The 135,330-nt window shown below is 35.7% G+C and overlaps 1 protein-coding gene across 1 annotated transcript; it reads right to left on the bottom strand.

Moving 5' to 3' along the window:
• Nucleotides 1-18,765: 18,765 nt before the first annotated feature.
• On the bottom strand, nucleotides 18,766-124,565 carry LOC150109072 (ras-related and estrogen-regulated growth inhibitor-like protein A). The gene is made up of 4 exons (XM_090405348.1): nucleotides 124,437-124,565; nucleotides 35,988-36,044; nucleotides 31,693-31,769; nucleotides 18,766-20,419 (listed from the first exon to the last, which is right to left on the bottom strand). The coding sequence occupies exons 1-4, from the start codon at nucleotides 124,495-124,497 to the stop codon at nucleotides 19,976-19,978; spliced, it is 639 nt and encodes a 212-aa protein (XP_090261474.1). The 5' UTR covers nucleotides 124,498-124,565; the 3' UTR covers nucleotides 18,766-19,975.
• Nucleotides 124,566-135,330: the final 10,765 nt, after the last annotated feature.

The following is a 135,330-nucleotide window of genomic DNA, read 5'->3' as shown; positions in this document are numbered from 1 at the left end:
TATATCATTGACTGGGCTCAGAGGAATTAATTAAGAAATACACATCCTTGTATTTGGTTAAATGTAAAATATAATGTACAATCATTTATAATTAAGACTACAAATGCATATTAGTCAGTTTAACTCAATGATATACAGTATAGCATCTTATATTTGCCATAATTTCTCTCTTTCATCCCTTTGATTTTTATCTAAAATTGTAGTGCATCTGTTTATAGAATTTTTATTATTTTTTAATAGCATATTTCATCATTGATTTGGTATGCATGTTACACAATCGTTATATGGATAATTTGTTGACCCTACTCTTTGAAAACGGATCAAAGATCTTTCAAAGGATTTTAAGTGTGTGATAGCGATGGTCTTATGCTAGATGCCCATTTATACCCATATCTATCTACAGACCCACAACCTCTATATATATATATATTTGTGAAACAATTGCTATGCATTTCATCTCGGATTTACATTAATTTTTTTTTTTTCTTGTTCAGATGGAGTAAATGAAATTTGAGTTGCTTGAAGTAGCCAAGAGGGATAGACGTTGAATACTAATATTTTGCAAGGAAATCGCAATCTAATGCCTGTCCTAATAATTATGGAATAAACTAACACTTTTAAATGAACTATTTCTATATAAATGAATACAACTGCTGGAGTAATGATTCTGCTAACGAATGGCAAACAGAATCGTGTCCTTTGTACTCGAAAAGACCTTTGTGTTGGATTACTTAAAACAATGAAAATCATTGTGGATATGAATCCCACCTTGGCATAGACGTTTATAAATTTTCTAGATGAGCATATTTGCTCTGAGTTTACAGAGCTCGTCTTAATTGTAAAAAGTAATGAAATGGTTTCCATAAGTCACGGTAATTTTTTTAAATATTTTTATAACCATTTGTATAACGATTTAATTCCCTTAACAAATTTTCAACTCAAAACTAATTAAATCTCTTAGTTCCATAAGATTGCACAGTGTAGCCAACTTCAGTGCTCTTATAATCATGGTATTGATGAATACAAATATGTGTCAGAATTCTGGATTTAGGAAAAGCAATGGTTTTAATTCTATGTGAATTAACTATTAAATCAACGAAGTAGCTTTGAGTCTGTCCTAAGAAGTGAATATCTAAAACATATTTACGAATGATAGCACAATTTTTTTTTAATTTCATGAAGCTGCAGACAACTAAAACTCATGAATTTTAAAATATTTTGTGAAAAATGTACTATTATTTAAAATGAGTAAGTAGAAATGAATTCAAAATACATGTAAATATTGATTTTATCACTAGCCAAAATGACCACACAATAAATTATAAAATATTTTATAAAACATATACATCAAAATTATAAGCTTCATATGCATATTATAATATTTAAATATATTAACTCCAATGGACATTTTGCATCCATGTAATAATTATTGATGTGTATATCAGTTCATTAGTTAATATAGAATATATCACCCTCAATCAACATGGCCATCCTAATAATTTGTAGTCCGCTGCTGTTTGAATGCTGTTAAGTACATCGGCAGCTGTTTTACCTGGAAGTTGGTGAACCAGTACTGGCAAAATGCAATATCACCAGAGCAGTTACACACACACCATTGTGACTGTCCCACATTGCATTGAAGTATTCCAGCAGGATAATACATCGTACCATTTTGCTGGTATTGTCAAACTCAACAGACTTCCATTTTTAGCATTCACATAGTGCAGTTATCATGGATCCAACATATTCACAGGAAAACATCTCCGATATAATTGAAGGCAGTAACCTGTTTTGGGTGGGTGTGTATGTGGGTGAGGCTTGTTTTCACCTGCCATCCACAGCATAATTAGAAATGAGATTCATTAAAAAAAAAACGGCCTGAACGTTTGCACCAGAACTGATGCCTGTCTGTATATATTCTCTTCACTGGTCTATTCAACCCATTCCCAAGAAGGGCAACAAGTCACTGCCATTCAACTATCGTCCTATCTGAAGTATTGGAAAAAAATCAATTCCCAACTCCTACGCTACCTCGAAGGCATCCGCCTAATAAACTACTGCCAGTATGGAGTCCGTCGCTGCCGATCAACAGGAGATTTGCTCTCATATGTCGCTCATCTTTGGAAAAATTCCATGAACTTTGGCGAATTTCAAGCGGTTGCACTTGATATCTCCAAAGCCTGGGACCAGGTCTGGCAGAAAGGCTTACTAAGCAAATTACCATCGTTTGGTCTGTCTCAGGACTTCTGTAGTTGGATTGCCAGCTTTCTGTCTCAACACACAGTGTTGTGATGAATGGTTCCTTATTCTCTCACCAACCCTCTTCCTGTTGTATATATGAATGACCTCCAACCAATACACAGTTTTGCAAATGAGAGCACATTGCACTCCTCCCTTTCATTTGATGAACCTTACTCTACACAACTCACATCACCCGCAATTCTGATCTCCAAGCCATTCTCCAATGACGTTTAGATAACCTCGTCAATTTCAATGCTAATAAAACCCAGCACTCTTATTTCTCATAAATAAAAAACCATTTTCTCCTAATATAATATTTTTGACAACACCCAAATTTCCAGACAATTTGAGATTCCTCTTCTCGGAATTACTGTGACATCAAACCTCTCCTGGCATAACTAACAACCGTTGCTTCTTTCATTGTTAACCTTATATACAAATCACAAATCCACCCAGCTATTGAATCTCAAGTGGTTGCACTTGATATTACCAAAGCATTTGACTGGGTCTGGCAGAAAGGCTTCCTAAACAAATTACAATAGTTTGGTCTGTCTCACGACTTCTGTAGTTGGATTGCCAGCCTTCTGTCTCGACGCACACTGTGTGGTGGTGGATGATTCCTTATCCTCTCAACATTCAACTATTGCCAGAGTTCCATAGGGTTATGTTCTCTTTCCAACCCAATACACAGTTTTGCAAATGACCCTACTCCCTTTCATTTGATAAACCTTACTCTACACAACTCACATCACTGCCCTCAATTTTGATCTCTAAGCCATTCTCCAATGGGGTTTAGATAACCTCGTCAATTTCAATGCTAATAAAACCCAGCCAATATTAGGAGAAAACAATTTTCTCCTAATATTTTTCACAACACCCAAATTTCCAGACAATTTGAAATTGCAAATCCACCCAGCTATTGAATACTGCTCTCACATATGGGGTGGGGCCCCCTAAGAGCTCCCTCCAAATGCTTGACTCAATACAGAGGAGAGCAATTACTTATTAATGACCCATCTCTTACCAACTCTCACACATACATACACTTTCGCACAGACGTTTGGTTTTCACAATATGTATTCTACAAATATTTCCATGGGAAATGTTCATGTGAAATAGCATCAATAATTTCCCCACTTAGTACTAATTTCATTGGAAGACGTGCAGCTGCTGCTCAACATCCCTTCACAGTGCACCTTGAAACCCCAGAACAAGTTTCTTTTTCTCCTCCAACCCTGTAACTGCTGTACTGTGGAACAATCTTCCCCTGCTGTATTTCCCAAGGAATACGATATACAGTCGTTTAAATCAAATGTAAACAAGTTCCTCCTTTCCCAACCCAGTACTAATACACGGTACTCATGTACTATAGGTTAATCAGTCAACCTCGTGTATGGGGTCAACAACAAAAAAAAAAGTATGATCAAGTGTAAGTATTGAATACCTTTACTTGGTGCCTATATTTTGGAGACTGATACAGGAGGAATATTGGATTGTGATATGAAACGCCAACATTCATTCTATCGTTGGATTCAGCCATTAAATTTTTCATCTACGAGGTAGGACAATATACTCTGCATCACGAGCATCGGTGAAACTCGGGCACGCACCATTGGTTTAGTGACTTCTACTCTGTATCCGACTCTTGAATACCTTAATTGCATAACTACGATATTGGTAGTTTCCTGGTTACTGCTGCATAGCTGTAGCATGGCAGTTCAGTCTTCTCATATGGAACATTGAACGGATCTGCTACCATCTTGGTCATTCGCCTCTGGATCCGTTCCATCTCAGAAATCCAGGTGGCCAGATCATTGTGATTCAAATGAGGCCTTATAAAGAGATGTGCTGTTTTAGCCACTTTTACTATTATGTCCTCTGAAGTACATTTCTATCAACATTGTACACAGCTGGTCAACGTTTTGCTCAGATACATAATCTTACTTCTTCACATTAAATTGATATCAGTTCTCTTTTTCCCACACTGCCAGTCTTTAAAAACCATCATGTAAAATTTCAAAATCACATTGACTATTGCTCTACCCAATTTTAATTTTGCATCATCTACAAACAACAATAGTTTTTCTCAGATCATTTCCTATATTGTTCATGTACAAATTAAATAGTAGTGGCCCAGGAACATCACCAGTGAAGCACGCCACTAGTCGGGGCTTTCTACTGGATTCTACTTCTGAATAAATTATCGTCTGATATCTCTCCATCCACCACTCTCTTATCCACTTTATGCCCCTCTCCAAGTGCTGCAATTTATTTATTACAATTTTATGCAATGTCCTGTCAAAAGCATTGCTTAGTCCAATAGTATTGCTATGTATACCCATTACTACTTCATCCAATTCAGCTGTCATTGTATTGAGAACAGTAAGTTACTTAAGCACAACCTTCCCTTCACGAAATCACTACCAACCTGTTCACTATCATGTTCCTAACCCCATTGCTGAATTTTCTTGTTAACCAACTTATTCAAAACTTTCCACTCCTGAGATGATTGGCCAATGCTTCCATTGCATAAAGGAGGTTACAAGACAAAACTATTTTTCCCCACCTTCCTCTCCCTCTACCAGCGCTGACTCAATCTAGTCAAAGGCACCACCAATTCCCTAGCACAATCTAGTAATACACGAGCTGATATCCAATCCAAATCTATTGCTTTCTTCACATGAAGATTTTGTAATTTCCTACATACCTTGAGCTAATCTACTTTTATATCCACATCAACAGAAATATCTTCAGTTTGCAAGGATACATCATCTAGGTGATCATTCAGTAATTCAACAACATGGGTTTCCATAAATTAGGGAACAAAGAAAGATCGCGATAATTTGAGGGGAGAAACATCTGAAAGTCAAGTATATTTATCTAAAAAGTGATGCCATCTAGTTATCGTATACAAATAAAGCGATGTCAGTGGTATATGCAAACGAGCCACAGGATAAATTTAAGTGGCATTTTGTTATGGTTTAACAAAATGCCACTTAAATTTTTGGTGAAACAGTTTATGGATTTCGCTACAAGACTATTTACATAAGGAATTCAAGTGGATAGCCATCTTTAGAATAAAGGTTGACCAATGTCAAGTGGCGGTAGCCAGATGGTTGCATATGAGTCTGCATGATTCATGCTGTGCAGCTAATTCCAACAGTCACAAAAACAGCATCCAGGAGAAGGGTCATTGGCTACAACTGCAGTGGGTGGCCTATATCCCTGATTATCAGCTTGCCAAAACAGGAGTACTGCCCCAAAACTGTTACAAGGACTTTGATGTCTGCTTCCACAGCACACAGAAGGCTTCATGAAGGTAGTTTATATGCTAGGCGACTGTCAGTCTGTGTGTCCCTGTTCCAATGCCACAGGAGAGAAAACGTTCGAAATGGGTCAGGCACTAAGTAAACCGGATCCAAGAAAAATAAGAGTAGACATTGTTTACAGCCGTGCCCCGATTTGCTCTACAAAGCAACAACAGGCGTGCTGTGATCCGGAGAGAAAAAGGGACACGTTATCATTCCTCTGATATCCATGAAAGGGAGACATGGTAGACGTGGGACAATGGGTCAGGAAAGCATCTCGTTGGGAGGGTGAACCTACCTGTATGTTCTTCCTAGCAGAACTTGAATTCTGCAACTTATAGAAACAAGATCCTAGAACACTACATTTGTCCGAAATAGGTACGATAAGAGTATCCTACAAGACGATAATTCTCCTCTTCATCATTGATCAAAGCTGGACCAATATTTTCAAGAAGAGGCTGTACATATGGGCTGGCCAGCCAAGTCTGCTGACCATCATAGTGAGCATGTCCACGATGCACTAGGGTGACATGTTGATGCTCACAACTCCCCTCCCAAAAACCTTGAGGGATTTAGGAGAGCTTTGAAGGAGCAATGGTTGTTATTACCAACTATGGTCCTTGACACCATGATAAATACAGTACTATGAAACATTGTTGTAGTGCTGTATTGCTGTAGGATGTGTGACTACATTTTTATTAAGGCAATGTGACAATCTCATTTCGAACTAGTTTGACTGTTGTGTTCGTGTACCCATTCGTTAATCAATTATACTATTAATTTCCAATTTTTGTCGGTGTTTATTTCAGAACTCTAACCATATTTCTTTTCACCGAATTGCATAAAAATGCATGATACAGTTTTTGAGTTATTGTGATTTTTTCCCTTTGTTACTTAATTAAGGAAACCAGTGCATTTCTTCAGATTAAATCACTTCTCTGCCATCTAGTCATCAAAATTATTCTACCAAGGTCATACTTTCTTTTACTTGCAACATGCTAAAGGAACCTTTCAGATTTTGCAAGTTTATTTTTCACTTGGTTAGACTATAATAAATAACCTTAAATCCAGAGTTGCCAAAAGGTGGCACACCTTTTGGCAACTCCTATAGGTAGAGATGATCTTGCTATTGATTCTGCCTGGTCTCTCCACATCTGGGCCTGGCTCCCACTGAAGAGACCTCAATAAAGATCGAAACTAGTCTGGGTAGTGGCCCTTCCCTTATTGCATAACATTATACATATCCACAAGGAGATGTGTTTTGTATTATGAGAGATACTCAGATAGGAGTGATGTAAGCTTGCTCCAGCTTTGCAACGAGTTTCCTTGTGTTGTACTACCTTACCCAGTCCTGAAGATACTCTCAGACACAAACTTTGTTTGCTCACACTTGGATAAAGGATTTAACTAAATTTATTATAGTCTAACCAAGAGAAAAATAAACTTTCAACATCTTTCTCTAAATCCAGAGTGATTTAATAAAAAAGGTGGCACACCTTTTGGCATTTCCTATAGGTAGAGATGACCTTGCTATAGCTTCTGCCTGGTATCTCCGGAGTGACAGGATTGATTAGAACGGACGTATTACTTTAGTCTTAAGCCTTATTACATTGCATACAAGGTTTCTCAGTAATCTCACATTGCACTGGTGCTAACATAGTGTGATTCCTACTGTCTCCCCCTCTGCACGAAATGTGCAAGAGCTCAAATGGCCAGCAGGCCCCACCCGCAATGAGGACCAGTGGTGGTATTAAGGTTTTATAGGGAGATAGGTTTCTAACTGTGGCTAAGTGAGATATTGATACTCCTTTTCCCAAATTAGTAGGTTCTAAGAAGACTTTGCTAGTAGACCAACTCAGTCTACAGGACATTTGCTGGAAGGCTTTAAGCCCTGTGGGATTATACATTACTAGTAGTCCGTCTAGGTCTACAGGATACTTTGCTAGCAGACCCCCGGCCCTGCGGGATTATTATACTGCTTTTAATCCATTTCTGCTGGCAGGAAATCGCCATTTTGATATGGACAACATCAAAGATCACATCCGGATCCTTAACAAGGAGCAGTCTCTAGAGGTACTCAAACTCAATAAGCAAATTAGAAACTGGGTGGCCAGCATTTATAAAAGAATATATTCACTCTAATAATCAGGATGGAGAGGAGGAGGAGGAGGAGAATGAGATCTCACAAGAGGATCTCATTGTCCTCTTTTGAGATCTCAGTGGTCCATTTGTCCTTGTCCCTTAGTATTACTGGTGGAACCTTTTCGGTGTTCCTTGGGACTTTTAATGTTGGTATGTCTTCATCTATCTGTTCTTCTATGGTTCTTCCTTTGTCACCAAAATCTCCCTGTCAAAACATCTCTCAAGGGGAGAACTCTAACAAAGGAAGAACCATAGAAGACCAGATGGATGAAGACATACCAACATTAAAAGTCCCAAGGAACACCGAAAAGGTTCCACCAGTAATACTAAGGGACAAGGACAAATGGACCACTGTCACAACAGCCCTTAGGGAACAGCTAAAAATCAAGATGAAGGAATCAAAATCCAGCCAGAAAGCCTCAGTCACTGAATATAGACAGCTGACAAGATTAACGGATAACAAGAGTCTTCCATATCATACTTTTACTTTAGCCAGTGAGAAGAATCTCAAGGTTGTGCTTCGCGGAGTGACCGAGGGTGTCACCTGTAAAGAAATCACCACTGATCTTATGAGTCGGAACCTAACACCAGTGAAAGTGAGCAGGATGCTTAGAGCAGATAAACGATCAATGCCACTGATACCCGTAGAAATTGATAAGACACAGAAAGAGATTTATGAACTAACAACGATATGTGGCCTCAGAATTTCTACTGAACCACTAAGGAAGAAGTCGACAGCTGGGCAGTGCCATAGGTGCGAAAGGTTTGGCCATGCCCAAAAACTTTGCAAGGTAAATTACAGGTGTTTAAAATGTGGCAAGAGCCACCAGACCGTCATGTGTACAAAACTAAGATCCACTCCAGCTAAATGCGCCAATTGTGGATGGCCTCACCCCGCAAACTACAAGGGATGCATTACACAACCAAATAACCGAGGGTTACGAAAAACTACCGTTCCAACATAATTCAGCGATACTCAAGACAGCTGTGCTAGTCACATCCCAGTCCAAACTATCTCTAGCCCGACAACTCAAGAAAGGAAACAAATGGCTAAAACTTATGCAGGGGCAGCACGAACAAAGGCTACTCCATCTCATGACCATATAGGCTCAAATCTAACATCAGTACTAACTGCCTCACTAGTTACCATGTTACAAGAATTCAGTATGACGAATCCTTTGCTGTCCTCCACGAAAAGATTCCTACAAGGTACCTACTCAATTCTGACAGCCCTCAACAATGAATAGAAGAAAATTCCATCCCAACTCTCTCATGATCACTGCATGGAATACCAACGGACTCAAAAACAAAATTCTAGAATTACAAGAATTCTCTCACAGGCATATTCCTGACATAATACTGGTAAATGAAACACATCTCAGACCAGCCAATAATCTCAAATTACGGAACTATACTATGAACAAAACAGATAGACTCACCAGCAGCAGAGGAGGAACAGCTATAAATATTAAAAACTACCTAAGCCCCCAATGTTCTTACCAATCCCCAAACAAAGAACCTAGAAATAACATGCATGGAAGTTCATACCAACAATGCTCGTAATATCAAAATCTATGCTGTATATAATTCACCCAGCATTCCATTGCTGGTATCTGACTTGGACTCCATTCTCGGCTTCACAGACTCTGTCATCATCATCATGGCTGGTGACTTTAATGCCAAACATGCACCCTGGCATAGCTCCACAATCAAACAAAGGTCGAACTCTAAACCATTACTCAATGCAACATTGTTGTAACTGGACCCACAAAGCCCACCCATCACAGCTCAACTGGAAGTTCAGATGTACTTGACATAGTTGTCCTCAAAAACATCAGACACCAATATCAGCTGGAAACAATAAATGAACTTTCGTCAGATCACAACCCTATTCTGCTTCAACTTGGTATACAAGAACAATTCTCCCTTCCCCACTCTTTCATATCTTGAGACAAACTCTCCAGAATCCTACCTGATCATTGGCCCAGTCCTTACTATTCACACTAAAGAGGAGATAGAAATGGCTGCAAACAACTTTACCAGTCAAATCAAAAATGCAATAAAGTCAATTACCCAAACTAGGCTTTTGATAAGGTGTGGCATCAGGGACTTCTCTACAATCTCATCACATTCAATATGCCTACTAATCTAGTTAAAATAATTTACTCTTACCTCAGAGACAGATACATGCAATTAAAAATAAATGAAACTGTATCAGCCAGACGCAAGGTTCTGTCTGGAGTGCCACAGGGCTCACTCTTGGTCCCCTTGCTGTTTTCTATCTATATTGCTGATATCCCTCAAAACCCAAGCTTAACAATCACTGCATTATATGCTGATGACACTGCATTATTATCAAGATCTCTCAGCCCCAAACTAGCTATCAAGAGACTCCAAAGCAGCATTCACATGCTAGAAAGATTGTTTATGGACTGAAGAATTCAAACCAATCCACAGAAGAGCTGAGCCATACTGTTCACTTGAAAAAAGCCTCAAATTAAGGAAGATATACATTTACTAGGTGTTTAAATCCCATGGCAGAATACAGTCAAATATCTCGGATAATTCTGGATAAAAAACTACAATTCACCCAACCATATAGAACACATAAGTCCAAAGCCATCCAAAGCAATAGCGCAGCTCTACCCCATGATCAACAGAAAAAGTAAATTCGATACTCAGAACAAACTGCTTATATACAATATGGTAATACTCCCAGTCATAACTTACGAATCCCCTGCATGGAGTCATACTTCGAAAACAAATATTCAAAATCTGCAGAGAATACAAAACAAATGTCTTAGAATGAGTTTCGATGGTCCGTGGTTTATCAGAAACTCCCAAATTCACAGAGACGTCAACATTCCCTATATCAAATCTCTCCTTCATGACCTAGCTGAAAAGTTCTTCATTAAGACAATTAATCATCCGAACCCACTGATCAAGCAAGCTTCAGACTATAATGAAGCAGATTTCTGCAAATACAAGAGACCCAAATCAATTCTATGCTCAGCTGAACACAGTTAATCTCACTGCCCTTTCAGGGCGAGCTTAAAGCTCAATAATTCTCCACCCAAAGAACTTACCTTTACAGATGGAGGGGAATATGAAAAGCATTTATGCTTCACCCATCAAAACAGTATCGTTCTGCGTTCTGCCTGGTATCTCCACATCTGGGCCTGGCTCCCACTGAAGAGACCTCAATAAAGGGTCGAAACTAGTCTGGGTAGTGGCCCTTCCTTTAATGCGTAACATTATACATATCTGCAGGATGTGTTTTGCATTATGGGAGATACTGATATAGGAGTGATGTTAGCTTGCTGCACCTTTGCAACGAGTTTCCCGGTGTTGTACTACCTTACCCCAGTCCTGAAGATACTTTCAGGCACAAACTTTGTTTGCTCACACTTGGATAAAGGATTAAACTATATTTATTAAAGCTTTCAGATTACTCTTGGCTTGCTCAAGACTCCTTTCATACTCTAATTTTGCTTTCCAAACCAGTCACTCTTTTTTGATGTGGGCTTTATACTATTCATAGGCTTGCTAATCATATTTCTCTTTGAATCTTCTCCACATGATTGTCTTTATTTTTTTACTTCTGCTTAAGGCTACAACTCATCGATTTATTCCTAATATATTAATTTCTCTTAACTCTAGGTTTGTAACCAGTTACTTCGTTCAAACATCCTTTTATCATTTTCTGTGCACCACATCTGTCCCCTGCATGTCATCCTATCACCCCATTCCTAAGTTTGCCATAGACACCAACTCTATATATATTAATCCCGTTTTTTACTGAAAATTGTAAGTTTTGCTGCCTCCCATTTCATCTGAATGATCACTCTCAACGATTCGGAGTAATAATATAGCCATCCAAGTTATAAGCAAATCCCCTGAGTGTGATCACAAGGTCAACACTCTAGATCCCCTATTACCTTCTATTACACGCTATGCTGAGGTAATGATTCCTTAGAATCTCCATAAATTACATTTCTTTCTACCCAATTTTTTCCTTGTTTTCTTATTCTCTGGACTCTTTCATCCAGTCTTGAACTTTTTATGTTTTTATCTTATCAACTAGCAAATAACTCACTTACATGAATAAAGAAATCTGTGAACACCTTTAAATCCCCTTAGGAAGGAGATGAGATTTAAAGTCGGTCGTATTAGTCCTAACTTTTTAGAGACTGAGGGACAGTTAGTCTTGATGGTCACCAATGAGACATTGATGTCTCAATGGTTATCATAATTGGTACTGGCTCAAGGCTATCACTAATTTTAAAGCATTCAGTGAAGAGAGACGGAAGAAGTGCGTCTATCTCTTGGTCCCCTAATGCAATGTGTTATATCTGAAATAATGTGGGTTCTAAGGTCGATTTCCTTCAGTTTATGCAAGGAGAAACCAGAGTTTCAGAGATCGGTTAACTCCAGAACTGCCCAAAGAAAGAGCACAAAAACTATCCTCTAGCCAGAGAATGCCTTTCTTTAACTGGTTTAGCAATATGGATGCACACAACATTTCCACAGAGGTACACAGGTATTCTCACTTTCATGAAAATCAGCCAATGACTTTTATTCTCTTATGCTGAATAGGTAAGAAATTTCAGCCATATCCAAAATTTGGAGACGGAGTGGGCAGTTCAATCTTCACCAGTAGCTAATCAGAGATATCTCTCCCGTGACTATCAATAATTATAAGCGGCATCCATGGAAGTGACACCTAACCCTAATATAAAATATTATTGTCTGAAAAAGTGATTTTAACTGCCGATTTTCTTCATTTTATGGGACAAGAAACCTGAGTTTCCAAGAGGAAAAAACCCACTTGTCTCTGCCAGAGGTCGAAAAATTCAGGAACCAGTTGAACAAGGGCTTAAAAAGATCCTGTAGTGGCACCTAGACTGGAAATTAAGTCTTTCTCTGGGAAGCCTAGCCTAGGAGATAGAAATGCCACTTCTACTGAACTACATAGGCCTCTTTTATCAAAACGTAAAATTGTTCATCTTAAAATAAATTTTTAATTTGATGATTTCACATGGCATGACCAAAAATGAACTTAAAATATAAAATACCAAAAAAAAAAAAAAAAAAATCGGCGAGGCCGTTTTAGCTTTATCTAACTTGGAGACTGAGTAAGCAGTTCAGTCGCCACTGGTACCCAATCAGAGATAGCTGGCTGAATGCTGTCACTAATTAATCGGAACACAGCGAAAAAGACGGCTAACAAGTGCCGCCATCTAGTGGTTCGTAACCCTAGCACAATATATTTAATGTCTGAAATACTGTGGGTTCTAGGGTCGATTTTCTTGAGTTTACGGGACGAAACACTGGAGTTTCTGTGAGGAAAAAAACCCGCTTGTCATGCCAGAGATCGACTAACTCGGGAACTAGTCAAAATAAGGCGTGTAGAAAAATTTCCTCTAGTCTGTGACCAGATTTGAAACCAAGTCTTCCTTCGTTCGGCCAAGCGCTCTGGTGTGCAAATGCCACATCAACTGAGCTACACAAACTAATACTCTGTACACCTTTATAGGGAGAAAGCAGGCCATTTTAGCCCTAACGTTTGCAGAGTGATGGGCAGCTCAACATCCACAAGTAGCCAATCAGAAAACTCATCGTCCAGTGAAGAGACAGGAGACGAGCGTAACCATCTTGTGGTGGTTCTTAACTCGCTAACACGTCTTATTGTTTGAAATAGCGTGGATGCTACGGCCGATTTTAGGATATAGAAGTAAACAAAATCTATGAATGGATACCAAAGTAGTTGGCTTGCAACGTTTTGGATTCCACAATGCTAGACATTTCAGAACACTGTTATCACTAACAAACACACGTACTAACCACAGTGATAAGTTTTAATACGTAAATATTTCATCCCAACTATCTTGGGACATCTTCAGTACAGTTATTCAAACAATATTAGGAATAGCATACAGTTAGGGTGCATGATTACAATGGAATCTCAATATGCGTGTTATAGAAGTAAATTAAAATATAACTGAAAAAAAAAACATATATAAAGAGACTGTTTTATACAATTTTGTATGACAATTTCCCATATTTGAGGAATAGTAAGAACGTCGTTGTGGTTTAAATTTGGTCTGTGTACTAGGGCTTCAGCACTTTCTTTATATAAACGTTTGTTTATATAAAGATCTATGTAAAAGTTTCGACTTTTCGAAATGGATCCTATGGTTTGTGTTTTCAACTCCGTGTTGAGAGAGACCAGATTTCTGTGGTTTGAAAAGACGAATGTGGTCTTGATGTTCCGAGATGCATTTCTGAACAGATCTACCTGTCTGTCCAAAGTAAGACAAATTGCAGGAGCATGGGATCTCATAAAGGCCAGGTAATATCAGAGGTGAGAGTTTGTCCTTAGAAGAAGGTAACAAGTTACAGATCTGGTTGATGGTTTTGTAAGTAGTGGCAAAATTGTATTTCTTCATAATTTTTGAAAGAGTTCGGAGATGCCTTTGTCATAAGGTATAGGAATCCTAATGGCTTCTTCTTGTCTAGGTTAATGTGTGGTTTGGGTTTTTCAACACGGAGTTGAAAACCCAAACCATAGGATCCATTAGGAAAAGTCTAAACTTTTACATAGATCTTTATATAAACATGAACGTTTATATAAAGAAAGTGCTGAAACCCTACTACATAGACCAAATTTAAACTGCAACGACGTTCTTACTATTCCTCAAGTATGGGAAATTGTCATACAAAATTCTGTAAAATAGTATCTTTATATATGTTTTTTTTTTCGATTATATTTTAATTTACTTTTTTAACACGTTACTGCACGCATATTGAGATTCCATTGTAATCATGCGCCCTAACTGTATGTTATTCCTAGTATTGTTTGAATTACTGTACTGAGAATGTCCCAAGATATTTGGGATGAAATATTTACGTATTAAAACTTATCACTGTGGTTAGTACGTGTGTTTTTATTGTGATGAAACATCATGAATTCATCACAGGTTTCATTATATAAAAATATATATATAAAAAGACTGTTATAGCTCTGATTCTGTCAGTGATCAACTCAGAAAATTGGACTAGAATTAGTAATATTTCAGATAATATTAGTTTGCATTTTGATAAATTAGATGACATCTACTATAATGTCTTCAAAATTGCCCATTGCCATGTGGTGAACCACTGATGACGAGCTGGTCGATTTCAAAAAAAAAAAAAAAAAAATCAGCCTTCCTTTTATTTATTCCCTTATAGGGAATAGGCGTAAACGTCCCTATCTAGCTTTTGGTGACTGAGTGGGCAGTTGAATCTCCACCGGTAACCAATCAGAAATAGCTGGCCCAAGACTATCACTAATTTTAAGCAGCAACCAATGCAGAGATTGGCAAACAAGTGCCACCATCATATGTTCTTTTCTGAAATAGTGGGATTCTACAGTCGATTTTCTTGAGTTTACGTGACGAAAAACACAAATCTGAATGCCTGAGAGAAAAAATAACGTTTGGCCTTGCCAGAGATCGACTAACTTGGGAACTGGTCGAAAACGTTCCCCCAGTCAACAAATAGACATTAATTTAAGTCTATCTTTGGGTAGATTAGTACAGAGCTACACAGGAGCTCTATTTCAAAAATAAATAAATAATAATAAAATAATGAATAATTAATAAAGTCAGTGCTAAGAACTGCTTACTTAATTTGAGGAATAAACAGCGTTGTAGGATTTATTCATGATAAATATAATAAATAACCTGCTAACTTCTTAATTCTCATAGGAAGTAGGCGAGGCATTCGTTATTCAGTTCGTTTAAATATGCTAACGCCTTTTATTCTCTCATAGGGACTAAGCAAGGTCATTTTAGCCCTGTCTTTATCTTTACCTGCATCCAATCAGAGAAAGCTGGCCCAAGACTATCAGGGATTATATATGGTAGCACTTGTCGTTTGACAACTGCTGCCATCTCGTTGTCCTTTATCCTAACACTATATTTGTTGTATGAAATAGTATGGATTCTACGGTCTTTTTATTGAGTAAGGGACAAAAAAACAGGTTTCCAGGAGAAAAAATCCTCTTGCCCATGCCAGAGATCTACTATCTTTGGAAATGGTCGAAGAAAGCACAAATAAGTTCCTTTAGTCAGCGATTAGAGTTGAACTTAGAAAGCTCTTTCTCAGGTGGCCTAGTGCTGTGAATGAATACGGCAATTCCACTGAGCTACATAGGCTAGTTAGTGTATTTTAAAATGTATGAAGCTGAGAACCGAAGGCCCTATGTAGTATAATGACAGTTTATTTAATAATCGTCATTAGAAGTGACTGATTTTTAACAATAATCAATAGCACCTACAGGCCCTTGAGGTCAAAGATCTGTCCAAATTGGCTCTCATAACCATAATTCTTGGATAGCCTTATATCTTTAAGTGCTTAAATACGAGGGTCTGTGCTGAGAAGTTGTGATAATCACCATGAAAGAATTGAGGTAGTACCATATAACTTGCACATTATTCTACATATTCCCTCCGAAGTATTATAAACTTGTTACAACTTTGCTGCATCATTTGCAATCCTCTGAGAAAAAATCTTTCTTGTTGCACAAACCAGTCATTTTTGTTCTAGGTGTTTATCAGAACTTTTCAACTCCCCCTCTGGTATAAGCATATAATTGAGAATTGAAAACCATGAGACGAGACAATTCAGATATTATTCAATGAAAAAATTTTTTTTCATTGAATACTATCTGAATTTGTATTTTTGTAACCTAAACTAAGCCTTATTTATTAATCACCTCTTCAGCTGAACGTAAGCAATCAGCAGCATCTACATGCCTTCATTATATTTCGTAAATGCATTTCTGTTTCTCGGTTGGTGGAAAATTTTGCACAAGAAATCAAATCGATTACGCATCACTTTACCATTTTAAACATTGTCAGTAATCTGTTGGATACTTAAATATTGTTATTATTGTTTCTTGGGCATCTCTAGGAGTCAAAGACTCTTTGTGGAAGATGCATTCTAATTGTTATTCATAGAATACTTATCATACCTCTCCTTGAACCTTATTAACTGATTAAGCACCCACAACCACCTCTGGCAACCCACTGCGCACATTCATCATCATCATCGAAACAAAAAAATTTAGTCCTAACACCCTTGTTAACTACACTCTTATACAATTTCGTAAAAGGGCAACCACTTTTTCTCGTCCTTTCAGCCATCTACTGAAAAAAGGTCTTTGATATCAATCCTATAAAACTCCTTTAATAACTTAAATGTTTCTATAATAGCCCCTTGTTAGTCGCTTATCAACTAGTTATTTTAAGCCAAGCTACTAATCTATTCATATAATGAGCATTCATTCCATAGAGTTGCACCAGTGTTGATCATTTACCTCTGAATCCCCATCCTCCACTTATTAATTCTTATGGAATCCAGGACATTTGATCTACTTGCAGTAGTGCAGATGTTTCCTTATTAAAAATAATAACTTCTTTATCCCTGCTTCACACCTACATAATATGCCTTGTTTTGGCTACCTTCTCAATATGTCCTCACTTGAAATCCTTATCGAGAGTACCCGACAAATCCTTACCCGCATCAATTTTTCTCACTTCAGTTCTATCAAGATCGTACGCAGTTTGTGTTTTCTTCATCCCAAAGTGACATTACACTTAACCACGTTAATCTGACAGCTATTTACGTTTATCTACAATCCATTTAAAATTTTTAATTGGTTTAAATGCCAATCCATTTAAATCATCTAACAGGATCTCTACATCACATTCACTGACTATTGTTCTTATCAGAATAGCATCATCAGCAAACAACTGAATATTTCTACTTAAATCATTTCCCATATCATTTGCGTATAAATTAAACAGCAGAGGACCAAGTTCGGAACTCTGCAATACATCACTGGTCACCTGCACTCTCCCAACCTCAACTCCCTGATATACCACATACACTATTTTATATCTGTCCACCAACCACCTCTTATCCAAATCACCAGCTTCAGATCCTTCTCCATTTATTCCCATTTATGCATGAGTTCTATATGGAATCCTGTCGAATGCCTTTATAGAGTTCAGCAGTATCACCGAGTAGTTATTTCCATTATACAAAACCATTGTTACTATTAAAAAAGTATGTAAATTACTAAGGTAAGATCTGTCGTTCACAAAACCAAGCTACCCCCCAAAGTAGTATCTCTTTCCAATCCACTCATTCCCGAATTCTATCGTTTATCAAATTCTCACATACCTTAACCAACAGTCCTGAGTTAGTGATTAGCCTATAATTTGCAACTTCTATCTCTGAGCTTCCTTTATGCAGTGGAACGTTTTTGCTCTTTTCAATCCCTTGACAACTTTCCACAACTGAGGTTAAAGTTAAACATCTTTGTCAGAGGAAGTGCCAGTGACGTTGGACATTCTCGTAATACATGAGCTGATATGCCATCTTATCCCTTGGCTGTGTTGGCATTTAGTTTCTGCAATATCGAAAACATTTCCAATTTATCTTCTATCATTGAATTTCACATCTGACACTGGAATATTTCTGCCTGGTGGTACATTCAATTTTTTTAAAAAATTATGGAATAATCAAAAATTCTTATGGAATGTCCTTATAGTCTACAACAATAATTCTAATTTCTCTATTATTATTCCTTTTATTTCTCTTTTAAATTAATATTTGTTATTCAGATGCAGTATAATTGTATGATAGACTGTTATTGATTTAGTTCATAAATAAAAATATTAATTCAATTATTTTATTATTTTAAGACTTTATTACATTATTGTATTGATACTGTACAGGGTAGCAAACATTTTATGTAACATAATTATAGAAGCTATTTACAATAATATACATTCACAATTATTTACAGTAATAAAGTCAATTTCTTTCGTATTTTTATGTACATAGAAAAATTATGGAGGGACACTTGAGTCTTTATTTAACTTCTTAATTGAATATCCTTCAGCATACTTTATTTTTTGATTATTTGATTATTTTATTTTATTTTATTTTTTATCTCACCTTCTCTATTCTTTCAAAGATTCCTAAACAACATACTAGATGGCGCCAACGTGCACATTTTCCGGATAAGTCTTGGTGGTTTTTTTAATTCGTCATTGATCTTATATACCAGATGGCGCCAATGTGTGCAAATTTTCCTGCTAAGCATCGTCTTCTTTCTATTTCGTCATTTACCATACATTAATTTTATGAATGATAATAAAATATAGCGATACTCAGTTATGATTTTGATTCGGTCAAATATCCAAGAAGAAATTCAAGTTCTATTTGAATAAGTGCTATTCGGATTAAATGACATTAAGCTTCGTCAGTACAATCTCTTAGAAATCTCCATTTTCACGAGGAATTTAAAGCTGAAGCATTTCAGGGATAATCACAACATTCGGGTAAAGCTGTTATTCCACCACTGTTGAAAGGTTGTTATTCGAGCATTATCCGATTTTTTCAAGTGGACACTTTTGCTTGTGAATCTAGCAAAATACCATACATTTTACATTGAATAAAGTCATTCGGTTGATATATGCCAACTGTACATCGCAAAACACCTGAAATGTATATCTTTTTTGTTATTATCACTTTTCTTTTTCTTTTAAATTTGTCATTCAGAGTTTTGGCTTGAAGCACTTTCTGCAATTTTCATCATCGGTTTGATCCATCTTGTGTTTGTCAACAATACGTAAGGGATCAGGATGAGCACATAGGCAACATTATCACGATCTTGAAACCAACACGCTATTATAATATGGCACTTTTAATGATGTAGCAAAATAATTGAACGTACGTTTTAGCTCTCCACCAGGAAGACACAGCGGAATGCTTATCCTGTACCAGAGAGAGCGAATTACACATTTTATCCATTCTATCTTCAGCTGTATACATAATAAGAAAGATTTGTCATGAGCATTATTACTTTTAAGGACATAGCGAAACCGTTATCAAATAATGCTATGTAGAATTTTTTTTTTTTAAAATATCTACTGTTCTCTACGCATCTGAACCTGAACACGATGATAAGAGAAAGCATATAATTTAGAATTCCACCTCCTATTAGACATGTAAGTCCTGATCATTGAACGACTACCCTTTTTCCTTAAGCAAAGTCCTAAATGGATGTTTCAGATTAGGCTGATCGTTAATCCTTTGCCAAATATGTGAAATGACGAGTGCTTACGTTGGATGATTTATTCACATGTTAAGGTCACCGAGAAGGCTTGGATTATCATATTTACAAACCGATCATTTCTATTTCTTATTACTTCATATACAAACATTTATATTGACAAAGAAGGACGTTTTTTCCTGCCACACTTATCATGTTTGCCAAACACCATTCCTATCATCCTAGATACGGTCATTGCTGCTCCTGTTTTTCGTCTTAAAGGTAATGTTCGGAGAGCTTGGAGTGCTCGTGCTTCCCGAATTATACTCTGAAAAGCAAGACTAACACCGACGTAATTTTCTGCTGCCGAAACTTCGTAAAATTGACACAAAAACTGCAATGACATCTCGTGACCATCATCGACTCCTACCTGTCTAGCGTGTTCCAGGTCTCGCTTGTTACCAAGCAGGATCACAGGAGCGTAGCGTGGCCCCTTGACAGCGGTCACAGCCTCCAGGTAATGGCGAGCCTCAAGGAAACTGGCACGATCACAAATGCTGTAGACAACAACGTAAGCGTCTGCCCAAGAAATGTGGTCATAGAGACAGCCATTGGTCTGTAGAAAACATAATAAGAAAGAGGTTAGGAAAACAACATTACAAATATATGATATCAGATATAAAGAAGAACGAAAAATAGTTTTAGAAGTGCTCGTTAAAAAAAAAAGTTTTAAGAACACGCACAACTTACATATCATTTTACCTTCTTAATTATGTAAATTTTAAGGATTACCTGTCATTACTGAAATGCTTAATTCTATAGACATCTCTGCATCGTTAATTAGATATATTTATTTCTTGTAATCTTTTTTTTGTTCTTTATTTTCTTAAAATAATCAAGTAGATCAGAGTATTACCCTCTTTTTGAAATCCTGAGTTTGGTAATATGCTATACGATAAATATAGCGATTACAGATTGATAAACATGCCAAAAAATAATTCTTCAAAACTAGAAAATGACATGGCGAATCACTTAACCTATCATGTAGCATAAAATTGCTTTAATACCACGGCTATTATCAAAACAGATAACAAACATTCTAAAGCAAAGGAGATTATTTCAAGTAAGAAAGTCATCCTTATATGATATTTTACTTTTCTTGAGACGTTTATACTCCCACTCTTCTTTATCCTCTCACTTCTTCATGTGATATCCCAATAAACATTTTTTATCTCCAATAAGCAATTTTGTCTTTAAAATATCTAAAGAAAATTTACTTTTATTTCTATAACTACATGTTTCTACCAAAATGTAACATTTTAATATAATTCAAAAATTCAACTCGATAAGTTTTAAATGTAACAATTTAAAAATCTTAACAAATTTTAAGATTTTCGAAGAAATGTTTTCAGAACTTGATTAAGAGAGGCTTACCTCCTCCCCCCCTCCAAAAGAATCACTTAAAGATGATTTTTTGTGCGATTTTTTTAACCTTACTAAACATTACCTTAGATATCATTCAATATAAGGACAGTAACCACTATTTTTCCCTCTTAAGTAAATCTGTTCAAAAATTATTTGAGAGCAATAAACAGACTTTGTGGTTGTGATTATTAGTATTCGATAAGGAATCAATGATTTGGAAACGTCAGTGAATGCAAACTTCATTTGAGTTAGTATATAATGGCTGTTAATTGTGTGTCCTTCAACTAGGCTTCCTGATGAAAAAAAATCCGAGAGACTGGCTAACTCACTTTCACCTGACAAGGCCTCATGAAGGTCTTGTCAATCATTTTAGAACTCGGGGAATCTTTCGAATTGTGATTCTTCTCCCATCCACTCATATCACCTTTCCAGCCCAAGGGTCTTAGACGTTCTGCTGGCCATTTCGCAAAGGAAATGGCGAGCATCAGCAAACGCCTCATCTGCAAAATTCACTGAATAAATTTTTAATATGCTTCAGTTACCGGATGTGATTCGTAATTACCAAATGGTAATACAAATAAATATCTGATTTTTCCTTGCTGTTAATTAACAATTAAAGTGAACCGAAGTGCAATTGACGAAATGGTTTGAAATGTTAATTCCAATCAAACACAACCGAAGTATTAAGGATATCCGAGATACTGGCTAACTCTCGTGCGCGCGCGCGCGCGCGCGCGCGCGCGTGTGTGTGTGTGTGTGTGTGTGTGTGTGTGTGTGTGTGTGTGTGTGTGTAGAGCAGTGGCATCAATTTGAAACAAGAAGAGGTCTGAACTAAACAAAGATAAACATGTCTGTCAAGCAGCGTCTTGTCGCCAGGGGAAATATTCGTTCTGTTTTAATTAAAATGATTCGGCAAGGAAGCCTGTGCAGCCCTGCGTAAGTGGCGTTTGCATCCATAGTGCTGAGGCTGTCAGAAGAAAGCCCGAGCTAAGTTCGGTTTTAGTCGCCGACTAGAGCAACTTTTTCTAAGCATTTCTTAGACCGGTTTCCAAGTTAGTCAACGTCTTAGTCTTGCACGGGCAAGCGGGTTGCTTCTCCCAGAGACTAGGGGTTCCTCTCGTATACGCCTGAAAATCGACAACAATATATTGCGTTAGGGTTAAAACCACGAGATGCGGCAAGTTTCTTCCGTACGCTCTTCACCGGATGTGAATTCACTGCTCCGCCTCTCTATAAAGCAGGTATTAGATCTTGAAATGCTCTACAGCTTTACAACATTTCATGGATGAAATTGTCATTCAAAAACATCACCCGCAGATATTCAGCTATAAAATCAGTTATTTGGTAGAAACCCAATAGCAAATGCAATGAAAAATATTTAAAATTTCTCTAAAAAGACTAAGAAATATAGAAATTAGTTTTCCTAAAAACTTAATAGCATTTCGCCTGCATTCAACCCAGCAGCAAGTTTTGCATGAGATTGTCCTGCTTACCAGAAAAGTCTTGAAAAAGTTCCATGTTTGGTTACAGAGCAGAGTTTCTGGATTATTTAACTCTTGATCCATGATATTGATACGCTTTAATCTAATTCTTAGTCCTGAATATTTAATTAATTATTAATTAATTAAATACTCAGGACAGTGAAATCTGATATAGCAAGCAGCCGAGCTGACAATAAATGTTATCGCTTCAGTCCTAATTAATTAATAATTAAGAATTAATTTTTACGTGATATCACAAAGTGCAATTTTGTTTGTCTCAATGTTGTGCTTATTAATTCTGTGCTTATTTTGTAGTTGTGCTGTGACAGTTGTGCTTATTAATTCTGTAAGCACGAAAAGAAAAAAAAAATTAAAAAAAAAAAATTAAAAAAAAAAAAAACGGCAGTAAGCCACTTAGAGCGATGATTCATATCCAGGTTATGCTGTTCATGCATGAAACAATATTCTCTCGCCTAACTAGAGAGCAATGTGAAATCTGATATCGCAAGCAGCCAAGCTGGAAACATCGACAGCAATTGTTATATCCCCACGAACCTTTTATATTGATGTTTAAACGAGCCACCGACGCATGACTGTGCACAGCGGTCAACATCTGTCGTTGAGTCGTTTGCCGCGCAAGTAGAGATGCCAAACCTGTAATGTCAGATCACAGTTTCTACGACGCTCGTTACTATAAACACAATGGAATCACGTGACAGTGAGAAGTAATGGATTTCAAAGTCGCTGTGAAACTTTTGTTGAAGTATCAACAATAAAACGAACTGTCAGATGCAACACACACACACACACACACACACACACACACACACACACACACACACACACACACACACACACACACACACACACACACACACACAAAGAAATAACAGGATTAGGAAGATACACCCTCGGAATGCTGTTCCACTGACATTCTCCAAAACCAAAGGCGTGCTTTCGAGTCCATAGGTCAGACAAGAGTACTATTTCCACATTAATGACTCTTTCAAATTATTATGTGGGAGCGAAAATTACATCCAAGGAGCTAAAGGCACTAATGTACTTGTATTTACATTTGCCGGCTGTGTGTTGAGCGTTGAGCAGTTCATTTATTTTCCGTTAGAAAAAAAAAAAAAATGGAATTTTTATGATCGCTGTTTAGTGTTACGACTAAATACTCTCGTTTTATTATGTCTGTCAGTAGCATGTGGTCTACGGCTGGTTTGTCTGTTTAGCTAGGATTTTGACTCTAGCGTCTGTCCACCTGCAGTGTTCGTGGCGCCTGAAATAGGTCTAATAAGCAATACAGTGGAGATGGATAGAAAATACTAATTTTTTTTTGTTGTTGTTTTAGCACAATTTTGGTATTATTTAAACCTTAGACTACCTATGGCACTAAATGCAATAGGCTTCTAATCTTTTCGTGGATGGGATTATTACTTTAAAAACAAGGAAATAAAAAAAAAATATTTGACAAAAATTCTCCTAAAGCTAAAAAGCTCTTAAAGGCGCTTCGCGAATAGATCGTCGGGCGAGATTCGAATCTGGATTTTTTAGATATGCTATGGAGGAGATGAGCTAAAAAAAAGAAAGAAACGGCGTGGACTTACAACATCTAGAAACCGTAGCTAACTACTAACTCTATATTGCGAGTATTGGCTGTTTAATATATATCTACAGAAGAGTCTCATTTATCTTATTTAAGAATATTATTCGGATCCGAGATGTCAAATGCACACCCAATGTACTTTTGGCTTCATACGTTCAACAATATCGCACGTCTGGTTAACCGAGTGGTTAGCGTGTTCACTCTAATCCCAACAGGCCATGAGTTTCAATTACATTGTAGACATCAATGTGTTTAGATGGTAGGTGATTTACCTTGTTTAGTGGAGGCCTGAAGTGGCTTGAAAAAGTTGCACGTTTGGTATCAATTCTTTTCCTATTTTAATCTAATCTAACCCAGCCACGTTATTACTTATTTTGGATGGTTTAGAACTTTTCACTGAAAGAATGGACAGTTCAATAGCACCCAGTTGAAGGACGCAGAAATCAGAGACAACCAAGGAAAGGATAGAATGAGACCGAACAGACCACTGGGTTTAAATCTCCGAAAGGATAATGATGATAAAAAAATAATAAAAATTAAAAAAATTAAAAAATAAAAAACCCCTAGACTTAGTGGCTCCACCCATCGTATCATTAAAAATATGAAAGTGATCAAAATTGACTAAAATTCTAAACTCAGGAATTTTTCAGTGTTTTCTAAAAAATAAAAAAAAATTTAAAAAACTGATTCTGAATGAAAAGTCACCATATTCAATCGTGAAATTAAGTTTTCTTTTCTCCTCCCGTTTTTATTTCATTTTAATTCGATTCTGACAGACATCAAATCAAGCATAATGAAATAAAGTTGAAACATCTTTGCAATAAATTCTCATTTTATTCATTCGAAATGGAAGATGCAATGAAATGAAAGAACAAGTGCAAAGAGAAGAGCACGAAGGAAAAGTGTGTGTGGAGGGAAAAAAAAAAAAAAAAAAAAGAAACAGTTTGATCACGTTCCTGCATGACCGATGACTAATTATCTTGACTACTTAAAGAACAAAACCGTAGAAATGCCAGCAAGACGGGGAACGCGTGTTTTGCTGTGATGCTACAATGGCCTCTAAGCGGTACCAATTAAGTGTGCAATTAACATGGCCTAGGAGGCAGACGACGTATGTGGAATATTTATGGCAGTGTAAACACCCCGATCAATTCACAGTTTGTACCTCTGTCATCAAGTGCCAGTTCTTCACCTTCAGAAAGCGTTTTATTATTATTTTTTTTTTTTAAACCTGACTCTCCTGATCGTAGCAGACAGACTCGATAGCAATAGTGACCTTATCTCCAGTGCTATGGTTTATGACACCCAGCAAGCAATGACCTTTGAAAATAACGATTTACCAGCAGAGGTTTAATCATTACTTCCGAAACTGAGTGTTTGCTTCTCTGACACATATAATTGCTATCCAAATAGATAAATGTAAAAACAGGTATACGTTTTAAAGGTAAAATGTTGATAGCATACAAATGGCACAAATCATTGATATTGACTTATTTTACGATTAATGTATTTTTATTTATGGAATTTCTTGTGCGATTTCTACTCATGAAAGGTTGTAAACTTAGAGTGCATTAGTACATGGGATAGTCCAAGGTTTTATTTTATTTTATTTTTATTTTAAAAAAATTCCATAAAACAAAAGCCGGTCTCATATGAGATAGTAAGGTTTTCCCTCAGGAAAAATCTGATTTTTCATCTCTCAATTTAGGCAAATTAAGCAGAACACACGCAATTAACAGAAATAACCCGATAGCCTTATTTGTTTCGGCCGATTGCAAACAACCACGCCAATACCCAACATTCCCCCACATTTCCACTACTATATGATTCTCCATTTCCTCGCTTTTATGGGATGTGGTTCTTCGCTGAGAAAAAGAGTTTTTGGTATAATTTTTGCAATACAGTGTTACGTTATATTATGAATTATAGGCACGTAAGAGGGGGATATAAATATAAGAAAATAAATGACTGAAATCACTTAAGTTGGAAATAAATATTTTTTAAAAGTGATTATTATAGGGTGTGTGTGTTATTAATGATATTAATTTTAAGAGGAGAGGGCGATCTGAAGCTATTAGAATTCAAGAAAAAAATACCGAAAGTATTAACAATTAGTACGTAATTTGACATACTTACGAGGAGTATTGAGCAAGATAACTTACATAACTTTCCAAAATTGAGAAAGTTTAAGGCAGTCATTATTGTGAGTTTTAGGATGACGAATATGGTCTTCACAGCTTTCTTTATATTCTGATAAAATTGAGCTCTGTAAAACTTTAGTGTTATTCTAATTTTGAACTTTAATCCCGGTCCTTCTTCAGAGGAGAGGAAATTTCTGCGCCAGATTAACCTAAGAATAAATATATTTATTCTTCGGTTAATCTGGTTCAACATCCAACTCAAAAATTCTGATAAGTCATATCTTGTCAGTCACGCCTTATCTTACTAGACACGTGATTCATTTGAATATGAGTAAGGTTTACACAAAAGCTGACTTTCATTAGAAATACAGTATTATATACAGAAAGCTGTAAAGCCCATATTCACCATTCTAACCTGAATAACAATGACTGTCTTAAATTTTCTCATTTTGGGAAGTTGTCTTGCTCAGTACTCCCTCATGCATGTTAAATAATTTACTAATTGGTAATAATTTCGGTGACTTTTTCTTGAATTCTAATAGTTTCAGATCACGCTGTTCTTTTGCAGTTAACATCATTTACACATACCGGCCTCTGAATTAGAAACTTCGCAGAAATCAATGGTTTCTGTACAGACATTAACACTGTCAATACCGATCCGCTTCGATTCTCTGCCACATAGTTCGATGAGATATGGGTCGGGAACAGCCTCCATTAAATGCTTCGGTCAATTACTGCACACAAAAAATTCTGTTTGTCCGTACAAGTCTTCTCAGACGATGGTGATCTAGTTCCTGACAGACTTTGTCTTAGGACCACAGCTACGCCTCTTAGACAAGCAATGTGGATTATTTTTTCACTGATTAAACACCCGCGATATCTCACTTTTTGAGAAACCAGTCGGCTCTGCTGTTTTCAAAATCGTTGCTCTATCTAGACAGGTACCCACAATAAGCTCTTTGAGGTGTCATGCAATTGAAAAAATAATGAAAAAAAGTAATGATAATAGTAAATATTTGCTGCTCTTACAAGTCACGATGCCAAACATTGGCTTTCGTAACCTTAATTTTAGAATAAGGTAGTTAATCTTATACTATAAATGTATATAGACTGGCTAACTCACCTTCAGTTGAAAAGGTCTTGATGGTAAAGATGATTTGTGTCTTAGACGAGATTCAAAACCAGATCTTTGCAACCAATCGTCGCTACCGACTGAGCTGTTTACATTAACGTAGGGCACCCGCACTATGAACAATAAATGTGATTTCCGGTATTATGTGTATATGTCTATATATATACACAGACGAAGATTGGCGATGACCGAGTCATGATGTAGTCTACTTCTAGTCATAACACAAATCAATTCTTTCTTATCTATCCAGTAAGAGCAAAACAACAACAACAACAACAAAAAAACTCTTCAGTATGACAACGCACTCTCGCATGACATGCGTTATCATCCGCTGATATGAAGACAACGACGTACATCAGCTTATACTGAAGCAAAATCTACGTCTGCTTCCCCCCCCTCAGTAAAATTAAATGTGTCAGATAATTCCATCATCTTCCAGTCAGGTGTTAAAGGCCTTAGTGAAACGAAAGACAACTGAGCTTCTAATTGCCAAAGGTTTGATTAATGTTTAGGTTTTATCAATATTTCAACGGACATCTGAATGGATCGATGATCTCTGAAACTCCTGCTATTCTTTTTCCTGTTAATAGTTTTGCAAAGAAAAATCATATACATACGTGCTCAGACCGAGGTATCGAATGAGCAGCCATTAAATCAAATATTTTTTCTTCCTGTCTGTGTGCTAAAGACATAAACACCAAATTAAACGATTGAAAGAAGTTGGATAACTTTTAATCTAGACTTTTAGTCCTACTTTCACAACCAATGTATTTGCATTGATATTCCGTTATCATTTTTTGACAAGACAGCATTAATTAATCGCAACGATATCGCCAATCGTCTTGCAGGGAATATTAAACGCCATTTAATTACCTAACTCATGATAAACCAACGTTTGTGTTTGCTTAGTCCTAACTCATATCGTTTACTAATAATAAGAAAAACGTCGCTATTATAATTTAAACGAGGAAATCAAGGAAGTAACGATATCAAATAAAGATATTATAAGTAAATCAAAAAGAGGAAAAGTTTTGACATACTTTGTAAGATACCGTACTATTGAGAGTCTTATCTGAGTACATTGTTTTCAATGAATAAAATATTGGAAGTAGATAAGCATTACCCAAGACCAAGTAAAGAGACAATGGTATGCTTATTAAAGTGGAAATGTTTTAAATAATGATAGATATTGCTGCTTTAGGCTTTAAGAAGTTTCCAGGATAAAAAAAAATCTCATTAGAGAGATTCCTTTTTTCTTTTTTTTTTTTCTTCATTACCTCATCCCAGTGCTGTCTAACGAACTATTCTTGCTTGGGTTGAGGATAAACCCAAGTAGGAAAGTTATAAAAGCGATAATAATTTGAACTGTTCAAAGCTCGAAGAAAAGAGAGGTAAAATATGACAGGTGAGCTTTATACAAGGTGTTGGGAGAAGAATTCTGTTGGTATCCAGAGTGATTTTTTAAGGAAGGTTGCCAGATACATGCAAAGAAAATACTGCCAAAAGTCAAGCCTAAAAATCAGGTGCTGCCTGATCTAATTACGAAACAAAACGATGTATGGAACTCGGGATGCGGTTTTAGATATTTTCGATTAATTAAATAAAATGCAGATAGGTTTCTCAACTGTAGCGTTTCCTATAAGACTTCTTTTAAATGTCACAGGATATGTCAATGGGCTATTTTCTTCACTTTAATTTTTTTTCTACATTCATCCTTTTTTTTTTTCTTCTTTTTAGAAAACATGTTTTATAGTTTATTTAATTTAAATATTATTTCTATTCTATTTCGCCCACCTGGTTGGCAGCGTAGTTAGCGTATCCGGTCTTAACCTGCGGGTTTGGTTAAGCATGGGTGTGGATGTTTGTGATTATCTTACCAACTCTGTGTGGAAAGGGCATCTGCGACCCTACGACGGCGTTTAGGAGCGTCGAATGTGAATAATTATCTTCCATATTCTAACAACTCATTCTGTATGTTTCTGTTCGGCCTATTTTTTTTTATTAATTTTTCTTAATTTTTTTCTAAATTTTTATGATCTACTTGTTATAATCTCATTTCTAAATTTTCATCACCTCTCAAGTTTTTGGTACTTTTTTTTTATTTTCAACTTCATTTAATTAAGAAAACGTTCTTCTCAGCATTTTTATTCACTGAAGTATGTATTTATATATTCACATAATTGAGTATTTTGGTTACTAATTAACCTCCATATTTGCTTTTATGTACTGTAAAAGTCGTGTCAGAGTTGCATTCAATAGTTATCCTAGAATTATGGTTTTATTTCCGAAAGTTTGTTGCCAGCGTCAGTTCTTAAACTTTTATATCTGTCATAATTTTCTTCTAAAGAATTATAGATATAGAATTATATCATAAATCACACTTGTCACTTATTTATTTAGTAACTTCTCTAATGAATCTCTGTGTGGAAAGAACATCTGCGACCATATCCACTCCAATATTACTCTGACCCAGTGTTTCTCAACGTGGGGCGTACGCCCCACAGGGGGACAATTTGAATATTTTGGGGAGGAATTAGAAAACGTACCTGTACATATTTAAACATATTTATATTATACTTTTTCAGAACTTGGCTAACTATTACGATAGAGGGGGGAGGGAATCAAAATCTTCGAGACGTTGAGGTGGGGCATGATCCAAAAAACGTTGAGAAAAAATGCTCTAACCCATTCCAATTTAATACAGTCTAATTAGTTACTTTTAACCTGCGCAGTGTAGGCAAACTGACGCTAACGTCAGCAAGTTGTAGAGGCATATTTGTTTAGTGTTTACTGGTGGCTAATTCTCCATGCTTGCTATGCTTGCTACGCAAGCTCATTACTTGAGAAAGAAGTAATATTTATTTGTTAATAAATGCATGCATTTATAAGCATTCCATTTCGGCTTTTATTTTTGAAGACAGAAGACGTTTTAAGCTTGCGCGACAATAATTGAGCTTTGCGTTGTGTATCGAAGGCCGACGCTAGTCAAGCTACCTTGGCTTGCTCGGTTGTGGGAGCATCCAGTGCCTCGTTTCAGCACTGTGATTTCATGCGCGCGCATAGCCATTTCCACTCCCTTCACGTCATCTCACCCTGTTGCTTAAACACGGGCCATACGCAGTCAAAGTAGCTCTAGCCAGTGAACTTCAACCAGCTTTTACAAGTGTGCGTGTTACTTGGGAAAATTAAGTTACAACCAACTTTTTATGAGGATGTTATTGACCAGTTCATAAAGAAGAACCGTGAGGTAGAATTTGTATTCAAGTAGCTAAATTGAAAAAGATAGAATATCATTCGTAAAATAAATGTTGCATTTGTATGATTAAATGTGCATAAATTTCTAAATACACACATAGTTTTAAATAGCCAGTAATTCATGATAACAAGAGCAAGCGTGAATTTCAAGACCAGCATTCGCCCCTAGTTCAATGTAGTCACTTGAACTTGTCTCCAAATGATGATGGATTTTTCTAGCTATGTGAATTTAAGCGACTAATTTAGTGATGACAATGTGACAGGTTATAGCTAAGACGGTAAAAAGGGCAAAATTAATATGAGAAATATTACATTAGCGACTTAAAATTTCCAATTCTAGAACTTGACATAATTTGTTAACTGCATGCATATGCATTATTTCAGCAGCTGAAGGAGTGAGCATTTAGATTGCTCTTATAGAAATATTTAGCATGCAACGTGCAAAATCTTTTAACAAAGGTGTTTCACCAATTTTAGAAGTATCAGATTAAGAATTTCTGGCTTGTGACTTTCGCTAGTGTGAGCAAAAGATACTGTACACATTGAGTCCGAGACTTGCAACGTTTTCCCAAAATGTTTTTCATTCGCACATGAGCAGGCAAAAATTAGAGGGAACATTGATCTTAATCCTACTACTTACTTGAGAATGAATATGATTTTATTCTAATAATCCGTATTTTGTGCTATTTATTTTTATTAGGCATTCCGTTTAATTTGTACACACATGAGTAATATATTACTAACATGGAACAAAAATAATGTCATTTAAAAGCTGAATGAGGACGTTTATGTCACTGAAGTCGCATAGTAAAGAACTCATATATGAATAGAAGAGAAAAGGCTCACCTTGCACGAAGATGTGTCAAGAATCTCCATCTCCGTAGTAACGTTGTCAAAAGTCACACTATGATGGTACAGCAGTTCTGGAAAGAGTTTCTTGTTAGCAACAAAAATTAAGAAACTAACATCTTATAAGTTTATATAATATTACATTTTGAGAGAGAGAGAGAGAGATCAGACTATTTCTTGATATATCTTCGTATATATTTTGGCTTAGTCCTTCAATGAAGTTAATGCTTATTTAATAATAACCATCCACGATACTTAAGTCCTTTAAGGCCCAACATGCCCAGATTGGCTTTTGCAACAATAAGTGATTGGTTACTCATTCCTGAATATATTCCTGAATATATATTCTTGTTTAAATTGTACGTGTTCTCCCTGGCCGGTTTTCCTGGTTGCAGGAGGAAATACCCTCCACCTCCGCATGTGGCTGGCTGGCGAATTCACTTTCAATTGAAAATCTCTCAGAAAGGTTCTTCCTCCCTAGATGGAATTCGACGCTAGGTATTTCCAACGAAAAGGTCTCATCGAAACCTACTGAGATAGAAGGCTTTTACATTTATTTAGGATCTAATATGCACAACCAAAAGTTAACTTTATGATTATTCTGAAGATCATTAGAAGAGCAATTCCATTTTTTTCCAAAGCCTGCTTCGAATCTTCGTAAAAAAAAATCAAAGATGAAAACTTAAACATACGTAAAATAAATTAGCGATAAAATTTTCGCCTAAGTATCATAGGAATTTTTAATATGATAACAATGGAACACAAGAGAAAATGCAATGAAAGAATTCATTTAAAAATCGCCACTACAGCGTCATAAGGACAACAAATGGTCAGTAAATTCCCAATTATTTTAAAGAAGATAATAATCAGGAATGTGCATAAAATGATATAATAATATTTTCCATAAAGGGCATAACCGAAGGCCATCAGGTCCGTTTTAATTTGTCGTTATACATTTAGAAAGGCCTCACAGCTCTCTTTGTATAACCGCTCTATAAGGATTCTATTTTTATGTAAAAGCTTAGTTTTCTTCCACAGAACTCTATGTTTAGTGAAGATGGCATGTTCTGCTAGGCCAGACTGCTCAGATTCATGATACTGGATATACGATTTACGTTCCTCAGGTCGAATGGCTGCTAATCTGCCAGACAGCCCAAAGTAAGACAAAACACAGGACCAAGGGATCTGGTAGATACTGGAAGGTAGAATGAAGAAATATTGTCTTTAGGTGAGGAAAGGAAGGAAAGAAATCTTCCTGACAGGATGAAAGGATACTGCAATATTAAGATGTGTTAGAACTTTAGCAATATGCTCAGCAGTTCCTATGATTATGCAGAGGTGGGATCCTAGTAATATATTCTTGTTCATACGTTGAGGAACAGGAAGAACAAGAGAAAATTATCTAGATATTACGTAGATGATATAGATATATTATGTAGATAATAGAGAGACAGAAAGAGAGAGAGAGAGAGAGAGAGAGAGAGAGAGAGAGAGAGAGAGAGAGAGAGAGAGAGAGAGAGAGAGAGAGAGAGAGAGAGAGAGAGAGAGAGAGAGAGAGAGAGAGCAAATACATCGAATGAGAAAAGAAATAATAATGTAAAATAGTATTTATCATTAATGTCCTTTGAAACAATATGCGTCGATGAATAATGCTTGTCAAGACTCAGAACTCAGGCTACAACACATCTTATACTATGCTATCAATCAAGAGGTGAATGATTAGCGGAATATTCGGGAACATATGTATTAACCACTACAAAACGCCCACTGAAACCAATGGACTTCAAAGTATCGATTAATACTTGTATATTGAATAATGTAAGCATTATATTGGTGAAAAGTCTGAACATTTTGGTGAAAGATTATGTAATACATTAAACAACTTGGTTAAAACGATGTTCAAGATCTTTATGCATTCTTTCCGTCTTCAAGTTTAAAAGAAGTTGCCCTTACAGAGTAGCCCAAGGAAGAAGAATGAGAAGGTAATAATTAAATCACGGTTCCTCATCAATTATCTGAAGGCTAGAGGTCATAGCACTTGACAACGTATAATCTTAGGAGGCAGAAGAAATGTTGAATTATTCCACTGGGTGTCGGAATAGTTACGACCATTTATGGCTTAACTGCCTCTCTTTTCATGCAGGTTACCTTAGAGTATTTTGTAGATATGATACAATGAGAAAACAGCCACAGGATTAAATATCTATTTATCTACTTAATATGTGGAACAGTAAACAATGTACGCGCGCGCACATGCACACAGAAACAGCGCAACATTAATTAATGGTGGTTTATAGAAGGCGATGTGTTTCCCAGTGGGCGTTAAGGATTGCTATTTTATGATCAGAGTTGCTAAGCATTAAGTAGCGAGAAATTAGAAATTTAACATTTAATAGTGTTAAGACGTTAGCAGAGCATGGAACTTGAGATTGTTGTAAATACAATAATATTATCCAAATGCTATTATTAACAAAACCACGATTTTCAGTGTTTTTTTTTTTTCAAATACTCAAAATTCTAAGTAGTCGATATATTCAATTATCCAAATCTTGCTGATTTTGAAATCAGGTGAATTTTAGATTTTATAGAATTTGAATCCTAGAAAAGTTAAGAGAGTCTGTTTATGGTTGGCTAAAAAGAGCACATTTGAGAAAGGTTGCAAACTACAGGTAGTTATGGAGTATGACACAAAACAAAGTGATCCAAATTATATTCACGCCAACTTTATAATTCGAATATTTACTGGCAGCTCAGTATCAGTTTTGAACCTATTAAGGAACTTGTGACACACCAGTATCATGGGTGTGCATGAAGAGTTTGCTAGAAGCTGGCGTTGTCATAGCAATGGCGTGGAAATAATGATATGGAAGCCTATTTTTATAGGTTTTGAAGAGAATGGATGAATTATACATAAAGTTTAGAAGAACAGTATTCTTATACATATTGAAGAAAGATAGAGGCAGAGACTGTGTGTGTGTCACTGGGAGCTGAATGAGCACGAGAGAGAGAACATTAATAAAATTGAAGTAATGAAATGATTTTAATGGAGGAGTCTAGCATTTTAAGGAGTTTTGGCTAGATATGGATGGATAACATGGAGAACAGCTGAACAGATCTAGAAATTCATTTCTATTTGCGTGTGTGGAAAAAAGGAAGATGAACACTTGGATCTGAAGATTTGAAGAAAAGTTTCAGGTTATCTTATTTCAAGAAGAAAATCTATTTCTAATCTGAGTATTACCAAAGATCGCGCACCAAGAATTACGTTTCGTGTCTGGGGTGGGAGAAAGAGATGAGACAGCGTTAAGTGTTAGAAATAATGCAGCCGACTAACTTGTTAAAGGCCTGTATGGAGACAGCGCAGTAGGAGAAAGAACAGTTTTTGGTGTCAAATTTTATCAACTCTATTACTAGGACGGAGGGAGGAAGTAGTTACGCCTCTTAGACATTTGAAAACGGAATACCGATCACCAACTTGGCAAGCAAATATTATTTCGAGAAAACATAAAAATTGAAGCATCGTCATCTTCATGTCTATTCTTGAAGAGCACAGATTAAACATGCTTTTTCTACAATTGGAGAAATTCCATGATATTTCTAAGAGTTGTCTGTTGATAATCACTAAAATAAACTGACAATAAGTGATTTTAGAAGGCTTAAATCTTTCTAAACGGTTATGTTTCACTTGTTAAACATTTTTACAGTACAAAGATGACCAACTTCCAAAGTTATTTGTCTTGAAGAGGAATTATCATCATTGATTTGTCATTTCTCGCTTTTCTGTTTTTTGTAGATTATCATCGATAATTGGGTTTGGTTTTTAAACGTTTACAAGTAGGAAAAATAAGAAATGTCTGAGTTTTAAATATTTTGACTTAGATGCAAAAACAGCAGTTCACTCGATTTCGAGAAAGCCCCTAGATTCAAATCCCGTCTAGGACGAAAAGGCTCTTCATAAGATTGTTTTCCAAGTGAAACTGAATACACTGATCTACATGGCTGGAAGGGTTTTCCGTACTGCAACTCTGCCAACAGGTCAGAAGAATACGCACTTTATTCTAAAAAAAATTACGGTTCCAAAATCAAAGGATACTTGGAAGGAAGTGGGTCTTAAAGGTGTGCAAGTACCACGAATTCTTCTTATTATAAAATATGAGAATGATGTGAAATTCTTTTATGGACTTTATGTAGGAATTCCCAACTACTCTTAGAATGCAACTATTATAATTAATTTGAGAATTTAGTTTTCGATGGTTAATGTTTTAAAACCCTTTTAATAGTGAATTCCTTACCTTTGTTCGAGCTGTACTCTCCAATGTATCTCTTGGTCAGGTAGCGAACTGTGACAGCTGGAAACAAAAGAAACATGATAATTAAAATAATTGAACATAAAATAAAAATTATTGTGAAGCAAATAATATTATTCGATAGAAACAAAACTATATACCTAAAGGGAATAAATTTCCAATAAAACAATTAAAGTTCCTGAATAACCTCTGATAAGCGGGACGGTTTAATTTATTTTGTTTTCGTAGTACTTCCACGATGCTGGATTAGTCGATTTGAGTCACCAATTAGAGGAATTTTTTCAACTTCCCACACTGCTCTGTTTTTTTCCCCCTGACCTCTAGAGTTAATTGATCTTTGGGGTAGATTAGCAGATGATAAAGAGTGGATAGTCTTCCTGCAGGATAATTGGTCCTGCAATGAAACGAAATAAATTGAACCGTTCGCTTGTTAGAGGCTTGAAGTGGCTTGAAAAAGTTCCATGTTTGGTCTGTAGAGTAGGATTTCCAGAAATAAAATAAAATAAATATAAAATGAATAAAAATAGAAAAAAATTATTATCCCACCCACAGTACTAATGTACTGTAGGTTTACAACCTTTCGTGGGTAGGAGTCACATTAAAAAAAAATAAAATTAGAAGTTTTTCCTCATGATAACAAATTTGTTTTTAATCCCGCAACTCAGAAAACCATCGTCATTTTGTTTTTCAGTATTGCATACATATGCTAGTTAGAATCTAAAACGCAGGATAGCGACAGTTAGCTATCGCATTCTTATTACCTTTCCAATGGGATCTTAGCAAATAATGCAGTCATCTGCAGCGATAGTCGACATCGGACGGTCTACTAATTTCCAAGAATTTCCAAGAAGTGTATTAGCGACTCCCTATGTGGAATGAAAAAGGTTTCGGAATGAAAAAAAAAAATAATGATCACAATTACGAGTATTTGCTCTGCTTAGTCTCATAGTAACTTCCACATGCTTTTGCAGATTGGATAAATTTGATTCAAGATACTGACCAGGGCTTTTTTTCAGCCGGACCGCTTTTTATATATTTATATATTGCAATTTATATATTGGCTTTTTTCCGCCGGAAAAAAGCCAATATATATATATATATATATATATATATATATATATATATATATATATATATATATATATATACACACAGGGCTTTTTTTTTTTAGCCGGAATGGTCCGGAAAAGTTTACCGGAATGCGTTCCGGCTGAAAAAAAAAAGCCCTGATACTGACTATAGGAAATTTTTAGATTTTTTTAAATCCGATTCCAGAGTTGAATGAAATCAAGTAAATGTTTTTTTTAATAATCAGAAAATCTCAGATTTTTAAATTAACAACTAATCAAATTCAACCTTAGAACAAACAACAGTCAAACAAAGAAATACCAGTTAGTATTAGGAATATCGCATCTTATCAGGTAAGCTGTAGGAACGCACAGTGTGCTAGATAACAGGGGACAAGATTACATGGCTGGATTTAAAGTTCCAGTGACTCCTAAGCTATAATTTTCAAGAGGTCCTCCATCTATTGAGTAAATTTTAGGCTTAATAGCTTTTCAGAGGTTCTCGTAATGATGCGAGACCCTCTGCTGTAGCTTGTCTAGCTTATGAGTAAATCTGGCCATGCAGCACGCCCTTTCATTTTCCAAAGGAAATGCTGACAACTTCTTTTGGACATTGAAAAGTTATTAGAGGATTTATTTTAAACACTACTAGACATTCTTTATTAATATTAAGCGTGATCACAAAAAGATAAACAACAAAGTGAAAATGAATGAAAATTTCATTTCAGATAAAAGTTGCCTAGACAAATTGTTTTTGGGGAAAAAAAATTGACTGAAAAGTTATCCAAAATTGAATTTCCATTATAAAAATTCTTATCAACTGTTTTAATAGCATGCTGAAAGTGTTTTGGGTACGAAGCATAGACTTTTAATTAAGCATTTTCTTCCTGAAGGGTTCTTTAGATGGGATATCAAGTCCCGTCATCTTTTCTTTAATGAACACCTCTGGAGATTTATGCTGTTCGCCTTTTGCTATGTACTGACTATAATACCAAATGCATTAGACTCTGAACACGTTGACAAAATGTTTAATAAGAGTTCGGAGATCGACAAAATATTCGACCCATAAAGAATATTCATTAATCACACAGATAACCTCCTCGGGACACCATAATAACAATCACCATTGCATATACCTGTTATCATCGATAAATTTGTAGCCGTGAAAGCGGTTAGCGGGCTTCAGGAAGAGGCAATTAACACACTGGCATTTAATTAAAGTATAGGGTTTAAACCTTGCAACTTTTCTATGAGATAACATTATTACTTCATGTATGAACTTGAATAGGTATCAAGTAAAGCAATGTGCATTTATAATTAGTATCCAACTGTTGAATGTATCCATCAATTTCCATCAGTAATAGGATTTCTAAATTACAATTATTACAATCCATTCGGTAATATGTTTTGTCAATAAAAATTATGCGATTGAAGCCAATGTCGATAATAACCAGTGGACATTTTCTAGTGTATATCCCAAGGTTTATTATATATAGCAATAACTTCATATCTAAAGGGAAGTTATTGCTATTTACAATAAACCATTTCAGTTAAATCCGTCCAGTCGGAGTCCAGAATTAACTTTGATTAAAAACCAAAAACGTAATAGTGCTTACTGGTAATAATCTACTAGTACTTAAAATGTAATAGTGCTTAATAGTGTATTGATTGATAAAAATCTAATGGTTTTTATTTTCCCAGTTCATTTAATAAAAAAAGAGAGAAATGTTTTTATAAAATATATTGATGACAGTAGGGAATGTAATGATTTTACATTCCCTACTGCGATGAGCCGGAGAAGTGTAATTATTTTTGACTAAAATCTTTCATTCAGATTTCTTTCTTTTGACACTTTATGCTTTAACTTTAGTTACCTGAGCATTCGTCAACTATTCATGTTAATTTAGTAATTAGTATCGTCTGCTATTAATGTATGACGTTCCATTGTAATTTAACTACTAAAGGCGAAATTCGATTTTGTATCAAATATTAAAGTTAAATTTCAGATTAAGTTATGGAAGTTTAAACAATAAGAAATATTTTATGAAAAACTCTTAACAGTTTTTACGAACTTTACGAGAGCCATTTTTAACATTGATTTCAGCGTCATCTTTCGTGTATATAGAAATGTATGCCACAATTAATACGAGGTTAAAATATATCGAATTTTTACTATAAATATTCGCATTCCTTCTATTTCTTTTTTTTTTTATTTTTAAATCCAAATTTTGCGAGGAAACAAAGCAAAACAACAAACAACAAGACAACACAACGAAACAAACATGGGAGACGAAAAAATATTATTAATTACCTAAAAATCGCAAAGGGAAAGAAAAGAAAAAAATAAACTCTCAACAGCTATTTCGCCAGTTGTGTAGAAAAAATATTTATTTAATTTTTTTGCAAATTCCTCATTATATTCATCAAGAAATAATGATAGTTCCCTACCTATTTTTCTGTTTACTTGAAGTATAATATATTACTTAAATTAAGGGGATATTAAATCCCACATAGTTTTAATTGCAAGTGATCCTAGTACGTAGTACAATATCGGACGACTCGTTGCAAAGGTGGGGGAAGTTCAGATCGCTATTCTTAGGTATTTTCCCTAATGTAATCTGAACTTCCCCCACCTTTGCAACGAGTCGTCCAATATTGTACTACGTACTAGGATCACTTGCATTGGCTAACGCTAGTGTCGCCGATACTTTATAGTTTACTATATTCGGCAAGAAACTCTCTGATTCCAATCTTTGAGTTTCTTATTCGGTTTTAAAACTATGTGGGATTTAATATCCCTTTAATTTAAGTAATGTTTTCATTGCCGAAATGAAGCTTATTAGCTCTTTATACTTAAGTATAATATATTTTTTTTATAATAATAATAAAGGAAAAGCATTTTTATACGATTCTCTTCTTTTTCACGTCATTTGACAACAGCAGTGGTGCTAAACAACGCTCACCTCTTGTAGCATGTCAGGGGCCTCTAGAGATATAGAATTGAGGAAGCAGAGGCTTTTTATGTTTTTAACTACTTCAATAGAGAAAGTTCTATTTACAAGTGGAAAATATTAATACATCATATTTATTTGACACATTTCCACATGATGTACAAATAGCATTCGCTGTAGCGAATGTTATTTAGCTAATCTTATTTCAAAATAGTTTCGTTTGCTAATATCCTAATTTGGAGAAATCATTTGGTTGCAATGCTTACTTTCTACAGCTTGGAAAATTTTAAATTAAAGAAAAAAAAATTAAATTTAATAATCATCTTTGATGTACAAAGAGTGATTATTAAAAGTACACGGCGGCCTGCACACTTCCTGTTATTCCTTTATTTTTAAAATAATGTTTTTTCCTTTTCGTGTGATCCAAACATCCGAATGTTTGTCTAATTTTGAGAGGACCCTAACTGCAATTCTTTCTCTGGTCTGCAAATGAAATATAAAATAGTCAAAGTATTTTAATATAGTTGTTGTTGTTGTGTTCTTGCACTGCATCTTCGAAAACAATTAACTCTTTCTCTCTCTCTCTCTCTTTGTGTGTGTGTGTGTGTGTGTGTGTGTGTGTGTGTGTGTGTGTGTGTGTGTGTGTGTGTGTGTGTGTGTGTGTGTGTGTGTGTGTGTGTGTGTGTGTGTGTGTGTGTGTGAAAGAGTTAAGCGAGTGGAGGAATAACTCCAAGAGCAAAACACGAAAACTCACTCTTTCTCCATTCCATATATCAACACCAAATGAATTTTAAAGTTCAAAAGTCGCACAGGTGGCGTCATGATCCCAGGACGCTTCGGAACTCCTAACATAGCTTCAATCACGTGGTTCCTTCAAGTGGCGAAACATGCCTTATGCAGCATTTTAGAAGCGGGTGGATAATCAGTTAGCGAAGGTCGGAATTTTAACGAGAGATCATTGAACTTCAAACTCTCAGTATGTGGGCATATTATGAACTACTGAAAATGCTTGTCTCTGGCTGTTAATATGCACGTGCAGAAATCGTTTTGAACTGATAATTTTGTTTTTAATTTTATTTTTCTTTAAATAGTGTTTACTGTTCATCCATTCCCTGTTTATCAAACTTTTTTTTTTTTCTTGGACGTGACTTACCATACTCCCGTGTCCTTCCTGTCTGAGGCACTGTAGTTGTGAAAAATCCCTAAACCGGCCCTGATCTCGATGACACGTCTCTAGCTTCTTTTCTTTAACGCCAAACGGCTGTGATAAGTCAAATGAGCAACTTGTTGTGGAGGAAGGATGAACATCGTTATGCTAAATCTAAAGTGGGTGGGGCACTGAAGCGAGCGAACGAGAGAGAGAGAGAGGCCCTTCAGAGCGAGATGAAGTAACCGGTTATTTCAGTGACCCTGCTGTTATGTGTCGGGTTCTACCCATCTGTCATAACGCGTTAGTCCGTGCAAGACAGATGCACCAGTCAATAGGTGACGGGCTGGATAACTATCACTTGTGCTCAGGGGCAAGAACATCATCTCAGCAATAACATTTTTAGCTTTCCATCATGGAATTTTAGTTTGATGGATCTGCAACAGGTGGCAGCGTGTCAAAACGCGCACACTACATCAGGCTGTCTGTGGCCAACCAGCTGTCACAAGGTGACCCAACCTAAGTGAGGGTCTTCAATAAATGGCTGCTGGATAATTAAGGTAGTTAATTAGTGGGCGGAAGGCCTTGTAAGAAAGGGGGTAGTCATTTCCTCTTACACGTGGTTTCAAAGTAAAGTTGTGTGAATATGTCCTGTCGACTCGCAAAATCCTGTGGACGTTACAGGTGTGGCTCTAACACATAATCCGTTCGGTAAATCTTCGGTTAGAAGACAACATTCTTTGGGTTCCTTAATTTAAGGAAACCGCGTCTAATCCAATTCTCTATACATCTACAGTTTACAAAATCATAAATGCCTGATTACCTTTATTGTTTTTTTTTTTGTGTGTGTGCAAGAGTATCAAGAAAATTCTTTTCTTGACCAATCAGCATTGACATATCTTCATAGAAGGTATTTACGGAAGGCCATCATTTTCTTTTTGGTTACGAAATATCAAAACTACAATAAATTATGTGTATATACATGAACTTGATCAAAATTTTGGTATCCTGAATACATTAAGATTGCAGAGTCCAGAGAATTCTTCACCATTAGCAATTTTCATGACAACTACATAGTAGCGAGAAAATGATATGAAATAAGTTATTATGTTTTTCTTACATCGCAGTAGAGTCTACGTATTAAATAGCAGGGTCTGAAGAGCCTGCAAATGATGATGAATATTAGCATAAAAGGTTCGGCATAGTATCAACTCTTTAAGAGGAACATTAAACCTTGGTTATAACACCTTACTTATCAATAGTTCGTGCAATGATTTTTTATTTTATTCTCGTAAGCATTAAGTACTTTATTTTTCTCTTCTGTACGATGTACAAAATGCATACTCGTTTTGTCTGTCCATCTGCACCAATACATATATAAACTTCAGTCTGGCTTGATAGTTTTCATGAAAATTTGATACGGCTTAATATTCACCCACAAGTAAGAAAAATCACGTGATCACCATGCTCATTATTTAATGAAATGGTAGAAGATGAACTGCAGAATAATTCAAGTGTGCGTTGAATTGCGAAATTTTACGTTATTGGTAATGTGTTCATAAAACAGTTTGAATAATTTAGAACCACAAAAATCTAAAATTTTCATACGTTTTAGACACGCATTAGTAAAATAATACTTGAAATATTACTTTGAGCTTCGTCTACTACAGATTCAGCAGCATTTTCAAAACTTTGTTCATCATCAGAATCACAGTAGTTGTTGTTGATTCAGTAGTGTAACAAAGGATGAAATAAATTGATCATAATTCAAACATATCTCTTCATATACTATTAAGACTCGACCTCCATGTTAAGTGATATATGTCATATTAAGACATATATCACCACTCGATTTAATTCCTATTTATTTGTTTAAGACGAGCAATTATCGAACCACTTCCTCATACGATAACCTCGATCCGTTTTTACATTTCCTACTAATTAATTTTCTTTTTGAAGTCGTACCATAAAATTTTCTATCCTTCTTAGACGCATAAAATTCTATGAAATGATATAAAAAAGCTTATCACCAGACTAAAAAACAATTATTCATCTTACGCAAAAGTTATTCGCCATAGTATCAAGACATCGATGGCTGAAAGTATATATACAATACGCATTGTCTGATTACATAGCAAACGAAATAAAGCAACAAATGAGAAATATATACTTCATTTTCATGCTTCAATAGGAGGATTTATAAAACCATCCTCAAGAGAGAATTTCGTTAGTTCAATAAATTATACTCAGAAATCTTCCTTTTTCGATTCTGCTTGAATAAGTAAAAAGAAAAGAAACAGTGTCCTCATTACATTAAACAAACAAGCTATTAAAGTTGGTTAATACAATAAATTAATTAGGGGATAGGCAAACACCGCTCCACTCCATGTTTAGCTTAAGTAGTTTTCCTTTTTAATTACCAAGCGTGATTCAAGGAAGTACCAACACAAGGAGACAAGAAGGATTTTAGAACGAAATGGATTTTTTTCGTAGCTCTATAGCTTGCCGATTTTGAAAAATGAAGGAATAATGAGTAGTTGGGCGAATATTCTCAATGTTTCCTAAATACTTCGACAATTGTAAAAATGCCCAGTAATCTTCATTCTCGAGACGTTCTTAATGTTTTTGGGTCATCGAGCAATTCAGATCGTAATTCGGTGTTATATTTTTCCCTATGGAACTATACAGCGATTCTCAAACTACTGTTGATTTGAATGATAAAAATATCAAACTGCGATGATTTTTTATAATTTATGTGATTTGTTTGCATCGTTTAGTTTAATTACTTTATTCAGTCTAATAATTCAAACGTATTATTCTCTACTGTGTTAACCGAATACCGCACTCACGGTGAGTTTTCGAATCCGGAACATGTTGGTTAGAGAGAGAGAGAGAGAGAGCAGAAATACTGTTTATTTGAGCAACTAGACCGACATTTTGTGATTCGTAGCATGCATTTTTTTTTTTTTTTTGCATGTGAAATCATCATCCTTATGAGGAATCGTTCCTAAAAACAAATTTTTGATTCCAAGAAATATAAAAGTGGCTTATTGATTAGGGAAATAGAGTAGTTGAGCGTGTCAAAATTTTCTTACATTATAGATAAAAGCATTAAAATTCAAAATCCGCTGTTTGTTCCAACTTTATTCTCTCCAGTAAAATGAAAAAGAAAATGAAACACAGAAAAAATACCTTCCACTATACCGAATTAAAAAATAAAAGAAAAAGTTCGTCATTCGGAGACCAGAATCTAATCTGCAACAGATTTTTTTGTTTGCTTGCTTGCTTCTTTATTCTTTTTCTGAGATCTAGTGTAATGGATTTATTTATCAGAAAAATTCGAAGCATTGACACTATTTAGAGAATAATCTTTAATGTTTTTTTTTGTTTTGTTTTTTTCATTTAATACATCCAGTACCACAGGACTCCGTTCAATCACTTCTTTCTTTTGTATAACAGTGACCTCCCGTTGATTGTAAATCCAATCATCTGCAAAACTAAGGAACTGAAATTAACACAATCTTGTTACTTGTGTTTGTAAAACTCAACCCATTCTCACTCCTCCCAGAAAAAGAATACTTTATTCATTTTATCATTAATAATAATAATAATAATAATAATAATAATAATAATAATAATAATAATAATAATAATAATAATTCACTAACGCTTTTTATTCCCCAAAGGGTGTATACGAAGCCTTTTAGTCCTAATTAATTATTAGAGATTAGTTAGCAGTCAATCTCTGCCTTTAACCAGTCATAGATAGTTGGACCAAGATTATCAATGATTTTAATTAACATCCAGGAAGGAGAGTACGATAGATACCTGCCGCCATCTGTGGACCCTATCCCTAGCGCTATATGAATTTTAGACTATCTGAAGTAGTATGAATTCTACGGTCGATTTTCTTGATTTACAGGATTAAACTCCAAGTTTCCCGTAGAGAAAAAAATATAATAAAATCTGTAGAGGAAAAATAACATTTTACTCTTTCTAATATTTCTAACCTCCATTCCTTTTTTTTAGCATAAACATAACAAAAGTAAAACTAAGAAACAACTTGCTCCTTCGTTTCAGACGTTAATTATCTGTAAACAACTATTAAATTTAACAAAGTGACAATCCGTCCGAACATTGAATACTGTTCTTATGTTTGGGGAGATTCATCCTAAGAGCTCCCTAAAATTTTTGGCTCAGTACGAAAAGATAATTACATTAATCAATGAACCATTCTTCACCCATTCCTCCCTCACACAGAGAATTTTTACTGCATCTTCTGCCCGGATTTTCGTGTTCGCTGTTCGTTAGAATTGGCATTGGTAATTCCCTTCTCTTTTCCATCAAATCTCTTCTAAATCAGTGAAGAATTCGTAATGACTAGCCATCAAACATTCATAAAGCAAATGCAAACTGAACAGATTTTTTTTTTTTTTCAAATCCTCTTCGTTCATTAACGTGTTTGCTTCGTATGTACTCGTATTGCGTAGAAAATTACAGTCCACAGATATTCATATCTTTCTTCCCTTTCTTCGTCAATGTCTCTTCATCTAGTCATGCTTGAAGAAAGATAAAAAGAATGCTAACATTCAACTCTGTCGGAATTAACTTATTTCTAGTCACATATAACATAAACCGAATGAAAATAAAAGTCGCGTAAATATATATGTATATCCTAAGCGACTGTTGAATTAGGATCGTATATATGTCTATCTTAATTAAACTGTTCGATATTCTTTGCCTGCAGAGTATTTGTAGAGAGAGAGACTAGAGGAAATCCTTCTTTCAAATAAGCCCAAATATATCTCTCTTAGAATTTAGGTTAATCTAGTTCATCTTATTTTCCCAATGTATCGGAACAAACTATAATACTCTCTGAATAGCATTTCTGTTCGAAACTTGGACACCTAAATGGCCGATATGACCTCTTTTATTCAGTTCCTTGATTTTCAGTTATTTGTTTCCATTTGCTCTGATTTCCACTTCTCAATTTACTATGCCGTTCGTTTTCAAAATGCGTTTGGGTGTGCCAGATCTACCACTCCTATAAAGATGTCTTTGTCGAGTTCCTTATGGGTTTTTAGCACGCCTAATCCCTAAACACACGTAATAATCAGTCTGAGAGGAGCGATGGAAGCAGTTTACTAACCTTGTCTTTTAGCTATTTTGTTTGAATTGCAATTGTAGAAGAGCATTTTTTTTCCCCTTTTAGATGGAAAGTGGCCAGATTTCCGACAATATATAAACAAGGAGATGATACTTTAAAATGCATTAAAAATATTTTTTAATGTTTTTTTTAAAGTTAAATTAAATTTTTTGTTGTTCCACTGTATTCTTTTAAAATAACCAACTTTCATTTCCGCGTATTACGCTATCACACATCACATTCATACGTAAGTGAACCAAATCTTAATGTTAAAATTTCATGTTTTTGAAATTACTTAATTATTGCTGAATGCTTTAGCAATAATTGCATATAGCAATGATTAAATTATGAAATCAATAATTTCATAATTCCCAGTCAAAATATTATGACCATCTTTGTTATTTCACTATCGGCCATTCCATCCCACCTGGTGACATTAGTATCACGATGAAAGCCAGTATACACGGCACTAAAGATATATGACGTATTATTAATTCGAAGCTGATGATCGACAGGTGCAAGAGACATAACATGACTGAGTTAAAAAAAAAGCATGGTTACAGGTTGAATGGTGACATTATGTATCCAGAAAACTGCCAGTTTTGTAGATTTGCAAAGTGCTATAGTTAAAGCATTCCAAGAGTGGAAGGATACTGGACAGAACACCAATCTCTAGATCAATGGTGGGGGCCCGTGTCTCAGCGATGCTCCTTGTAAAAGCAAGTTTTCCGCCTTGTGTCAGCCCATGAACGAAAAACTGTGGAACGATGGAACTCATCCCAGGAACGAATGCGGTATTTTCCCAGAACCGAATCAAATGTATCCTCTCCGTATGGGCTTCGAAGTAGGTGCCCATTTAAAGTGTCCATGTTTACGCCTCATCATTGACGACTATGTACAGTTTGCATCCGAGTGACGTCACTGAACTATTGAAGATTACGAAAAAGTTGCCTTTTCGTATGAATCTTATTTCCAGCTATGTTATGTGGAAGGTAAATAAAGGGTAAGGGAAAATGTTGAGGAGAGATATTATCCCGATATGATGGTGGTCCAGCAGAAACAGGCAGGAGGCATCAACGTTATGGTATGGAGGATACTTTCCTGAAAATCTCTTATAGCTCTGATACCGGATCAACAATATAAATACTACAGAGTACTTATCCATTGTGGCTGCTCAGGTACATCCATTCATAGCGACTGTCTTCGCAGATGACACAAGTATGTTCCAGCAGGATGTTCAATGCAACGTTGGTAGTATCGTTTAAGTGTAGTCCACCAAATATGATCAGCGACTTCAGGAGTAATCATTACAGACAAAATCGACAGATTTTAATTCCATAGAATATCTTGAAGATTATGTGTATCGAGAGATCGTGTGTTTTAATTCTCTTTCTCTTCATCCTGACCACTAGCAATCTTAACAGCGTGGTACAGCACACCTTCTACGACGTTCAAAGGTTTTATCGAGTCCATGCCAAGCCGCATAGCGGCAGTTCTGGTAGCAAGAGCGGCCTACAATTTATTAGGACAATGGTCGTAATATTTTGACTGTGTATTTGAGGTAAAGTGACCAAATAAATTCATGATATAACGAGTTTGAAAGGCTGTGAAAGAAAGAAAGGAAGAAATTAGCAAAGAAGCATTAATAGTAGAATCAAACGTTGCATTTTGTATAGTTTAAGATAGGATCAAATGTTGATCAGAATTTCATTTAATTTGGCTTCTTCATGACACAAAATTAATAAATCATAATAAACAGCTACAATTAAAAAAGAATTTCAGGTAGCTACATTAGAGGGTCCATAGTTAAAATTTCAGTGGATAATTTGGGTTTTGGGTTGTTTCTGTGTAGCAAGTTTTTAAACTGAACACCACATTGAGTTCAATATTTGAATAAACACTGCTCTATCCACCACTATACAGGTGGATTGTTGAAGACAGCTTTCACCGTTTAGTTCAGGACGACTGTTCTGTATAAAGTTTTTCAAGCCACTTTATACAGAGCACTCGTCTCGAACTAAAAGGTGAAAGCTGTATTCTATTTATACTTATGAATGCCTTTAGAATACCTTCTAAAGGCATTCATAAGCATCCTTGAGATTCGAATCAAGAACCTTGGGCATTTGACTAATTAGGATTTGCTAGATGGCAGATATTCATTTTGATTAGATAGAAAATAGTTAAAACTATGCTTTATTTTCTTTGTGATAAAGGCATCTATTAGCAAACAGTAGGGCTAACCATTAAGTTCTTTGCCTTTCGCATCCCTTTTTCTGGACTTAAAATCAACGGAAACTATAGAGTGAGTAACAAACAGCTATGGTGCCCACCTTAATAAGACGTAGGATCTCCTTTCGCTGAGATGAATGCAACAATCCTAAAGGGCATACATTTCACAAGCGTACGATAGCGATCAATGGGAATTTTGGACCATTCTTCCTGTAGGTATGTAATGAGTTACTAGACTGTTGGGGGACGGACGTTCTTTGATCTCAACCGTACTGAACATCTGTGGGATAAACTGGAGCGTTGGTGAGGTCAAGGGGACGTCCGTCCCACGCCCCGCGGCTCTGTGGTGGCCAGTCAGGTGTGGTGAAGTTCATGTCCAGAAACTACGCAGTTACAGCAGCCTTATGACACAGTCCGTTGTCTTACTGAAAGAGAAAATGGTTATTTCCGAATACTGAACTCATTTACCTCTCTGAGTTCAGTATTCGTGGTATCACAAATAGAAGTCCGAGGTCAAACCAGGAAAAACAGGACCATAACATCACACTGCCACCTCAGAATTTCATAGTTGGGGATCATGCACTCTGGTAAGAGACATTCACCTGCATCCGCCAAACCGTCCATCTACTCAGTAGAGGGTATAGCGTGATTCGTCACTCCATAACTAGCTTTCCAAGCTTCCACGCTCCACCGTACACGGTTTTTGCACCACTGAAGCGTCCAACATGCAGCGTCGTTTTGGTAATGTGAGGCTTGCATACTGCGGTCCTACCATGGAAATTCATGTTATGAGCCACAGTTCAATGCTGATGTGCAGATTCGCGTTCCACTCGATGCCCGGAACTCCGCATTAAACGTGTCGGTCGACGAATGGCGTTTTTTGCATATTATCATTCGTATCCTACTGTCACGCTCAGTGAGTATGGTGAATCGTCCACTGCGGATAACACTTGCACTTGACTCCCTGCATTCATGAAGTCAAATCATGTGCAATTAGTATACCAGTGTGGTATAACTAATTGTTGACTTGGGATGATCCAATTTGTCAACAATTTGCCGAACAGATATGCCTGCAACATGGCATCCTATTACAATGCTTCTTTCAAACTCCGTCAGTTCCCTTCTCGCGGCCATTTCACCTGGACACAGTCGCATTGACTTGGGAGCATCATATTCCTCCAATTTATTCAAGCTACAAACACGCGCTTCTTTACATGGTGCGATGCACCTTGCTGGGGTGTCCGTTGACTTCTTTCCCAGCAGTACATTTGTCTCAAATTATCATCACCACATGGAATTGGAAACCCTTCCTAGAATCTTTGATTGAACTCAGTAAAACACTCAAACATTCTCTGAAAGAACATGAGCAATAACAGTCATGATATAGCGTCTTATAACTTTAGTTGCTTTCGTTGTAATCACTTACCACTATCCTTCATAATTAAAAGCAAGCTTTAATATCTACAAGATATTAATTATTATTCTTGTAGGAAGCTATACAGCCTTTAATTTGCACTTCATAGAAATAGTTTCAAGGAAGATTTGTAAGGAAAATCCTTTTACAATACAATCGTCTCCTAAACTTAAGTTATTCATCAGCATGCTGATTCGATATGCAAGCCCATTTTATTTACCAGGAGGCAATTTTCTACACTTCTTCACACCTTTTCAAACCTTATAATCTCAAAATTACACCCAACCTAACCTTAAATAAAATACAGTATTCTCATGCGCAGATCAAACCCCCTAGCATTTTTTTCATGTTTCTTGGAAAACTGAACAAGAACCCCCCCCCCCCCCCCCACGTATAACAAATCGGAACACCATTCATTACGCATCGGATAAAATGAATGTAGTTGTGGCATTAGCAAACCTTCTCTACTCTCCAAAATAAGTCCAGTTTAACCATGATAACGAACGATTGGATTGTGTGACCAGAAAATACCAAGCTGTTCTGTGGGTAAAAAATTTAATATATTGTTTCTAGAGATCCTTCAAGAATTAAAAAATGGCGATTTTTAGATGGAGAATACTGAACGACTTGTTTAGTACTGACAGCGACCAACCATGAAACTACCGAAAAGCCAACACATATGCACAAAACGTAGAAACTCTGAGAAGATGCCTAGCTGCCATGCGATTCTCGATTATAGTGCAATCTATAGTATGTTAGTACCGTGGATGGACAAGAAGCAACTTGTTCACATTTGATTTGAAGAGCTATGGATTGTATTCCTTTAGAAACACGTAAGATGGAAAACTGTTCTAAAGTGCAACAGGCAGAAGGGGGTGAACCAAGGGAGGGTACATTTGTTCTGTGGGTTTGAAGTTGGAGTATTGAAAGCTGTAGCACATGTTTCAATGGCTTGAACAGATGATGGAAAAATTATTGATGCAGTTCAGATGAACAGAGGCCATGGAAGTATTTGTAGAAGAAACAGTCAGAGGAAACTGAATATTATATGAGAGCGAGTAAAGTGAAGTGCTGAGAAATGGATCATTAATCAACCTGATTGCTCTCTTGGTCATGAGAATTATTTTAGGGAGTTCTTACGGGTAAATCCTAAATGTGGGAACAACATTCATTGGTTGAGCGGATTTGTGATTTTAAATAGGCGCGTAAGTGAAATAAAGTCTTGAGCGAAAGAGAAATACTAATTTTTAGAATGCCGAGGAGACAACAGTTGTTATGTATTTATGCCAGAAAGAAATTTAATGTTAGAATTATCCTCCAAAGAAACTTTTCTCTTCCTAGAAATATTGTCAAGGACGTTGAAAATGAAAGAAATCACAAATCAGGGCTTGCAGCATATACAACGGAAACAAACCCATCATGTCATGGCAAAACTGAAATGCTCCACATAGATTACCGTTTTTTTTTTTTTTTTTTGTCGGGAGGGTTCAAAGAATCGGCTTAAATCACGAAAAATCCTCCATGCAACAAAAAACAAGGAATTTTACACCAAGTTAGGTCTTCATTAATCTATCACAACACACTCGTTTCTACCAGTAATATACAGCAACCCACGAATCAACAGCCAGTGTAATAGCAAATGCACACTTGCCATTGTTTAAACGTGGTAAATTATTTTTCACTAGAGATGCTAACTATTATTACTTGCTTTCTAGTTTTTTTTCTTTTTCTTTTATTTATGTTATTTTCGGATGAAGTGAAATAAAATATTTTACAAAAGTAGTCGAAATAAAAAACATATAGTTTCCATTTGACATCTCTGTTTGTGGTTTAATAAAGGATGAATATGTATGTAATGTTCTATCTCCACAGGAGCCTACACAAAGAAAATTTTCTGTTGTCTAAAGATTTGGGTGTTGTCAAAAGTAAAAATGAAAAAAAAACATTTTGTTTGTAGGAAATAAGATAGAAATGTACTTTTTTGATAGATCTTAGAGATTAGAATTCAAGGTAGTGGAGACTAATGTTCTGGATGTTGTGGCTATTTATGTGGGGAGTTTTGTCAGTGAGAAGGAGAAGTGTAATGCCCATCAGCGAAACTGTGTACCTTAAATGTCGTAGATGTATAGAAGGAAAAGGACCCGTGAGAAAACGGAGCTCTAGCTCCAGCGTTATTTGCATAGTTAGAAGAGAAGGAGTCATCCACCACCATCATTGGTAGCGTGGGGTCCAGTCTGTGGGTAACTGCGCAACCCACTTGCAGAAATCACAGCACAGGTCAAATGACAAGAGATCATTTAATATTTGTTGTGGTCATTTAATTGCTGCTCTCATTTTGATGCTAATATTAAATCCTAGATCAAGTAGGATCCTAGTTCAAATTAAAGATTTGAATTTAGTCTACTTGAATGTGTTTCTATTCTTTTTCCCTCCGACTGAAAAACTCATGGAACAATTTGCGATAAATTCTGAATCGTTGAAACGAGTGCAATATTTCGAGATCTTTTTTTTTTGTCTTTTATTTACTCTAGAAGGAAAGTGTATTGTACAGTAACACTGCACATCAAAGGAATCATTAAAAAAAGTTAGAACACTATTTACGAATTGTTAATAGCAATAGATAAACTTTAATGGTTGAGAAGTTGAAAGCTTTTACTGGAAATGTACGATAAATATGCATGTTCTCGGTGATTTTAGGGAAGGAAAGTTTTTTTCCCCCAGTCTTTTTATGATGAAAAATAGAAAAAAAAATTGTATGATATTAGATAAAGAAACAGAACAGAAAAGAACAGAACGCAGAACAGGGTATCTTTTAACATTTGAGCGTACATCCTTTGTTTTCAATTTTAAATATACGAAAGAGGAAATTAAGAAATTGAGAGAATTTATCCAGAATTTTCTTTTCTTTCGTTCCTCTGATGTTGTTGTTACACTTGAGCGAGACTAGCAATAAAATCCAACCTGCTTTTAGCATCTCCTTCGATAATATTGAAAAGGGTTTAAGAAGGAAAAAGAAATAGGCAAAATTATAGGTCATTTCATGTAGCTTTGTGAACAAAGTATAAATAAACGATTTGAATTTGTCTTTCGTGACGCATTTACGTTATACATGTATAAAGTACATACATGTCTGTGTATATAACAAACAGGACGAAATATTTAGCAATCCTCGGGTTCATGGAGAGCTGATGATTTAAACGTGTTGTTTGAGATTACATAGCATTAGCTTCTTTGGGCATGACAAACAATCCAAGATGCTAATATAATCCCTCTCTCTCTCTCTCTCTCTCTCTCCAAATTAGAATCCTTTTTAAAGAACAATTCCTTTCTGTTCTAGGCACGTGGGCGTTTTGTGTAGGTGTAATAACCGGAGAGAGAAAGGTCAGGTACCTGGCCGATGGCTAGAGAAATTATCCCAGTTCTCTGGTAAACAAGCTTTGATTGGTGGCAAGTCAGAGTTGGGGTGGGATGATCTGTTAACAGCAACGCTGAGAAAGAACTGTCTTTAACAATCATGGCTATCTTCTCACCTACGCACACCTAGTCATATCCCATTCAACAATCAGAGAGAGAGAGAGAGAGAGAGAGAGAGAGAGACGAGTTAAGTGGTGAAATTTTACACTGAAGAATGTAAATGAAAGCTAAATAAAGATAATGTCTGAGTGATTCAGAACGCAATAAAAGATTGTGTAGGAACGCACGTGTTCACTTTCTTTCCCGAAATAACCTCCATCTCATTTCAAGGACGTAATAAATGCTTTTTGAGAGAGTTACGCTGCACTGTTCAATAATTTCACACGCCAGCGTTTCACCTGTCCTATCGCTTTCTTACAAGTATATGTAAAAGGTTTTCACTGAGCGATCTGAGCTCTGAGATAGGATATACTCGCCTCGTGCTTAGCATTATCATCATCATCAGGACTCCACAAATCATGAAAAATCTTACTCGCCCCCCCATTTTTTTAAGAAGATATGTTCCATTAAAAGTTCCATAAAGTGATTAGTGCTAATGTATCGTTGTTTTCTTCGCCATATCTTTAATGTTCACTAAAGAACCAATGAAAATAAAAAAAAATGTGAACATAACTTTCAGTGGGGAAAAAAATTCTACTGCTGAAGCAGAAGAGACGATATTTTACTTTTATTTGTGAATCTATTCTTAGATCCCATGTACTCTTGGCCACTTCCAAACTCTTATGAAATAATTTCATAAAGGTGTAATCCTTTATGAAATGTGTAATACTTAACTACATTCTGCAACGTCAAGAAAAGTAGACAGCAGCAGTAGTAACTGAAGCTTAAACTGCAGCAACTTTTAAACGTTGAAACAGAAATTAAACAGCAACTAATTATTTTAGATGTATTCAGAAATAATTTTTTTTTAAGATCTTCTTATGATAATATGACTGGTCTGTAGAGTACAGTTCTTGGATTGGTTAACCCTTAACTCATCTATGACATTAAGATACTATACGTTTAGCGTCCTCTAATAGGATTACCATAAGATATTAATGCAAAGTTTAGTGCTGCAAAAAGTTACACGTAACATTGATAACTGTTCTCTGAATTAAAAAAAATAGGAAGCTAGTGTCATCTAAAACTTGGGTCAGTATGAACCGAAGCAACAACTCATAAGTTGAACTTAAGAAAAACTCTATTACCAAACATGGTCAGATGTTAACGTATTGTAGGTTAGAGGTATCACACATTTTATAAAGAGAGGGGTGACATAATAGAACCGGTTTCAGGTTACTTGGTTTCCCTGACTTATATTAAGACGAAGTGAGGTGTGTGCACAGCCGAGTGAAAGAAAAGATAAAGATTCAGTTTACCACTTTGTATTCAAGGGCAATTACGTAGATTAAGAGGTGGGGTTATGGCAAAAGCTACGTGACAGCGAGGAAACATAAACACAGCAAGAAGAAAGTATCTGTCTCATTAAATACAAAAGATTCATTGTGTTCCTGTCCGGAACAAGCAATAAGGTTGAAAGTTTTTTAGAGCATTGTATCAAATAGACTTCAAGAAATCTTAATTACACAACAGAGAAGGTCTATGAATGTATTTTTATCGACTCTGGACAGGAAGAAAGATAACATGAGAGGAAGGATTTTGACCTGTCTTCCCAGTGATGATAAAGTTTCATTTTGATATTACATAATTGAAATACGTTGTTCAAAACAGGTTTTTGTAATATCTGTAGGATGGTGTGAAGGGTGCTTTATCATTACCAATGTCATCGGGTTGCAACAAAAGTAAAGATTTATGCTTATTGGCTTGGTCTGTAAAAGGAAAAAAAAAAGTTGAAAAATTTCTTCATTGATCAAAATTGATGGCTTTCAGGAAATACATTAAAACAGTGTTCAGAGATGAATTCGCTTCTCCGAACTCTGTTTTCAGTCTTTTAAAATCAACTAAAAACGAGCAAATTATGATAGCTGATTTAGTTTTAATTCTTTACATATTTCTGAAATAAATTTTAGTAATCAAAAGGCTTTTTTCGATTTTTACTTAAAAGGGTCTCTTAATAAATATTCCCATAAATAGTTTTTTTTTTATCTATTTATGTTATTATTAGAGAAGAACCTGTTCTGTGCAAAATGACACACACACACACAGTGAAAATGTACTTCGCAATTTGTATAAGATACTCAGCTAATAATTAACAAAATATAACATATAAGACTAATTTTGTGCATTGTTTGAACCAGTATCCACATAACAAAATCAGCGTAATCCTTTAAAAGGCAGGTTTGAATATTGATGAATTTAAGGAAAAGAACTTTCGGATATGGTAACATCACTGCTGTCATCGAAGCTTTACTAATAAAAATGCTGAATCATCAAAACACTAATGTTAGTGAGCTGGTTTTCGAAAATTAATGTTAGTTTTTGGCCATAAGAGGCAGCAATGAACGCAGTTTATCGCATATTATTGCCTTCCTTTTTAAATGCATGTTTGAACACATTCACCCTTTGCTCACCAGATGTGTCTCAAGAATTTTGATGATAATAAGGATTTTTTCCCCCTCTGGATTCCCTCTGGTAGCAGGTTATCAAAAGTCACTTTATACGTGTTGTGACATGTGAAGTATTTTCAGCAATGACGTTATTGGTTTTCAATTTATACAACGTTGCGAAATGACCATACATTAGCATATTAGTAATGGACTAAAATAACTGTGGTGAAAGAAGTCCATTTCTAAGCCAATCAGAGATAGCTGATTGGCTTAGAAAATAAAGAGATAGATAATATTTTCTAAGCCTTCCTTCTACCAGTTCCCGAGTTAGTCGATCTCTGGCACAGGCAAGCAGGTATTTCCTCCCGGAAACTCGGGTTTTTCGTCCCGTAAACTCAAGAAAATCGACCGTAGCTCACATTATTTCAGACAGTAACATATCTTGTTAGGGTTCAGGTACCAAGAGATGGCAACACTTGTTTGACAGCCTCTTCATTGGTGGCTGCTATAATTAGTGATAGACATGGGTAAGCTATCTCTGATTGGCTACCGGTGGAGACTGAACTGCCCATTCAGTCTCCAAAAAGTTAGATAAAGTATAAAGGCATCGCCTACTCCCTATAAAGGAATAAAAGGCGTTAGCTGATTTTTTTTTATTCTAATGTACATTGTGCTAACAATTTCTTGTAACTTTTTTTTTTTACAGCACAGTAAAAAACTTCTCGGAAATCAGCTTTCGATTGTAGATATTTGAGTCGTTTCCATGACAAATTTAGTGTTCAAGGAGTTTTGTTAAATGATTGTAATTTTATAAAATTCCAATGAGTGTGTTAAATAACTTAGAGCGCGGTTTCTGAAACGTACGATGACTTGTTTATAGACCATTCCAATGGTTTGATTTAAACTCAAACTGACATAATTTTTAATTAGCGATCCTAAATAGTAAATTCCATCAAACAACGCAAAATTATTAGATAGGTTCGTAGCGTATTCCTAAATTTTGCCTATCCAAATGATTCGATTAAAATCAAAATTGAATCTCATGGAGATATTTTAGTACACAGCATACAAAATACAAAATTTTATGTTATCATTGTTTCCCACACACAAAAAAAAATACCTCTCCTTTTTTGTTACTGTAAAAGGATGCGAATGAGCAAGAACCGAAATGACCTGATAAGTTTCACTCACACAAACACACATACATTATTTTTAAACTTTGTTCAAGTTTTATTAAGTCTGAATTATAATTTTTAATGACGTTCTTTAGGGAGAAAAAACGCTTTGATGCTTTTTAGCATTTTTCAATATTTCTCTTTTGTTGATTAACTATTGACAAATTCGATATATTTACCAAAAATCTTGAAAAATTAATCAAAACTCATTATTCATAAAACACTTGTCTTCTAAACGATGAAAATTGTCTACTAGTTAAATGCCAGAGGGATAAATATTTTGAAATTATGTATCTTAAGTGACTTTTTCCGGGTTTAATTTAATTATTAATTATTTATTTCGTCCTCTACGCATTTCTTGGAATATTAAAGAAATCTCGAAACAAATAAAAAAATCGTTTAAATAATTTTATTGAAATTTTAATAAATAAGTATTTAATACAAAATCTTGATAAGGATTAAGATTATTTATTTATTTTGCTAAATCTCGTCTTACTATGAAATCATGTGTTTATCATGATTTCATAGTAAGACGAACAGGAATTTTAATTTTCAGATCGTCTACTTACTAACTACTACTTACTAACTACACGTAACTATATTCATTCCGTAGAAAATTATACGCCTAATTTTATCTTCTACATAATGTCGATATTATCTTCCAGATGGCGCCCTAGTTGAACTTTGATAGCACTTAAAGAAACTTTGACTCGACGTTCCTGAAATATTTGACAGTCTGCTGCTTCTCATCCCGGTTTGAGAGTGCAACCCGAGACGAAGAGAAATGCAAATAAAAATGACTGCTTCAAAACTTCAACCTTCTGTCTTTCACATTAATGCTAGTACCTCTATCACATGTGCGCAAAGATGCCACCAAAATGTTACAGCGGTCATCTGTCATGTGTGAGCTAATGATAAATAGGTCCCACGGCCGTAAATTACAGGTAGCGTATGTACAGAGTACTGCCTGTCATCAAAGAGATTATTGCTTACACTAGTACCTACCAGATAGAGACATTTTTTGAGGCGCTAGCCTTCTTTCTTCTGAATTTTGTCCCATCATAAAAAAAAATAAAAGAGGAAAAAACCACCGAATAATCCTATCACAAGCAATTGAAAAGAAATGAAAATAACAAAAACTAACAACCAGAGTGATGGTAACGTCAGCCTGTTTTCATACATAGAGGAAAGGTTAAAAAAATCTAACAGAATAATTATAGTTTTTTATTACAAGGGAGACTTCCGTTTTGGCTTGACGAGATATTCACCTTAATGGTTCTGTCTGTAGTAATGTCTAGTTGAAGACATCAAGATTTTTGAGTGACAGTGCTGGTGGCCTTGATGGTATCAAATGCAAAGGTCACTGGTAAGTAAAGGTCGGAGCTAAAACTTACATAAACAGTATTCTCTGTAAACGTTTTAAAAATATATACTCTTAAGTGACGTGTAGAATGACTTCATAAATGTATAAGATTGTATAAAAGTGCATAAGAATTCGGAGAAAAGAAAGGATTCAAGATTATGTAAGACCAACTATTATATAAACTAATAAATATTACAATACCTATTAATTATCGAGTAAATATGACAGGAAGAATATGTATTTGTCTTCTCATGTAATAAATACTTATCAAATAAATAAATTTGAAAAGTACTGGTGATATGGAATAATTTTTATTAGGATCTGAATGCTTAAATATAATTAATATAAATATTAATAACTCTTGATATTTTGGGAAACATTATTATTAAATTTACTTGGCAAAACAAGAGCCTCCGTAGCTCAGTCGGTATAGAAGAAGCCTTTTGGTTTGAAAGACCTGGGTTCGATTCCCGTCCATAACTGTTTTTCAGAACAGGCAAACCGGCCTGTGAACACGCACACGGATCTACAGTCGAAATACATACTTAAAATCCCTCATTAGGAGGGCTCAACCCTAAGGGACAGATGAAGAAATTTGGAGCAATCCCCCACAATAACAACTTCACAAACAAATTTGACTTATTAATTTTATTATTCTCATCATTGCGATTTCCTGATAATGTACCCTCAAGGAATGTGGAGAATGTTGTGACAGCAGTATTCAATTAAGTTAATTTCATTCCTGGTTCCCTATCAACAACTGTTTTTTTTTTTTTTCCAAATTAATCTGTTATTTATTATATCTCCATACGATCGTCCTTTACATTTCCGTCTTGCCTAGTTTTAAACGCTTATATTTTTTCTCCAACAATATTATTTGAATCGAGAATTATTTTCTAATAGTCTGGATTGTACCAATTTAATTTTTCTAGTCCCCGTCTATATTCATCCATTATCGAAAAAAGGAAGATTAGTATCTATCACACTATCACGATCATTTCAGTTTTTTTTTTTTTTTTTGGAAATAACAGTATAGATTCGCATTCTAGTTTCACATTAAATTAGCCTAGCGAACTTTATCCACCTTTCCATGCCTTTGTCTTGGACACATGCCACGGAATGATCAGGAGAAAAGTATGTAGTTAGCCACTCTCGACCTATTCAAGACATAATTATTAACATAAATATTAACCACAATTTGCAGTTAAATTATCAGTTTCCATTCTCCTTCATTAAGGGTCATTGTGGATGGCTTCCTCTCCTAATATTTTCCTTGCAATTACGGAATAGGACTCGATACTTTCATCGGTGCTCCTTCTCTTACATACACAACTCCCCCCCCCACCTCACTTATCTGACATCGGAAATCATAGTTTTGCTGATGAAAGTATGGTCTATTTCTCTTCGTCATTTGACAAACTTGTAGTGCTTGTGTGACAAAAATTACAAGCAGCTTAATAATGAATCCCCTAGCTAATATCTTAAACAACTGTACCCTTACTACACTAGAGAATGGTAAAGACAACATTGTCAGTTTCAATGCTAGTTTCACTTTACCAACATCAACACGGTCATCCAAACCTGATGTTCCATTTCCGAATGAACTCCAAATTTCTGCTTCATCAACTACTGTGACTTAAACTTGCTGTGGCTTAAACTTTCTTTTACCACATTTTGTTTCATTCACATGCTGCCTCTACCGTTCTCTAAATTCTGGAAAAAAAAATCATTCATTCTCTTTGCCTTCTTATTTTCGAAGCTCGATTTCATTCAGTCAACATTTTCAAACAGTGAAGTGATCTTTCTTGGTGACTTCAATGTCCACAATTTTAGTTGACTCCAGTTCTATAATTTCACTGATTAAGCTGGAAACAGGCAGAGGTTTTTGTAGTAAGCAGTGACTTAAAACAGGTTTTCATCTTCCTACCAGAATATGCAAGAATGTAGTGAATGAAAAATGTGGAAAAACAATCCTCCTCATTCACCAAATACTTCGGATTTCTTCTTAACTAGTTATCCTACCAATTACTCTGTCCAGGTGACTGCTCCTCTTGGTAATTCAGATTCCAGTCATCCAAGTTTCATTTCTAGTGGAACGTCCTTCCTTCAACTATTCACAACCTCGTGTACACTGGCATTAGACAATGCTAAGTGGTGGAGGACTCACATGACTAATACTCGTTTCCAATGTCAAACTACTGGTTTCATTCATCAGATCCAGATACTTGTTGTGATCTTCTTAGAGAAAAAAAAATCCGTCTTGCAATGGAACCTTTCATTCGTCACTCTGTTCAAATTTTCCATCCGATATCTAAACCACGGTTCTCCTAGAAGTGTGCTAAGGCAGTTCAACAAAATCAAACAGCCTACCACAAGTGTCTTGAGTCCCTAACATAAAATTCCAGCTTTCTTTACCACCTACACAGTTTATCGCAACACTTCTAAACCAACATTAAAAGGACAAAGTCTAAATTCAAACAAAAATAAATTAGAAAACTCGCTGCTTGTATTACTGGCAGTAGCACCTTCTGATTCCTCGCTAAAACTGTTGGGCTCAACTTTCTCTATATGGACTACCTCTTCTATCTCATCTTAACGGTAGCAAGAGCACTGCATCTCATACCATCTGTGACCTTCCGCGAGAAAGACATCAGACGAATCTTGAATAACTTTGAATATCACAAAGGCAGTCGGTCCTAAATGGAATCCCGCTCATTAATCTCAAGAGATGTGCTCCTGAACGAATATGCCTATTCTTTATAATCTATACGTTAAATGTGATCTATTCATTGTATTTAGCTAACATCCACCCAACAGCATGGAAACAAGCTCATATATAGGCTAGAGCTCATAAAAAAGGTGATAAATTCTACTATCAAGCTATTGACCTATTGCCTCACATCACTTTTATCTAAAGTAATGGAGAAGGTTATCAATAGCCAACTCCTTCGACACATTGAGAATTATATCTAATTAGTGACAACCAGTGTGTTTCGCCAACATTTCGCCAAGAGATTCGTAGGAGATCTCCTGGCCTATATCACACACCTCTGGATTCATTCCATGGAAAGATTTGGAGATACCAGTGCCGTTGCACTTGACATATCCAAGGGTTTTGATAGTGGGTGGTATCGCGGGCTTTTCAACAAATTACCAATATATGGACTTCATCCTTGTGCATTTGGATTATCAGTTTTATCTCAGTTCGATCACTACGTGTAATGGTGGATGGTGTTCTCTCCTCAGATTTTCCTTTCAATACCGACGTCCCTCAGGGCTCTGTCATTTCAGCCACCCTCTTCATGATTTGTATATGAGTAAACGACCTACTCTCATTGGCTGCGAATCCTATTCATAGTTTTGCTGAGGGCTGTCCACTCTCAGCACTCTCCACTCGACCTACAATAAGTATCGTGAAAACTGATCACCACAGTATCCTTGATTAGTGTGAAAACAATGTTTCCAACAGAGAGTTTGGATAGTTTTCTTGCAAAAAAAAGACTTCCGATCTTCACTTACTTTTGATAATTCTCAGGTGAAGAGTCAAGAACAAATGTCTCTTCTCGGACTTATTCTTACTCCAAACCTTTCCTGGCATATTCATATGACTTATGTAACATCATCAGCTATCAAAAAATTGGTATCCTTTTCTGCTCAAGAACGATGCTTTTCTTCTGAACAATTATGCAGTATAAATTCCAAATCCGACCAACCTTGGAATGCTGCTCTTATGTTTGGGGTGGTGCACCTAAGACCTCCCTAAAAATTCTTGATGCTGTTCAGAAAATGGCAGTTCAGTTGATTAATGACTCATCTCTTACAGACTCTCATCAGCCATTTTTTCTTCTACATATACCTCTATGGCCAATGTTTAACAGTACTAACATCCATTATTCTTCCCATTTCTACCAGATCTAGAGGAACTCAAGCACCTATATATATATATATAAAAGTTAGGGCTACATAGGAATATTATGTAGCCCTAACTACTTTTTTGAAAATCAGCATGCTCAGTCTCTCTCTCTCTCTCTCTCCACTGATATGAGGCTACGGAAGATGACTGCTGCTGTCTTATATTATTATTATTATTATTATTATTATTATTATTATTATTATTATTATTATTATTACAGCGATATTCAGGGAGTGAGGGACTCGTTGAGGGAGGCTACATATCATATAGACCACTTTTTTACCTTTTTTTTTTTTTGAATTCTCACCCTATCCGTACTCACCTCCTCCAAAGGTAAGTCATTCCATCCATAAACCGCTCTGTGAGAGAAAAATCTAGCTCTCACCCCTTTCTTGACTGCATTCATTCTTAACTTCCCAGGATGCCCTTTAGTTTTCTCCCACCCTCCATCCTTCATTCACCCTATAAATAAATGCTGTTCCAGACCATATGTAAATATTTGTGTTACAAAACTGTAGTTTTATTCGCTTCCATGTGTTCTATGGAAAATCTCCGTCGATATTTTACATAATGTTTATCGTTTTTATCTCAAAGAAATAAGCAGTAACAAGTCCTAGGCATTGTGATATTTTATTATCCTGTAAGTAGAACATCCCGTAAGTGTAACATTCTGTGAAATTATTGGCCTGTATTGGCCAATAATTGGAAGGTATTGGCCTGTAGAACAGCCAAATCAGTTAAGGTTATGAGGACAGTATAAATTCATGAAGATGCATTACAACTTACTTCATCTGATTCGCCATATGAAATGAAAATTTAAGGAATTTACAGAATATTTGGTTCTTGTTCTCATAATGAATCGGCCACAGTTGCTGTTTTCTAAGATATATATATGAAATGAGAAGTTGAGTCAAATGGTAAATGAAAGTTAACAAACTCATTTAGCCTATGAAAAAAAAAAAAGAGTAATTTCTAAATTCTTGTTAGAAACGCTGTCACTTTTAGGTACTGTATTGTGCAAGATAAATCTCCCATTTAACAGCTACGTGATATAATTAGTTATTTTCCCATGAAACTGTGTAAACAAAGATGGCGCTTTCACTCGCGGTTTTGTGAGACTGACCTTTTAAGTTATCAAAACAAATATTTCTTCCAGGCGTTGGTTCCGCATTAATACTGTCTTTGAGAGTGTAAAAAATTGGCGACGATGAGTCGCGTGTATTTCGTCTGCAGCCTACTTTGTTTTCTTCTCACAGCGCCCTTCGGCCAAATAATGAACCTTGTAATTATAGTCAGGCTGCAGGAAGTGACCAACCTGGATATCGTGTGTATTTTATTCAGTATAACTTGTGCAAATTATATAATGTCGTCTAATGATTGAACCTCAGGTCTTTATTTGTTGCAGACATATTATCCTAATTATGAACTGAATGCTACAACATGCAATATAAAGACTTAAAATGCACGATGAAAAATGAGAACTAATGTTTCTTGCTCTAATGCGACAACTAGGGCTAGCAACTTCTGCATTAAATCGAAATAGGGCAAGGCTACATGAGCCTGAATATCCGAAATCTCATCGCTGAATAATAATTAATTGTTCTACGCTTAGAGCGGACCAATTAAATAATATTAATATTCTGCAAAGCGTTAAGATATTCGAGTGGAAATACAGAGAATGATATTTTTGGCACGTCTTTATCTAAATCATGTAAGGAACTTGTTAATTGCTAATATTAATTATGTGAGTTACTTGAAATCAAATTTACAATTCATAATTAAACAAGATTAGATAGATGCTCATAGCGATGCTAATTAATTAATATGTTTATCTAACCAGTTTTCAAATTAAAAACGAAATAACATAACCATTCAGAACCGATTTACTTTTAGTTTCAATAGGTAAAGTGCTAAAGCAAACGTCATATTTCTTTAACAAACTGTTAATGGAAACGGATCTATTTTTATGGTATGCAGGTAGACCCCCCCACCCTTTACACACACACACACACACACACACACACACACACACACACACACACACACACACACACACACACACACACACACACACACACACACAGAGAAATAGAACACAAATTTTGGAAGGAGGAATGTGACGTACTGCACAACGATACTGTAATGATTGCTTTTCATTACTATATTTGTATGATTTATCATATTCATGTTTCATAAAAGAAAGCCGACATAAGTTAAAAGTCAAGGAATTGAGGAACTACGTAGGTCTTCATATATATCAAAGAGCTGTTATATTACTTTGTCTCCAAAGTCTAAAAACTAATGTAAGGTAGCAGTCCTTCCTGATTCATAGCTAAGAATATTAATATTATCAAGCGAAACTATTTTGAAATACGTTTGGGGTTAGGATTAAACATCTTCATACATACAGTTTCGAGTATAATCATATAGTGATACTGTAAAACGAAATTCTCCGCGTCTCGACTAACTGTTGGGAGAGATGCTTTGTCATTCAGGAATAATCGCTTGTGATATCTTTGTTGAAAATTAGAAGTGGTTGGCTAATATTTCGGTTTTGAGATGTGAAGGATCTCAATTAATGAGCTGAGTATATGTGGTCGATCCTTCTGTTTTGCTCAGTGCTAGACGAAGTTGTCTGGTCATGCATCAAATTGTGGGCCAGCAATGACATCAGTGCTAAGAATAAGAGGTTGATGAATCGACAGCGAGAACGGCGTTTTCGTGGAAACAGACTGGCAAACAATATGAAAATTTATGAGAATGTAAAGGAGTGGGAAATATGATTGAAGAACAATCAAGATAAGGCTGCATTTGATAGAAAGGAGACGGAGATCATCAGGCATGTGTGACTTTTCTAGTCTGCATATAATGTGAAAATACTTATAAGGTATTGCTATTTTTCAAAATAAAAGACCTCTGTTGAAATAATGAATACAAACAGTGTGTATCACGCGCAAAATGAAACTATATAAGCCATTGCTTGCGACAGGATCACAATTTCCTACTTCCCAACTGGCTACTTAACTTTCCTCGTTTTGATTTTATTTTGACTTGATTATATATCAAATGAAAATAGCAAGGTTTTTATGGTAATGGGGATTTCCATGTATTCTTACTTGTAGACAAAAATTAACAGTTTATTTACTAATTAAATTAAATATATTTGAAAAAGTACTAATCTGACATACCTGGATAGTTTTGAAGGTAATGATGACACAATATTTAGTACAGAACTTGATAACTGAGCCGAAATAATGTTGAAGGTGAAAAAAAAAAACATCAGCATAGAAATATATCGGATAGCAGAAATAAAACGAATCAAACCAATTACGAAGACGAAGATAATGAATTAAAAAAAAACTCTGGATTTTTAAAGTTAAAAATTAAAAAAAAAACTTTGTAATCCACACGATAAGCCAGCAGCTTGAATGACAGTGCGCTGCCATTTCGTTGGATTCTTCATCAAGTTTCTGACAGAGAAAATTAGCTATCAGCCGGCGTGGTTCACAAAATAATAGGATATTAAGTGCGGTTTGGTTGGTTTCGAGAGTAAGAGGGGGAGTAATTTATCTTTTCTAATTCCCATGAGGAAGAGATCAGACGGAGTCCTTGCGTGTTTAATGCGTATACTTAGTTATTATCGCTAGAGATTCAAAGCAATGGAATTTGGTTTCATTGTTCTGAATGGAAAACAAGTATTCAATGTCTGCCGATTTTATGGTTGTCTCCATATAATCTTTTTTTTGCTTAGATCATGATATTTTTTATGTAACTCTTACCCATGAAATGTTGTAATCATTTCTCTCACAAACATCCATGCCCACAGAGGGATTCCTACCCGCAGTCTGTTGGTTGGAGACTCCTTCGCAAGAAGAAACCTTTAAATGGCTTAAATGCCATAACACTTTTTTAATTCTTTAAATTACTCCAGGCGGAAATCTTTTAGCCCTAAGCTAATCCCCACCTCTACCATCGGCAGACATTGAATACTTGTTTTCCATTCAGAACAATGAAACCAAATTCCATTGCTTTGAATCTCTAGCGATAATAACTAAGTATACGCATTAAACACACAAGGACTCCGTCTGATCTCTTCCTCATGGGAATTAGAAAAGATAAATTATTCCCCCTCTTACTCTCGAACCAACCAAACTGCACTTAATATCCTATTATTTTGTGAACCACAATGTTCTCAGTTCCAATAGTATTTATTGCAACGACTCGTGTTATATAGTCAAGTTTGCTGAGTTGCTGGATAAAATAATAATAAAAAAAATCTTCCTGAAGAAAACCCAACTTGCATTCGACAAAGACCAGCTAACTCTGGAATCGAATAGAGGAAAAACTCCTAGAAATAAGTTCCTCTAGTTAGCGATTATAAGCCTTTCTTCAGGGAACCATCGTCATGGAGCTTAGCATGAAGTACAGTGCAGTTTTAGCTAGAGTGGATCTGTTATTATGTTCAGATGGAAAGACTGTTCGATGATGGCAATTTTACGAACTGCACGTAAGAAAGAAGGAAAGAGAGACAGATAGAGACGCTTTCTCAATAGATACATTTAATGTCCTTGTGTTGTTCCAATCGCAAGGACGAACATCTACAAGGATATTCGTCCTTGTGTTTATGATATCTATACCATGCACAGCAGAGGACAATTTTCTTCGACATCTCCAGATATAGAAATAGAAAGCTCCTAGCAACCAATTCCATACATATTTTAAATATGAATAATCCGATTTTGATTGTAGTTCTTAAGTGGAAAAAAAGAAAGAAAAAGTAATTTAAAGAAGTTCACATATTTAAATCACCTGCCACAACGTCTATCTACATACGTCAACTAAAAGATGGATGTGAAGTGTATGTATGATAATGTTGCAATAACACGGATACAAAATGTGAGTCATCAGTTACCTCCATTATGAGGCGTGGTAACCCTTCACGTCAAGAAGAGCACAACTGATTAATTTACATTTATAGATATGCAAAGCCGGTGACTCTGAATTACCAAATGCAAGAAATGTATATATTGTTCTTCACAGAGAACGTACATTTACTCGTTCTAATTGTTTAGAGACAAAAACTAAACTAAACAAAACGATAGAGAACAATCTATATCTATAGTGTATATTGCAATATACTAATTTTATATTTATTATTGATAGAATAAAATGTCCATTGTGAGAACGGAGAAGAATTTCAATCATTTACTGCGCATAAACATGGTATCAGCCCGGAAAAGACGTGTCACATCAAATTGCTGCATGTAGTTTTGCACAATTACTCATAATTGATTTTTTATTCGAAAAAAAAAACAGAATAAAATGATTCTAAAATTTATAGGATAAAAATTTAGAATACTAGTTATTACTGTGTGAATAATATAAATGTATAATCATTTATTCCGGAAAACTTTTTTTTCACGTAAAACCTATGAAAACAGTAATTTATTGATCATATAGATCACATATTGATCATATATCTCAGGCAACATGACTTTACAGTTGTTCTTTTTCATGCCAATAAGGGTTTCCACCCAACTGGTACTATTTGTTGGCAAAAACTTGATCCAAAAATGTGTATCCATGAAGACAAATGTTGCCTGGAAGCAATAATGACAACAGCTGGGGGTGAAAACCCTTATTGGCATGAGAAAGAACAATTGTAAAGTCATGTTGCCAGAGAGCAACATTTTCAAATAAAGAGTTAAGCTTAACTGTGTTACTAAAGCTAAAAGATGAGATTCGTCTGAATTATTGATGTGAACATTGGTGATATTTTGAAAGTTATTCTCAAAATCGGTAAATTTTGAAAGTTGATATTTTTGGTTCATAAAAGTAACACAACAATATATCTGAAATGTAAGCATCATCAATCCAACAACATGAACCCAATATGTTGTTGGGTTCATGTTGTAATTGTACATGTTGTATTGTAATCGTACTGAAATAGCTGAAGAGGTCAATGATTTAGTGAATAGGTGCATAATTACTTCTACTGTGTGCCACTTAAATTTTCATTAAATATGTCATCCATGCCCTTCCCATTAAGTAACTTTTCTGTTATCATTTAGAAATCAGACGTTCTGCATACTTGATTGTGTTTCAGCTAATGCATTCTTCTCCGTACATTGAAGCACTTCGGTCCACAAACACGAACATTTCCATTTTATTGTCTCTACTGATAATGGCTAGAGATTCACTCTGTTAGTTCTTCAAAATTATAGAAGACAAAACAAAACTCTTTACCCTTTCCCCCACTTTCTCTCCTCTTGAACGACCTCATCCACCCTATCAGCACAATCATATTATATTCAATAATTTTCAGTTGTCAGTGATTCGAATCATTTCCAGTAATACTGTTACGAAATCAAGTGCATTTAATAGACTAAATTATACAGAGTAACTAACTGTCAGCAGAAAAGTACCGTCTTGAGCGGAAAAGGAAGCCAGGTCTTTTTGGAAGCAGACGATGCTATAGAAGTGATATGATTGTTCCAGGAAAGGTTTGTAGTAAGAGTCAGTCCAACAAGAGATATTCGGTCTTGAGTGTTGAGCTGAGCATTATCAAAAGTAAGTGGAGAAGATCTGAGATCTTTTTTACGAGAAAACAAGCAAAACTGCGATTTGCAAGCATTGAAGTTGACTAGGCTGCTTTCACCTGAGTCGAGTCAAGGATACTGTGGAGATCAGTGTTCAGGACACTTACAGATCATCTTGAAGCTTGAGATGTTTGAGCATTGCAGGGTTTGTCACGTGAGTAGGATGAATGGAATGCAAAACAATGAGTAGGGTTTGCAGTCAGTGAAAGCAGATCGTTTATATAAATCAGGAAGAGAGTGGGCGAAATTACAGAGCCCTGAGGGACACCGGCATTGAAAGTAAAGTCTAAGTAAAGTCTTAATCCTTCGTGTAATGGTGAATGGAGAGAAAACACCATTCACCATTACACGAAGGATTAAGCTTGTCTTGGAGATGTCAAGAGCAATGGCACAGGTGTCTCCAAACCTTCCCATGGAATGGTCCTAAGGTGCGTGACGTAGGTCAGGCGGTTTTCTATGGATCTAGATTGGCAAAATCCATTCTGGTAGTCACTAATCAGATTTCTTCAACATCTTGAGAACTGCTAACTGTTGATAACCTTCTCCATTACTTTAGACAAAACTGATGTGAGAGCAATAGGTCGATAGCTTAATGGTAAACATTTACCTGCTTTGTTGGCAGTCTAATTTGTAGTTATATTTGAACTTTTTTTCTATGCTGAAGAGTGGATGCAAGCTGAGTATAGTTTAGTGAATAGATAATAGAGACAGGTGTTGGTTCAGCAGCACATCTCTTGAGCAGATCCCGCTGCCTTTGTGGTTATTGTGGTTATGCACAAGTTATTCAAAATTCTTATGATGGAAGTTACAGGAGGCATGAGATGCAATGTTCTAGGCAAAGAATGAGGTAATGTGCTATGGTCATCTATGTAGGAGCTTGTTATCAGCCTTGTCTTTAGGTGATGTCACAATGTTATCGTTAGGGTGAGATATCAGGGGGGGACGAAAGTTGCACTCAACAGGTTTGGCAAGGGACCAGAAGGCACGACCCAGTGGAACTGAGATCGTGACAATGAGATCAACTTTATTGAAATCTTTCAGCTATTTTGTCATCTTTTAACAATAAACTGCATTTAATCGGCATTAGTTAGTGAATATTCGGCTAATGAATATGTTCTTTTTCCTTTTCTTATGATTAGTATAGTAATTAGCTTTAAGTAAGAAATCAGTTATGCATGGCAAAGTTAGAATAATAATGATTACTAAAGAGTAATCGTTATTATTCTAATCGGATCCAAAGGAAGATAACTGCTCTAATTTCTCCCTTTAAGTTTCAAATGGATTATTCTTAACTCATAAAATTATATATCAGTTTACAAGGTATCATCCTCTGTAGATAACAGTATAGTATATTTAATTTATCTATTTAGATTATATATAAAAATAATAATAATAATTTATGTGACTCTCGCTCTCGTAAGGTCGCGAATTAGTGGAATAAAAATATATTTTTCTATTTTTATATGATATTTTTTGTATATTTACATAATCTAGAAGCCCTTTGCAAAACACCAAACATGAAATATTTTCAAGCCATTTCAGACCTCCGGTATAGAGTGATGGTGGTCTCGCATCGGGTGATTAAATCCATCTCTCATCTAAAGGTCATTGCATATCCATGTCTACAGCGGGATTAGACCCGATCTGTTGATTGGGTGAATATGCTAACTTCTCAGCCAACCAAGCTAGGAAGAAAATAGTAAGATTTGAGATAGCATGATTATTAAAGGTTATCATACGAGGAGAGAGAGAAGAGTTCATCAATATTTTATGGAAAGCTGACTAGTGGTTGGCTTGATTTAGTCCTAAATCATTACGGACTTGTCATAAAAGCAAGCTACGATAGTGTTAATGACACAATGGTTTTCAGTAAATAAATCCGTCCTGAAGGTAGGGATGAATATCGTTTCATTGTACTGCCAACCGCTATTTGAAGTGTTCTTGTTGGATGTGAGGTTTTTCAATGGCTCTATGAACACTGTCAAAACAATGAGAACGGAATTCCAAGTCCGTGATGATGCTTTACGTTTTGATGCATACACAGCCAGAATGAGAAAAAAAGTTTTTCATACTCTCCCTAATATCGTTAATTGTCTCCTTTATGCTCTATCCCCCCCCCCTCCTCTCTTCAACTTTCATCTCAGATCTAAAAGACTCAAGAAGCTGATTCGTACTTTGGATATGCCTAGAAAGAACATAAGCAATGAAGATATCTTGCGTGCCATCATTATGGACATTGAGATCGGTGATATTGTTAACAAAGCTATAATTACTAGTTTATAGCTTTTTAACTGAAGAAATCGATAGTTAAATTATACAAATTAAGTGGATATTGAATCCAACATTATTTCAAAGCCGAATGTATAGAAACTACAAAAGTTTCGTGCCGAATATATAAACTATAAACGTTTCGGCTGATCCAAGCGTAACCTTTTAGGACAGGGGCAACTCGTAGCGAAGGTGGAGTAAGTTCTGATTTCTTTCCTTAGTATTCTCCATAATGCAAAACACATCTCCGCAAGGAGATGTATGATGGTATGCATTATGGGAATGGGTCACTACCCAGACAGGTTTTGACCTTTGTTGAGGTCTCGTCAGTGGGAGCCAGACCCAGATGTAAAATGCCCAGGTTGAGTGATGCAGAAGTCATTCTTTCCCGTATGAGTTGCTAAAGGGTGTCACATTTTAAAAGGTACTAAGAATTACTGAAATAAAGAGCCAAGAGGCTTCACTTTGGCGATGCAAACTATACAAATTAAGTGGATGTTGATTCCAACATTATTTCAAAGCCGAATATATCAAAACTACAAGAGTTTCGTGCCGAATATAGAAACTATAAAAGTTTCGGCGGATCCAAGCGTCAGTAACCTTTTAGGACAGGGCCAACTCGTGGCAAAGGTGGAGTTAAAATGTAACACCTTTGGGAAACTCGTACGGGAAAGAATGACTTCTGCATCACTTCAACCTGGGTATTTTACATCTGAGTCTGGCTCCCACTGACGAGACCTTAACAAAGATCGAAACCTGTCTGGGTAGTGACCCCCTTCCCATAATGCATAGCATCATACATGTCCGAAAGGAGATGTGCTTTGCATTATGCAGAATACTAAGGAAAGTAATCAGAACTTACTTCACCTTTGCCACGAGTTGCCCCTGTCCTAAAAGGTTGCTTACGCTTGGATCCGCCGAAACTTTTATAGTTTCTATATTCGGCACGAAACTCTTGTAGTTTCTATACATTCGGCTTTGAAATAATGTTGGATTCAATATCCACTTAATTTGTATAATTTTTCATCGCCGAAGTGAAGCCTCTTGGCTCTTTATTTCAGTTAGTCGATAGTTAAAATTTGCGCTTCATTTACATGTACAACTGCACAAATGTATTTCGAATTTTTACAGCATTTCAAAATCTTTATTAAAGAATAGAGAAATACCTTATTTCATTTCGAAATGTGTGCACAGTTACAGGTTCGTGAACTCGTATAGCATCATGACCTTGATGGCACCACAAAGACGTACACATCCAAGCGAAATCTAGCTCTTTATACACTCCCAACAGTTTCTTATGCAATTTGAAACCACGTGGTCTTTTTATATGTGTTGCTAGGTAAGACGCCCAGATGACAGTTTCTATGGCATCAGGCTTTCGGTTAGCGGAATACCTATAACTGTAAACTCAGTGAACGACTTACCTCCATTCATTCCAAGGAACTCATATTTACAGCTGACGCCCACACAGACAATAAAAATCTCCCCCCTTTTCTTTCCTGTGACTGTTGTGTGTTTGTTGAACATAACCTTGACCAAACACGAAAAAGCTGAGTTAGAAGGGTCACGGCTTAACTGCCCAAGGTTACTGATAAACGCCAGCTGTCAGGACACCCACGCAATTGTAGTTGACAGGTAGTTCATGAAATGTGCTCAGACAACATGCTCGCGAGAAAGTTGCCTTTTCCTACGCGAGACTGCGTTGGTTAAAAAATACACACAAACTCCACCCTGTTTGAAATGAGCCACACTATATTTCATCTTGGATGGAATTCAGCGCCGTCTGCATCATGTCGACAGACGCTTCGGGCTTTCCAGACATCGACGATACACCCTGCTTCACTTAACCTCTCTCTCTCTCTCTCTCTCTCTCTCTCTCTCTGTCTCTCAGGTGTTTTCCATCATCATTTTTATCGTCCCCTTCCCACCCGGTCCCTGTGAGGTGCCCCACAGAGGCGCGTCTGCCCACCAACGAAGAGGTGTGAATGCCAGACTTAAAACTAATCTGGTACATGCATGTGAACCTTCCAGAAACTTGGGTCGACAGAGGTGAGAAGACGGGGCATGCCAGCGAATGTCACGTGGAGGTTAAATTTCGGCAGTGTCCGAGGTGCGGATAAAGATGACACGAGCTATGGAGGGAAATTTCAAATCCAGACACTGTAGCACAATGTGCCAGTAGACTGGCTTGCATGTGATTACTGATGCGATTCTTTTGCAATTCAACTTTGTGCAGAAAAATACTCTTAACTCACTATGGTCGGTTTTCAACAAAATCAGAGGATGCGATTGCTTTATTCTTATCTACTGGATTGCTTTAAGTTTTTTTTTCCCCTTTACATTCCAATAAAGATGAAAAAGACGCAATTCTTTGTAATTTTCAGAGATAATTTGCAAAGCGATTGATTGATCATAATGATACTTGTGATATTTAAAAGTATAATGATATAAACTCGTAAGGCCACATTATTATAACTCTACATTTCATTTGTCAGTTGTTGAAAGATAAAAATGCATCGTTGCTTTTTTGTAGGTGTCATTTTCAATTGTATATTGCATTAATTTTTGTTAAAAAAAGGATTTGAAGAAAAAAAAATACAAATTCTCTGGACCGAAATAGGAAGGCAATTCATATTTAAATAAATATTTCGATCATTTGTAAGGAATTCATTGTTTACAAGTTTCGGAATTTCCTGATCATCCTGTCAATGTGGGAAAGAGAACCTTCTATCCTAGTTAGGATTTTCTATTTTCAGAAAGTAGTAAGTTAATCACAACATTTTAAAGAGCCACTAGAAGATGCTGATTAGCAGTCTAATTTGTGATTTTAGTGATTTCACCCTCCAACTTCAACCCCCCCACCCCATCAGAAAACACTCTTTCCAAATCTCTCAAAACTCATATCTGTATTTATTTAGTCATGTCAAGAAATATCATAGAAATATTAATCCTCACGAAATCTCATTACGCCAAACCCATTATTAACCAGTTCCAAAAACGGAAGTTCTTTTAAATCACTTCACTGGCCACGCAATGCCCAATTTTTCACGCTGTGTTTGCATGCATGAAATGGTCTTCATATTGCGTATTAGAAATGGCTCATCAGACAGAGAAATATTTGCCAGGAGGTGAAGAAGGATGACAACATCAAGTGTTACCAAGACCAGCATAGAAAAAAATGGAGCGGACGTTAATAGGTTCAGAAAAAGTTTTTTCGACGAGTATGTAGAAGAAAATGTGATCATTAATAAAACGAAACGAAATAGTTTACCTCAATGTCCTCTCATTAAAAATTAGTGAGAAAACCTTACACAAAAACGTCATCCAGTTAATGGGTTGTTTGTCTGAAGGTAAAGTTATCGTGTTATTAGAAAAAGCATGATCACTTGATCATGATCACAGAAAGTCTTGATCCGAAGTCAAAAATAGTCGTCTACGCATATAACTTTTCGTGATATTTATAAAATTAGAAGGGGAAGGGGTATAATCCATCACATGCATTTGTGTAATTGTTTCCCCAATAAAAAGATAGCAAGTTATTATTATTGTTGATCTTTTATTTATTGTTAGAAACGGATTTCCAAGAAGTTCAGACATATCGTGGAGGGAAAATATCCTTCTCTTGATTGCAAGAAATATGTGTTTAAAGGAAAATTTCTCAGTACAGAATTAAATATGTTTTTACTTTACTTTTTTTAATCAAAGTTTTAAACTCAAAGTGTATTCAGTTTTTAACAGCTGCCATGGATCTTTAAAAAGTGTTAGTTAACTATATTTTGCTGTATTCCTGAAGGCACTTTCCTGCTTTTCACTTTTCTAACCATTTTGACCTTACGAAGACCAAACTCAAATCAAGCTTTAAGGTGCTCACGAAAACGCTGAAATAGAAAGCGAAAATCAATACTGAATGACAAATAATTACTGAGAGTGTGGTTCCTCATTGGTATGAACAAACCAGCATTATGGCTGAGAGATTCAAAATATTTGCATCTTATTACTGGAGAACAACGGCATTAATATAGTTCAAGACGAATCCAGAGAGACTCTACAACAGATGGCAGTCATCACATGCATTTGGTACAGTGAACTTATTCATTTCATTATAAACGGCAACCAGATGCTGTTTCAGTCCTACTGTTTCAAAGACAATATCTTATCGAATTCAGAATTCTTGACTAACTGAATTAACGAATAGACCAGTAATTGTTGTTGAATGATTGTTTAGAACAACAGTAGAAGCAACCGAGGCAATGTATGGCCAAAGTATTGTGTGGCCGGTTACCTTCAGGAGAAAAAATCTTGCCACTTTGTTGGTGCATTCGACTAGTATTACTTCCTAATTCAAGTACAATGTTATGAATATCCATTTCATCGATTAACATAAAAATCAATATTTTATGTGAATCGATGTTAATCTAGCCACATAAAAGTTTTCCATATTAGAAACACTACTTAGACTTTCTCCATTGATTTTTAAACAGACTAATGCAAGAGCATTAGTCTGTTTAAATAGGAGTAGTTCTTAATAGGAGTAGGCCTCGCCTACTCCTATTAAGGAATAAAAAGACGTTAGTTGATTTGATTGATTTGACTAATGCAAGAGCAAAACAAATCGAAAATTTGCCTGGATGCAGTCCCATGTGAAATGTATTTGTAAGGGTTACTTTAATTACCACTGCTTTAGTTCTAGAGCCACAAAGGTTCCTCTCCTTTGAAACCGAATAAAAAAGGGAATTATAATCTCTGAATAAGTGTTCTAGAGCCAGAAAAGAGCTCTCTCTCTCTCTCTCTCTCTCTCTCTCTCTCTCTCTCTCCAATAATAAAGGAAAAATAATCCCCAAGGTTAGAATTTTTTCTTCCTTTTAAATGTAATGAAATATGGTAGTAAGTACGTTTATTCCGAGATTATAAATCATTTTTTTTATTTGGCTTCAAAGGATATTTCTCTCCTTGACGAAGGATGGATTGAGTCCTAACCCTGCTCCTTTAATTCCCTCGGGTCTTTTACAAATTCGTAATACCATAACACCTCTCCTTTATGCCTTAACACTTTCATTGCCAAGCTGAAAATTGTAATTTCGTGTGGTGGCCAAATTTTTTAAATTTTTTTTATTTAGTTAGCGACGTCCACGCGATAACGCGTGATCGGCCGTGCGGTGAGAACTCGCATCGCGCGATATCGCGTGATTGGCAATGAACATGTTAAACGATGGCCTTCGATAGCCCATTCAATATCAACGATGGTTTTCGAGGAAGGTCATTTAGCTTGCTGAAAGTAACAGGGTATTCCTGAACAAACTTCAGTCTGTAAAATAGACAAGTTGGCCGAAGAAGAACAAATGCAATGATCAGCCATAATACACCAGTTCGTTTCATAGGCCCAGTTAGTTTGGCTGTCATTTCAAACAACCCAACTCTTAATGTCGCAACAGACTTCGACTGAAGAGAACTTGTCTCACATATAAAGAAATGTAACATGTAACCATCAAACAGACACAGTTGGTGGAAACAATGCTACGCTTATATCGTTAAAACTAATTGCTGGAATATTATGACTAATTTTGATGGTTGAGGATAAATTGAACTCTAATTCTGTAAGGAATGAGGCAAATTTGTTTGCGTGGTGGAATAACCACTCTCCACAATGGTGAAAACTTTGTTAGGATAGGCTAATTATTGGATTGGCTGGATGAAAATTATGTCTCATAATCTTGTGTTCGCTGATGGCTTGCTTGCTTGCTAGATGAGAAACTTCATTTCTCCGTATAAGATGAATGGTAGAGACAGCAAGCTGCTATCTCTACCATTCATCCTCGCCGCAGATCAACGAATTTCGCCTGAGTGTTAGACGAAAAATGTTGCTATGTTAATTTGTATTTATCACTTATTTTTACGGCCTATTTTGCTAAGTTGTAATGTAAACAACCGGAGTTTCATGGAGAGAAAACATAGTACTTGACTGCACCAAAAATCGACTAGCTCTGGAGTCGAATGAAAAAAAAAATCTAGCAAAACGTTTCGATAGAATCGAACCTGTAAGCCTTTCATCTGCAGACCTAGAGCTACTAAAACTCCTATAGGAGATTTGACTGGATCAAATAACATAGCACATAGTCTCAAAATGAAATGAATCGCAATGCCACTGCAGAACATATTCATGTTCTGCAGTGAAATTGTGAGTCAATCATGTTCTTTTCTGTTTCCTTGATGAATTTTACTGTTTAAAGCTTTAACTTTGAAATGGGAAATATAGGACCATCAGGGTGTATTGTCGAAGAAAGGATAGGATTCAGACAAGTAGATGGAAAATATTATAGATAATATTAAAATGGATATCATTATCCTAAAGACGTTTATTAGAAGGATACTGTATCGGGAAAAATAAAAGAGAAATTCGATATTGTATCTTCAGGGCGATGTAATCTATAGAGTATGATACACTGTCTATCATATACCACTTCTTCTTAGTTAAATAAATCATAAATTTGGCATTAGGACTGGAATTTTTGGTTACAGTATGCGCTAGGAAGTAGGGAAAGTGATTTATTAGTCAAAAGTTCTCATGAATGGACTATTTCAGGGGAACAATGTGATCTTGACCTCAATGCGATGCTCAAATAAAACATCGTATCTTGTTATTAATTGCAGATAGAAGATAAATACAGATCTTCTGCTTCAATTAATGAGATTTTGTTTCCCATTTTTTCATCCCTCACGATATTCTTGTTATAATTGTTATTTCGCTTGAGTGGAAATATTTTCAAGAAGTGAATTCTGATATACGGAATTAATAAAATAATTTAGTTGAATATCAGATTTAAACAATACACTACTGTAATTTGTTATGATTCTTTTATTGAACTATTTCATTTAAATACTTCAATATGAACTATTTAAATGAAATTAATATTAGCATTAATTGCAAAAGCATCTAAACGTAATTAAATAACAATTTCACTTGTTATTGAATTACGTTTAGATGCCTTTGCAATCAATGTATTATTTTAAAAAAATTTTAACATTAATACTTTCTTGCACATTTTTCTATTTTGGAGTTATTCTTTTAATGATATTCAGTATAATAGATCGTAAACTTGCAAAAAAATTCCAGTCATCAAAATACATAGCAATGAAAACATTCTGGAACAGAGAGAGAGAGAGAGAGAGAGAGAGTGTGTGAGAGAGCGCAAAGAAAAATAAGCAAAAGAATACCGCATGTCTGCAGCTTACTAAAGCTTTGACCTCTAAACAGCTTGCAGATGAAGCACGTCTATTGCAGTATATTGGTTGGACAAAATTCATTTATCTTTTATGCCAACTGAAACCAACATGCAAACACGTTTCGATGACTTGGCAACCCGTCTGTTGTCCTTGAACTTAAGGGCTTTTGTCCTTCGAACGCTCCCAACTTCTAAGAAGACGCAGCTATAACAAAATAGTTGTCAGGAAGTTGGTAAGAGTCTTCTAAAAAAGAAATGCGGTATAAATGAAGATAGTCTGATTGGCTTGAATCGTGCATTTTATGCAAATAATATCCGATGAGAACTTAACTATAAAATTATTGCAAAGATATGCTCAGCAAAATGAGAACAACAAAGGGGCTATAAAATATGAAATATGGCTAATCTGAGATTTAGTGTTTTCTGATGAGAGAGAGAGAGAGAGAGAGAGAGAGAGAGAGAGAGAGAGAGAAATTTCGTTCTTTATACAAAATGCAGCTAATATTGCACTAGAAGTCCTTATTTCTTATTGAAAAAATGAATTTGTAGAACAAGAGAACACTATGTATTGTCTGCAGAAATGTTTCTTGAATTAATTTCTTGCCTTAGAAAGAACTCCGTTACACTTTTGGAATTGGCGAGTATTCAAGAAACATTCGTGTAAACTGTCTTTTACATACAAGCTCAAAATAAATGATGAAATTTACATACAAGAGCCAAAATCTTTAATAATTTATTTTGGCGCTTGTATGTAAAAGTTAGATATTTTACCAGAGGATATTTATCTTCAATTTATAAATATTAAACACAGTTATCTTTGCATTGGACTGTACTAAACTGAGACATTATTTTTTGTGCCCGTGCAGGTATTGTTAATAGTAATACAGCATTCACATGCCTTCGATGGAGCTAGTTTTGTAAATGTGCATTCTGCTCGCTCACACACACACACACACACACACACACACACACACACACACACACACACACACACACACACACACACACACACACACACACACACACACACACACACACACACACACACACACAAACTGACTCAGATGATATAGCTAAAGGTCGGTATTCGACAATCTGCAATCCTACCTTCCATTCTTTGCACGTGAGTGATCCTTTCTTTACAATTCACGACCGCACTTCAACATACCAGTTTCTCGAAGCTGCTGAACAATCTCCCTAAAAGCAGTAAAGCGGGATTATTGTGTGCAGTAAAACAAGTTTGGTTTTATTATACACTAGAGCAACAAAATTATGTGTGAGCAAGGGATCGTTCCCCTATTCGCCGACGCTTGCCAAATTCTGTCTTCCAGTTGAATGACGCTATCACACACATGGATCGGATCGGTTTATTATTGATAATATTGCCATCAACGTCGAATGTAAAACACAGATGTTATGTTGTCGGAAGTTTTCTGTAAAATGTTTTCAATTGTATCGCCAATTTTATGAAGCTTATCGTTATATTTAAACGACTACACACACATCTCCATCTATCTTAGTAAAGATAATAGCAGCACACGCTGTCGAGATAATAATGTTGGAAATTCTGTTACAGAGAGAGAGACCAAACACAGAACTTTGTGAAGTCAATCCATATCTCCAATAACCTGGAAATGAATTCTTTACCCACCTAAAAGGCATTACAAACATCCCTGTCTATGGCAGGATTCGAACCTAAGCTTATTAGTTGGAGAGCGAGTTCGCTAACCATTCGACCGGAGAACATCACCACTGTGTTCAGCTTTTTTCTCGAGGGGACCTTCCCGTAGTTATTGCATGCAAATTAAATAATTTTTTTGCCATATTCCTCCCCCTCCCCCAAAGAATCACAATTAACATCACCATCAGCGAACCTTTCAAAGCCGGTCGTAGGATTTCGTGTTGCAAATGAGAACGAGGTCGTAGAGTCAACACCAGTAGAATGTCTTAGTCAGTTCCCAATTTAACTCTGTAGGTGTATACGAATAAAGAACACATACACCCACAGAAGTGAATGTCAGTTATTATTTAAGGGCACATTTATTTCTAAATAGATAAACAAGTTCTGGTTTGGAATTAATCAAACAGAGTATTTTCATTTTGATTAATAAGACTATTATGAACACATGATGGATGAGCACATCTCGATCAAGGTGAATAGTTTTAGACGGAAAACTATTTCCCTTGAGGGTAGAAAATACTAAATCATTTACTGATGTCGAAATTAATATAAGTAGCAGAAGCAAGCATTATATTATAATGAAAAACTCGAAATATTTGTTGATTTGAATGGTGGCTGATTGCATAACTATCGAACGTTTCATGTTGTCAAAGCTCTTGCTGTGGCTCAAAGTCATGGAGCTGAAAGCGGCTTTTATAATACGAATCCTTTTATACGATCTTCATTTTGCATAGTGATTTATTTAAGGAGAAAGTTTCTATTCATTAACTACAGGTGGCGCTTATACACCCTTGTTTATATTCGTTGTCTCCAATTGCGAAGTTAAAGGTGGGTGTACAAAGGTTAAGTGGTGTGTGCCATAACCGTGTCCTTGACTCCCATAAACTACGGCGAATTTACGTAATTCTTCCGGCATTTGGAGCGGCAGCATGCAGACAGGTGGAATGGTGTCTATTCACTGCCTTCCAGCCAAAAGCTTGTGCGATGTCCAGCACAAGCTGTCGAACTACAATCGTAAAACATCTCCCGCTGGTCGAAACAGGCGCCGTCTACAGCACGCGCCACATTTGAAATATTCACCCTTTGCTTCCTTCCTTCCATCCATTGGCATCTAACTAATTCAACGACTTTTGGTATGAATTTGATATGCAAACGCATTGAGATTAGATTGGAATTTATTGTAAAGAGTATCACGTCACGTGATTCTGACCACTCTCTCACTATATTACATATGTCGACTTAAACGCGAGTCTCGTACGGTACTGCAAAACTATTTATGTTTAATTAGTTAGGTTAATCACGTATTTATTACCATATATATTGTCTCACTCTATTTCGAGCGGTCTCTGTAGTTAAGTTGTTAAGCGTGTTTGGTTGGAAAGGCCTAGTTTCGAATCTCTTGTCTATCATGCGAAGGACAACTGTACAAAAGTTTTTGAATTGAAGGTGAGTTCGCTGATCTCATAGGAGGTGGAAAGAATTTCTTCTCAGAATCTCATCTTCCAAAAGAAGCACATTGCACAGATATAATACACTGGCTTCACAGCCTTAGGTACTCGCTGTAATTTCAAACAAACTGTTCACATGCACGCACGGCCGGGGACTCCTCTTCGCAGTTTTTTTTTACCATTCTCCCGACCTTCTGATTAGTAAGCATATTCTTATTTGGTAAAACTTTGCATATCCACATTGCTCATTGCCGATCACTAAAATATTTAGATTACACCATTTGTTTTATTTCCTTGTAGACTACATTAAGTTTCAGAAATCTGGGTTTATTTCACTTTGTTTTATGTAATCTCCATCCACAAAAGTTGTATGTCTAGTAATACCTCTATCCATCTGTTCATTGGACATCAACAGATGCCGTATGGTCACTCCAATGCGCGGTGATGTGTCACATTAGTCCTCGCCAAGTAGTCCTGCTGTATGTTTTTCTGCAGGCTTCCATTCTCTGAATATCAATCACTCCAGACACCCCACCTATCCATATCATTGAATATATCCCTTCCTCTTTATTCAGGAACTTTGCAGTCTTAAGAAGTCCTACTTCCATCCTTTCAATGTGTTTTCAGCTTTCTTCTATCAACATTAAGGAGTCTTAAACTTATACTGATCCTTTCTAACACCCATCCATTTGTCCACCTTCAGTATACGATATCCTCAGCAGAATTCTGTAACATTACATCTCAAAAGCAGCTATGCTTTGCCTGCTAGACTTCTTTAGGTTCCAAGGTTCATATCCATAAGTCACTGTTGGAAAAACAGCTGCATCCAAAATCCTCAACTCTGTTTTGTTAACTGTTGTTTTAGTGATTCCTAATCTTCTTCTGAACAGCAATTCTTCACATTAATAATGGACCCAGGCACTCGAATTTGCTGACTTCGATTCTTTCTCCATTAAGATACACTTATTTCTCAGGAGCCTCGCTGTCTACATTTCCTCTGAGAACTATAATATTTGTTGCTAGGATTGAGTTGAAGTCCTCTATTATTACTGATCTTGTTAACGTTATCAAGAATTTGCCCTAATTCTTCCTTGTCATTAAAGAGGAGTACGGTATCATCAGCATACCTCAGATTACTGACCAATCTATCACCTCTCCTAATTCTTGTCTTGAGCTCATCCAGTGCTACGCGCATGATGTCCTCAGCATAGATACAAAACAAGTGAGGAGAAAGTATGCATCCTTTCCCAACTCCTTTTCAACCTGAAGCCATCAGTTAATCCAACACCTGTTCTTACCGTGGCTTCTTGCTCACTGTACAAGTTAGCTATCAACATGATACCGTTGCCTCACGATATCATGTTATACTTTCATTACTTCCCGCGTTTTCACATGCTGAACACAGTCAAATGCTTTGGAGTAGTCTATGAAAAGAATCTGTCTAATGAAAAGAATCTGGTCTCTGGTGCCCTTACCTTTCATAAAACTGTTCGTTTCTCAGGCATCTCTGCCTCGACTTTGACCTCAATCCTATTTAGAATGATCTTTAATAAAATCTTGTTTGCATGAGAAGTTAAACTAATAGTTCTGGCAATCCATCATATCTCCCTTTTTATGAGGAAGAAAAAGAATTCTTCCAGTCTCTAGGCCATTATTCTGTCTTCCGTTCTTATTAATATTAAGCCATTTAACTGCTTTTTCAATCTCATGGCTAAGTGGAAGAGGTTCAAAATCGGAATTTTTCCTGGTTTAGAAATTTAGAGAGTGCTCCTCTAAATTTTCTGTGTCCTATCTGTTGTACAGTTCCTCACAGTATTCACAGTTTTTTTATTTCAATTTCTTCTGTTAGTACTGCTCCATTGCTGTCTTTGATGACATTCGGTTTGGTATTAAACTTGCTCAGTTGGGCACGAACTAAACGAAACATCCTTTTTATAATTGTGACTCCTCATCTGGAACTCCATCTCTTTACATTTATCACTATAAAACTCTTCCTTGTCCTGCTTGATGGCTCTTCTGAATTTTTTTAGGTAATGTCTTATATTCTTTAGTCCCTGTGTCTCTTCGTTTCTCCAACCGCTGTCTTTCGATTAGATCCCATGTTGAATGTGATATCCATGAGTCTCTTGGTCTTCTTATTGAATCGAGATACTCCTCGGATGTATCCTGTATTATAACTTTGACTCCTTTCCAAAGCATTTCCAGTGAATTCTCTTCACTAGTCTCCAAAAAATCATCCAACTGAGTTGTTTCTTCTATGAACCCACAAGGAATTTCTCTGACATCCAGTCTAGTAGGACGTGCCTGACTTGGAAGTAATACCTAGTGGGTTATATGTTAATTACTACCATGGGTGGGGTAAAGTTTTTATGTTTTTTTTTGTCCTTTTTATTATTATTATTTATATTTTTTATTTTCTGTAAATGCTAACTTTTCAAATTTAATAATATTGTGCTACCACATTATTCTGACTACACTTGATTAATCCAGTATATTCGGAAACCCTCATCCTTCCTTAACTCAAGATAGACAAACTTCATCGTTTTCATGGCAACCTATCATGTAAACCACGGGTCCTCAACGCATGGCCCGCGGAGCTCTTTGCCATGTCCCGCCGGCCATTTTGAAAAAATAACTACTTAACATTAAAACGCGATTAAATAAAAAATAATTTCAATGAAGCCGCGGGCCACTAAGCTATACTGCGGTATTTAGAATTGTAAGATGCTTTCCAGATTCACAAGGAACGCTGCGCATTTCATACTTTACATAAAATCCTATAAAAATAAATATTAAATAGACATGCTTCTTCAGCCATCTACCAGCGCCAAGTGATACTTAAGTACTAGTACTAACGTCGCAGATAGATGGCTAAAACAGTAGTTTGTTCAAGTGCGCTGTCTAGTGCCTTCCAGATACATCTCGAAAGTTCTCGATACTTCGTTATTTTCATATAAATACAAGAGGATCTCATCCACAGTCAATCAGTCAGTCGTGAACAGTGTGATATTCGTGTATAAGCGCACACAGGTTCGTCGTGTCAGCCATAGCCTATTGTGGTTTTATATTGCCAGACTTTTTTCATTAGTGTGAGACATATTCAGTGGATAATAACCGTTACACGGCCATTTTGGATCAATTTTTGGGTTCACCTTCCATTACTGTGGCGTCTAAGAGTAAAAATCGTAAATCAAGTGATTCTTGTCCGGTTATTAATGAAAAAGTGCACCAATTTATACTTTTTTTTTCTGCTGATCGACCATAAGCCAGTGTGTTTAATTTGTCGTCAGTCAGTGTCAGTATCAAAAGAATACAATATAAACGACACTATGAGACAAAGCAAGCGTCTAATTTCGATCACCTTCAAGGGCGGCTTCGTGTGGACAAAGTGAACCGTCTCCAAAGTGATTTAAAATACCAGCATACGTTTAAAAGGCAGAGGGAAGAGAGCGAAGCGTGCGTCAAAGTAAGTTATGTAATAACTGAAAAAATTGCTAAAAACTCAAAAGCCTTCTTGGACGGCGAGTTTGTGAAAGAGTGTCTATCGCTGCTGGGGATATTCTGTGCCCAAATAATAAGGAAGTGTTTAAAAAAACGTCTGGGGTAACTGTAGCACGACGTGTCGAAGAACTTGCCAACGACATTGAAAGAACTTTAAAAAAACGGTCGCCCGAATTTACATTATATTCACTTGCTTCAGAATGAGAGCTCACACACATGTCAAGAATACGGCACACCTAGCTATATTTATCGGTGGAACTGATCAACAATTCATTGTGACAGAACTGCTAGCGCTCGTACCTATGAAGGGAACAACGAAAGGCACTGATATTCTTGAAGCCGCCAAGAAAACGCTCCAGCGTTTCGACCTCAGCTTAACCAACCTCGGGAGTGTGGTAACTGATGGTTCCCTCTGCTATGGTGGGAAAGAACGAAGGGTTTGTTGCCCTGCTACGGAAAAAACCGGAACTAGAAGGAAATGATTTCGTCCATTACCACTGTTTCATCCACCAGGAGAATTTGTGCGCGAAATTATTGGATTTGAGAATGTCATGAAAGTTATTGTGACTGTCGTCAACATTACTAGGGCAAGAGGATTGAATTATCGTCAATCCCAAGAGTTTTTGACCCAAAAGTGCGAAGAGGATCATGGCGATGTGGTTTATTATAGTGATGTGCGTTGGTTGAATAGAGGGAAGGTTCTTAAAAAAAGTCTTTGACTTAAGGAGCGAAATACAGCAGTTCCTGCAAACCAAGGGGAATCCGATTGCGGAATTCAACGATCCGAAGTGGATAAAAGACTTTGCCTTTGTGATCGACATCTCGTTGCATGTGAATGGCCTAAATACGCAGCTACAATCCAAAGATCAACTGATGTTTGATCACATCAAAGCTTTTGAGGCCAAGCTCAAACTTTGGGACGCAAAACTCGCCAAAAAAAAAAAAAAAGACTTAACTCATTTTCAGCTTCTCGCTGAGTCCTACTGTTCGTCTCTTGATGAATACGCTACAAAATTAGCCATGTTGCGAAGTGAGTTCAAAGAGAGAGATTTAGTGATTTTTGTAACCAATTCTTCTTTAGATTTATTTTCAATGCCATTCAGTGTCAATGCTGCCGAAATGCCAGGTTCAGTACAAATGGAACTGCTTGAACTGTAAAACAAATCTTCTTTCAGTTGTTTTGCAGTGTGCCAATATGCCCTTGCTTACATTTTACAAAGACTACATTTCTGAGGACACATTCCCTAATCTTCGCCGGCATGCTTTGAAGATGTACCGTTTGTTAGGAGGCACATACTTATGTGAGCAGTTCCTCTCCAGAATGAAGCATGTGAAGTCCAAGACAAGAACTCAGATTACGGACCAACATCTCAAGAATACTCTGCACATAGAGACTTCCAACATTGATGCCAACACGACAAGCTGGTCAAGGAAAAACATTTCCAAGTTGCCCATTGGCATTGTAAAAAATGAATGTTTTCTTCATTAAATTATCTTTTTTGAAGTATTGATTGTATTTACTTATCATGAACCCTACTCCTACCTACGTTCTTAAAGCTGAGTTTGTTTATTTTTATATTTTATGTAAAATATCAAATGCACAGCATTCCTTGTGAATCCGGAAAGCATCTTGCAATTCTAAATATTGCAGTATAGCTTAGTGACCCGCGGGCTTCTAAGCTATACTGCGGCCTGCACTGCCTGAAAGGTTGAAGACCCCCTGATGTAAACGGACAATCCGAAAAACTTAGAATTACTCGACACTGTGAATGGGTTTACTTCTTCCATCTCAACTCAAACACTGCATGCCTGAGTCGATCCTGCATGATCATTTAAGCCTTCTTCAGAACTTTCACTTGGTGACTTTAAAAATTTGAAGACCTTGATCTAGCATGGCTGGTGTACGTTTATGCCTCGCGCCACTGGTTGAATTTTATCAGGAGCGTATGAGAATTTCATTTATGGGAGAATGATCAAAATTGATCGGTCAACACAAACAAAACGTAAATCTGCCTGCAGGCCGGATTCGACCAGTTAAGTTGTGTAGGGATATGAGGAGTTTTTACCTTACTTCCAACGGAGTGCGTGTTTATCTCCATGAGAGATCCATATTGGGTTAACTTGTAACGTGACCATCTTTCGTGTTTCAAAAATTTCAAAGGTTTTTATTATGTAAAAGTCCTTTATATTATATTCAAACTACTGACCCATCTATCCTTAGGTGAATGGATAAAAATCTATCTATTAATAATATTATTATTTTTTAATATCATTTTTTACTTTTATCGTAGTCTGTGACCGAACTGCTTTTTTGGCGAGACGCGACCACTTAAAGAAGACCGTGTAATTCTGCAGCTGCTAAAAAGAAAACTGAGATGAAGAATGTAATTATGAAGAAGAATAATGGGTGCTGACAGAGTTTAGTAGAATTATAGTTGAAGAAGCTTTTTTTTTAATTTACAACTAAAAATATATAAATGCATTATGTTCCCTGTAAAATTATTACAATCGCCCATAAATCATTTCAGACTGCTAAATTATTCTCCAGTTTTTCAAAAAATAATTAAAAATAAATAAAAATAAATAATAATAATTGGAAAAAAATAAAAATTAGTTTCTTCGGAGAATGGAGAGTGTGCTACCACGAGTCCAGTCACAAGACATCCCCGCCCCACAACTTTGTATTGTTGAATCTCCAAACTCACTGATGTACATTTCATAAACTTTTTTCCCCTAATTCTTATGAGGTTTCACGAATTACTAAGAAAGTAGTTTTATCTCATCTGACTTGTGTTAAGCTCAATATTAGCATGTCACAGTCAAGTAACTTTGCATTTTACGGACCTGTTTAGTGTTGTGATATGGTGGTTAATCCTATCTAAATTATGTATAAACTGTTCTTCTGGCTAGTTTGCTTGTTCTTAGTAAAAAACAAACAAAAAAAAAAACAACAACAGAGTTCTGGAGAAGTAAAACACTTCCACATCCGTGCGAAATATGCTAACTTACTGAAATTACCTTATGAATAGTTCCTAAACGGGATTCAAACCCAAATCTTTCCAAACAAAGAGCACTGTCGTTTACTGACTGATCTACGGGATACACAGAAGGAATATTAAAGACCTAAAAATGTGTATCTTTACTGAACTGTTTCATTCTTAAACATGTTCATCATTAGTTTTGATGGCCATCATTATTTTTTCTTGTGGATATTTCTATATATAGTCGTTTTTAATTGCTTTTTGGGTGGGCTAAGAGACCAAACATGGAACTTTTTGGAGCCGCTTCAGGTCTCCAATAAGCAAGGCGATGGTCTCACAGCGGCCGATATCATTCATCTCCTAACTAAAGACCATCACAAACCTGCCACGAGGGAATTCGAACCAGTAGCCTTTTGGTTGGAGAGCTGGGTGTTGGTTAAGTACTCAGCCAACATGGCCGACAATTGAAGGTTTAGTATTTCATCAATAAAGAAAATGTGGCAAAATAATCCGTAATACTAAGTCAGGTTTCAACCAAAAAGTCTTCTGATGAAATGTGAGTAATTTTCCGATTCATTACTCCCCCCGACACACACACACACACACACACACACACACACACACACACACACACACACACACACACACACACACACACACACACACACACACACACACACACACACACCATCAAAATAATGTAGGCGTTCAGACCAGACCATGTGATCAAGATCGTACAAGATGTGATTAAGAAATATATTCATTCTTCAAGCAGGAAGAATGAATACTGCAGTTATTACAAAGATTTTCCAGTAGGTATTATCTTAGACTATAACCTACTGAGTTATCAGCTGTCTAAAGTTGTAGCTTGGACCATTTAGAAGAAATCCTTGTAAAGTGTGATTTTTGCAACTCCATCAGCAGACTTCCCAGACAAGTGCAAGCACCTCAAGTTCGGCTTCAAACTAGAAAACCAAAATGCCATAGAAGCCTTCGAGATGTTAAAACTTAAATTAGAAAAGTAAATAATGGACAGAACTTATCACATTTGACTGGTTTTCCAAATTCAAAAACGAAGTGCTCTAGATTATGAAAGTTGCAGAAGTCCAACCAACAAAACAGATGAAAATGTCGCATTAGTAATAAAAGAAAGAAAAGAACAACAACAACAAAAAAAAATAATAATAAAATAAAAGAATAAAATAAAATAAAAATAAAAAATGGAGGAAGAAAGTTACAGAAGAATTTACGATTTTCGCAAACTATAAACTGGTGATTCTTAAACCAGGTGGCGGACAAAAACCTGGATAAGAGAAAATATTTCATCTCCATGAAAATATCAGTGTACCTCACAGCTTTGAAAACTACTTTTGAAAGCAAATGATATAAACGAAATTAATCCAATGAAAGTCGAATACAGAGTAAAATGTTAACGTCAAATGGATTCACGAGATTTCCTTGAAGTATAATTCGAGCATATTTTAAACGCGTTTCTATTAAAGGGTTTTAATCGCTTGGTAGTTGTAGACGTTTTAGTGAAATTACTCAAACTTGCTTATCAGCAATTTCGTGTATAATTTCTCTTTAACCCACCTCTCCCAAATCGGGGAAGGCATTTCTGCTTACGATGCAACTATTCAGAAGCTGCGCCTTCACTGACTTACATTATTTACAATTATCCCCTCCCCTACTTTATTTTTTTATTTTCCTGCCTTCGCTTCTAGCTTTACGCCCAGGGCAAATCTCTCAATCGGACAACACCCCTCGTAATGGTTCTCGTCCTCTTTCCATCTCAACCAACAATAAAACCATTATCATTGCCGAATGCGATCGAAATTTCTATAGTTTAGAATATTATTAATAACTCCAGAAACTTAATCCTTTTTTTTTTAAATATATGAAGCTCGCTTTTACAATTTGTCATATCACTATAACAATATTTCTATTCATCAGCATTATTATAAAAGCAACGATCTTGCAGCGATTGATATTCGAGTTTTCGTTATCACGAGAACGCAAGTGATAAATAGGAATTTTATTCACTCCGTCTCCTCACTTTTCATCCTTTAAAACATCTTAGGTGGAAATAAACGAACAAACTCGTGTTCCAAGCTGTTAGGATGCAATGGTGACAATCCCTCCAAACCGCTTCGAGTTATGTAAATGAAACCGAGTAACCCATACAAGCTCGCTTGCTACGAGTCATTCGCATAAAGTTGAGGCATTGTCTTTCAAAGGTCAAGGCACTCCATAATAATAGTTCGTCTGCGAGCGTGCTTGGAAATAAGAACCTTATATAATTTGAGCAATACTGTAATGTCAGAGGTGAATAAGTGCAACAATGCATGGAATTCGGACTATATGAAACGATCCTTTGAAGAGTGTCAAGATATCTGCTTTGATGTTGACCTGGTGATGAATAAGCTGCGATATTCTATGAACTACTCGCTCCCAACGGCGTTCTTTCTCAAAAGATACGGTTAATAAATCCTTATAATAATCTAATCATAGATTTTTTTACAGCTTCTCCAGACCTTCGCAAAAGAGCAGACAAAGATTTTAAAATGCTTTTTTTTAAGCAAGGAAATCTGAAGTATGACATTACTCTATCGTTTTCTCGGAAGACTAAAAAACCGGTTTATGAATATTAGGCAGTGTTCATCTTCCATTCCATTAGGAAAAGAAGCGGGTAGTTTCAACACTGTGTTTGTCTTCTTAGGGTCACCGTGGAGGAAATCTCTTTTTTTCTACATTAGTATATTTACCTGTTGGGAACGAAACTGAGGATTTATGTTGAATAACCTTTAGTTAGCACAGCTCTGACACTTAAAGTATGATGAATGCGTCACGGTGAAATGTCTGGAATGACGTTCTAATTTTCCAAGTTCTGTCGGGAAGCCATGTTAAGATTCTCTGTTTTTTTCGAAGAGAAACAGAAGCAAGGCCTGCTCGGAGGTACCGCCTCTTGTCCTTGACTCTTTGCCAGGTTGTCAGAACGGACTCATGGGGGTACACTGAACCAGTTTGGGAGAACAAATTAAACAGCAACAGGCCAGCTGTAAAGAGAGATCGATTAGTGATTACTGCTGTTTTCATTTTGTGTACGTTGATATAATAACCATGCAGTGTGGCCTTAAATATCCTAGGCGGAACACATTGCTGATTTTGTATTTGCTTTTGGCATTTTTTTTCTTCCTCTTTTCTCTTCGGCGGGGAAATGCACCGAGTAAACTTACTAGCGGAAATATACATCCTTTTTAAACGCAACTAATCTCAGTCCAATGGAACTAAGTAACATTTTATTTCATCTTGAAATGTCATTGAGTCTTCTTTTAATTTCTTTTTTCAACTGTCTGTAAAGGATTAATGTCATTCTTCAGCTGGAAAGAAAAATTTACCATGACAGGTAGATTTCCCAGAATTTACAAGTCTCGAACTTTGGTACCATGTTCATCGACAATACTTATACATATGACTATGACTCTGACGTTGTGAAAATGCATTTTGATAAGTCACTTTTGATTCTCATTAAAAATACGAAGAATTTTTCTGGGTATTTTGCAACTGGTGTTACCCAGTCTCAGACGACAGAAAAAGATTTTTTGCTCTGGGAAAAAAAAAAGGTTTTTATTCCAAATAGTCCTCGAACACATATGTTTGAAGGCATAACACATGACTTCTTGATGGATTTAGTGGTCTTGGTGCTCATCCAGTTTGCTACAAGTGCATATTTCTCCAAGTACACACACTGGCCACTAAATTAAAAACTTTTGTTTAATACCGTGTAGGCATGCAACTGCCAGTGTCGGTTCTCTTCAATTCCCTGCGCATAGTTCGGTGAGATATGGGGCCGAAACAGCCTTCATTAAATGCTTCGGTCAATTGCTGCACACATGAAGTTCTGTTTATCCGTAGAAACCTTGTCAGACGACAGCTACCATAGTTACGCCTCTTATACAAGAAATGTGAGTTATTTTTCCACTGATTAAACACCCGGGATATCTCACCTTTTGAGAAACCAGTGAGCTCAGCTGTTTTCAAAATCTTGGCTCCAGCCAGACGGGCATCCACAATAAACCCTTTATCAAACTCCTAAAGATTCTTTATTTTTCCAATTGTGATCAACGCCACTGACAACTACTGACCAGAGGCATTCTTAAATACTAGTAGTTGCCTAGAATATGTGGTTACGCACGTGAGCAAGTATTTCGATACGCTGCGTAAATGACCTTTACATGCATCTGCATAAAGAATTCTAATTCAGTGGCCAGTATGTGTACAGTTTTGTTGTCGAGAATTTGATCTTCTTTTAATTTCGTTGTCTTGTAACAAATTATCAGTAACGTTCGGACAACTATCAGACTTTGTAGTTATTTATATAACTTGGAAGGTGTTAGTTTGGCTTATCTTCGTAATAAAAAGAAAAGGAAACGACAAGTGAGAAATTATCGAAATCAAAACCACTTCATTATAGAATGAATACAATGTTAAATGGTCGGAAAATAAATTTCCAGTTTTTTTTTTTTTTTTTTATTGCATTAAATTTGTCACAGTGCGTGATCATGATATGCACGATCATTACGTACTTGTACACTTACAAGGTTTTTTTTTTCTATTTCAAATTTTACAATATATTTATTGCTATACAATTCAACTTTCATATGCCCAAAACAGTTTAAAATTAGCCTTAGGAGCGTCACACTGCCGCCTACGCGTTTATGCCTGAAGTCAGAAGTTATTTTTCTTTATCTTGGTTTCACAGATAAAGCTGTCTGATTTTTATCATAGCATAAATAATTTATTACAAGCGTCATTCTTTGACAACTATATGATATCAAAAAAAAAAAAAAAGATCGTACATTTTAGACGTAAGGAGGTAGAGTCTGATCCCAAAGGGATGAGGAGCTTTCTGTATCTTTTCAACTAAAGCTGAGTCATTCCATTCAGTCTCAGATAGAGGTGATAGGATTTTTTCTCCAGAAAACTCATATAAGATGACCGGTGAATGATATTTTGTTAATGTATTTCAACACACGAATTTGATAACTAATGGCTCGCATTATATTCTCGTTTGGGAATAATTCTAAACAATTCAAAGCATTATCTTGTGCCCTTTCCCCATACTCTGTGTTTTTTAACTTGTCTGTTTTTCCTCCTCAAATTTTTGCGAGTTTGTATTTTTAATCTGGATGGGAAAACCTAATTTCTGTGAGATCGACCAACTTATTCTTCTCGAAAGAAACAGAATATTTCTCTTATTAGAATCAAGTTATCCCCCCCCCCCTACTACCGAAGTGGAGAGTGGCGAAAACTGTTGTTAAAACAACTGATAATCGTTTCTTTATCTCTTGGATATTATGATCTGATGATTTTCATTTATTGCTAGTTAATATTCAAGATTATCCTTGGCTTTATATAATGCTTATTAAAAAGAGCTTCTTTGTCCTTTGTCTAAATAAATCATGACTTAGCATCATAATACACGCTTATCTTTGCATCCGGTTGAATTTTGTTCAAGGTTATCTTATTGTGTTATATAAATGCTAATTACTCATTGATGATGTTGTTTTTTTTCTTATGTTAAGTATGAACAGCAAATTCTGTCTCAGGGGCAAAGAAAAAAAATAACAACAAACAAAAAAAAAACCAGATTAATGAGATGATGTCAGTTTAAGTATCTTGTTGGATAAGATTAGTTGACTTAAAGAGGAAAATCAACGTTTAATGATTATTGAACTTGAATGTGTGTGTGTGTGTGTATTACACACACACACACACACACACACACACACACACACACACACACACACACACACACACACACATATATATATATATATAATACATATACACGACGGTGGTATGAAAAGTTCTCGGCCTAACAATGAAAAAACGAATTTATAATTTTTTCAAAATTATTTCTATTTTTCAACATAATCTCCCTTAAGACTAATACATTTATTCCAGCGATGCTCCAGCTCCATTATCCCGTTCCTTGTAGTGGTTCTTAGTAAGATCTGCAAAATACCCCTCTACAACTGCAATACTGCAATCACCTCTTTATTTGAGGAAAAACGCTGACCAGCGAGGAAGAGTTCTAGTTTTGGAAAGAGATAGAAGTCAGAGGTAGCCAAATATGGGGAATAGGGTGGATGTTCTAACAATCATAGTGCAGATCCCTTAATTTTCCCATTGATGATTTTTTTTCTTCTGCAAACCGGGTCTTTTCTCACGAATTTTTTCGTCCAGTCTGGTTAAAAGATCGGAATAATATTCTCCGGTTATTGTTTTACCCTTTTCAAGATAATAAACAAAATGCCTTTAGTATTCCAAAACACCGATGTCAGGACCTTTCCTGCTGATGGAACTGACTTTGTCTTCTTTGGCGCTGAACAACCGGCTTCTATCCGCTGTTTTGACTGTTATTTGGATTCTGGTGTGTAATGGCGAATCGAAGTCTCATCCATAGTAATACATCGACGCTCAAAATCAGTTTTATTCTTGTTAATACGCTCCAAGCACTGTTCAGAAATTTTCATCCGAGTGCGTTTTTGATCTGCTGTGAGCAAGCGCGGCACCCATCTTGCGCAAAGCTTTTTCATTTACAATTTTTCATGCAAAATGTATCCTACACATTATTTTCAAATGCCTATAGTTCTCAGCGATTTCACGCACCTTGACTCGCTGGTCAAGGTGCGTGAATCCAATACCACATCATGCACTTGATCAATGATTTCTGGTGTTGTTACACTTTCTGGATGTCCTTCACGTGGATCATCTTCAAGGCTGGTACGGTCATGTTTATACTCAGCAGCCCATTTCTTAATTGTCGAAAACGAAGGAGAAGAGTGCTCATAAACTTTTATGAACTTCGAATGAATTTCATTTGGTGTTAAACCTTCTTTTACAAAGAATTTTATAACCGCACGATACAAAATTTTATCTCCAATTCAAGGGATACAGACAACACTTTTGCTTCAGACAACTGTATAAAACAAACTACTTGATAGAATGACTTTCCATTTCACATGGATGCTTATGACAGATGGCCCAACTTAGAAAAAAATCTTGCCGATAGTGTTGCCATCTATGGTCGAGGCCGAGAACTTTTCCAGACCACCCTCGTATGTATATATATATATATATATATATATATATATATATATATATATATATATATATATATATGAACGAAGGTTTAAAGTCCTCGTTCCTATCATGTGAGACTACCTCTCTCAATCAAAAGGGTGGGAATGTTCATATATATATATATATATATATATAAGCGAAGGTTTAAAGTCCTCGTTCCTATCATGTGAGACTACCTCTCTCAATCAAAAGGGTGGGAATGAGGATTCTAAAGAACAGTGGAAGAAATTTTGAAACATTCACTCCTAGAAATATGCTATTCATTGAGTCATAACAACTATTGCTGTGTTATGGTAGTGTTTTTTTTAAATATAATCCGAAACGTTTTTTCTGTGGAAAGAAGAAGACAAGAAAGTTCTTAAAAGAACCTTCTTGTTTTCTTCTTTCGACGCAAAACAACAACAACGAAAACGTTAACTACCTTCGAAGTCGTTGATTATTATTTTGTCTAATTATATTTTCTATATTCAAATTTTCAACGTAGTCTAAGAGAATAAAAATTTAGTACACTACTAATAATGAAGCAGAGCTCTATAATACCTTACTAATCGACGGCTCAATTCAACAATAAGCATCTGGACGATCATGATGAGAGTTAATCTTCCGCTGTCAAAATATTGTATATTGATGGGTCTTGATATAGTTTAACAGTCATCAGTTTTACAATTATTCATTTTTCTCAAGTATTTTATATTTGAATTTGAATTTGAATTTATTATTGTTTGGGTAGATAATGATGAGCTTACTAATTGGAACGCAGTGTAACTCTCAAAAAATATAGGGATAATAAAATTAATGAATCACGAGATTTGGAAAGGGGGATGTGATGATGACGACTGAAGTTTGAAATCAAATGTTTTAAATAGACTAAATTAATAATAAGCATTACAAAGGAAACGCTTTTCTAGTAATATTTAAAATAGTTTTGTTTTGCATTCTAAAGAAGATAAATGTCATATTTGATCTTATTGAAGATTCATTGAAGGTTACTAACTTTTAGGTAAACAACCTACGAACAAAGATTAAAAGCACCTCATATGCAATCATTTAACAAGAATGCTTTGTGAGGTTTATGTTTAAACGCTTGTAATGTGATTACATTTTCGTTTGCGTGTATGCTTTCACCAATGCAATAAATCATCAAGATCAAAACGCATTTTGGATCGAGATCCAAATGATTCACATAGTGAATTCAGAATATACAACTAAGATGTCCCAAGACAATTTATTTTCATCTAGGATTTGTGGGTTTGCTATAAATTACTTCCAAAATAAAATAGATTTTTCACATAACTTTGAATCATTTTGAATAGATTTTTATGAAAATAGTTGCTGTAAGAAGCGTGTTTATTTAAGTTGAATTGCATGAAGGTATCTAAACTTTTATCTCTCTAAACCACTTATGTCTTTCTTATAATTGAAAAGCTTTTATACGAATAAATGTCCCATTAAATTGGATGAATTAAATGCAGTTATCAGTTGGATCTTGAATACGAAAGAAGAAGTGGGAATGATCAGCATTATAATGGAAGAAGATGTAATAAGTTGTAATTATCTAGACATCAAAGCAGGATTAGGAAATATTACAGGCATTTATATCCAGGTGATGTTGTTCGTATAAAACTGACCTTCACATCCTAGTGGCAGCTAGCTAGATTTTTCTTCCTGTAATGCCTGACCTAGGATGGAGAGCACGTTTTATCTATGCGTGCAGTTTGGACACACCTACATCGAGTTATCCGTGTGAAACAAAACATGTAGCTGTCAAATAAAGATTTGATTATAAATCCAAGACAAGCGATCTCATTGAATTCGATATGTATGCAAACAGGAATCAGTCAACTATATCTTAAGATTTTATCTATACCCGTATTCTTCCTTTGAATAGGAAAGTTAAGAAGAATTTTTATACTTAATGGAAGCCTAAAGTGGCATAAAAATATTAGGGTAGAATTTCCAGCAAACCTGGGATCAACCTTTCTTGCACAGGTTTTTTTCATATCCCTCCTTAATCTGATAGTAATCTATTCATATGTATGATTCTCAGTCCTTTGATAAACAATTTTCTGTCCATTTTTTTCAAGGGAGGGCAATTTTATTTTCGGGGAAAATTTTAATTTTATCGGAATACATATTCTTATTTATTCATATACTTTTTTGTAAAATATAGTTTTATTATTTAATTAAATATTTTTGTATTTTGTATAATCCTTTTAACTGTATAGTATTTTTCAGAGTAAAAACTTATAAATTTCAAATTTCCACTACGTAAGTTTTTCTCCACTGTACACTAGAATAAAGATCGGTCCTTCTTTAGTTGAAATCATCCAGCTTATTGTCTAAAATTACCAGATGCAGCGCGCTGTCAGCTTTTAAGTTAGCTGTTTGACTAGTCTGAATGAAGGACGTTGCTGTACACATGACGGTCTTTTTGTAAAATAAAAACTTACACATCGGTTATCTTCCTAAACAATTAAAGATTTCAGTTTTTGAAAATAATAATCTGTAGGTATATGCTGTAATATTTGTTATTTTTATCATGAAGAGTACTTAGTTTTGATCAGGATGTGATGCTGAAGAGTGGATCACTAACATGCCATTTATGGTCCATTCCTCCATCACGAGTTGCATAAAATGAAAGATGTCATCATACTTGCAGCGGATGTGTCTTTGACACTGGATAGTTTCGAAAAAAAAAACCGATAATATCCAACTACGTCTGGTTCAGTAACTCATCAAAACCTTTCTATTCAATTGGCATAAACTAATGCGATGAAGTAACGGCTGGATTTTTAATTTAATAGCTTAACGATGACGATCAAATCTCAGTCAGAGAAAAAAGCCAACAAACAAGAAGAATTCGAGAAGATCCCATATGGTTGCAAATGGCATATTTAAAATTCTACTTGGAGAATCCTCGAGGGGATTTGTCTAGTGCATTGGTACTTTTAATATCCGCTTGATTGATGAGGCTGTAGTAAAGAAAAACATATCTATCTACTTATCCAGGTGGTTGAATACAGGAGCTTGAGAGTTCTCTGTACACAGAATTCGGAGCCATTGTTGATTTTTCCTCTTCCAATTAGATGTCATTGTCAGTTTCTGAGTACTCTGGTGTGATGTCTTGTGAGGTTTATATTTAAACGCACGCGATGTATTTATATTAAAATCTTCGTTTGAGTGTATGTTTTTACTGAAGTAATAAATCATCAAAGAGAATTCGTTTAGTTTAAGTGTCGCCCATGAAAGGACATCGTTCGGTATGGTTTGTTTTTGTTTTGCTGACAATCTTTTAACTTTTCAATAAAAATAATAATAACTGTGCTAATTTAATAAGGCCATACATCAAGAAAGTGGTTTATCACTTTTGTTTTACTTGCTAATTATTTAATTCAATTTGGTGTTCAGATTTCAATTTCATAAGTGCTTGACATGCAACTGATATGTGAAGACTGCATTCTTAGGTGAGGAATTAGTTTTTTTTTTTTTTTTTTTTTTTAAATATCGAATTACATACTCGTGTAAGGAATATGTGCGTTAAATTTCTACGTAAGCAGAGCAGACTCCCAGAGCATATTTTGTGCTCTGGGAATCTGAGTTTTAAACAGAAAGGTCAAAATAACATCCGTGATCCCGTTTATTTTTTTTAATAATAATCGTATCATTTTTAATAAAAATGCCCTGATCTCTGGATTTTAATTTTAGGCACCTCCTTTAAATTTAATGATCATCGGTTTACTTAAATAAAAATGTTCAAATCAGTTTTTATTTATTTCAGAATTATAGAGGATATTTTTATTTATTTATTTCAAAATTATAGAGGGCACTGTTAAGCATTGAGGCGTACATTTTGGAGTTAAGCGAGATAGACTTTAGTTGAATTCGTCAAGCGTCGTATACATTTGATCGACAGTTATGCGAGTAGTGACAGTTAACAACTGACAAGTTTTTTTGTTTTTTTTAATATTATTTATCGCTAGAATTAATTAAATTAAATTTTCAAAAAAAAATTTTATGTTAAATCCTGCGCTGCCGAAAGGTAGGGAAATCATTAACACATTTAGTACTGTAAGAGGGAAGGGGGGGGGGGTAAGTAATACGAGAATCCTGCTTTTGAGACCAAACATAGTATTTTTTTTCAAGCTACTTTGTTTACATTTAATTATCTGGTAATTATAAAGTAGTATCTTACATCGGGCGATGAAAATTAATATAAAGGGGAAAATAAAACAAAAAAATCGTGTCGTTCACTGGTCACCATTCTGAACGGTTTGGTCATATATCCTCTTTCCAACCAACAGCCGGTGAGATCGAATCAGATCGTAGGAAAGAATGCGTTGTGAATGTCTGTAGGTAATTGATAAATTTAATTACGAGTACGAGATCCACTACTATACTTATTGCTTACTGGAGGCCTTGAAAAAGTTCCATTTATATTGTCGCTAGAGAAGGGCTTCCGATTATGCAATCTTTAGCCCATCCAAGTTAATGATACTAATGTATTATAAGCTGTTTTTTTGGGTGGAATTTTCATAAAAAATAAAATAACACGTGGTATCCAGTTTTCTAAACATTTATGATAAACACATTTCAGTAATACGGAGTTTGATAATTCATTAATTCACTTTTTCTCACAAAACCGAATAAAGTAATTATAAAATGAAGGTTAAGTAGTTATATATTCTTACAATACATTCATTGACAAAATTAAGAGAATAAAATATTTATTTTAATGAATATTTTATCGTCAACAGTGTCTACAAGACGGTGATTATTTAATATTAATAGTATATTTAATATAATAAGCATTCTGACATGCAAATACTAAGTATCCAATAGAAATTAATCTACCAATCAAGAGGTCCGCGCACAATGCAAATTTCTTCTGATTATAAAAACATGGATCGCAAACACATCACTTCCTTTTTTTTTTTCTTTTTTTTTTTTGACTTGCTGAGTGGATTAGCCACATCTCCACTATCTTCAGGGTGGCAAGTCATCGTCGTTTACGTGATTCTATAAGATGGTGGGTTATTGTGTTATTGACAGACTTGAAACTAGGCAGTAACTTGAAACCGAAGGTACCATTGGCTTAGTGTCACGAAGCATAGTACGAATGTAAATCAGGATTCAGCTTATTGGAACCTCAATTTCACGTCTGCAATTAACTATAAGATGTGGTTTGCATGAATACACCAGAGTGATTAACTTCGGTGCTATAAAGTAAATGTATCGTGCCCGTTAATTTTACACGGATTTTACTATTTATCTGTTTTGTGGTGGGCACTCTTCGGAGTTTCCAAGTGGAAAACCTCTGCCATCTCACATGAGATGAACTCATTTGGTATTGAAAAACCGTTATAAAAACTCTCTGTCAGGACATATATGAAGTGCACAGGTAAAAGAATTGCGCTGATATCTAATATTTCATGGACAACTTTAATTATGGGAAAAAAGACCGAAAGGAAAATAATTTGACTAAAGGATAAGTGAGGGAAGGGAAATGAAATTTATTCAGCTACTAAGAGACAATTGCTAGAGACAACATGTGTTGGAGGAACCTCAGATCGAGAGGAGGGATTTTGGGAATAATGTTAGAGAATTTGTTCACATCTAAGGTAGCTATTTTGCCTCCGTTTGGAGAGAGAGCGATCATTCATTGCTGTTCTGGTTTAGTCATGCCGAATCTTTGGTCAAGAATAGGTATACATAGGATTACAAATTTGGACATAATGCCAAGCTTGAAGTACTTTTTGTATTTATTCGTGTGGGATTCCCCCCTTTCCTCAACCGTCCCTTAGGACTGTTTGAGCCCTTCTATTGAGGGATTAAGTATGTATTTTTTGACTGTAGATCCGTGTGTGTGTGTGTGTGTTCACTGGCTGGTTTGCCTATTCTGAAGGACGAAAAACACGAGTTTGTGGGTGAAAGAACCTTCTACCTCCTTATGAGACCGGCTAACTCACATTTAGTTGAAAGAGACCAGTTAAAAGTTCCTCACATCAGACGGGAATCGAACCTAGGTCTCAGGGATATTTAAAAGTAGCAGTAAAAGACTACAATCCTAAGAGGTTTGGTAGGTAGCATCATTAAGCATCAACAGCGTAATGGATAAGAAGCATCAATTGCGAAAACAGAAATTGCTGTGGAGGGATATAACGGAAAGTGTGATCATTAAGCACGTGAAGAATACAAGGTAGAGGTAAGAAATGTGACTAGCATGGTAAGGAAGGAAACCTACATTACGAGATGAAATTAGCTAAGCATGCCAAGGAGAATTCCAAAGAGTTCTTTAGCTATGCAGTGAGTAGGAAAGATATCTTCGAATTCTGCTGGTGCGAAAGTAACAGAATCTGAAGAAAAAATAGTTGAATTATTTTCTGAAAGTTTATCATCATAATGAAGGTAAAGCAGTGGCTGATGAAAGTCATTGATGTGATCGTTAATGTAGATTTCGGCGCATATGTTGCGTGAATGTGCAAAGAAAATAGCCTTACCCTTGACAAGGAAAAACAGTGGTTGAATTTACAGACCTGTTACTATGGAAAACTCTTCAAGGCATTGAAAAGTTAGTGAAAGCCAGAATTTAAGAATAAGTGGATAAAAATGTGATTATTTTTCGAGAACAACATGGCTTTGTTAAGGGGAGTTCTTTGCCTTAGCAATTCACTTTGTTTTTATAACAGAGTCGCGCTAGAGTTGAATAAAAAGCAATGCGATTCTCTATTATTGTTGGGATTTGCAAAGGCATTTGACACGATAGCGCATGGAAATCTGTTAAATAAACTAAAGCGAATGGGGATGGACAGTGGATTGATGAGATCAATAAGTGGGTGGTGGTCAGACAGGCATGAAAGTGTAGGGTATGGTGGAGCGGAGTAAAAGCATAGAAAGGTGACCAGTGGTGTGCCACAGGGCTCTGTTCTTGATCCATTGTTTAATCTGTATAATAGTGATGTTGAAAGTAATTAGACGAGTGGTATTCAGTTGTTTTCTGATTATGCTAAGTTGAGAAGAGCAATAGTAAATGAAAACGATGTAATGATCCTGCAATTTGACTTGAATCAACTAGCTTTGTGGCAAAGGGCACAAATTAAAAATTATTTTAATGTGGCAAAATAAAAATTCATGCACTTTTAATTGAAAAAGTTTCAATTCGTATATTCTATTGACGAGGTTTCACTGCTGGGAATTAATGAGACCAGGAATATGGTGGTGATGGGTGATAGGGAACTGAAGTTAGGTCATATTGTAAATGCATTGGCAGGACAGTAGAGACAAAGAAGTTATGACAAGTTATTATTTCTCTTTATAAGGCTGTAATACATCCACATATGGCTATTTTGTTCAGATTTGGTTAGCTGGGTTTCTCGAGATGTAGAGGTTTGTTGAGGGAAGGCGGATGACCAAGAACTGGACTGGTGAATGTTTATGAATGTAGATTGAAGATTTATGGGTTACAGAAATTGGCAGATAGACGAAAGAGAGGAGGAGATAATAAAATCATGCAAGCTGCTGAAAGGGGTTTTATAAAATGGAGACGAAGGAAATTTTTCAGTATACGGCAAAGGGAGAAAAACAAGAAGTTCTTGGAAATTGAGTAAAGTTGCACTCAGTACGGATGTGAAACGAAGATATTTTTTCCCTACGAGGATGGTGAATGAGTTTCCTGAGGTGGTTATCAGTGCTTCGTCGATGAATCAGGAGAGGTACGACAGGTATTTTATAAGTAATGGTTAGTTTGATCTTCCATGCTGAAAATTTGGATGCATTCTGGGAAGTATGATAGGTATATTGTGAATAATATTTGTGGGGTCTCCCGTGATGAGTCTTTGTACTACTTGGAGATGCCAGTTTAACAACAACAACAATAATAATAAATAGCTCATATCCAACTTATTCCATAAAAAGGGAAGAAGCCTCACCATCTTCAACCAACAGACTGCGAGTTCGAATTCTGCCTTTGGCAGGGATGTTTGTGACTCTTTAGGTGGGAGATGAATTTCATCGCAGGGTGTTAGACCACTTCCCCGCTTATTGGAGACCTAAGATTTTCTGATAAAGTTCCATATTTCAAAATCCTTTCCTCACCCACGGCACGAATGTATTATAGATTTACAAAAATCTTTCTTGGCGGAGCTACACAACAGAAAATTCGTTCTTCCCAACTAGAAGTAAATAGGATACTAGCAATATTAGCAGTAGAAACGCGTGTAAAGGAATAACAAACATTATAGATATCATCGGGATTATCATCATCATCATCATCATCATCAAATTCCTGCCATGTACCCTCAAGGGGTGTACAGGATATGATAGTACTACATGAAAAAAATTACATCATTATTAATTTCCTATCTACAATTTTCCTCCAAATCAGTCTGTTACTTGTCAACACTCCAATATTATCAGATCTTATATTTCTATCGTCTAAAGCACTTTGTACCGTATCAATCCACCTATATCTTGGTCTTCCTCTGGGTCGTTTTCCTGCCAACCTGGCAGAGAACACTTGTTTTGCTAATCTTTCCTCGCCCATTCTGTTTAAGTGACCATACCACCTGAGATTAGCTCTGCTAACGCATTCCTGGATGCTGACAATGTCAAGTTCTTTCCTAATATCCTCGTTTTTAATATGATATTGCCATTGATGCCATCTGTTCACGCCTCTAATCTTTCTCAGGACTCTCATATCTGCAGTCTCTAGTCTTTGGTCAAGTGTTTTACTTCTGACCCAGCTCTCAGATCCATAAGTTAAAACTGGTTTGAACACTGTCTTGTATACAGCTAATTTAGTGTTCCGACTAATTTCTCTCTTATTCCATATGAATTTATGCAATTGACTTCCCACCATACCAGCTTTGCTGATTCTGTTGTCCATTTCTATATTTACTTTACCATCTTCAGTAAAAATCGGGCCTAAATAGCTGAAATGTTTTACTTGTTCCAGAGGTTCTCCATTCACAACACAGTTGACATTTTCAATGATTCTGCCTATTTTCATTGTCTTTGTCTTTTTATTGCTGACCTTCATACCATATCTATTACAAGAGCTATTCAATTTAATCAGAGAATCTTGCAGACTTGTAGCGGATTTATTTAGAAGCATAACATCATCCGCATAAAGCAAAGAGCTGACATTAACATCTCCAATTTTGATATCATGTTTAATACCACTTACCTTCATAATGTGATCCATATAGATAATGAATAACAGAGGGGATAATGCACATCCTTGTCTCACACCAGATTTAACATTAAACCATCTTCCTGTACTTCCTTCAATTCGAACTGCTGACTTACAACTCAAATAAAGACTAAGTATTGCTTGATATAATGTCCCATTGACACCATATAACTGCAGCGTATTGAATAGCTTCTCTCTTGGCACCTTGTCATATGCCTTTTCCAGATCGACAAAACTTAAATACAGATCTTTGTTATATTCCTATGCTTTCTCGACTATTTGTCGTAAAGTAAAGATCTGATCCTGACAGCCTCTATTTGGCCTGAATCCAGCTTGTTCTTCACCAAGCTTTTCTTCCACAATTCTTCTCAACCGTTTCTCAAGTATACTTGCATAGATCTTGCCAGGAACACTAAGTAGGGAAATACCTCTGTAATTCTCACATGCAGTTTTATTTCCCTTTTTATATATGGGTACTATGAGAGCTCTACTCCAATCATCGGGAATTCGTCCCTCTGTCCAGGCTTTCTGAACTATGCAGTGCAGCCACTGTAAGACTCTTATACCACCATACTTCAGCATTTCTGGTCGAATATCATCTACTCCTGCTGCCTTTCCACATTTCAAGCCTTTGATGGCTTTTTCTACTTCAAGTATGGATATGTATTCCTGACTGCATGCCTGGTCAGTGTTTTTCACCACTGTGCTGTTATCACTGCTTGTTTCATTTAGCAGTTTTTCAAAGTAATTACTCCATACTTCAAGGATATCTTTTTCTCCCGTTTTCATGTCACCTTTATCATCTCTAATTCCTTTTATAGCACTCTTTCCTCAATTCTTAAGTTTCTTCAACAACCTCCAGAATATTTTGCCACCTTCTTGTTATTTATTTTCTATATTCTTGCCAAAGTCCTCCCATGACTTTTGTTTAGCTAGTTTTACAGAGTGTTTAGCATTCTTGCATTTGTCTCTATATTCTCTAAGAGCACAAGCTGACTTATTTGACAGGAACTTTTGGTATGCTTTCTTCTTTTCCTTCACTGCCTCTTTAACCTCCTGTGTCCACCAAGGAGTTCTGATTTTTTTATCCTTACAAACAACCTCACCACATGCCTCTCTGGCAGAATCAATCAATGTTTTCTTCAGAGTTTGCCACTGAATCTCCAAGGTTTGATTCCTGTTCTCAAACTCTTTCATTTTTCCTTCAATAATCTTTGTGTATTTTAGTCTACAGCTCACATCTGAGAGCTGCTCAACTTTTATTCGCTTTAAAACTTTCTTACATGTTATTCTTTTCAATATGAAATTCAATTTTATCCTGCTCAAGACTAAATAGTGATCACTTCCAATTTCAAATCCTCTGTACACTCTGGTGTCCTGCACCAGGGAGAAAACATCACTATCAACAATAACATAGTCAATGAGACTTTTCTTATTCCCTGCCTCTTCTCTCCATGTGAATTTGTGCACATTTTTATGTTAGAACATGGTGTTAGTAATAACCAGTCCATGTCCTGAGCAGAAATCCAACAGATATTTTCCATTATTATTAGCTTTGCTCTTTTCTCCAAATTTTCCCAAAATATTTTTGTATGTCTCACAATCATTTCCTACTCTGCTATTTAGATCCCCAACAAGGACCAACTTTTCATTTTTCATTGTGTCAGTTGCTTTTTCTGAAGCCTCAAAAAATTCCTCCACTTCTGCCTTAGTAGAACCTTCTGTGGGACCATAGGCACAAATAAGTCTCATTGTCCAGTTTCTCATTCTCATATTTGCCCACATTACTCTACTTGAGACTGACTGCCATTCAAGAAGATTAGCCTCGTATTTTGTGTTGAATACTATGGCTACTCCTTCTTTTCCTTGATTGTCATTGCCTGAATATAACATTTTGTATTTATTGCTCAGAAAGATCTCACCAGTTTTGGTCTTTTTTGTTTCAGTCACCCCTATTATATCGATCTGGTACTTATCTAATTCCTCAGCTAGCTCCATTTCTTTGCCATTCAGGCTTCTTACGTTGATAGTACCGATCTTTAACTCTGGTGATGTAGAGTTGGGGTTTGTTTTCAGATTTGTTCCAGTAGCTGACTTTTCGCTGTTCGCCCTGGTTCCCTGGCGATAACAACGGGGGCCTTGTTTAACCGGGCGACGCCCCAGCCGGCATGAAATTTTGTCATGTTGTACCATCATTCTGTATTTTGGTTTAACCAATAAGAATACAATTTGGTCGGCTAAATCCCAAATCATCGGGATTAATACTGCTAAATTAGAATGGAAAGAAGAAAATTTTGCTGGAGTTTTCGACGGCCAGACTGTTAAAGAAAGAATTTCGCTGAAGAAAGCAAATTGTAAATTTGTGAAAATTGAGAGATCTTTGAGGAATATATGTCGTATCAGAATCTGAGAACTCTGATCTGGAGCCAGTGTGGGAAGTGTCTGCCAGTTTTTTTTTTGCGTCGTCGTTGTTGTTGTTTTGTTCTTAGACGAGAAGGAAACTTCGTTTACCAGTTGTTATTAGTAAACGAAGTAGTGCTCACAGTTTGTGCGGCACAGATTCTTCCGTATTTACTCCACTAGGATTAAAGGCTAGAGAGATTAGTAAAAAAAGCATTTTCATTAATTCATAAGATATTATCATTGACACTAGTTAAACTGACTTTCGGTATCGTTTGTTCTGGATCAGATGTTAGTTATCCAGTAGACTTACAAATTCGAAGAGTTTGACTCTCGTTCTAATGAAGGTTGAAGTTTAATCAATGAATTCAGTTATATCATTATTGTCTTTGTCAAGGTTCTAATGCAGTATTTATTTTGACACTGCCTCATGTATTTTAGAACAACTTTGAATAACATTCGAGTTCATAGTGGACAGAAATTTATAGTTCTGTGAACGTATGATTCGGAAATGTATTGGATATGCAGTTATATTTGAATATCAGTTGGTTGTTTTGGAATTATGACCAAAGCAACTAAGGACTACGAGATCATGCTAGTGTATTATGTCTCGTACTTGCGTGTGTTATTCTGGTCAGTTTGCCTGTGTTGCTGAATGAAAACCAAAGTTTCTGGGAGGAAAACCGTGCCAACTCCGTATGAGATCGACGAACTCGCCATCAGACGAATAAGACTTTATAAAAGTTCTCATCTTAGACAAGAAGATTAGATCCCAGATCTGTGCAGCCAGAGGGCATCGTCAACATCAACTGACAAATGTGAGCTGCACGTTTGTTATGACAGTGCGGAACGTGTGTAGTTTTAAGCAACTTCAGCCACCGTAGGCAGTGGGTTGCTATGCAACATCACTCTGCTGTAACGAGCTATTAAGGCTAAACGTTTTTCATCTTTGTTTGGTAATTAATTTTTAGGATGTTTGAAAGTATAAAGCAATGGATACACTTTTTATTAGTCTCAACGTTGTAAAGATCGCCCATCTCTTCTTAAATCAGCAAAATAAATATTTCCAAGTAGAGATGATAGTCAGATTGTGTCGCTGCATCACGGATGTCTTTTTTAGCGTATTTCAACCTAGCCTACTATTATTCGCAAATACAAAACAGGTATTGCAAAAGTTTTCAGTTTGCCACGATAATCTGTTAATCCATTGTCGAAAGACAAAGAATGCTGTTTTCTTCTCGGTCAGTATTTTTACTGCTTTGCAATCATATCATTCTTATTTTCATTCTTATGTTTTATAGGATACTGGGACAAATTTATGTGAAGTCTGCTACAATATGCAGGTAGCCTAATTGTGAGGATCAACTAAAACGAAGTTAACTGGTCTTATTTGGAGGTTTCAACGTTACTGAAACAGGCCAGAGAATGCATGAAATGAAGAGCTGTAATACACTTACCTTATAGTCTTAGTTGCTACAGCCTAAATAAACATTCAATTTTTAAATATACGATATATTTTCAAAATCTGAACTTTCTGTGCCATCCATGTGTACAGCACATGATGTTTTAGTTTCTTTACTTTGTCAATCATTAGGTGTGAGACTTCAATATACATAGGCCCCACACAAATATGTAGCAACGTTAAACATTAGCAAGCAAATTATACTTAACGTTATAGTCTTGGTTTTATTCTTTACCCAAGTGTAAGTAAACCAAACTTTGTACGTGAAATATCTTCACAATTAGGCTACCTGTATACTGTGGCAGACTTCACATAAATTTGTCCCAGTATCCCATAATGCACAGCATATTTCTTTTAGGGCGTTAATACTACTGCCATGCATTATTGCATTGAGTCAGCATTCAGTATTTTATTTATTATTATTTTTTAATATGTCAACTATCCACGGAAGGTTATAAACCTACAGCAAATTACTAACTAGGGCGAGCTCAGGATTTTATTCTTATTAATATGATTTTGTATTTTTTATTCATTTTTTACTGTCCATTAACTCTGCTCTAGAGAACAAACACGGAACTTTATTAAGCCTCTTCAGGCGTACAGTAAGCTAATTGGGGACCTCACACTGGGCGATGAAATCCATTTTCTACCTAAGGGAGATGAATTTCATGAGTAGCTCTGACTGATGAATACTTAATAAAGTAACGAGTACGTATGAGAATGGTCGCTACCTAGACCGAATACCTGCATTTGGGGAGGGTAGGACCCTCCCCAAATGCAGGGCAATATACAGTATACTCGTATGCCACCAAAGGAAGTGTGCTGTGCATTATGGGACTTTGGGACAGTTTAATGTGGAGTCAACTGACTTTATATACAATATAGATACAAGTATATATAAGTAGCCTAGTCGTGAAGATACTTAGTATTGCAAACTTTTGTTCGCACATGCTTAGGTAAAGGATAAAAACAAGAATATAATTTCTTGTCAAGTGTGCTTTACTTTATACTGATTCAGCGAAAAATTACTACATTGATACCAAATGCTTTAATACCGACAATGAATGAATGAATTAATACTAATATGAATTAAATGGCAATAATATTCGCATCATCATTGATACAAGGAACGAGGTCTTTTCTTTCAGGAATTTGAGTTTTTAACTTATTGCCCAAATCGGAAAATCGACCATAAAACTCGCACGCTTTATACAGGGTGTCCCGGCTAGAGGTATCCAAAAATATATATCACACATATATCTCAGCATCTATAAGGTTTATTAAAATAAATTTTTGTTATTATACAGAATAACTCACCAAGTTTTTATGAAGGTTAGTAAAGTTCAATGTGGGCACCTTTTGTAGCTCGATAAATGTCAAAACGATACTTGAGCTCTTGCCAAGTGTTTTCCAGCATCTGAGGCGTTATAAGAGCTACTTCTGAAACCATACGCTGTTTCAAATCGTTCCAAATTTCAAACTTTTCTCTGGTACACAGTAGAGTCTTTAAGAAAGTCCCATGCAAAAAAGTCTAATGGAGTCATATCCGGAAATCTAGGCAGTTGGGTCTCCTCTTCCGATCCAACCAGGAAATGTCTCGTTCAAAAATGTGGCAATGTCTCGATGGAAGTGTTGTTGAGCACTATCTTGCTGAAACATGAAAGCTGGGGGAAATGTGTGGCACAGCAAAGATCTGCAGCATGTCAAGGTAAGTGTATCCCGTCATTGTGGGCTCTATGGGGAAAAAAAAATGGACCGATGAGGCCATTTTTGTGTAGTCCTAACCAGACATTAACTTTTGGTGTTTCTCTTTCATTTTCGATCACTTGGTGAGAATTCTTAGCACTACAAATGCGGCAATCGTGTCTGTTACCTTTCCCGCAAATGTGAAAAGTTGATTGATCACTGAATAATAACATATCAAGATAACTTGAATTGTCATCGATACGGCTGATCATCTCAATAGCTGGTCTTATGCCGTTTTTGCGCATGCGTACTAGTCACCTTGAAACTGTAACGAAACAAATCTTGGAGATATTTCCAATAGACTGAGCTTTAGTTTGAGAAAATATAACGAGTGATTCTCGCATCATAAGCCGTTACTCCTAGCCTGGACACCCTGTACAATAATACAAGTTGGAATTCGGAACAAAAGATGGCGGAAGTTGTAAGACACGTTTTTGCCATCTGTAATTCTACAATTCGTCGACAGAAATGAATATCGATGATGATTAAGGCTGAAGACCTGCTGCCTATCTTTTTTTTTATTTTTAATATTTGTTACTTCTTTTAAGGAATTAAATAAGGTGTTGGATTCTTTTTTAAAGCCATAAAACTCTTCTTCGAAAAACAACACATTAATAATCTTTTTTTACGCAAATACAGTAAACTTTTTAACTGTATTTGGGTATAAATTTTCGCGTTGGAGTCTTAAATTCTTCACCACCCTTACTCATACGGTACTCATGAAAGGTATTTTATTGTTTTAAGTATTGTGAATAAAATAAGAATTATTAACTATGAACAGGACCTTAGGATTATAATATTAAACTAAATTATCGCTTTCTTTGCGTTTTTATTTTATTATTATTATTTTCTCATGTGATCGTTTCTTCCTGCTTAAGCCTCTGGCATTCTTTTTGAGGATCACACGCTGTGAATAGCAGTGCCTTTAGGAGATGTTGAAGTACGATTAGAACGCTGCACTTCCGCATTCATCAGGAGTTAGTACTAATGGACTTCATTGGTATTTGCTCACCTTTTATTACCACATCGACTAATCCCACAGTAAAGGTAACCCAAAACGGGGAAAAAATAATTAGGATATTCTTCTGCTCTCTTTATTCAGTTCGAAAAAAAATTAAACATACTTGAATATTAATTCTCATTTTAAATTTTTATCTTATGTGAAATGTTTGACTCTCAACTTATGTTAATCATATTCTAATCGGGTCTCCCACCCTTCTACTTTTTTTGATTTATATTTCCTAGTCAAATACTCACCATACTTTATTGAAAAATTACAATAAAAGCTATAATAATAAAGTATTTAAATGGCATCTCTATAGCAACAGTCGCAAAACGTGCCATTTGGGTAGAAAAGATCTCTATTCAGATCCTGTTAGGACGTTAGAACCATTGGCAATGGTTTCTCAATGGAAGTTGAGTTAGCCTCATACGGCTAGGAAAGTTTTTAATACCGTAAACCTGGTTTTTCTTCTCTGAAAAACGTGCAACCATTGACAATACCCTCACCCAGATATAACAATTTATGCATGTAGGATTAACTGCCCTTATATGAACAAAAATTTCATTCATAAAAACCACATTACTTGCCTGTAATTATTTACCTTTAGAACGTTTTAAAGAGAAGCTAATGGGATGAGAATCTCTGGATTAGGTCAGCTTCTAATTAAAAAGAAAAAGAAACTAGAATCAACAAGACCAATGGTTACCAATAATCGACGTCATATCTAGTAATTAGTACAAGAGTTAATTTGATAGCCGTTTCCTAATGCTACCATTATTTCGATGTTTTATGATGCATTAATAACATGTTTAATAACTGGTCAAGCAACATTTCAGTTCAATTATTAGTGTTATTTTTATTTTTTTAGTTTATTTACTTTATGAAGAGGAAGAATCTACATTTGATATTCTTTTCAACTCACGCCGGGTAGATTAAGCCCTTATTATTATTAGCTTATTAAAAAGAAAGAGGGGGAATCATTATTGTATTAGTAAACTACACATCGCCGCTCATCTTAATTTCCGTTTATGTCACGGCCTGTTCTCTAATAAGTAACTTGTCTTCATATAAACCTGTTTAATACTACAATAGGATGGATAATTCAATTTTCATAATCTCCTAAGTCATTCACTGTATGAGAAAGGGAATCTTGTATAATGTTATGAGGAATTCGGCATCCTGATAAGTTTTTTTTTTTTTTTCTCCATGAAGATGAATTAGCAAAGTTAGCTCAGTAAGAAAGCAAAGGTTTATCTTCCTTGAAACTGTGATTTTTCATCCCGCAATGCAGCAACCCGACCAAAAGAACACACACAGTGAATAGACTAATACACTGGCTTCATAACCCTAGCTTTATAATTCAAAAATAATCAAAAATAAATAATTTTGTGTAATGCTAATCAGTTTGATCACAATGATAAATAGCTCACCCGCCTTAATTTCCAAAGATCTGAAGATCAGCACTGAGTTAGCTGGTCTTCAGATCTTTGGATTATTTTTTCTTCGAGTGCAGATTCTTTCTTTCGGTGAAGACAAACCACTTTGTCTTAATTTATTTGGGCATACATTGCGAACTGGATAATTCGTGGATTTCTTGCCATTTCTATCCTGGATGGCCATATGTTTCCTAGTGTAAAGACGGTATCAATCCTGTATTTTTTTTTAAATGTTATTCTTTTACTACTGGAAATTTATTTATATTGATGCGAGGACAAAGAATCATCCCATATTTAATTCTTCTTAACGGCAAAGTATGTTACCATATTAAAGATGAATCGGCGCATTTTTGTCGAAAGACAATGTTATGCTTTATTACTTAGCCGGCAATTTACTTGAGTTGATTAATTATCATGACTACTAACTGGCAATTCCACGATATCTCTGATGATTTACCGTCATCTTACTCTCACGTGTGTGTGTGTGTGTGTGTGTGTGTGTGTGTGTGTGTGTGTGTGTGTGTGTGTGTGTGTGTGTGTGTGTGTGTGTGTGTGTGTGTGTGTGTGTGTGTGTGTGTTCTCTCGCTTAATTCACCTGCTTTCTGAAAATACCATGTTTTCCACCCCCGCCCTAAGGATTAGTCTACATTGAAAAAGGCTGAGAATTTTCCTCTCATCAGAGAGAGAGAGAGAGAGAAAGAGAGAGATGGGATTTAAATGAAGTTGCTTTTCCTACAAAGTGACACATGACGAACTGGCCCCTGAATTAGAAACCTTTATGCAGATGTACGTGTGAACGTCACTTATGCAGCGTATTTGTAAAATACTTGTCTAGAACAGATGGTGACGCACCTGTTCTAGAGAACTACTTAAGAATGCTGCTGGTCAGTAAGCATCAACAGCGATGATCATAATGGAAAAAACAAAGAATCTTTCAGAGTTCGATAAAGAGCTTATTATGGATACCCGTTTAACTGGAACTACAATTTTGAAAGCAGCAGAGCTGCTGGTTTCTCAAAATGTGAGATATTCCTGGTGTTTAATCAGTGATAAAATAACTCACGTTGCTTTTTTAAAAGGCGTGCCTGTTGTCCTAAGACAGTGTCAAGAATAAGATCGTCGTGGCCTGAGATGGTTTGTACGGACAAAAAGAACTTGTGTGCAGCAATTGGCCGAAGCATTCAATGAATGCTGTTTCCGACTGGTATCTCACCGAACTATGAGCAGGGAATTGAAATGAATCGGTGTTGGCAGCTGATTGCCCATACAGAAACCCTTGATTTCTGAGAAAGTTCTGGTGGATATATGTATATTAGTTTGTGTATAATAAATTCTCAACCAGCGACTACTACAGCAAGATCTAATGCAGTTACACAGAAGTAAGTATGTTGTCGTATACCTCTCGGCCATTTATGGGCTAGTGATCGCGCAACATACTGCCTTTCCAACAAAATCAACCACATGACTCACTCATTACTATGAAAAGCAACATAAATTAAAGAGTCACTGCGGTTAAAAATAACTCCGGTACAAAAACGATCAATAAATCTCAAAATTATCAAAATGCACCAAAAATGCAACAACAAAAATATAATCTCCAAAATCCAAGAAAATAATAAAACTACAAGTAAAATAAACAAATGAATAAATAAAAACCTTTCTGATTGATTTTACCAACATTCAGAGACTCAATTCTAACGTCATTGACAGTCACCACTTGTAGACATCCAAACTCATACATTTTTCTAGTGGTAAGACTTATACGTTGGTTAGACATAACTGGTAATTAATTTACGGAATTAACAACGCATATAAAGTAAATTAATTAAAGATAACTTTAATGAATCACTTCTATATTTCGACAATGTCACATTGTCATCTTCAGGAACATAAAGATATGGTATGTGCACTACAGGAACTAACAAAGCAAATGAGGAAGAAATTAAGACACTAATTTTGTTCCTAAAGTCCTAATGGTGCCCTCTTGCGGGCTAATTTGGTAGTCTTGGCCGTTGGGCTGAAGTTCTCATAATGAAAGTCTCCCAAATTTGGGGCAGTTTCATGCACCCAAATTTGTTGAGGTTAGGAACGTTTTTTAGAGCTGCTGAAGATTCTTTGAATAATCTTTCGTATTTAAACTTGCTGCGATGGATTATTTTTGTCTTCTTCCAACGAATTTTATGGTGGGTATCTAAGGCATGGTCTGCCAGCCCAGAGCGGCTGTACTGGTGAAACCGGATGTAGTCTTGGTGTACTGAAATCCTGATATTTGTTGTTCTGCCTGTTTGGCCAAAGTAGGACAATTTGCAGCTGCAAGGGACCTGGTATACACCAGGTAGGTCTAGGGGAAGTGGTTGGTCTTTGGTAGAGCGGATAAGGGATGCCAACTTTTTATATGGTCTGTAACAGGAAGTAAGGTCATATTTCTTGAGGATATTAGTTATTTTTTCAGAGGTGCCCTGGATGTAGGGGATAGTGATAGACTTGGTGTAGTCTTTATTGTTGAGGGGGGGGAGGGGGGTTGTGGTTTTCAGGTTTTAGTATTTTTTGGATTTTTTTGGGGTTATAGCCATTGGCTAAGAAAGTGTTGAGGATGTGGTTTAGTTCCATAGTCAGGGCCTTGTCATCTGAGCAGATTAATTTTGCCCTGTTATATAGTGTTTTTATCACCCCATATTGTTGTGAGGGGGGGGGGGTGGTGGGATTGCTGGTGAATGTATCTGCCAGTGTGGGTGGGTTTTCTGTAAACAGAGAAAACCAAAGATCCATCAAGTTGGCGGGTGATTAAAGTGTCTAGGAAGGGGAGGGTGTTGTTTTCCTCTTTTTCTAAGGTGAACTGGACTCTGGGATGTTGGTTGTTTAAGTGTGTTAGGAAGTTTTACATTTTATGATTACATATACATTTTATGATGTCTTTTGCAAGAAAGACGGGACTTGTGCACTTATAATTTGTGATTCCACTCCAAAGGTTACCAAGACCTGCAAGTTTTTTTATACAATCTATTTTGGATTAGGATTTCCTTGCCACACTTCGTTGCATGCATTCTGCCTTCCATGCTCCTCTATGGTGAATTTATGAACTTAGTTGAAAATTTATCGCAGAAAGTCAATCACATGCAGTCTAATTACCCTAACAGTGAGATAATTTTCCTTGGATACATCGACGTCCAAAATTAAGATTAGCCTTCTTCCCCGCCCTTCTCCATCTTCACAGACCAAGCTGGAAGAGAAGTGCAAACGGTTTATCATCACTAATTATTTAATAAAAATTTCTTACCATCTCATCAGAATTCTAAATATTCCTCATCATTCTCTCACTACCCTTGAACTTTTTCAACCAGCCCCCCCCCCAAATACACCGATAATGTTAGTCCTCCTCTTGATAATTCTGACCATAACCTTGTCCGTGTTTCCTTTTCTGTAGATTGCCTTCTCTCAGTCATTCTCGGGCTCGTATCCTGTTGCACTACAACGGTAGTGCAATTGAGATTGAGATGAGCTTCGGGGTTTTTATGTGTCATTAACATGGCTTATAGCTGCTTCCATTCTTCTGATCCAGCATCTGCTCTGTTGTAAATTATTCTCACTAGGAAGAGTGGCTTTATTCTTCACTCCACTCGACACCTTCGAATCTTATCCAAGTCCTAGTTTCCAATAAGTGTGCAAAAGCATTCCAAGGCAAAAATTCAGCATACGATCAGTGGCTCAAAGCAAAAACCCATTGGGTCTCTTCCCAAGCTTATGGGACGCATTTTCTGCCATTCCATGTTTACATTTACACCTCTCTCTCTCTCTCTCTCTCACGCTGATGGTACAATGATAATTTCTCCTAAAGATAAAGTGGTCCTCTTGGCATGAGATTCTTCAAATTCATTATAAACTCATTTCTATTCTTTTGGAGTCCGAGAGATAAAAAAATACTATACAAAATTAAAGTTCTTTGATATTGTGTAGACTTCTGAGTTGCAGCTCCACTATGAAAAGGAAGACCATGTAACTTCCTATGGATAGCAGTGATAATTTTGTGAATATTTAGACCTCTGAAGTTGCAATTTGTAGAGATATCTTAAAGAAAAGCGTGAATATCGATCTTAACCACTTTCATGGTTAAGAGGTTGCTTTGCTAATTCAGGTTTACTTAAATTAGCAGAGAGAGAGAGAGAGAGAGATAACGTCTATATAATTGATTACTGTTTATCATCGTTCATGTTCTCTGTCTGTATGCTTTGCAGGAACACACACACACTTCCATCTACATTTGAAACTAACTCACTTTTTGTTGAAAAGCCCAAAAGCCTTACGTTTCTTGAGTCCTAAAAGGTATTCGAACTCAAGTCTTTCCAACCATAGCAGTTGCTACAAACTGATATATGGAAGTTATTAATATGATAAAATATTAATAATTTTGTTTATTAATGTTGCAAGACGTAATAGAAATCCTTGTTTTATTCAAATGCTGGAATAGCTGAATCGTTCTCATACATCTCCTAATCATGCTCGCGCTTCATACTAATATATTGCGATATGTTGTTATTCACACTTTCATGGAACTAATTCGCCTCCTCTCTAGATTTACGAATAATCCCATCCCGATTATTTGTCACTTAGCTATGGATTTTGCAACTTTTTTCTTTCTCGACGAAAAACTATTTTGCCAAGAACTTCCTGGTAGACAAAAAGAACTACTTACTGTTGTCATGGATACAAGGAATCATAACGTCATATCCATTATCTGAATTTAAGTTAAATTCTAGTCGCTGGCTAGAGGAACCTTTTCTAAGTCCTTCTACTGGTTTGCAACTTAGTCGATCTCTGGGACAGGCGAGCAGGTTTTTCGTCCGTAAACTTAAGAAAATCGACCGTAGAACCCACACAATTTCAGACAATGGCATATTTTGACCATGAAATGGCGACTTGTCAGTAGTCTCTTCATCGGATACCGCTTATAATTAGTAATAGTCTCAGGACAGTTATCACTGATTGGTTACCGGTCGAGATTGAACTTCCCCCTCAGTCTCCAAAAAGTTAGATAGGGCTAAAACGGCCTCCCCTACTCTCTATAAGAGAATAAAGGCATTAGCTGATTTATATAACTAACGAAACTCTTTTATTGTATAGAGAAATAATTATTGCCGGTAAAGTAGTGCACCAGAAACATAACATCTGCACAACCGAAATTATTTGCGTGACTAAAAGCATATGTAGCTTGTAAGGACCGTATGAAGACTTAAGTTTGTCCTGTAGTATAAAAACTGTTCACCAGTGCTTCTTCATATTAAATTTATGCATATAAACTGTTTAATCTCAATATCGTTTGTAAAATATCGCTGAAGTATTTTCACAGCGCTCTCTTCTTAGTTGACAACTACTTAACTTATAGATAGATAATGATAATCAAACTTTTTTAAAAGGGAAATATTCCGGTTGTTCACAAATGATATAAAGCCAGAGACAATGGAAGAGAACAATATTAATGTAATGCCTCTTGAAGAAAATTTGAATGTAGATGATGAGCGAGGATAACTTTTCGTCATTTTTCAAAATGTAATATTAATCTTCGGTGGAGGACATAGTGCGTGCTGCATTGGTGGAATTGCATATAAGTAGGGTAATGAATTTGAAAGGGATAGTAGGGATGACGAAGATTAAGGAAAAGAAAACAACAGTGACTGACAGTGCAAATAATTACTACAATAACGAGGACATATCGTCGCGACAAAGTGATCAACGCTGTAATTAAGATATTGATCAAATGACATTTGCGATTACTAAGGACAGATTTCATAAGCTATAGGTCGCAAAGAAAATGAAAAAATAAACAGTAAAGTGGGGAAACAGAATACATTTTTACAGGGAGAATAAATGTGATGGTGAGAAATAGAGGCCACCTCTGTCATTCGCTTAAGGGTGTATCAATACCCTATGCATCAATACCAAATGAGTTTGAAACGAGCAGCTGACAGTCACTGTAATGGATACAGCATAACCTCTGTGAGATGAGTCGTGTACATCCAGGGATGTCCGAAAACATTATACTGTTAGTTAATGAATTGCTTGACTTATACAGAGCCTTCTTACATTTTCATTCAGACTTTTTTAAATAAATCATCCAGATAACTACGATACAATGTTTTATGAAATTTATAACATAGAATAAAAGCCAAAAGGCGATTTTTCTGGCAACCTTAATAAACATCAAAGGATTTGTATCCCCTTCATTATGTTTTATGAAATGTTTTGTACTATTGAACAATGGCATACCTAAAATTTCACAAGTCATTCATTTTTTCCCTTTCAGATAATCAAAAGCGCTGTAAATGTAAAAAGTAATATGGAGATTCAAAACTATTAGGTTATTCAGCTGTACGTATAAACAGAGTTTGGTTAATAAATAGTTTTAATGGAACATGTGTTCTAAACATATTTAAAACGGCTTACACATAACAAAATCATATAGATTTTTTTTTCTTCAAAAAATTGACATCATCATCAGGGAGATAGAGAGACCGTTAACTGCATTCAGAACACGAATCACAATTAGGAGTCATAAAGCGTGCATATACTCACTTGGGTCCCGGTGGAAGCTGAATTGTGTGATTACGCTATAGTGTTTTGATAGTTTACTCTGTAAATTCATCCTCATGATCTTTTATTCCAAGAAACTTCTGTTCATTTCTATGAAAATGCATCTTTATGAGTTCGAAGAAAGTCACATTTCTATTGTTGTTATTCTGATAACTCGGAATGTCAAATATCATTAAGGAATTAGTTTGATGGGTTTGTTTAAACTTTATTTCATTAGAGAAACGTCTTTCTTTCATATACAATTTAATTCTCATAGTTAACTAATGAAGAGAAAGTAAGTGTTCTTATTTCTTGATAAGAACCTTATGAAGTTTTATAATCTAAATATTACGTCCTTGTTCTTCCCTTTGGTAGGACGGGTTGAGTCCTCCTGATGAGGGGTTTACGACGAATTAATTCAGCCGGCTCATCACTCCTCTGCTACATCCCCTAAGGGAAAGTATTTATGACTGTAAATCTGTGTGTGTGTTCACGGGCCGGTTTGCCTGTTCTGAGGAACGAAAAACTCGAGTTTCCGGGTTAAAAACCCTCTATGTTCGTACGATATCGGATAACTCATCTTTAGTCGAAAGATGACAGACCAGATAACAGGTACCTCACGTCATGGACTGGAATCGAACCCAGGTCTTTCCGACCAAAGAGATTCGTCTATACCTACTGAGCTACGGAGGTTCTACATCCTTCTTACATAACAAGAATGTAATATTCACAAAGGAAATAAGACTATAAAAAGAGAGTTAAATTTTTTTTTCTGGAATGAAATTCAGAACTGAATCGACATAATTATACGCATGCGTATGGACAACACTGATTACACAAAGAACCATAAACTTGGAATTCAAAGGAAGAAAAATCATGCTCATATAAAATTAAACCCCAAGAGTGATGTGATGAAATTCAGGTCGCAAAAGTTTTTTTTTTTTTTTTCCATTTTGCAAGACTATTATGTTTAGTTGCAGTCAAACAAAGGTTATCATGCCAGTGTGTGTTACGTTGCTCGTGTACTTCTGTCCAAACTGTCTGTTATAAGGGATGAAAAATCTGAATTTCTTGGAGGAAGATCTCGGATAACATCATATGAGATCGATTAAATCACCTTCAGACGGGAAAAAAAAATCCTTACGGAATTCGAACGTGGGGTCTTTCCTACAAATGGATATGATCGATACCACCTGAGCTACAGACTCGCCTAAGACAAACAAATGCGTGATCTTTGTGCATCTAGTGAGTTTATCTGTAACTGCCATAAGTTCCCATTAAATAGCGTTACTCTTGATCACTGCGAGGATTTTCTCCAGCATTCTTTACGCTGCTCATTAGTCTATTACAGACAAGCGAATACCCCCACCCCCCCCCTTTTTTTTTTGCTAATGACATGGCAGTTAATAGTCTACTCGTCTGGCATTTTACGTTCTTTGACACTGTTGTGTCTGTTTGGCAGGAGGAAAGCCATTCCATTTTATGACACCGACTAACTCACCTCTACGTGAAAAAAAAATAATAAAAAATAAAATAAAATAAAACCTATTATAAAAATTCCTTGTATTCCAAACGAGATTCCGATCTTTCTAACCAGAGGGAAGGAGTTGTCGTCGATACTAACTATCTATTGCATAGATCTATTTTTCTTATAGTTACTTTTAACAATTAAGTAATTACTAATGAATATGTATTACTATTAATTTTTATTTCAGTACTTTATCCCGGAAATATTTATTCAAAGACGATTGTCACGAAAATTACACCCATCTGGTTTTGCAAGCTGCGAAGAGCACTTCCACTTCTCCAGACTTCACAATAAGGATCAGTGGTTGTGCTACAAAGTGATAAACTGATGCATTTTGACCTCAAGAAATTTACTTTAAACTGCGATTGAAACTTGAGGTTTCTACCGTGCTTTTTTGCCCTCAAGAAAGACCAGATAGAAAAAGAAAGAGAAAAGATGTTCTCTAAATTGTTTTAAGGTTGAGACTTTCGTTTTTATTGTCCATTTTCTAAAAATAAAATATCATAATTTATTCATAAAATTAATTAATCATCTTAGCATTGAAATAATTTGTTAATCATCACTTAACGACTTAACGATTAGACCTTAACGATTTGCAATTCCTTTATTTTAGCTAATTATGAACGTAGTTAACTAATTAGGATAAGTCATGAGTAGAAAGGCGTACATCTGAGGTTTTTCTAGCAAAAAAAAAAAAAAAAGATAATAAAATTCCTCTCCCTATTAGTTGCATGTCAGACAATATACAGCCTGCCCTAGTTATCTAAAGGAATCATTTGTAAAATAAACTTGTCTGAATGAAGGAAAAAAAAAAAAAAAAGAAAGAAAAAAAGACGTTTTTCATATGAACAGACTGCTTACTCGGTCTCTTTAATCTGGCTAGCTGGTTGATCGCTAATTGCTTCTTCACGTGGATCACTACGAAATATTTCCTGACACGAAACATTTTGGGTGCTAATCAAGTCCACTCACGTCCGCCGAATTCGAATACTTGCCACGTTTCGCGAACGAAACCGATCATATTTCATCTTGAGTATCTCAAACATCATCCCCGGAGATTCTTATCTTAAAATCTGTTTGTTCTTAACGTTGCTGAAGAGGAAACCATGCGACATAGACTGATATAACAGGCGAAGCCACATAAATAATTGGTGTGGATGTGTTGTATAAAGTTAGTAGTTTCAACCTTTTTTTTTTGTGGTTCTGTTTTTCTTTTTTTTTTTTTTTGTTTGAATATCATTTCAATTCATAGGGAACAACACATTGAATGTTAGATAGATAAAACCTTTCAGCATTTAGTTACTCTCGGAAATGACAGCTTTAAAAATAAATAAATAAAAATAAAAAATTAAAGTTAAGACAGTTCTCAGTATTTTATACAAAGATGACATGTTGAAGTAACATTGATGTGTCCGTTTTTATGTATAATAAAACTTCTTGAGGATAAGTAATGAAGTACTGTAATAGCCTATTCAGCGACATGTTTGTTAGATGCATAGGAAGGAATAAAGAACTAGTAAGTTATTAGTAAACCTCCTTTCAATGTGGCTTATAACGACTTCCTGAGTTTGTTTACTGTAATTAAATAGCATTCACAGAGAAGCGCCACACCTCGGTTATTGCCAGAAATTAAACTATCGTCTGGAAGTGATTTAGTAAAGGAATTGTTACATGGTTATAAATTAAAATTTTGCAGTTATAATGAAATATCGACATATTTGTTCGTGAGTATTAATGTTTTGAAATACCACTAAATATAACAGAATTAGATAAATCTTATTCTATAAGGAAATATCAACATGTTTGTTTCTGAGTATTAATGTTTTGAAATACCGCTTAATATCACGGAATTAGACAAATCTTATACTGACAATACGCTTTTGGATATGAACCGATGCAAAAAAAAAAAAAAAGAAAAAAAAGTTTTTGTTTAAATTCCACACTATTTTTGACAGGGTTTCATTAAACGCAGTAAAAATGCTTGCATTAGTTATATCTGTTTGTTGCGTTTTTTTCCCCCGATAATCAGATTCATGCTAATCTGATAAATCATAACATCAACAAAATGTAAGTAACGTGAATACTCGATTGTCTACCGGAGCTTTCTGAACTGGGTGTGTCATCATTCTCCAAGTGGTTTCGCTAGTTTTTTTAAAAGAAAATTGTTATTATTAAGAAATATGCAACTGGCGTACTGCGTATGTTATATAGCTACAAACGTAAGGAAAATAGAATGAGTGATAAAACCAGACAAAAAAGTTAAGTTAAAAGGATCCATGTTGGAGAAAAGTCTGGTCAATATTAATGCATAACAGTTGAATGCGTAATGTCTATATTAATGCATAATGCATTAAAAGTTGATCATTCCCTCCCTAAGAATACTGGTGACCTTGGCTTTAAAAAGCAGCTAAATGATCAAATTAATACTGAAAAAATGCGAAAATATTGATATGTGATGATTTGTCATTATTTATTGCTTTATTACAATCGGATTAAAATCATTTTTTAAAAAAAGAAGAATTTTGAATACGAATCCTCTGCTCTGAAGGGTCGGACTACAAGTCCCTTCAAATCAAACTATTCTATTAGCTTCTTCCTCATCGCGTCTTGGTAAATCTAATTTTAGTAAAGAAAAAGGACAGTTATTTGAAAAGGAAAATAGAGAGGAAATATATATTTTTGGATTCTCTTATTTTTCCATTGCATCACTATCATTTAACATAAATGTTTTCCTTCAAACAGTAATGATTTAAGTTTATGAATGTTATTTCATATTTGAACTAATATTGGGCTCAAATAGAAGAATCTCAAATGGCAGTGCTCATAATAAAGTTCCGAAAATTAAAAAAAAGAAGCAAATCAAAAAAAAATAAAAGCTGATTTGATTTTTGATTTGATTATGTCTTCTCAAGTCTTTCAAATTTTCCTTTTATCAGTATACATGATTTCTGTTTAAGTGTTCTTTTTCCCCTTCGTTTCTTATCATGTTTCGAAACATATTTTTATGTCATTCCGATCTATGAATGGTTCTTATAAAAATCAACAAATATTTATTCAGAGTTTTCTGAAGATCATGTTGCTCCTATACAACTCTAGAGCAAGCTTGATATTTACTTCCTACTAGGAAGTGCAAAATTAAATATTAAATTTACTATATAGTTGTATCAACGAACAATACTAACTGTGATAACCATTTTATGTCCACCATTCGGTATATTTATATTCTACTCAGCAAAGATAATACTCAGCAACATGTAGAGAAAAAGAAAAAAAAAATATCCATTTATATTTCCTAGGCTAGGGACTCTCTTACTCCAAACGTGATGAAACTGGAGGCAATCGCATCGTATTGGGCTTTTTACAAATTCTTACGATAGATGTTTTACAAACGATTTACTCTGGTACTACTGTAAAGAAAAACAAACGAACAAAACTGAACTCGAGAGTCATAAAGCTGAGATCAGATTTCGCCAATGTATGATCTCTTAACAGAGTTACTATCTCGGGATATACGTTGAAATTGAGGGCCCAGTAATATTTGCAATCGCTAATGTCTTAATTAGTATCTTGACCAAGTTTCTGTCTCTGTAATGCTACCTACACCAACAGAACAGTAGTGTGGATATGTTTAAACGAACCTACATACCCAGAGACTTACCACTCCTGTATACAACACGACAAGATATTGAAAGTTGCAAGACATAAGACCAGATGTATGTATTACGGAACGTCAGTTTTAGTACTATCTGAATAAAGTGCCTAATACAAGCGAGCGCACACACACCACACACACACACACACACACACACATTCTCCAGATCTACACCTGATAGATGGCACTGTTGTTTACACACTTTCCCTTGTGTTATGGGTACGAGATTATGAGGGCCACTTACCTGACTTGCCGACGCGCGGACTTCCCAGCATGAGAACTTTCAGGCGGCTCTGGTTCGTCATTTTCAGTCACCTGTCGTCAGCGTAGGATGGCGGGCGATGCGATGGTGGAAATCGACAGAAGATTCAGGACTGGGGACTGCGAACGGGGTATTTAAGGAGACGTGAAGCGCCAATAAAAATGCTAATAGTAAAAGAGAGAAAGGCGACAGACTAGGAGGTGCCAGCTAGGTCAGGGGGCCTACAGCCGTAACCCGACCTTTCGTGAGCGCAGTGCTCCACTTAGATTTCGGGGAAGGCAAAGGAATGCGGGAAGAGAAAAGAGGGGGGCGGGGAACTAACAAAGCCTACCAACGGCTGGCATCAACTTTCTCTGGCCCGTGATTAGAACAGAGCTAGCTGTTCGTCAGGTGGGGTGAGGCGTTCCTCCTGCACGTGGTGTACAGCAATCCTCGATCGGGTTATTGTACCGCTAACACAGCGTTACCTGCGATCCTTCAGTCCGCCACTCCGTTTATATGTGGTCGAGCACGCGTCTCGGCTGGCCAACCCCTGCTCTCACTCATCTTTTCGCGTGCAACTGCCGGCCACCCTGGCAGCAACAGCAGCAGAAGCAAGTCATCGTACTCTCCTTCCTTTTGAAGGCCGTCATCACTATTCGCGATGATATGGCAACTGCTAGAGGGGGGGGGAGATAAAGGCTATTTATGTGGCCATCGGAACGGTCATCAAGTTCAGTCGTCCGTCAAACCTATAGGTCACTAACATGAATTTCTGTATGTACCCTGCTTTTAATGCTCTCTCTCTCTTTCCATTTCGTGCACGCACACATATCCGCACGCGTGCTGAATCGTGTGCGGATATAGGAAAAGTCTGTATACGAGGGGTCACTGACCTCACGCGAGTGGAAACTACCAGTTGGTGTCTGAGATTCACCTATTCTACGAGACTCGATGTCGCTAACAGTTGCGATACATTCAGGGTGGAATCAGGAAGCTGTGGCGAGATAAAAGAACCCATCTGATCGATCCTTGTGCAGTCTGTGAGAGTGTAGCGTCCTTTAAAAGGTTTAATGGCTCAAGGTAGTATGAAACCGTTCGCACGTGGCTCTCCTTGCCAGCGGTAAAGGTCACCTTAGCCACCTTTCTCTCTCTCTTCCTACGTCCGTACTGCCTAATATTAGTGGGGCACGTGCATTCCTTCTCCGTTGTCAGACCAAGCATCTATGAGCAGCTGTCTTTTTCTCTACCCTCCCCGCCTTCTCCGCGCCTCTTCTGCCGATTCCACTTATTCAGAAGAAAAGTCTTGCTTATACACACACACACACGCACACACACGACAGAGGGAGAGGGAGAGAGAGAGAATTATTATGAGATATTTTATCGTTGATGTATAGGTCTACGCCTCCTAGTTACTTATTTAAACTAGAATTCATTCGCATTAGAATTCAATCAATTAATAAACGCTCTTACAATAAAATAAGAATATCAATCACATTTCGTATAAATACATTTATATGAAATTATAAATTTAGCTAAATAGTCTTTGAGATATGAATATTTTTCTTTCAGCCGAAATGGCTCTTTGTCTGGTAAATTTTCACACCACCTGTGAACAATTTTAATGGAATTACAATGCAGAGAAAGCTTTTCTTGAGGAAAATTAAATACAGGTAAAGTCGATGACAAAATTGATCAAGTAGAATTTTACAAATATTCAGATTATATTGTTTTCATTAAATCATTTCTATAAATTACAAAGCTTTAAGATACATTCATTCAGAAATATTTCTTCTATTTATATTGTCAACATTTTAATTTTAGAACAGAGATTTTGTATACTAACTAAAGAGGGTCAGTATTACATAACACTTTCAAACTTACTTATCTGACATGGTTACAAGAATTAAGCTGCTGTGGAAGATGGTGGGAGGACTTTTTGTAACTACTTTTCAGTCATTGTATCTGTAAAGAACTTTGTTTTTATCTACCCTTTCACATCTTCCATGCACTTATTTCAGTTCAAGTTTTTTTTTTTTTTATGTAACCGTTGAAATACTCTTAAATCAATCTGAAAATACAAGAAATTGCAAAGAGTTTATAGAATTGTTTTTAATAATGCGATAAAAGCTCCAAGATAACGAAGTATAGGCACTTACTTTTAAAGTGCGATATATTAGAAAGAGCGTGTGATGTAGATAGAATTATCTTTTCCGTTTATTACTATACGTATTTGCTATTAACTATTACTAGTAATCACCTATGGGGAATACAATAGAAATACGATAAAGTTCTAATCAAGTGGGTTATTGTCGCCTCGTGTTAGAGGTAGGTGATGACCGCAATCATTACGGTTCGTCAAGAATTTCGCTAAGCCTAGACATAAGGAAGATTATTCCCTGAACTGAGGTTTTTCTAGCTCAAGGAAGAGGAAGATACAAAGATTAGAAATATCGTTGCCTAACTCTTGACAGTTTCATGTTATCCGTTGAAAAATGGCAGACGTACAATCTCATCCGCGTTCTTTACTCGATCTTCAAAGAGGTTTTCTTTTAACCTGCTTTATTCGTTAAACTACTACACTGTAACATTCTTACACTCTTCTTTTAAGGGGAAAAAATTTGAGGTGACTGGTAAAAGGCCGAACAATTTGTATTTGTTAAATAAACACTATCTTTCATCTAAGGTATGTATTTTTGACTAATTTTCGTTATTCACAGAACACACACACACACACACACACACACACACACACACACACACACACACACACACACACACACACACACACACACACACACACACACACACACACACACACACACACACATGTAGATTTGATATTGCATCCATTATATCAACAGCCAATGAGAGTAATCGCCAGTAATTTACAATAGTCTGATGCAATGTTAATATTCAAGTAAGGAAATAAGATGCAACAATCATTAAAAAAAGTGTGTTTTATAATGTTAGCAATTTTTTTTCGCAATAGAATTCTTGTGTAATGACATCATTATCATGATAATTCAGTCTAGAGTGATGTTTGGCTTACGTACTGTCGATATCATTTCGTTTAATGTGCAAAACTTAGTTTTATATTACAGTAGCCTGTTGGAGTTATTACGTTTCCTACCTGATAACAAACCCAATATCAAAGATCTTAATTAGGGTTCATAATAAGCAGCTCTAAGTTAGTAATGAACAGGCATTAAGAGAATATGGAGGAAAAGGATTATCAGTATAGATAACCAAGGCAGAATTTCAAGTGGTCTTAATTCTTCGTTCACCTATATGCATAGTAACTCTAGCGGCTCTTCAGTCGGAGCTTAGTAGTCGATGCCTGAGGTCAAACGAACAAGAATCTTGTTTTACAGACTTTTTTGTATTCAAGAGTGTTCTTCTTTAGTGCTATTTCTTTATTATCGCATCTATCTTTGTCAACGTCGTGACTCTGGTGATGGTGGTATTGATGCATATTCGGGGATTCTGTTTTTCAGTGTACATTGTACACAGCGCTAATTAATATATGACAGAGCCTGCTGATGCTGTTACAGAATCTTTTAAAGGAGTTTCCCAACCCGACCAATCTATCATTTATATTACTATCTGGCTCCTGTTTCAAAAGAAAACTTTGTCTAATTATTCTACCGGAGAAAGAAATTTTCCACAATTCATGTGTGGCCACCGGTCACAGTTCCTTTGAGTGTGGCAAATATCAGAAGACGGAGGCTATGAAGAAATGAAGCGTATGGTAAAAAAATATTATATTTGAAGTGAATTACGAGGATTTCCTTGATCATTTCATTTTCTATTCAAAAACAGATTCTGAAAGTTTAATTCTATTATTTTGTATGTCGATTATAATTACACAACACGATCCCTGTTGAAATCTGATTGGGAAGGGCAGCAGGAAGCCAAGCCGAATCACGTTGCTGTTATCGTTATGTATTCCTTAACGTAATTTCACTCTGAAATGACCGCGTCTCCCACAACCTATTTCCAAAGTAATAGCATGTAATGGAGTACGGACATGAACGCGAGTGATGACCTTGAACCAATTTACGTCTTCATGTTCTCTTTTTTTTCTTATAAGTTACTTGTTTTCCGTTATAAAGCAACTTGTCTGAAGTTTCTCAGGGTTCTGATAAGTCCAGCATGCATAATCACACTGACGTATTCAAGAATAGAAACTAGTTATTAATAAATGCAAATAGGTTATAATCGAAAGATATTTTACAATAGCGACGATTTTTACGTACATTACAGACGACAATATCGTGAATACAGTCGCTTTTTATGTTTATTTATTTATCAGAATTAAACATAACGGCAGCAAATTTTCTATAATAAGAACCAAAGGATAATAAAGAGGAGACAACGTGTATTTTAGATTTATTGCTTGGTTTCTAATATTTATATATTTGTTACGTTATGTTTGCTGTATCTAAGCATCAAGAACCATTTGTGTTGTTTTAGATGGGATGAATAGAAGGCACGCGCTTTTTAACTGAACGTGAGTTTGCTAATTTCATACGTGTCACAGGGTTTTGTTCCCGATAACTCGGGTTTTTCATTCCAAAAAATAGGGAAATTAGCCAAGCACTCATGTAACATAGTCTCACAACCTTTAACAGCATCGGCCATAATTCGAAACAAGCCGTCTTAGGGGAAACAAAAACCTACAGAACGTGCCTTTTCATCTTCAAATTCGTCTTGAGACTATCAATACATAATATTTGTAGCAAAAATGTTGATAATTCTGTGGGATTGGGTTGGTTTGGATTATTAGATACAATTCATACTTGACGTGAGGAATTAATATGTTATTCAATGAAAGAGACTGTAAAAAAAGAATTTGAAATATCCTAACTTGCTGCCTCAGCCTTGCACTAAAAAAAAGGGGGCGGGGTGAATTTCTGACGGGATTTGCACACAACAAAAATAGTGTGTCCTGTCGACCGTAAACATATTGAATAAGAAATCCGGTGCATCTCAAAATCACTCAAGTTAAGAATTCGTATAGAAATGTTCTCCATGTAAAATAATTGGAAGATATCATCCAATTGATTTGAATATTGCCATTCTTATTAATTTTCCCACAATAAACATTTAGTATACTGCACTATATTGTCACTTCCAACTCTTTTATAAAATGGCAAAAGCTTAAATTTAGGAGAGAATCATGGCATTGTTATATTATTAACAAAGTTTTTCATTTTCTTGGAAGAAGACCAAGTCATTATTCGCTTTATTTTATTACTAATTAATACAGTTAAAACGCAATATAAAATTTTGCATAAAATACTTTGCAGTTGCAAGCAGTGTGTGTGTGTGTGTGTGTTCTCTCAGGCAGGACTCAGACCTTCTTAAGACTGAAGATCTCACCATCATTGAGTTATAAGTAGTCATCGTGAATGAACAGTATATTGTGATTTGAGAGAAATATATGAGAGAAATTTGAAAAGGAATTGAATTATCCCAGATATGAAATTATACAAATATTGTACTACTTGGAATTTATTTTGGTGAAATTGTTCACGAAAATGTCATCAACAAAAAATATTAACACCGTTTATTCGTTATTTTACCTCTTACTCCATGCTGCCTCTTACGCCTCAGTAGTTTATCTCGTTATGAGCAAACATAATGCGCTTAAGTAATGTCTTCAGTGTTATACCCATAGTATGTTTGTCAGAGTTATGTTAACAATTTGTCTGTTTAATGTTAGGAAAAACAATCCCCTCCATCTAAGATTACTTCAGTCTTGCTTCATTCCTTGCATTTTTGACGGGATTTATATACAACAAACAAGGTATGTCCTATTGAGCATGATGAAGAGAAAATCTATAAAGAAACCAATAGCTTCGAGGATTATTCATTTGCAGATAAGATTTGAATCTCGGTCACTTTTTCAAGTGGTGCATGACGAAGCCATAGCAATCAGGGGAAGCAGTTTATTTATTTGATCGTAAAATTAAATCTCAGATAGTCTCGCTAGAGAAACATCTGTCTTTCATAGGACTGTTTTTAAGAAATATATGATGGAGAAAGAATTAAGGTAGACATATCTTCATTTGAGAACGAGTATCTTCTTACACTAATTCTGCACGCATTAATAAATCTTTAGCATTAAGAGTTATGCCTTGCATTAGAGTATTTAACTGTTTCATCGCATGCTTCATTGCACGGATTGAAATCTGGAAAATGCGGGGAAACCAGAATTAAAATGGCTCTCCTAGTCTTCTATATTCCTTACTTCTGCCTAAGAATCCTGTCGAAAGTTTATTCCTGTTATTCCGTTCTTCAAATTCTAGGTATTTTACAATATACTCTTTCTTATGAGCCTAGGATATTAGACTTTTGTTTATTCACTTTCCACGGAACTCCAGAGCAGCCTGTTAATGAACAATTCCCAGTTGTCTGAGAGATTTATAGATAAGCACTATAACTAACAGTGCACATAACAAAATGAAATAAATTAATAGCCATATTACAAGAAAAATAAAATAATGATTTCTCATAGATTAGATAAATTAATATCGTTGTTGAAAAATCGAAGTTTTAGAGCTTGAGATCATTATGATATAAGATAGAGCTTGGTGCACCTTTGCCAGTAGATGTCTTGTTGTTTCACTATTCTTAGCAATGATGCAAAGATGTATCAGAGTATAATAAAACGATGGTTGTTCACAATAAAGTATGAAAAGATAGATAGATATCAGAAAAAAAATCCAATTGCTCCTACAAACCATTTATGAAACATATCCAAAACAACAACAGATTTATGGGAAAGACTGATTAGAACAAAAACCAGCAATTCAGAATATTTTCCTCTGAGTTTACTGAAATATTTTTTTTTTACTTTCTACCCTTATCTTTACATACGTGCGATTTTAAATTGATTTTCAAAATCCAATTACAATCTACTTTGAAATTTAAACTATTGCTACTGGCCAAAGGTCTCTTGAACCCCTAGCGGTATCCATGGCAATGCGCATACTGATTTTAACTTTAGTGACCTCATCTTTTTTCTTGTGTTCTCTTTTTCTATTTCTATTTCTATATGCTATTCTGTAGTTGTATATTTCTTGTCGTCTTTTACTTCAGTTGTTAAACCAGTTTAAGTGTCGCCATTTACTGATTCTTACTCGCCTTGATAAATTATAATGATATTTACTGTCAAAGCCACACCACTTGTTGCAAACGCATGTATGCGGGGAATGGGGAGAAATTTATTATAAAATATTTCACAAATATAAAACCGGTCTCGAACATATTCGATATTAATAGTATATAGCGTAAGTTTCGTTTGGACATAGATGGGAGTTACATAGGCTGTGTGGTTGTATTTGCTGTGGTGGATGAACTTAATCTCTCTTTTTGAAAGATTAGCACTAATCTGATACTAATAATTATTGTACTCCATATCAGAACCTACAAAAATCTTTATAAGTAATGGCTTAAGTACTAACCAATTGTTAATAATTTAGTTTCCTTTATATTTACATAATTATCAAGTTTTTTACGAGAATTAACATGAAATAATTGTGATTGACAACAGTATTTAATTAACAGTATTTTAAACAGACACCCCATTTCTCATTAAGCAGACCAATCACTCCACGAGTCGCCATTATGATATTGGAGCATGATTTACAAACGTTTGTGCTATGCTCAAAGATCACAATAGTGACTTGAGGTGTTTTCGAGTGTTCTGGAGATAAAGACAATTTGCCAAATGTGAAATATTGCTGTCAGCGTCTCTTTCGAAATCACAGAATGATGCAGCAGCCTGTTGTCATAATGGAAAATGAATGGAAAGTTGGCGTGTCTGCGCCATGCAATGTACTCGACTCTGCCAATTACACAGTTCTCTTCTCAACAATGTATGCATGGGCGAGACAGAGAAAGGAGACCACATCAGAAAATAATCCTAGCTTTTTATGGACGATTACGAAACAGGGTATTTTACCAAATGCCAAAGTGTTCACCAAAAATGAAATATTTAAAAAAAAATTCTTAAATTAAAAAAAATATTTTTAATACTTACGTTTGATAAATTAAGTTTGTATTACAGATTTAAAAAAAATGTAACATCAGCGGATGGATATTACTTTTGTCAAGTATAAAATTAATTAATATTTATTTTAGTTTTATTTTATTTTTTATTTTAAATTTATTTTCATTTTTATTTTTATTTTGTTGTTTTATTTTCCCACAATTTATTTATTTTATGTAGTTCTTTTTTGTGTGAATCAAGTTGTACCAACTTTTTCTTTCGTTGTGACTCCATGCTGCTGCAGGCAGTCATTCTGACCCACAAAGAAGGTAGCAAAGAACTTTTTTTCAGGCCTTTCCAACGGAGGCTAAACTAGTTGGTCTCAGACTTGAGGTTTCAGATATTACAGACATGATGCTAATTGATTATTACTTCGACATTAATTCTAAATAACTCTCAATGTTATTTTCAACGCAACAACTTTCTACAACTTATACGTATAATAGACTATGAATGGTAATATTGTTGTAATTATGTCGTAATTAGCTCGTGCAAGCGGTCATCTCTACATATTCTAAGTAGGCAAGTCATCAGTTGTGATGTTGGTATTATTCTAAACTTAGTGAAAAATCCATCTGCCCTCTATAATTAATCTGCCTGTCTATAATTATCTTATGCAGATATGTGTGTGTGTGGTTCAGTGTTTGTATCGAACATATTTATTTGTATTCCTGGTCAGTTAATAGGCAACTTAGGTAACTACATTTATGGAAGCCCACGAGGGAGGAGGGGGGGGGAGAGGAAGGAAGTACTCATTATTTTGAATTGAATCCTTTGCTATTATCGGCGTTGGTTCGATTTTAATTTTATAGCATATTTATAGAAGTACTTTTTTCATTTAGCAAACACATAGCTGTAAAACAATGCTTCTCGATCGTCTAAAATAAATAATGACAATCCAAAAACATTACTGTGGTTCTTCTTACACATAAACAAGATATGTTTCAAAGAAAGTATGTACAGTGTATCAGTCATCAATATATTATATTATATAATTATGCATTACACAGTATTAAAATAAAATGGTAAGAAATATAGATTTAATGTTCCAAATACGCTAGCTTGTATTTTATTTTTATATTACTTGAAGTTTTATGGCTGGTTAGAATGGGCCTGAAACTAGGATTATGAGAAGTATTTCATATCTGATAACTGCATCTTATGCTCTCCGAGGTGATAAAACCGATTTCCAGGATGAAAATCCCATCTCCGTGTGAGAGATAGCAACGAAAAATGTCATTGCTCATATTGAAAAGTCATTTTAAATGTATGTGTTCTAGAGAGATCATTCATATGAAAGGATATCGTTCTTAGGCCTACCTTACAGGCATCGCGTTGTATTAGTTATGCCATCCCCCATCCCAACCTACCCCCAAAAAAGATAAAGAAATTATCATATAAGTTATTTATATATTTGCAAAAAAAAATGAATATATTGAAGAGAATGGAAGGGTTAGTTTCATTCACTTCTTCCCAATTGTGTATTTTTTCACCCTAAAACTTCGCCAGGGTTATTATTTTGTAAATTTTTATTTCGACATCAGTTAATTTTGAAATTAACGGGAAGTATATGTACTTTGGCATCACTTATATTTCATGCTAACCTCAAAATTGGCCCCTTGTTGATTATCACTCACTCTGACGTAATTTTCCGATATAGTTTATTTAGATACTTTTTTAATGAAATATTTTTTCCTTTAAAAAATGATTCTTTCCGTTATGTATTGTCCTCTATAAACTGGAAACGTTATTCATTACACAACAAATATTTCATTACTTCAACATTATAACACTGAAGTATAGTAAAGTTATTACACGAAACAACAAAGAACACAAAAACAAACAGTGAAGTAAGTCCCTTTGACTCCGTAGAGAACCTATTATCTTACTACGTTCGCGTATGTTATGTGTGTAGCTAACCGTGACCTGCCGTCATGCCTCGCCTGCCCTCAAATTCCTTGATCTCCGTCTACAGAAGATACGTATGACCAAGAAGCCATGTGGAAAGAATGATAAGACCGAACCGGATGGAAACTACTTTGCTATTCCAATCTGATAGAACATTCTCAACACCCCGTGGCTCAGCATTGTTATCAGATGCAGATGAACGTGATGTAGCTTATCTTCGTACAACTCTTCTCAAATTTCGATAACTAACAATTGGATTTGCGTTGTAATAGTTGTTTAGAACCCATTCTCCATACCTATAATACACTTCAAACAATGCTAGCGAAATTTTCTTGCCATTAGAGATAACATTTATATTTCTACTGTCACCTGGCGTGATTATTTGGCGCCAAAGAGATAATGAAATGGGATTGGTGGATGATGTGTGATATAGCAATGACATTGAAACATGAGATGGCGTTGTACTCTTGACGTTTCAAGGCGTCAATTCGTGATTTTCGAATTTTAAATGTGACACTCTTCCAAAGTTGTGTTAGTGACAGTGTGAAAAATTGAAATAGGTGGCGCGCCATTGATATTTTTTAAAGATAATGCATTGTCCGTATGGATATTTAATATTTTAAAAATTAGAGTGAAGATTTTAATGTCTAGAGCATTATGGAAGACGGTTGATTTTCAAAAGACGATGAATAATACAACACAATTATTGAAAAAATGGGAGTTTTCATTATTCTCTTTCATCGAATTTGAAATCTATCCTTCTGTAAAATTTAAATGTGTAAATAGAACATTCCATTTCTCTAATTCATTGAAAGAATATAGATTTTTCATTTATAAAAGTTTATTCAAAAGTTTTCGGTCCTGCTATTTCTTCTGTCTCTTTATTTTTCACCTTAAGGTTGATGATATTACATAAAATCTTAATTAAAT

The sequence above is a fragment of the Typopeltis vanoorti genome, chromosome 2 (assembly GCF_054136105.1).
Source record: "Typopeltis vanoorti isolate ZY-2024b chromosome 2, IOZ_Tvanoo_1.0, whole genome shotgun sequence".
NCBI classification, from domain to species: Eukaryota; Metazoa; Arthropoda; class Arachnida; order Uropygi; family Thelyphonidae; genus Typopeltis; species Typopeltis vanoorti.
Note: the sequence above shows the minus strand (reverse complement) of the source record. Positions and strands in the feature narration are given on the sequence as shown.

Excerpts from the sequence above, each read along its gene's own strand:
- LOC150109072 (XM_090405348.1), bottom strand. The coding sequence starts at position 124,497 with ATGACGAACCAGAGCCGCCTGAAAGTTCTCATGCTGGGAAGTCCGCGC. Across the intron at positions 36,045-124,436 it reads TCCGCGCGTCGGCAAGTCAG|CTGTCACAGTTCGCTACCTG; the intron begins GTAAGTGGCCCT and ends TTTTGTTTCCAG. Across the intron at positions 31,770-35,987 it reads AGAGTACAGCTCGAACAAAG|AACTGCTGTACCATCATAGT; the intron begins GTAAGGAATTCA and ends AACTCTTTCCAG.